At 39.6% G+C, this 121,896-nt stretch overlaps 3 protein-coding genes and 1 pseudogene across 7 annotated transcripts in view; 2 read left to right on the plus strand and 2 right to left on the minus strand.

Moving 5' to 3' along the window:
• Xkrx (XK related X-linked) overlaps positions 1 to 4,939 on the minus strand; it is an 11,078-nt gene extending 6,139 nt beyond the window's left edge. Inside the window, exon 1 of the mRNA XM_026410508.2 lies at positions 4,605 to 4,939. Within this exon, the coding sequence (XP_026266293.1) occupies positions 4,605 to 4,939 (335 nt within the window). The remainder of the gene's footprint in view (positions 1 to 4,604) is intronic.
• Positions 4,940 to 31,619: 26,680 nt separating this feature from the next.
• Positions 31,620 to 32,527, plus strand: LOC113197948 (growth arrest-specific protein 7 pseudogene; annotated as a pseudogene).
• Positions 32,528 to 37,792: 5,265 nt separating this feature from the next.
• Arl13a (ARF like GTPase 13A) lies at positions 37,793 to 47,769 on the plus strand. Its single transcript, XM_026410509.1, has 7 exons — positions 37,793 to 37,851; positions 38,222 to 38,292; positions 44,537 to 44,786; positions 45,608 to 45,713; positions 46,423 to 46,610; positions 47,243 to 47,369; positions 47,457 to 47,769. The coding sequence occupies exons 1-7, from the start codon at positions 37,793 to 37,795 to the stop codon at positions 47,748 to 47,750; spliced, it is 1,095 nt and encodes a 364-aa protein (XP_026266294.1). The 3' UTR covers positions 47,751 to 47,769.
• A 16,871-nt stretch (positions 47,770 to 64,640) lies between these two features.
• Positions 64,641 to 105,285, minus strand: Trmt2b (tRNA methyltransferase 2B). Of its 5 annotated transcripts, none has more exons than XM_077793776.1 (16): positions 105,094 to 105,285; positions 102,947 to 103,083; positions 99,546 to 99,581; positions 99,191 to 99,429; positions 98,115 to 98,169; positions 95,527 to 95,661; positions 94,640 to 94,739; positions 93,622 to 93,692; positions 76,478 to 76,624; positions 74,643 to 74,737; positions 74,076 to 74,290; positions 73,817 to 73,918; positions 72,740 to 72,859; positions 72,436 to 72,535; positions 65,512 to 65,549; positions 64,641 to 64,812 (listed from the first exon to the last, which is right to left on the minus strand). In XM_077793776.1, exons 4-16 carry the CDS (start codon positions 99,409 to 99,411, stop codon positions 64,799 to 64,801), a joined length of 1,413 nt encoding a protein of 470 aa, XP_077649902.1. In that variant the 5' UTR covers positions 99,412 to 99,429; positions 99,546 to 99,581; positions 102,947 to 103,083; positions 105,094 to 105,285; the 3' UTR covers positions 64,641 to 64,798. The 5 variants fall into 5 exon arrangements, with proteins under 5 accessions (XP_077649902.1, XP_026266289.1, XP_026266291.1 ...); XM_026410504.2 differs by having other exon boundaries at positions 65,365 to 65,549; positions 105,094 to 105,282; XM_026410506.2 differs by having other exon boundaries at positions 64,641 to 65,549; positions 105,094 to 105,283.
• Positions 105,286 to 121,896: the final 16,611 nt, after the last annotated feature.

The following is a 121,896-nucleotide window of genomic DNA, read 5'->3' on the forward strand; positions in this document are numbered from 1 at the left end:
CTGCAGGTGTAAAGCATCATGGGAACTTAACTAAAGCTGTCCTGGGAAGGGAGGTTGTAACAAGGAGGGAAATTTGGGGAGGTTATGCTACTTTTTGCTTTTTACTCTCTTCTGCTCATTTCTGGTGAGTCAAAGGATTGGTCATGGGGCTGGACTTGCGGCTCAGTGGTAGAGAGCTTGCCTAGCACGTGCGAGGCCCTGGGTTCGATCCTCAGCACCACATAAAAATAAATAAATAAAATAAAGGTATTGTGTCCAACTACAACTAAAAAATAAATATTAAAAAAAAAGGATTGGTTAGACCTTCTACAAATTATGTGAGCCTAAGTCCATTTCTGTTTGGTCTAATCTACTAACCTAACAACACCATTTCAGAAGTACTTCTTGGAAGACAGGAAATTGTTTTGTCTGCTTAGGAACAGGCCTGCATTGGAGGCTGAGGCAGGAGGATCGTGAGTTCAAAGACAGACTCAGCAATTTAGCAAAGACTTAAGCAACTTTGTGAGACTCTGTCTCTAGATACACACACACACACACACACACACACACACGTGGCTGGGGAGGTGACTCGCCCCTAGGCTTAATCCATAGTACCAAAAAAAAAAAATAGATTTGAGGAAATGTTTTATTCAGAGAAAAAGGTGAAGGTTCCAAAAAGCCCTGGTTTGGGTTTTTTGTTTTGTTTTTTATTTTTAGCTGTAGGGGTAGAAAAAATATATTTTTAGTTGTAGATGGACACAATTTATTTTTATGTGGTGCTGAGGATTGAAGCAAGTGCCTTTCAAATGCTAGGCAAGCACTCTACCACTGAGCCCCAGCCCCAAGCATTCTTTTTTCAAGGCATTCAGCTCTATAATTGGGGTCTCAAATTCTGTTTTTTCAAGAAAGTGCCTTTGTTGTGTCATGAGACCTGTTGGAAAACAATAGCCTTTTAAACCTGATTACTTCTTTATGAAGAAGAAAATATCCTTATGAAAATCTATCACTCTTGAAATAGTGATAAGACATTTCCTGCTGTCTCTCTCATCTCCCCCATTATATCAGAAGTCTCTAGTAGTTCTGAAGTGGTGAATAGATGAGAAACAACTAGAACATCTTGTTTTGGAACACCTGAGTTACCACTTCCCCCATTAATTCTGAACTCAATGGAAGATATGGGCTATTTTTTTAATGACAAGTAAGAACATTTGTGGTGGAAATTAAGACATCTTCCCCAATAGACTGAGGGCAGGGGTTGTATTTATCTTGCTCAAAGGCCTTATCACATAGTGGGAATTTGATAAATATTTGCTGAGTAAATGAAAGGATGAAAAGGAAAACAAAGAATACAGGGTGAAAATGACAGAAGGAGAGGATAATAGCACCAATGAGATTTAACAGAAAAATAGATGAAAGACAAGCTTAGAGATTTATATGCTCTCTAGTCTTTATCCCCCAGTAGGAAGGTTTGAAACATGCACTGACTGCTATTCTCCACAGGATCGCCCAGAGATTGATTCAGGTGTACCAATTCAAAGTGTGTAGCCAGAAACTTCCCACATTCTAGAGACAAACTCAAAGACCTGGGAAAGAATAAAAAAGAAAAAGCAATATCTCTTCCTAATTAGGGAAAATGCATAAGTGCCTTTTCCACAAAAGATTTTAGATTTTAACCCAAGTCCATCCACACTATTGTGGAATAAACTATTACTCTTTATTTATGCTTTTTTTTTTTTTTTTGGTATCAGGGATTGAACCCAGGGGCACTTAACCACTGAGCCACATCCCAGCCCTTTTTCATATTTTATTTAGAGACAGAGTCTTTCTGAGTTGCTTAAGGCCTCACTAAGTTGCTGAGGCTGGCTTTGAACTCCCAATCCTCCTGCCTCAGCCTCCCAGGTCACTGGGATTACAGGCATTTGATATTGCACCAGGCTATTCTTCTCTTCTCAAGGCTGGTTTGAAATAGGGTGTTTGCCTTGCTTATAAGCTTCAGTAAACCAGAGTACATTTTCATTTCCAGAAGAATGTTTGGATTTCATGTAACAGAGTCAGTCCCTACAAACACCTTCATTTGCTCAATAGCACTAATCAGGTTCCTACTTGATTAGTAAAAAGTAATTGGCCTTGAATATAAGCATATAAAGAATATAATTTATGGCCTGGAGATGTGGCTCAAGCGGTAGCGCGCTTGCCTGGCATGCATGCGGCCCGGGTTCCATCCTCAGCACCACATACAAATAAAGATGTTATGTCTGCCGAAAACTAAAAAATAAATATTAAAAAATTCTCTCTCTCTCTCTCTCTCTCTCTCTCTCTCTCTCTCTCAAAAAAAAGAGTATAATTTATGAGTTTTCAATTACTTTTCCCTGCTGTGGGTTTAAGTGATTGAGGCTAAAAATATTTTTTAAATTATTCTTAGTGGAAGCTAAACAACAAAAATGAAAAACAGTGAATACAGAGGGTCCAAATCAAAGAAGCTTAGGAAGTCACAAGCAAAAGTCAAAACTGGGATCTGAAAAAAAAAAAACGAAAAAAAAAAGAAACCTGGGGTCTGGCTACTCACTGAAATTTGCTTCTTGAGAATTCTAGATCTTAATATATTGTATTTGAAAGGGGACAGAAGAATGGTTCCCTTGCTCCTCTAGTGACATCTTAAAATTTCTTGGTTCCAAGTTCAAGATGAGGTCTTCCTTTATAACTTCAAAAATTTAGAACTGGAAAGTACCTTTAGACCACCCAGTCCAAAGATTATATATAGTCAGCTGAGTCATTTCTGACCAATACATGTAGTTTGGACTGTACAATGTTGTTTGTTTTAAGTCAGTTGCCAATATTTAAAGTCATGACATTTCATATAAAATCCTGCATTGGGAAATTCTCCTGAAAAATTAGGAGATCTGGCAATACTGGCTCTGAATCCTCACATGGATAATGGACTGGAGTTGTAGAGTGGCTGCTTCCTCTATAGGCAGGTCACAGACTCCAGATTACCATGATACTTCCCAACATTTCTCTAACAATGAGACTTTGTTTTCATTTATCATCACACGTGAGACTACTGGTTTTCTCATACTTGCCCTACATCAATCATTAAATTACCTGCCTGGTTCCTGCAAGCATTTAGGATTCGTGATCTAGCTTAGACAATTTATTTTACAAAAGAGGGAACTAAAGCCCAAGGCATCTTCTGAGATTTCACCAAGGCCACACAACTAGTCAATGGCAGAAGGAGGACTAGATTCCAGGTCTCCTGAATTCCAGGCCACTCTAAGATATCTCATATTTTCTGTGATGGAGCCTAATCAATTCCTCTCCATTAAAACCATACTGATAAAATTTTTTTCAAGCTTTTTGAAGGTATAATTGTCAGTAAAATTATGTGTATTTACAGATAAAATTTTTTATAAAGGGGGAAGTTCCATCCTTAACCAGTTTCATAGCCTATTTTTAGTTCTTAATGATGAGATACCTTCCCAGCCAATTACAACATTAACACTCTGACCCATATTTCTCAGCTGACTGCAGGTGTTTGTCTCTCTTGCAATCATGACAAACTTGGTCCATTCCTCCCTCCTGACCTCATAAGTTTTGCAACGTCTACTTTGAAAACCCTATAGTATCCAAATGAGACTGTTGACACAGATTCCTGTCTCCCTACAATTAAGTACATTATCTTCCCTTCAAAGCAACCTGGATGGGAACACATGATTTTATTACATTGTGCTACTGCATCCAGACAGCAATGGATTCCTTTGCCCCCTTCCAACTGTGTACTTTTATTGCAGAATATAAATAAATAAATAAACAGGAGATTTGATGACCTGACAGAGAAAAATGAACTACATTGGGTTGGGGTACCGGATTACCACTGGTAGCTATTTTGGTATTTTCCAGATGTCAAATAACTATAGAATTTGAAAATGGCAGCAACAGCAGCCTAAGTAGCTCAAGGTAAAGAAAATAAATGTGGGATATGAGGGATTCAAGGAAAAACTTTCATCTCATTTACAAAATGTCTGAAAGACAAAGTTAAAATTACACACTCTGGGTTGGGTGGGGGTGTATGTAACTCAGTAGTAGAGCACTTGTCTAGCATACCCAAGGCCCTGGGTTCAATCCAGCACCAAGGGAAAAATTACACTCTGCAGCTATTGGCCTGTGTGCACAGGGTGACCACATCTGTTAATCTCAAATCAGTTTCCACAGTCCAAATCCAAATATCATGCATAATTTAATGAAATCTCTTAGATGGTATCATTTACAGTTTTGGAACACAGATACATGCCACATGTTCATCAGTTTGGCACTTAAGGTTCCAGATAAGTTTTCTGGATGACAGGCAGGGAAGCCAAGAATGGAAAGGAATGGGAGAGTCATTAAGATTAGAGGCCCAGGGGCTGGAGTTGTGGCTCAGTGGTAGAACCATCCTCTAGCACATGCAAGGCCCTGGGTTCGATCCTCAGTACCACATAAAAATAAATAAAGGTATTGTGTCCAAGTACTTCTAAAAAATAAATATTTTGTAAAAAGATTAGAGGCACAGTATCAGTCTTGTGAATATTAGTTTTCTCTTTCTCTGCACAAGTTTTGAGGGGGTATGTAGAGATTTAAAAAGTGCTCACCTGATAACAGGTCCCAAGAGGAGTAGATGCATAAATAATGACAGTGGTTTGTCTTTGGCCAGATCTCTGTGGACAAAAATGAGGGTCAACTGGACCATAATGGATGAAAACATAAAGAAGGAAAAGGTGTATGTCATCCAGAAGGTTTCATTATTCTTTCGATAAATTCTAACCATGTATAAGGCAGATGCAGCCTCCCCACAGTACAAAAAGGTGGAGAACAGGATACCAAATGGAAAGGTAAATCGAGGGTTGGCCCCACGGATGACATCTTCCTCCAGAGATGAAACTGGATCTACATTTGGCTCCTCAGGAATTTCATAAACTCTGTCCATTGTGGAGGTTCTGAGTGTTGTGGTCTGGTGTTCACAGCACCACTCCACCCATCCCAACAGAACCTGTAGCTACTGCAGTCCAAGTAACAGTCAAGTGGGCTCTGTCAAGTTGAATTCCAGAATGGAGATCAACTAATTAGAACCAGAGACTCCTGTCTTCTAGACCCAATTAGATGTGGAGTCTGGGATGAAGAGTCCAAGAGGACCACTCTGAACTTGATTCTTGATTGGCCCAAGAATCCAATCGTCAATATACGTGCTGAGAAATTTGGACAAGGCAAAAGCAAGCATCCCAGCGCCGAGTCTGGAGTCCAATTCCAAGCGTATGAAAAGACATGGGAACAGCGTTTTCCTTTCCGTGGCAGCTCCTTTCGCACCCCGGCTCCAGGCAGGAGGGGAGCCACTCTGTCAAGACACTGCTAGCAGCTCCCCGGGAGATATTCTGAGTAGTGTGCCCTCTCAATTCAGTAGCAAATTGAGCCAGAGCAGAAGAAAGGGCGCAGTCTGAGCGTTCCCTGGAGGATTGGGTTCAGCGCCACGGTACCTTAGCTACTTCTAGGTTATGGCTCTTAGTTCGCCCTCTCATGTGTTCACCGGTGCTCTCTCAGGATCCGCGCCAAATCACAGGTTCTCCAGGTGGCTCTATGGATTCCCCAGGCCCCGCCTCCAAGACAGCCGGGCTGGGGGCAGGAGTAATGTCACTACTCAGTCCCCAAGCTCAGTCACTAGGGAGAGAAGCACTGCACGCTTGCTACTGGAATCAAGCAAAGGCTGGAGGGGCTTCTCCACCCAGAAACTTTGCTAGTGAAAGGCACAAGGTGCAAGCCGCCAAACCGGCCGGGCAGATGTCGCCAAACTCTAGGCTGCCCGGGTCTAGTCTGGCCTGCGGTTCAAGCCACAAGAGGTCCGGTGGCTTCAGGCGCTAAAGCACCTGGATGGCGGGGGCGGGCGAGATAGGAGGGACAGCTGGGGCCAAAAAAAAAAAAAAAAAACCCGAGAGTTCCAAGTCAATCAGCCAAAGGATGCTCCGTGTACAGGCGCGACAAGGAGGGCTTGGACCACTCTTCAGAAGCACTGCTCAGCACGACCCCCAGATCCAGGAGGGAGCCAAAGCTTTCCTCTCCCCAGGAGCAGAAGGCACCCACTTCTACCCCCACCCTCCCTAACTAGCTAAGTGGCTGCTCCCACACTAGCTCAACCCACGCGCGGTTAGGCAGGTGTGTCTCCCTTGGGCGCAGGGTTGAACCTCCCTAGGTCCTATTGCCCTCCAGATAATATCACAGGAGAGGGTACCTGGGAGGCAATTGGGGAAGAATTTCCTTTTCAGTTGATTTTAGCTAAAGGAAGACTAAACAGGGTAGAAATCAAGACACAAAACTAGCCCACAGACACTGAAAGCTCATATTATACGCCTTGATTTCTCCACTTGCAAAATGAAGCCAGGACTGGAGCTTTATGGACTTTCAGGTTTTTGGCTAAAACGTTCCAAAGAGGGGCCAAATTCTAAATAGACTGGCAAGTAGCCAAGGGTGCTGTTAGTAAAACTGACATGTCTTAGCTCTGAAAATTTGCTGGATTCTTAAGTGCAATCCTCCCCCACCCCGCCAAGCTTTTGTTTTCATGCCTAATTTGCATAATTCTAAACCCCAGAGAAAAGGAGAAAACATCTGCCTCTGGGTGGTAATATAAATGTACTAGAGCCTGTGCCAATCTCCTGTTGGTGCAGTTAAAAGAATCAGTGAGGAGTGGTCAAGTTAGCCACCAAAAGGATGGCCTCAAGATAGACTTAGTCTTGTCATTTTTTTTTAAAGGTTTCCTGGATTGCTGCCTCCTTTCCTCAGGGCTGATTCAGGGACAGACTCAGCATCTAAGGGTTGTTGCTTTCTGAAGCAGATTCTCCATCTTGGTCTGCACCTGTGGTAGCAGCTGGGCTAAGAGGGTGATACTTCCTCCTTCCCATTTCACACTAGAGGTCAACAGTATAGAGAACTTCAGTCCAAGTACTGATTACCTGAAACATTCTAACTGGAAAGAGGTTCTCTACCAGGGGCATACAATACAGATCATCTTGGGGATCCTGAGCAACCTGCTTGCAAGATGGATCTCAGGCAGGGTGACTAGCTCATTCCACTTTGCTAGGATGGAATAGATTAATCATCTTAACACGGGAGAATGAGGCTAGGAAGAATATAGAACCCTACTGTTCTAGTTTTTCTTCCCCAGGCCTTTACCAGTCCCCAAATATGCAAATCTACAATGCCTTTCTACTTTGTTCCAAAATAACTCCTTTCTTCTGCCATCCAAGGCTCTCTGTAATCACCCTGCTTCTCTCTCAAACTTTAATTGCCCACGCTACCCTACCACACACCTTTTGCTCCAGTCCAGCAGGTTTTCTCATTTATATTCAACCTGCTCACTACCACCTTATGTGCCTTGTTGATGCTATTTATAGCCCCATTCACCTTTTCCTCTATTAATGCAAACCTTCCTTCAAGGGTCAGCTCCAGAATGACCTTCTCCAAGCTTTCTCTCCTCTCCAACCCTTTCCTAGCTTTGTGCTATTGGCACATGTCTCTTGTACTAACTAGTCCCTCAACTCCTTGTTTGCTCTGCCTCCCCAATATAAGTGTAAACTTAGTGAGGAAGGGATGTGCAATGAATGTTTAGTGTGGATCTTGTTGATGACAATGGTGATTGACAAATGATGACGAAACTTCCTCCCCCATACTTCCTCCATGAAACCAGGCAAGACTCAGACACACTCATCTCTAAAAGCTGTAGGCACTGTAGCTTAAAGTACTTTGGCTGAATGAACACTGCCTTATTCACTCATTCAGCTCAGAGGAAGCCAGCCTACATGACCAGTCCCTTCTCAGACATTTTTGTCAAATACCAGTTTAGCAACAAATTACAAATTTGTTTCAAGTGTATAAACTTTTATGCCCCAACTAAATTATTATAGGTTTCTTGATGGCAGAAGTCCTGCTATAATGCTTTTATTGGATTCCCCCATGGCTGCTACAGACCTGTAAATTTCCTGCCATCTGATTCCCCTCATCCATCAGCTTCTCCATTTTCATCCTTAAGACTTTGTGGCGCTTTAGGACACTAAATCCCTGGTCTCTGATTTCCCTTTTCCTTTGCCCTGCTGGGAGAAACTTAAAAGAAGATGTTCCCTATTTCTGTCTAATACTCTTTACCCTTTAAAGCAATCTCTAGATTCCAACTTTACTCTTCTTAGGATGAGATGCTGGAAATGTTGGTAGTGGTGAGCCTGCCCAGTAGCCCCTTCCCCACTGAAAGCACAGATCTCCCAAGGGCTAATCTGCTGAGGTGGTACCTCTAAGTGGCCCCCTAAATTCTAGGTAATGCTCAAGGGTCAATTTCCCCTCCAGGAAGCACCAAAATTCTGCAAGAAAGGGAGGCCTAGGATCCAGAAGGAACAAATAATGGGCCTAAAAGCTATCTGATCTAAAAGCTCTTTGCATTTTTAGCAGCATTCAGAAGCCCCTGAAATCACATAAAGCTTTGGGATAGGGATGAGGTTTCTATGCCACCATGGCCTGAAGAAAAATGGTTCCTAGACGTTCCAGGAGCTGCTTCTGTAAAAGGCAGCTAGCTGGCCTCTACAAGAGGAGAGGAAGAGAGATGAGCAACAAGTGGCTGATTGTCCAGTCACAAATGTACAAGTGGCTGGTAGGTGGGAAGTAATGAACAAGGTCCAGAGTATCAATTCCTAGGGCAGAAGGATGCCTTCCTTCCATAGAATTCTGTTTGGGCTGTTAAGAGTTCTTGAAAGGGCTGGGGATGTGGCTCAAGTGGTAGCGCGCTCGCCTGGCATACGTGTGGCCCGGGTTCAATCCTCAGCACCACATACCAACAAAGATGTTGTGTCCGCCGAAAACTAAAAAATTCTCTCTCTCCTCTCTCTCTCTTAAAAAAACAAACAAAAAAAGTTTTAGTAACCGATGTGATTCTGCAATCTGTATACGGGGTAAAAATGGGAGTTCATAACCCACTTGAATCAAATGTATGAAATATGATATGTCAAGAGCTTTGTAATGTTTTGAACAACCAATAAAAAAAAAGGAAAAAAAAAGAGTTCTTGAAAGATATCTAAGGCAAAACCAGTCACCTGGATCTGATTTTTTTTCATTGTAAGCTCCTTGAGAACAATGACTTTTGCTTTTTAGTATTGAGTCCATGCCCTCATTAGTATTATCCATAGGTAGGATCTGGGCTTAAGTCAAAACACAAATTAGATCTCTCGCAGCCCTTAAGCAGCCTTGAAGAGAATGAAGGACTATCACAAAATATAGCATAAAACATGGGGATGGTGGCAAGCTCCATTTACATTGCTTGGTAGAGGGAATGAGGGAGAGGGATGCAATGAATAATACTTATTTCTTAAATAATACCTTTAAATATAATTCATGTACCATATAATTCACCCATTTAAAGCATGCAATTTAGTGGTCTTTAGTACAAAGCTGTGCAGCCATTACCCCAATCTAATTTCAGAACATCTCATCACCCCCCAAAAGAAACCCATACCCATTAAGTTCTCACTCCCCACTCCCTAAACAATCTAAAATCTACTTTTCATCTCATTGGGTTTGTTTATTCTGGATTGTATTAGCCTATTTTGTTGCCAATAATATCATAGAAAGGGTGATTTAAGGTTTATTATCGGTCATAGTTTTAGGTGAAGGATGATGGGCCACATTTGGTGATAAATTTTTTTTTTCTTTTTGGTACTGGGGTTTGAACTCAGGGGCACTCAACCACTGAGCCACAATCCCATCCCTATTTTTTTGTTTGTTTGTTTTTATTTAGAGATAGGGTCTCACTGAGTTGCTTAGCACCTCATTATTGCTGAGGCTGGCTTTGAACTTGCAATCCTATTTCAGCCTCTCAAGCCACTGAGATTAAAGGTGTGCAACACGGTGCCAGGCTAGTGATAACTTTTTTTGCTGGCAGAATTCCAAGTTGGCAAAGAGTATCACATAGCAAGAGAATGTGTACTCTTTTCCTCCTCTTATGAACCTTCCAAGATTCAATTATGGGGGCTCCACCCTAATAACTTTAATCCCAATTATTCCCCAAGGACCCCATCTCTAAACACCAGAGTTGGATTAAGTTTCCATCCCCTTAATACCTCACAATGGGGGTTAAATTTCAACACATGAAAACCTAGGAGACAAACCATGAAATGTGTACTTCATGTAAATGGAAATCATTTAATATGGGACCTGTTGTGTCTGGATTTTTTTACTTAGCATGTTTCAAGGATTATTCATGTTGTAACATGTATTACTTTGTTCCTTATGAATAATAGTCCACCACATAGGTCTACCACAAAGAAACAGAATCACTGGGTCACTTGTAGTTCTCAAATTCAGGGCACATTGGGAGGCTGCAAATTCAGGGGAAAGCTGGTGTGGCAGGATTCATCTGGAAGTTGAAAAGTCAGCAGAATTTCTATATTGCAGTCTGGAGGCAGTATTCTATCTTCTGCAGGGGACCTTTGCTCTTTAGGCCTTCAATGGATTGGATAAGGCTCACCTATATTATGGAGGGTAATGTTTTATTCAATATCTGATGACTTTAGTCATAATCAAATTTGAAAAATATCTTCATGATATTTAAACTGGTATTTGACCAAATGGGCACCATAACCTAGACAAGTTGATACACAAAAACATGACAGGGTTGTTTCTACTTTTCAACTCTCATCAATAAAGCAACTAAGAACATTTGTGTACAAGTTTTCACATGTGTTTTCAATTCACTTGAGTATATGCCTAGAAGTAAAATGCTAGATCATATGGTAACTATGTCTAAATTTTTGAGGAAAAGTCATCAGACTTTTCCTAAATGGCTGCACCATTTTACATTTCCTTTGGCTGTATATGAGTTTCTAATTTCTCCACATTCTCAACATCAGTTGTCTTTTTTATTATAACCATTGTACTGGATTTTTATTTGCACTTCCATACAGCGAAATTGAGTGTAGGTATGTGTGTGTGTAAGGGCATTGGAGCACCAGCTGCCGACATTCATCCAATTATTTCAGTAAATAAGACAAAGATCTGTGGTCTCAATTTTACATAGTGCAGTGGACATGTGCTTTTTATTGGAGATTTGGGGATTGCTCTCCAGCATCTCAACCCTTTTATCTGGGAGAGAGTACTTAGGACTCTTGTTGGGGGGGAAGTCAGGACACAGGTATGTGACTAAGGCTCACTAAATCCAATGATCTAGCTCTTGAATTGGGAGCCGGTGGCCCAAAGTAGTGGAAAATCTCTAAAACATCTATGAAAATGTGTATCTCAGTTCTCCCAGTTTGAAAGCACTATTGACCTTGACCCCAGCTGCTACGCTTTAAATTCACCCCAATATTTGCTGCTTTGCTCTGAGGTCACACCACTCCCAGAAAATGACTGAGCACAGCAGGCTTATTTCTGAGAAATATCAAACTATTCTAGTTGATGTCTCTGGCTACATAACTTGCTGTCAACCTTGCCAAATTTTATTAGAACTGCACTCCAGTCTAAAACTCTTCCTACCCAAATTTCTTCTTGCCTTCCCTCATCCATAGATAAAATTTATATTGCAGTCCCAACCTCCCCTAGACCTATTTTCTGTCACACATTTTCCTCCAACAAATTTCTTGCATCCCATCTTGTTATCTGCTCCTCAGATGACCTCAGTGTAGCAGTAGTAACAGTGGCTGCTGTGATGTTGACTGTGTAGCCTGAGTCTGGTTCTCTAGTCCAAGACTGGCAATTCTGTGAGCTATTTAATACACTTTCAATATATACATATTCTTCTTAAATTAACCAGTCAATTTCTTTTGCTCACAACTAAGAACTCTCCAGATTATACAGGGACAGGACAAAAACATCCAACTACAATACAGCATAAGAGAAGTGTAGAGTCCATGGGATTACATTGGGGAGGAATCTAACCCAGTCTTTGTCTTCCCAAATAAAATACCTACATGCTACCTGGATTTGCTAGTCAACTCTTATCACAAATTTTATAGTCCACCCCAAATTGAAAGGCTCATGACCATCTCTCCAGTTTACTACTTCTTATGCCAACAGTTCTCAGTTAAATTCACATAAAAATCACTTGAGGGCTGGGGTTGTAGCTCAGTGGAAGAGCACTTGCCTAGTATGTGTGAGGCACCACATAAAATAAAGGTCCATAGAAAACTAAAAAAAATATTTTTACTTGAATGCAGAAGATGACAAATCACCAACTCCAGAGCCCCAAATGTCAAGCAACACAGGTGCTCAGGTTAAGTATGCTTCTGAAAAACTGTCCTAGGGATAGCTCTATAGTCTGTTTCTAGAACACTTGTATCCATCATCATACTGGGCATTTCATAAAGATTTGCAGCAGCTGACCACTCTATGACTTGGGCCAGATTTAAAAATTGACTTAAGGGAGCTGGGATTATAGCTCAGAGGTAGAGCGCTTGCCTCACACATGTGAAGCACTGAGTTCGATCCTCAGCACCACATAAAAATAAATACATAAAATAAATAAAGATATTGTGTTCATGTTTTAAAAAAATCTTTTAAAAAATTGACTTAAGAGTAATCTGCACACAAGGGTATGTCTCCAACACCAAAATTCTCGATTTCCTTCGTCTGCACACAAAGAATATCATCTTCTACTATAATTTGGTAAGAATGAAACTGTGTGTACAAACTTCGAGTTTTTTTTAGTTGTAGACAGACACAATGCCTTTATTTTTATGTGGTGCTGAAGACTGAACCCAGTGCCTCACATGTGCTAGGCAAGCACTCTACCACTGAGCTACAACCCCAGGCCCTGATATTCTTTCTTAATGGGCACATTCAACATTTGTTGGGCCTAGCAGTTCTCAATCTTATAACAAAGGGAAGGAGATGTTCCGGTAATTCCAAGAGGAAAAGGGACTCCTTCTGTACTGCAGGATGACTCAATGAAAGAGGTAAGCATAGAAAGTAAAAGGAAAGATCATGAATCTTTTACCAGATCACCTCCTTAGCATTTCCATGTCTCATTCTTGGCTTTAATTCTTTTTTTAAAAAAGTCATTTTTTTTCCTCAAATAATTATCACAAACTGCATTCACTGAAAGCTAGTGGCAACCAAAAGTGAAAAGTTTACAAAGATCTAAAATTTACACCCAAGAACTGATCATAGGTTAATGGGAAGAACAATTCATCCTCTGTTTAGACTTATTTTATGAAGGATAATTATATACTAAATTAAGGGCAGCATTATGCTTTGAAATACAATAAACAAAAAAGACTAAAAATGGACTCAGTTTTAATATGCTGAATGGGAAAATTTAACACTTTTGTGATATGTAATTGACTGGCTCTATTATACAAATGGGAATAAACTAAAGAGTTTTTCAGTTTAAATAATGTTAATGCCAATATTTATTGATTACTAAGTGCCAGGCACTGTTGTAAGCCCTTTCTGAACTAATTTAATACTTACAAAGCCCTCTGAGATAGGAGCTATATTCATCTCCAATTTCCTATTAGGTAAGGAAATTGAAACACAGAAAAGTTAAGACATGTCCAAGCTAAAGTAGCTTATATAGTAGGGCTGAGGTCTGAATAGAGGGAGTCAGATTCTGGTGCCTTGGCCCTAGTCATTTAGAACAGCAAACAAATTGCATTGAAAATTCAAGGTTGTCTATAATCTGCCCCACACCTGGCTAACTCCTATTATGAATGTTCCATTTTAGAACGGCTGTTGTCCCCAAACTTCTCAAATACATGCATTTCCAACTCCAAGCCTTTACCTGCCCCTTTCAACCCATCTGGAATAACTTCCTGCCTGCCTTCCTCCTATCCAAACCCTCATACCTCCCTCTAGGTCAAGTCCAAGTTTTACCTGCTCTATAAGGTTCTAAATTCTAGAGGGCATTTTTTTCTAAACAATTAAGCCTGTACTGTCTGAACCCCCTTACTTTTGGTGTTTAACTGGTCTCAAGAATATATACCTTGCTCTTCATGAAATTAGACTAATGGCTTTCCCAGGGCAACCAGAACTACACTATCCACATAATAGAAAGTTCTAATGGAGGGGCTGGGGTTGTAGCTCAGTGGTAGAGTGCTTGCCTGGCATGTGAAGCACTGAGTTCCATCCTCAGCACCACATAAAAATAAATAAAACAAAGGTTGCTAAGGCCGTCACAGCTCTAGTTACCTTTTTACATACTCACTCTATGTAAACACTGCTTGCTCTAAACTTATATATCCTAAACACAAAAAATGAATTTTCTTTTTAAACTCCAATTCTTTTAATATTTTTTTAGATGTAGATGGCCACAATCTTTATTTATTTTTTATGTGGTGCTGAGGATCGACCCCAGTGCCTCACACATGTGAGGCAGGCGCTCTACCATTGAGTCACAGCCCCAGCCCTAAACTCCAATTCTTATTTCTAGTAAAAGGAGCTCAGAAGATATCTCAAATGTAAATATCACTAACATTTCTAATCAAGTCTCAATACTCTTGATTTTTCTCAATTCTCATCCTCCTTTAGCCCCAGCTGCACCTGGCATTATGTAGACCAGCTTCCCTCTCCTACTCAAAAATTGCCCCAGCTGTCTCACTCCTTGGGGTTTATCCAAAAGAAAGAAAATCAGGAGCTATTTTATAACTCAGTTGTGGAGTTATGGTTTAGATATGAGGTGGCCCCCCAAAAGCTCATCTATAAATGACACAGGAACATTCAGAGGTGGAATAGTTAGATGATGAGAGCTGTAGGGATTAACTGGGTGGTAATTATAGGAAGGTAGGATGTGATTGGAGGAGGTGGGTCATTGGGAGCATGACTTTGGGGTTTATATTTTGTCCCTGGTGAAGAGAATGCTGTTTCCTTGTTACCATGTTCTGAGCTGTTTTCCTCTGCCACATCCTTCTGCCAAGATGTTCTGCCTCACCGCTGGTCCAGGGCTATGAAGTCAGTGGTCTATGATCCAAGTCCTCTAAAACCACAAGCCAAATAAACTTTTCCTTTACTAAATGTTCCTGTGAAGTCTTTTGGGCACTGTGATTAAAAAAAAGTTGGCTAAAATATAAACAATGGCATTTTATTTAAAGAAGAATGTTATCATGGTATTTGCTGGTAAAAGGATAGAACTAGAGAACAGGACATCATGTCAGGGGAAATAAGGTAGACTCAGAAAGTCAAGGATCAAATATTTTCTCTCAAATCCAGACGCTAGAGCAAAATAAAGAAAAAAAAGGAGGGTATCCCATTAAAATTGGAAGGAAATCAGTGGAATGAGTGGGGGTGGGAAGAGATTGAGGAAGAGAGAGGAGGGACATGAGAAGGGAGGAACTGCAGAATGAAATTGACTAAATTATGCTATTACATATATGAATATATCACATTGAATTACATGTTTATGTATTATCTATAAAGTACCAATTGAAAACAAATAAATAGAAGGAAGACCAGTAGAGTAGAGAAAGGGGAATATAGGAAGAGGAAGGGAGGGAAAAGAGGAAGCACCAGGGACTAAAATGGGCCAAATTTTATTCCATGCATGTATGATTATGTCAAAATGAAACTCACTATTATGTATAACTATAATGCATTGATAAAAATATTTAAAATTGTCCTTTTTGTGTCTATGACACTGTAACAAAGAGAAGAATGATCATCACTAATTTATTGATAGCTTTGTGCCACACACCATGGTAAATGCTTTAGGTACCTCAACAACTACATTAGGTAAACATTATTACAGCTTGAGCATCCCTAATCTGAAATCCAAAATGTTTTGAAATCTGAAACTTTTTGAGCATGAGAAGTGTTTTGGATTTTGAAGCATTTTGGATTTTTTTAAATTTTTACTTTTTGTAGTTGTGGATGGTCAGAATGCCTTTATTTGTTTATTTTTATGCAGTGCTGAGGATTGAACCCAGTGACTTATGCTTGCTAGGCAAGCACTCTGCCACTCAGCTACAGCCCCAATCCTAGATATTTTTTTTAATCGGTATTTTTTAAATGTATTTTTAGTTGTCGATACACCTTTGTTTTATTTATTTATTTATTGTGGTGCTGAGAATCAAACCCAGTATTTCACACATGCTAGGCATGCACTCTACCACTGAGCTACAATTCCAGCCCCTGAATCTGTACTTTTTATTTATACATGACAGTAGAATCCATTTTGACATCATTATAAAAGCATGGGATATATCTTTTTCTAATTCTGTCCCCAGTACCTCCCTTTCCCCCACTCCTGCTGCTCCTTTCCCTCTAATGATCTTTCTGCCATTTATCCAGTTATTTTCAAAATTAATTTCTTGTGGATGTACACAATGGTGGAGATTCCTGTGGTATATTCATATCTGGACATAGGAATGTTATGTCAGATTCATTCCATTGTCTTTCCTATCCCCATCTCCCCTCCTTTCCCTTCATTCCCCATCCTCTACCCCATTGAACTTTTATTTTTTGTAACCCCTGCTCCCCATTGTGGATTAGCTTTTACATATCAGAGAAAACATTCAACCTTTGGCTTTCTCAAGACTGGATTATTCACTTAGTGTGGTAGGATTTTGGATTTTCAAATTAGGGATGCTGAACCAGTAAAGACTACACAGATACTCCAAAATCTTGAAAACTGTAATTTAAAACACTTGTCCCAAGCATTTCAGGTAAGGAATACTCAGTCTGTGTTATCACCATTTTAGAGATGAGGTACCTAAAGTTCAAAGATATTACTTGACATGTTCAAGGTCATTGAGCTGGTGGTGCTAAAACTAAAACCTAAACCTCAAAAGACTCTTCTTATAAGTCATTACTAGATCAAATGGATAAAATAGGTCAGTCAAGCAATCAATTTCAACATCAAAGAACAGAAACAATCTATTCAAAAAAGCCTTCTTTTTCTATTTCTAAAACGTATCCCAATACACCTCTGGTAGATTTTTAAGGTTGTAATAGCCTAGGAAATTTAAAGGCAATTACCAAGTAATTGAGACAAAATAACCACAGTAGGTCCAGGAGAGCAGAGACCATGTGGCTTTCATTTTCCAGAATTCTGTTTTCTCCAAAACACCCTGTAGGCCCTTTACATTAAAATGTGAGTTGTTCAGAACTTAGAATTTCCATCTAAGCACTTTGCCAATGGTCCATTTTAATTACACCAGGGACCACTTATAGCTTTTTGGTTCGCTGGGCTAGTCTTTATATCTGCAGCTGCTGCCAGAGCTAGTCAAACATAACTGAGAAGTGCTAGAGGGGGTCAGCTTTAGGTTGGAACAGTCACCTGGTTACTACAGTTTTATGTTACCCTGTTTACTAATACCCTGAAGCAGTTCAAACTCAGTATTCCTGGCCAGTAGACAGAAGGGGAGGATGTGGAAAAATGTTTATAGCAAACTTGCCCCCTGCCTTCCTATAAAAGAGATGATTAACCTTATTGATTCCACAATCTCACCAGGCTCCCATAATGTGTTATGAGCTACACACTAGGAGATAGCTAGGCCTTGTGTAGTTCATAACACATTATGGGAGTGTGGCAAATAATTGTGCAGACCTTTGGATTTTGAAGCCTCTAATACTTAGGTTAATGAAGAGTAAGAAAAATTGGCTTCTTATCCTAGTTCTGCAACTGATTATTTGGTGAGAACTTTTTTTCTTTTACAATCTATACCTGCGCCATAAACATCTGATCTACTCATGTACAATGAACATAAAAATCTAAATTTTTCCTTATATTGTCTGTGCATGTACCACAAACAATATCCTATTATATATTTATGCTTTTATATTTTACATAAATGTTACTACAAAGAATTTTCCGCATTTTTCCTTCAACAATGTAGGTTCAACCAATTTTGCTCTGGTTCTATGTTGCTATGTGTAGCAATAATTCATTTTACTGGTTTTATGGAATCTCACAAGATGAATACACCATAATTTATGTATCATTCTATTGATAGTCATTTAGGTTGCTTTCCATGTTTTACTGTAGTAAAAAAAAATTCTTCAGTGGACATTGATAAATGCATGCATATCCTTATGCCCATATGGGAGAGTTTCTCTTGGTTAAAAATCTAAGGATGGTATTACTTTGTCATTAACACATGCCTAAGTTCAGCTTTAGTACATATTGCCAAAGAGCTTTCCAAAATAGTTCTACCAATTTACATTGCCACAGCAATATACAAAACATCCGATCTTCATCAGTATATGGCATTTCCTGTCTTTTATTATTATTATTATTATTATTATTATATTTAATTCTAATGGGTATGGAATAGTATCTCATTTAATTTCCCTGATTACAATTAAGGCAGGAAACATTTCATAGATTTATCAGCCGATTCTTCCCCTAGTCCTGTATATTGAACTATTTTTCCCCCTAGTTCTCCTGTATATTGAACCCAGGGCCTCAGGCATTCTAGGCAAGTGCTCTATCACTGAGCTATACACCCAGCACTATTTTTTTTTTAATTTTACAACAGGATACCACGAAATTGCCCGGATTGGGCTTAAACTCACAATCCTCCTGCCTCACACTTCCAAGTAGCTGGCATCCAAGGTGTGTGCCACCAAGCCCTGCCCAATATTTTTTTTTTAAAGTAGATAGTATCAGGAACAAAAAAAGAGTTGAAAAGGAGGGCATCAGGGTGTGAGTAGTAGTGACTATGGGATGATTTTTTTCAGATTCTAGTCAGAAGATCATGCAATATTAGCATTAATGAGCTCAGAATGGCCAATGATTTTTTAACCCAGCATCAAACACAGAACATTCTATATTAGTCTACAATAGCAAGACTATAACTCTATTGTTTAGAGTACTGCTTCTCAACCTTTAAGATGCATGGGAATCACTTAGGGATCTTGCTAATACACAGATTCTGACTCAAAAAGCGAGGTGAAGCCAGGCGCAGTGGCACATGCCTGAAATCCCAGCAGCTCAGGAGGCTGAGACAGAAGGATGGTGAGTTCAAAGCCAGCCTCAGCAAAGGCGAGACACTAAGCAATTCAGTGAGAATTGTCTCTAATAAAATACAAAATTGGGCTGGGGATGTGGCTCAGTGGTTGAGTGCCTCTGAGTTCAATCCCTGGTACCCCCCTCCCCCCAAAAAAGTGGTTAAGCCCGTGAGTCTACATTTAAAAAAAAATTAGTTGTAGATGGACACAATACCTTTATTTTATTTATTTATTTTTATGTGGTGCTGAGGATTGAACCCAATACCTCATACATGCAAGGCAAGCACTCTGCCACTGAGCCACAATCCCAGCCTGAATCTACATTTTTAACAAGTTCCTAGATGCTGCTGATCTGAGACTTTAGAACATGAAGTATGGAATCAGACTGAATCTCAACTCCAACTCTGTTTTTTTCTTAGCTGTGAAATCTGTAGCAGGCTATTTAATCTCTCTGAGCTTTTGTTTCGTTGCCTACAAAAGGAAGATTAAAAAATTGGGTTATTTCATTGCGTTGCTATGGAGGTTACAAGAAATAATGCACATAAAACATGCTTAGCACAGTGCATGGGAAGAGCAAATAATTAATAAATGCTAGTTATTAATAATATTCCATGAACTGGCACTCCCAAATGTCGACGATTCTCTGAAGACTGCAGTTCAGAATGATTACCTGAAAGCACTGAAAGAGCCTAGATTAATCAGAGAGACAGATTGAATCATATTTAGTCATATTTTGTTAGGCTTATGTCATTGTATTCTAATTCTTTGAAAATTGAGACCTCATCTGTTATCAGTCAGGGTCCCACCAGGAAACAGATGGCATACTCAAATTAGCATAATTAGTGGAAAGTTTAACAAAAGGACTATCTACAAAGGTGTGAGCAGAGTGTAGGAAAACCAAGAAGGACAGAGAGTAAAGTAAGTTGGGGCGTTACCACTCTAGGATGCAGAGAGGGAACTGGTGTTGTATAAGAAAAAAAAAGGATTATCTTGTCTTGCCCCTCCTTTCCTCTTATATGACATTTTGTATAACCCTGAGGATCGCCTTCCATTTCCATGCAATTTCCCTTCTCACTCCCTTTCCCTCCCACCTCTCATCCCTGTTTAATGTAAATCTTCTTCTCAAGCTCAGACATCAGAATACATCAGACACTAGAAAGGCAATATGTCAAGCAATGGAAGGGAAACTGATATGATACAGCAATTTGTATATGGGGTAAAAGGGGGAGTTCATAATCCACGTGAATCAAACTGTGTAATATGATGTATTAAGAACTATGTAATGTTATGAACGACCAATAAAAAAAAAAAAAAGAAAAAAAAAGGAGAATGTGGTATATAGAAAGAATCCCTTTGAGAAGAGCTGTGACCTTTAGTTAAGGGACAGTTGCCAGCCTGAGGCAACGCTGCAAGGAGTAAGCCAAGAATAAACACTCTGACCTCAGTTTCTTCCCTTCCTTTGAAGTCCTGCCAGGCATCTCCATTACTCAAATCTACCAGAAGCCAGGAAGAGACTCACTGATGTGACCCATATAGGTTAGCCTCCCTGGGCACAGAGCAGAGAACAAAAGGATGGTAAATTAATCAGGACCAGGTAAGTAGAAAATATCTGGTACACCACCTATGGTACATACACTCAACCAAAATACATTCAAATCAGAACACTGTATTCCTCTGTGTCGCGACCCCTCGCCGGCAAGGGAAAAAACGACACAGGATTCTTCTTTCAGCAGTTTACTCAGGACCTTTGAATCATGATGAGAAGACAGGAACAAGAGAAGAAAGAGCGCGCGCGCGGTCGGTCTACCCTAGCTTAAATACCCAGCCTTGCCAATCAATTAGCACCACGTGGAGAAGTCCAATAGGTACAGCGCAGCGGAAGCAGGCCAGAGCCCAGCCCACAGCCCAACAAGGAGTTGTTTAACAACTCTAACCGCTGAGTCATCAGAAGCAGGAAGCCAGCGCCATTTTCAGGGTGTGGTCGCCAGCTCCCAACACCTCTGACCAAGAGAGAAGAGACTTCTATTTTAGATAACACTAAACTCACTAAATGAGGATCAACAACTTCCAAGATTATCTCCCCACTGGATGTCCTATAATCATACAAAATTCAACACAACTAAAACTGAAATTCATCTTCCTCTACTACCAATAACTTTCCCATTACGATCTGTGTTAGCCTGTGAATATGCCAATCTCTCAGCCTGCAACATCCTTACATTTTCTCTCAGCATATTTAAGTCCTACTTATCCCTTATGTCCAACTAAAATACTTCTCCATCTTCCATGAGATCTTCCCCAACAAGTACTGTAGCCCACACTGATTTCCCTAGTCTATGAAAAAACATTGCTAATAATTTAGTCACTACTATTTTTTTTAGTTGTAGAAGGACATAATATCTTTATTTTATTTATGTATTTGTATGTGGTACTGAGGATGGAACCCAGAGCCTCATACATGCCAGGCAAGTGCTCCACCACTGAGCCACAACACCAGCCCTTTAATCACTACTACTGGCTACTATTTTTTTTAACATTTATTTTTAGATGGACACAATAACTTTATTTTATTTTTATGTGGTGCTAAGGATGGAACCCAATGTCTCACGCATGCTAGGCAAGTGCTCTTCCCCTGAGCCACAACCCTAGCCCCTGACTACTATTTTTAACTGGTTTGTGTATACATACCATCACATCGACATGATACTACACTTTACTTAAAGTCAAGAACTATGTCTTAACTTTTTCTCCTTGATGAGAGCAAGAATCTTGAGAGGTATTGCATATAAGTATAAAATAAATACCCAAAGAATGAAGATAGGAAAAGAATAGCAGGGGTCCAAATACCCAATCTCATTTTTCCATGAGAACTTTTCTCAGAAAAAAATCCTAGTGCTCTGAGAGCCTGCCTGGCCTCATGTGGAAATACACAGGCTCAAAGGACAGCTCTACCTCCAATCTGTCTGTTTGGCATTTTAAAAACACTCTTCTAAATAAACCTTGAGTTAAATAGAGAATCAAAACAGAAATTACAAACATTTGAACTTATCAACAGGGAAACCAACACCCATCAAAATCCATGAGGGCTGAGGGTATAGCTCAGTTGGTAGAGTACTTGCCTAGCATAATGAGGCACTGGGGTCCATCCACAGTCCAGCAGAAAAAAAGTTAAAAACCCATGACATATATAGCTAACATGGTACTCATAAGGAAGTTACAGCATTAAATTCACTTACTTATTCCAATATATACAAATATATTTTAACTGACAATGCATTAATTATTTTGACTGACAATAAATGAAATAAACAGTCAACTCAAGAATATGATAAATAACAAAAAGCACACCCAAAGAAAATACAATGAAGGAATTAAAGGTTTTTTTAAAAAATCAATGACCATCAGATTGGGGATGCAGGTCAGTGATAGAACATGTACTTAAGCTTATGCAAGACCCTGAATTCAATCCCAAACACCTCCCGAAAAAAAAAATCAATGACCCATTTCTCACTAGTCCTCACTCTTATAATAATAGTTTTGTGGGGCTGGGATTGTGGTTTAGTGGTAGAGCGCTCATCTCAGCACCACATAAAAATAAACAAAATTAAGATATTGTGTCCAACTACTTCTAAAAAATAAATATTAAAAAATAATAGTTTTATAAAACTTTGATGTAATAACAATCAATTATAAAAAGATACTGAAAGGCAGAAAGGACAGGGTGGACTGCCTAGGGACTAGAGGACCTAAAGAACACTATGGTGGTAAATTGCCTGGGATTTCTTTTTGTTTCTCATATATTCCAGATGGGTTGAAGAATAAGCTCATTACTTTAAACTTCTAATAGGTACACATCCCCAAAAAGAGTTCCAAGAAAACTCTGTACCCATTAGTTAAATGACTAGGAAAATGGTGGCTAGAACAGAAAACCTTTTGAAAATACTTGCTATGCTTTGGATCTAGAATGTCCTCCAAAGGCTCATGTGTTGAAGTGGAGCTTTGGGGAAGTAAACAGATAATGAGAATTCTGATATCATCAATGGACTAATCCATGGATGGGTTCATAGCTGAATGGACTATTGGGAGGTGATGGAAATTATAGGAGGAGGGGCTCACTAGGAGGGAGTAAGTCACTGGAGGCATGCCCTGGAAAGGTATATCTTGTCCCCACCACTTTTATCCCTCTATTCCTCTGCTGCCTTGCTGCCATGAGGTAAGCAGCTTTGCTCTTCTCTTCTGCCATGATGTTCTGTCTTGCATCAGGCCCAAACCAATGCAGTCAGCCAACCAAGGATTAAAACCTCTGAAACCAAGAGCCAAAATAAGCCATTCCTTCTTGAAGCTGTTTTTCTTGGGCATTTTGTCCCAGTGATGAAAAGCCAATTAACACAATACCCACCCTACTCTAGTCAAATATTACAGGAAAATCTGTCCATTGTTTTCAGTGTCAGCTGTACCAGAGATACCAATTTCTGGCCTCACATGGCTGTAGTCAGGCAAGGTTAGTAGGTCCTTGACCTTCCCTATAAAGGTGTTGTCAACAGGAGGCTGGATGGTTCAGTGGTAGAGCACTTGCCTAGCATGTGGGAGGCACTGGGTTTGATCCTCAGCACCACATATAAATAAATAAATAAATAAATAAATAAATAAATAAATAAGATAAAGATCGATGAACAACTAATAAAAATATATTTTTAAAAAAGGTGGTGTCAGCAGAATCAATGGAATTGAACTTCTACCCACTTTCCCCAGTAGCAAAGTAGAACAAGACCATGGTAGGTAGTGCTAGTTGGCATTCTACTTTCCCCACTAGGGTAGTGTCAGTGGTACCATGCCCACCTGATAATCCACACTCCATTCCCCATTCTTTTACCTGTCATTTGGATAGGGCCCATCAAGGGGCTAACATTCTACCTCTCCCACCTCCAGTGCCTACAAGGTGGAAAAAGACAGATTATGTACCACACTACTTCTCCCAACTCCTATATCAATGGGCTGGGGTTGTAGCTCAGTGGTAGAGTGCTTGCCTAGCATGTGTGACGCTCTGGGTTTGATCCTCAGCACTGTATAGAAATAATAAATAAATAAAATATAGGTAATATGTCCATCTACAACTAAAAATTTACCCCCCCAAAAAAAACTTTTAAAAAAAAGGCCTAAGAGGGAGCACAATTTCCAACTTCAGCCAGAAGCAACAAGCTGATGCAAGTAGTACTACATTTTTGGCAGGAAGGTGTCAGTAGGTAGAGTGGGGAGAGAAACTTTCACTCCCATTCATTGAAACAACACAGTGAGGTAGTATTTCACTTTTGCCAGGGTCAGCAGAGTCCAATAGAGAGCTGTATATTTACCCCAACACAAACCCACACAGCACAACACACTTAAACAGGATGACTACATGCGAAAAAGGAAGAAATAAAATATACTCTCACAACATAATACCCAAATATCCAAAATACAATAGAAAAATCACTCATTATTACCAAGAACCACAAAAATCTCAACTTGAATGAAAATAACAACAATAAATCATGGGCTGGGGTTGTGGCTCAGCAGTAGAACACTCACCTAGCATGTGAGAGGCCCTGGGTTCGATCCTCAGCACCACATAGAAATAAACAAAATAAAGGTATTGTGTCCAATTAAAACTAAAAAACATATATATTAAAAAAATACACTCAAAGTCTATATGGATAAATCAAAATAGAACTTAAAAAAAAAAGAGGTCCTGTAATCCCAGTGGCTTGGGAGGCTGAGGCAGGAGGATGGTGAGTTCAAAGCCAGCCTCAGCAAAAGTGAGGTTAACCAACTCAGTGAGACCCTGTCTCTAAATAAAATACAAAATAGGGCTGGGGATGTGCCTCAGTGGTTAAAGGCCTCTGGGTTCAATCCGTGGTACTAAAAAAGAAAAGAACAAATTGATAGTTAAAATATGACCAAAACATGCTATTTACAAGAAATCTTCAAATATAATGGCACAGGCAGGATGGAAATAAAAGGATATGAAAAGATATACCATGCATACAAAAATCAAAAGATAAGATAGACTTTAGAATAAAGAAAATTACCAGGGCATGATATGGTGGTGCATGTAATCCACCTATCAGCAGGCTTAAAACTACAAACCACATGATCATATCAAATGATGAAGAAAAAGCATCTGACTAAATTCCTTGAAAAACAAGTAGAAATGGTCATAACCAACTTTGTTATAACAAAGGTTATAATAGTCAAGTGAACAAAACAAAAAGGGGAAGCTTCAAAATGGTAGAAGAACTTTGTGGTGTTCTATTCATCTTTGCCCTACTTCTTTCTTCATTCATGAATGGTCTTGAAGATGGTGGGTTGCATTCCTAATGTGGGACCATACAACTTGGTCAAAGAGAGCACAGAACAGATTTTGTTGATAAATTATTATGTAGTGTTGAGAGCCACAGCCGAAGGGGCCCCAGCAAACTTCCAGCTGCCAGCTGATGATTGGCTCACAGCAGCCCCAGCAAACTTCTAGCTGCCAACTGATTGGCTCCTCTGCGGTGATGCTCATTGGGCTGTTTCCCCACCCCTTCAGACCACTGAGCTACTCATTGGGGGACTTTTTTTGGCTCTGCCCACTCCACCCAGCCAATCGGCCTCAAGAGCAGGAGGAGTGGGGGAGGAGGAGAGGCTTGTGGGAAGCCGTTGGTGGCAGTTGGGCTCTGAGGGTTTTCCTGAAGAGCTGTGTGGTGCGGTGTGTGTATTCTAAAACTAAAGTTCGTTTTCTTTTGACAAGTGGCTCCTGAATTGTGCCCAGCCAGACTGCGGCAATGTAGGTCTATTCTAATCTGTCTGGGGCTAGCTGAAGAATGTATCCAAGGTACCATTCAGGGCAGAAAAGTGAGGATAATTGCTTGAAAATATTGTAAGGCAAAACAACAAGAAACATAAAACCACCACAGCTGCAGCTGCCTGGAGCAAAGATGACTGGAGAATCATACAACATTCTGCCTGAAATCTAGGAGAAAAAGCTGGGGAAAAAATTAAGGAAATTAAGGCCTTTGTAAGTGCTTGTGTATACTTGGGAATGTAGCCACACACATACATACGGTAGAATGTGTGCTCAGAGAAGATATGAGAAGACCCTAAACATTTGCCTTTGACTGATCTTTAGATCCAATGCAGGCAGGAAGTGAAGGCCAAGACAAAGTTGTAAACAGTTTGCATAAAGGTTGAAGAAGTCCTCTATAACAGACCCAAGGAGAGGTGAGGTTTTTTTTCTGGGGGGGGGGGTACTGGGAATTGAATTCAGGGGCACTCAGCCACTGAGTCACATCCCTAGCCCTATTTTGTATTTTATTTAGAGACAGGGTCTCACTAAGTTGCTTAGCACATGGCTTTGACTGAGGCGGGCTTTGAACTGGCGATCTTCCTGTCTCAGCCTCCTGAGCCACTGGGATTACACAGGCATGTGCCACTGCGCCCGGCAAGGTGGGTTTTTGTTGTTGTTTATTTTAGTTCTTTGAGCTTAAGGAAGTTTCTGTCAAAACATGACAAGATAAGCTAAAAGAAAAGAAACCTCAGTGATAACACACAACAAGGAATACAACTTTTACAAAAATAATTTGGAGAAGTCACTAAATAAACAGATGACTACAGCTCTCAAAAAAACCCCAAAACCCTGAGGGAATGGGAGAGTCTGATTTTCAGAATTATTACAATAAAACATTTAAATATGCAGGTTTCAACAACAACAACAAAATCACCAGGCATGCAAAGAAACAAGAATGCAAGATCCATTCACAGGAAGAAAGAAAAAAAAAAAAAAACTAAAAAGTGACAGAAACCAACCCTAAAGAAGCCCAGACATTGGACTTAATAAACAAAGATTTTAAATCAATTGTCCCAAATATTCTCAAAGGAATCAAATAAAAATTCTAGTGCTAAAAAGTAAAAATAATTGAAAATTTAAAATTCACTAGAGGATTTCAACAGCAGATTTGAACAAGCAAAAGAAATAATCAGGGGACTTGGTTATGGCTCAGCAGTAGAGTGCTTGCCTAGCATGTGTGAAGCCCTGGGTTTGAGCCTCAGCACCACATAAAAATAAATAAGTAAAATAAAGGTATTGTGTCCAACTACAACTAAAAAATTAATATTTAAAAAAAGAATCTGTTAACCTGAACATATATGGAGATTAAAATTATAAACTTTAAATATTCATACATAGGCACACAATAAAAATAAAATTTGGAAAATGCCATTCCCTAGTATTTCCCCTTTCCCTCCCCTCCCCCTGGTCCTCATACTCTATTAATCTCCCTTATAATTTTATGAGATCCCACCCACCCTTCTTTTTTTCCTCTCTAGCTTCCACATGAGAGAACATACATATCCCTTGACTTTCTGAGTTTGGTTTATTTGCTTAACATAATAGTCTCAAGTTCCATCCATTTATCTGAAAATGATATGATATAAATTCCTTCCTTATGACTGAATAAAACTTCATTGCTGGCCAGGTGTGTGGTGGCACACACCTGTAATTCCAGAGGCTTGAGAGGCTGAGGCAGGAGGATCACAAGTTCAAAGCTAGCCTCAACGAAAGCAAGGCGTTAAGCAAGTCAATGAGACCCTGTCTCTAAATAAAATACAAAATAGTGCTGGTGGGTTGGCTCAGTGGTTGAGTGCCTCTGAGTTCAATCCCTGGTATACCCCCCCCAAAAAAAAAACTCCATTGTCTATATGTACCATATTTTCTTTATTCATTCATTTATTGATGAACACCTAGGCTGGTTCCACAGTTTGGTTGCTGTGAATTGTGCTGCTATAAAACATGAGTATACCTGTAACCCTATGATATGATGACTTCAATTCTTTAGGATGAATACTGAGGAATGGTATAGATGGGTCATATGGTGGTTCCATGCTTAGTATTTTGAGGAACCTCAATACTGGAATTGGTATATTTAAAGTGTTGAAAGAAAGAAGTCAACCAAGAATTATGTATCCAAAAAAAAAAAACCCTCAAAAATGGGGCAAATAAGGCATTCCCAGATTTAAAAAAAAAAAAAAAAAAAAAAAAAGCTAAAGGAATTCACTACCAGTGGACCTGCCTTATAAAAAAATGCAAAACAGCATCCTTCAAGTCAAAACAGATACTAGACAGCAACTTGAAACCATATGAAGAAATAAATCTCTCTAGTAAAGGAAACTACATAAAAATTAAAAGCAGTATTATTGGGCCGAGGTTGTGGCTCAGTGGTAGAGCACTTGCTTAGCACATGTAAGGCAATGGGTTCAATCCTCAGCACCACATAAAAATAGATAAATAAAATAAAGGTATTGTGCCCATCTACAACTTAAACAAATATTTTTTTTTAAAGAGAGAGTGAGAGAGTGAGAGAGGAGAGAGAGAGAGAGAGAGAGAGTTTTTAATATTTATTTTTTAGTTCTCGGCAGACACAACATCTTTGTTGGTATGTGGTGCTGAGGATCGAACCCGGGCCGCACGCACGCCAGGCGAGCGCGCTACCGCTTGAGCCACATCCCCAGCCCAAACAAATATTTTTAAAAAGTATTACTGCATTTCTGGTTTACAATTTCATTTGTATTTCCTATATGATTTAGAAGACAAATGCATAAAATAATCCTAAATCTATATTATAGAGCATATGATGTACAAAAAGATATAAGTCATGATAACAACAAGGTGGGAGTACAGCTGTAAAGTAACAATTTTTATATGCAATTGAAATTAAGTTGATATGAATTTGAAATAGTGTCATAAATTCAGGCTATTAATTATAGTCTCTGGGTAACTACTAAAAAAAACCTTAAAAAAGAAGAAAATCTATAATGTCTAAGAATAGATCCTTAGGTGATAAAAATAAGGAAACACAAAGAAGTGATTTTACCAAAAAAGTCAAGATAATGGCTACTGGGAACTGGGTGTGGGGGTAGGAAGGATAATAGAATGAATCAGACATTATTACCCTATGTGCATATATGATTACATGACTAGTATAATTCTACATCACATACAACCAGAAGAATGTGAAGTTATACTCTGTTCATGTATGTTGTGTCAAAATGCATTCTATTGTTAGGTATAACTAATTAGAACAAACTAAAAAATAATAATAAAAAAAGATAATGGCTACTTTGCAGGGAAGGAGAGAGCTGCGATTTGAATGAGACACAAAAAGGGTCTTATAGGATGGCTGACAACATTCTCCTTCTTGACCTAGGTGGTGGTTATAAGGGTGTTCATTTTAAAATAACTCTTTAAGCTTAGCTATGTTTTGTGTAGTTTTCTCTAATCATGCTTTATTTTATACTAAAAACTAGTCAAAAATAAATATAAGGGCTGGAATTGTGGCTCAGTGGTAGAGTGCTCACCTGGTACATGGGAGGTCCTGGGTTCAATCCTCAGCACTGCATTAAAAAAAATAAATTAAACAAAGGTATTATGTCCAACTACAACTAAAAAATTAATATTAAAAAATTAAAAATAAATAAATATAACAGAACTAGAAAAGAACATAACAGGAATAGAAGGGGAAAGAGAAATAAGATGGGTCAGAGAAGTCTTCTTTGAGGAAGAGTCATATAAGTTGAGCACTGAAAAATGAAAAGGAGCCACTAAAGTGAAGGATGGCAGGGGAAATCTAAGGCAAAGAACAAGGAGAATAGAAGGAATAGGATATAAGGATGCCTCAAGGAAAGAATATGTAGTTGTTCACATCGTACAAGCTGAGTTGAGGCTGGAATTCAAAGGGCATGGGGAGAGACAGGAACAAAGAGGAGGAGCTGGCAAGGTGGAAAGGTACAAATCAGCCAGGAATTTTCAGAGTACGAAGAGAACTTTGGAATTTATTGAAAAATCTAGGAAAGGTTTAAAGGTTTTCTTTCTTTATTTTTCCCCTTCTCCAGCACTGGGGATTGAACCCAAGAGCACTCTTATGTAGCTCTGAGCTAAATCCCCAGCCATTTTTGTTTTAATTATTTTGTAGCTGTAGATGAACAGATGCCTTTTGTTTATTTTTATGCTGTGCTAAGGATCGAACCCAGTGCCTCACATTGCTAGGCAAGCATTCTGCCACTGAGCCAGAGCCCCAACCCTGTCTCTGTCCCCGTCCCCAGCCATTTTTTTTTTCATTTTGAAGAAAAGTCACACTAAGTTGCCAAGGCTGGCTTCAAACTTGCAATCCCCCTGCCTCAGTCTACAGAGGCACTGGGATTACCAGCATGTGCCACCACACCTGGCACAAGTGAGGTTTCTAAACTTAGAGTGCTATGTTCTGTGTTGGCTCATTTAAATACTCTGCCACTTATTCGATGGGACACTATATGGGAAGGGGCACAAAAGGAAGTGCAGGCTACCATAGAAGTACAAGGAAGAGGTGATGGGAGCTTGCAGGTGGGTAGGAGCCATGGATGGTTTCTAATTTCTATTTTTATATTTCACAACAATCAAAATGCACAATTGTTCACAACACTGGAACAAAATAAATAATAATCTTCCTTACCCCCTCTTTGCTTTCCTACCTCTACCACTCAAAATAATGAATATAACATCCTGATTTTGTGAAATCATACTTCTCTATCCTCATATAAACATAAACATGTATGTATGTTTATAGATGGAAAGGGTTAATTATGTATTTGTGAAGAAATAATTGTTTCATAATAATGAAATAGAAAATAAACTGTCAGTCAGTCGTGGTAGCACACACCTGTAATCCCAGCAGTTCAGGAGGCTGAGGCAGGAAGACTACAAGTTTGAGGCCAGCTCAGCAACTTAACAAGGCCCTAAGCAAGTTAAGGAGACCCAGTCTCCAAGTACAATTCAAATTTTTTTTTTAGTTATAGATGGACACAATATCTTTATTTTGTTTGTTTTTATGTGGTGCTAAGGATCAAACCCAGTGCCTCACACATGTAAGGCAAGCACTTTGCCACTGAGCTACAACCCCAGCCCCTCTAAATACAATTTTTAAAAAGAGCTGGGGTTGTGGCTCAATGGTAGAGTGCTTACCTTGCACATGTGAGGCACCGGAATCAATACTCAGCACCACATAAAAATAAATAAACAAAATAAAAATATTGTGTCCATGTATAACTAAAAAAATATATTTTTAAAAAAGGGCTGGGGTTGACTCTCTCCCGGAGTTCATCCATCGTCCTTGGTCGGTGAGCCTCCTGGGTCCTGCAGTGTGGCAGAGCCTGCAGAAACCGGATCCTGGATCTGTGAGTTTCTGGAAACATTCAGGGACACTTCAAATCTACAGAGTAGAAACTATCCTGCTTCAGAACACACGGCTAGATGGGAAGACACACAAACAAAATGAAAAAAACAAGGGAATAAAGTGCTCCAAACAAACCAAGCTGCTCCCATAAGAGAATCCATCAAAGAAATATCAGAGAAGGAGTTGAGGATGTATTTAGTAAAACTGTTCTACAACTTAAATAATTATATAAGAGAGCAGGCACAGGAGTTTTGCAGTAAAATAACAGAATCGATCCAGGAGATGAAAGATCACTTCTGTAAAGATCTATTAGAGGTCCTGAAAAGAAATAAAGAAGAAATCATTGAAGGGAAGGAATCACTAAACCAACTTAAAAGTTCAATGGAAAGTATTACCCACAGACAAGACCATTTGGAAGATAGAACCTCAGGCAATGAAGACAAAATATATAATCTTGAAAATAAAGTTGACCCCACAGAGAAGATGATAAATTGTGTGACATTCCCTCACCCAGACACCATGCCTGAACAGCAACTGTAAAGCCAACCGAGTGGAGCTACTGTGACTACTTCTGGGCTGATAAGAAGGATCCCCAAGGCAATGGCACGGTGGCTGGGTTCAAACTGCTGCTCCAAAAGCAACTGAAAGGCAAACAAATGCAGAAAGAAATGTCTGAATTCGTCCGAGAGAGGATAAAGATTGAAGAAGAATATGCAAAGAACTTGGCTAAGCTCTCTCAGAACTCCTTGGCTGCACAAGAAGAAGGCTCCTTGGGAGAAGCCTGGGCCCAGGTGAAGAAGAGTCCGGCAGATGAAGCAGAGGTTCATCTCAAGTTCTCCGCCAAGCTTCACAGCGAGGTAGAGAAGCCCCTAATGAACTTTCATGAGAACTTCAAGAAAGACATGAAAAAGTGTGACCACCATATCGCTGACCTCCACAAGCAGCTCGCCAGCCACTATGCGTCGGTGGAGAAGGCCTGGAAAGCCCTCACAGAGTGGCAGAGAGACCTGGAGATGAAGACCCAGCAGCTGGAGATGAAGCTGAGCAACAAGACAGAGGAGGACATCAAGTAGGCATGGAGAAAGTCCACACAGGCTGGTGATGACCTCATGCGCTGTGTGGACCTCTACAACCAGGCCCAGTCCAAGTGGTTTGAAGAGATGGTGACCACCACTTTGGAGCTGGAGAGGCTGGAGGTAGAGAGGGTGGAGATGATCCGGCAACATCTGTGTCAGTACACACAGCTGCGGCATGAGACAGACATGTTCAACCAAAGCACAGTCGAGCCTGTAGACCAACTGCTTTGAAAAGTGGACCCGGCCAAAGACAGAGAGCTGTGGGTCAGAGAGCACAAAACGGGCAACATTCGCCCCGTGGACATGGAGATCTAGACACGCCTGTGCGGCCCCGGGGGTCCTGCCCCAGGAGAGGGGCTGGGGGTCCCGTGGAGAGGGGGTGGTGGCTCCCGCTGGGTGAAGCTGCCCTCCCACCCACTCTCCTGTCCACTGAGGAGAGAGGAGAGACCTGGCAATTCCAGAAGGGTAATCTGGATGGCTCCGCTGGGGAATCCCAAATATTCCCAGGCCAAGAAGACAGACCTGCAACCCCGTCCTTGACTCCAAGACTGAAACCCCCCCAAACCCTGTGCCATGCTTGTTGCTCTGAGAACAAACTGAGGCTGGAACTTTGTGGTCCCTGCTGAGTTCCATAGGGGTGGCTGTCACATACTTGTGCCCTTGGATGCCCCAAAGCCCATCCTTCACCTGGTCCCTTTATCTCCCGGGGCTTTGGAAGATCAGGGAAGGGCTGTCTCTGCCTCCAAGCCAATGTCAGGATCAGAATCTTGGATAGAAGGCACCGTCAGCTCAGCCTGCACCTAGAATCCTTTACGGCCTTCTCTCTCTTTTTCTCATTGTGTTCTGGGAGCCCAAATCTGGCTTTTCTTGGCCACTTTTCATCCCTGTGGGTCTTGGGAAGGCCTGTTTTCTGTCTTCCCTGACCAACCCTGCCCAGGGAAGTCAGGATGGAACTATCTCATTCGGCAAATTAGCCCCAAGTCAGAGCATTGAATCACGGTTCCTATCAGACCAGGCATCATCTCTGAAGTCTCTGGAAATCCCCATCCCTCCATTCCTCAGCTGCTTTTTCAAGGCAGTCCCCACCCCCACCCTGCCACCCCTGCCCAGTCTCACTAGAGGGAGCTTTCCAAAGTTCTCTGCCAGGGAGACCTCCTCCAACTGTGTGCATGTCCAAAAGCTTTAAGAGATAGAGATGAGCCAGAAACCACATGGGGTCTGTCTCCCATGGTGTCCTATCCAACACTGGGCTACCCTGACCCCCGCTATCCCAGGCTGCCCACCAAGGGCTTAATAGGGCTAGGTCAGTCCCACATGGGAGACAGGTTAGGGCAAGTCTTTGTCAACTCCATCTGCTTATGCATGAGGGGGTTTGGACTGCTGTCCCTTGTATGAGCATTGCAGACTCTCTCCTTGCTGTCCAGGTGTGTCCTGCCACCTGGTCCTCCAGCTCCTCTGAACTTTCCAGAGTCCTGTGCCAAGCCCTTCCTTGGTGCCAGCACCTCTCTTCCCTCTGTCTATCTTCCCTGGAGAAGCCTGAGCCAAGCGTGACTCGGGAAGCTTTTCAGCACTACCCCTGGGTTCAGCCCGTCACTTCCTCTCTCAACTACAGCAAACACCATCTCCACCATCTTAGCCTAGAGAATCAGCCTGAGGGGGCTGGGAGAAAAAATTGACACAGTGAGCAAGGAACAGCTTCTAGCCAGAAACCCGTGCTCTGAGAGCCCATCTTTCTTCATCTTTCCCATTGATAGCTTTCGGCTTGACCCTTCCATCTCCCTTGGGGGCAGAATCTTTCCCTCCATTTTACAGTGCTAATAATGGATGTTAATCTTGAATCTTTCAGCATCTCTTCCATTGAATTAAAATGGCTTTCTCATAGTTTATTTTAGAAAGATGTTCAATATACTAAAGCAAACCAGAAAAAAAAAAGGGCTGGGGTTGTAGCCCAGTGGTTTAGCATCCCTGAGTTTAATCCCCAATATATATATATATATATATATATATATATATATATATATATATATATATATATAAATAAAAGAAATTAACTGTCAAAAATTCCTAGCAGAATTGGTCAACAAAAAACTAAATGGCCAGTAAATCAGAGACATATAGGTATTGTGAGAGGCAGTGCCACTAGGTTGGTGGTAATTATGAGGTAGTAATAAAGGAATCTGAAAAAAAGTTCAAAAGAAAAATAGCTTTATTTTCAAAGGGTCATGAAAGAACTCTAATGGGCAACTCAGGCTGGTTTGGAAGCGAAGTGTCATACCAGGGTCAAATCAGTAGAAGATCCCACAAACAATGCCCTAGGACAAAACTGGACCTATATAGAGAACTGCTGACACATATTTATCCTCCTCTAATATTTAACTGCTTCAAAAGTAGAATTTATTCCTGATGACATTTAACAGTAAACAATTATGGTTATTCTTACTAATTTTATCTCCACTAATTGTAAAGATAATCAATGAGGGGCTGGGGCTGTAGCTCAGTGGCAGAGCACTTGCCTTGCACCTGTGAGGCACTGGGTTCCATCCTCAGCACCACATAAAAATAAATAAAGATATTGTACTAACTACAACTAAAAGAAAAGCTAAAAAAAAGATAATCAATGATATTAACTACTACAATAAATATCCATCTGGTTAGGTCCAATTTTATCCTAAGCCTGCTATTCACTGATACTCATGCTATCCAATATAATGCTAGTCAGTAAGAAGTAAATGATCCTAGTTATTACTAACATTTTACCTTGTGTGAGGACAAATCAGTTTTGGACTGGTCTCAGTCACGACTCCTCATTCATCTTCCTCAATGTTAGCTTTTCCTTCAAAAGTCTAAATAGCATATGAGAATCCTTTGTACTATATTTTTAATTTTTCTGTAAGCATTCTAAAAAGTAAAGTTTTTTAAGTTCACTAAAAATGAATAAGTAATGATATAGTTTAGACAGAAGAGATAGAGAGGCCCAAATCATAGGCAGTTTCTCTGGTACCTCAGGGCTTCTCACTCACACAGCCTGTCAGACCTTTTACGTAGTACACAGACTCTGAAGCCCGACTGCCTAGGTTTTGATTTTGGCTTCACAATTTTCTAGCTGTTGGCAAGCTACTTAACCTTTTCTCTTAAATGTAAGAATGACAGACCAGGTGTGGTGGTACACACCTGTAACCCCAGCACTCCTATAACCCCTGCTGCTTGAGAGTCTAAAGCAAGAGGATCATTCAAGGCCAGCCCAGGCAATTTAGAGTGACCCTGTCTCAAAATTAAAAAAAAAAAGTTTTAAAAAAAGGCTGGGGATGTCACTTATTAGTAGCATGCCTGTCTAGCATGTGTGAGGCCCTAGTCTCAATCCCCAGTCCTGCCCCCCCCCAAAAAAAAAAGAATGTCAGTCCCAACTTTTTTTGTGGTCATAAGGATTAAATGACATAATACGCATAAAGTACTGAAATGAATGATGTCACACAGTAACTTCCACATAAGTATTTGTAAATGAATAAAGTTATTATTAATTATCTATAGTCACACAAGTTAAGAAGATATGAGCATGGTTGCTAAGAACCAGGTAGTGGTTGCCATAGATATACCAGAACCTCGACAGCCATTATTAGGACATTGCCTACCCTTTAGAAGTGGACAAGTGGGCTGTTACTCTGTCAAGAAGGCTAGAAAGCTCAATGAACCTTTTCATTACTCTACATACCTTATGTTTCTCATCCAAAAAGGAGCAACTACTCATTACAGAAGTAATTAACCACCTCAAGGTAAGCAAATTATAATGTCAATCCCCTTTTACAGATGAGAAATCTGAAAACAGTAGTTTCAATGTAGGTGATACACAGGAGAGGCACTAGAAATAAAAGATAGGATCAGTTATCACTAGTTCAATTGTTTTCCCACTTGGTTATACTACTTACTCTCTGTTCTAAAGGAAGAACTTCTGTGATGCCTATTTGATTCTTCTTAGTGGCACTGACAAATACACAAAGCCAGGGTTCAAGCTCGGAAGCTCTGCCAATGATCAGAATAGACATGAAGCTGTCACTGGGCCTTGCTTATCTCAAGGGGAAATAGCTATCATGGAACCCAGACAATTAGACTCTGGTGTTTCAAGCTTCAGGTCTTATCAGCTTCATCAGCAAAACTGGAATAAGGCCGGTTTTGATCACTAGCCGTATATAAGGTTTCCCTTTTGTATGGCATAAGCCAGAGCCATACTCCAGGAGTGTTTATGGAAGCTGAATGATTTCCTACAGAGAGAGCTGTGCTCTAAGAAATGCTATGAAATGTGACTATTTGGGAATGGCAATTCTCCAAAAGAGGATGACTGGATGACTCTGCAAAACCCTGCCAAGTTATCCATTAATAAGCTGGCACACAAACGCTCATCAGATAGCAAAAGCCCATCTAAGTATCAACTGAAGTATTTTCCTAAGCCAACCAGGCCTTCCTCCAATTCTGAACTCCAATATAATTAACTACTAGGGAAATGCAAACCAAAACTACAAGGAGCCAGATGCAGTGGTACATACCTGTAAACCCAGTTATTGGGAGGTGAGGGAGTATGGAAGCAGAAGGATTCCAAATTCGAGGCCAGCCTGGGCAACTTATTGAGACCCTGTCTCAAAATTAAATAAAAATATAATTCAGGAGGCTGAGACAGGAGGGTCACAAATACAAGGCCAGCCTCAACAACTTAGTGAGACCCCTATCTCAAAATAAAAAAATAAAATAAAAATGGAGAGTTTTTACTGAGAACAGATTTCCCAACAGGTCCTTCTTTAAATCTAACCTGATTTCTCTCCAAGATATAGTCCTACTCCCTTCCCAAGGTAGAATAAATATATTACTATCAAATAGGGACAAACTAGTTGAAGGGATAGACCACACCACCTGTGTCTATGTGGGTTGCTTTAATAACAAGCCACTAGCTGGGCATGGTGGCACATGCCTGTAGTTTAATTCCCAGCAGCTCAGGAGGCTGAGGCAGGAGAATCGCTAGTTCAAAGCCAGCCTCAGCAAACGTGAGGCACTGCCAGGGTTGTGGCTCAGTGGTACAGTGCATGCCTGGCATGGGTGAGGTGCTGGGTTTGATCCTCAGCACACATAAAAATAAATAAACAAAGGAATTATTTCCAACTATAAATAAATAAATAAATAGATAGATAGATAGATAGATAAATAAACAAATAAATAAATAAATAAATGGAGGCCCTAAGCAACTCAGTGAGACCCTGTCTCTAAATAAAATACAAAATAGGGCTGGGAAGGTGGCTCAGTGGTCAAATGCCCGAGTTTAATCCCTGGTGCTGTCTCCCACCCAAAAAAAGCCACTTCATTTTGTTGGAAGATATAAAGCAGCACAAAAGTTGTCACTGGAGTTGAGGATAACCTGTTTCTCTATGACATTTATAGACAAAGTTGGACAGAATAAAGTAATGAAATTATAACAGTCCCAGGATTTCTGTTTACCAGCACCTGTGTAGTTGTAAGTTGATTTAGGTTCAAGTGTTAATAATGGGCCTGAATTCTCATATACTTTCTTCTCTTAATATTCAAGAACCAAGGTGAATCATGTTCCGGCTACTGACCTCTTGCTGGTCCCGGCTAAAACCAACTGAAGAGAAACGAAGGTAATGTTACAATTATTTTTCTAAACCCATTCTACCACCTCCTCCCATGTATTTGCCCACAATCCCTCAAGGGACAAATCATTGTGATATATTTGGGAAATGACTGAGTAGTAGCTGCATGATGGGGAACAGAGCTGAGGGAGGAAGGCTGTTCTACAAGGTAAGTTAATTAAGAAAGACGAGCATCCTTGGAGGCTTTGGGGAGGGGCTCACATAGCACCTTCTACCACTTTAGCTGGGCTTTTTATGTTACATGCATTGGGACTACTACATATCCTCAAACACTAAGGAAGACTAGAATTCTAGTATCTTTCGCTGAACAATTAACAGTGTTTTATGGGTTTGGCTAATTTCTCTTTTCTATTTCCAGGAATGCGACTGTCATTATCATTGGCTTGGAAAACTCAGGCAAAACTGTTCTTGTGGAGGCCTTTCAAAGATGTGAGAAACTAAGGGCATTAGATACTGGTGTAGGTCTTCCAGAGTCCAGTGAAATAGTCATTCCATCCTAGTCTTATTTTCTAGACCTTAATTTCCCTCTTTTGAAGGATAAACACCTCCCAAAACACACACACACACACCCTTCAGTGTTACCAGCCTGTTTTTTAATTTTTTATTTGTTTTAATTAGTTATACATGACAGTAGAATGCACTTATATACTTTGATATATCATACATAGATGGGATATAAGTTCTCATTTTTCTGAGTATACATATTATAGAATCACATCGGTCATACAGTCATATATACATAAAGTAATAATGTCTGTTTCATTCTACTATCTTTCTTATCCCCACATACCCTTCCTTCCCCTCCTTTCACTTCCCTCTACCTAATCAAGATAACACTATTCTTTTTTTTTGCATTTCTTAATACACATATATACCACAATTTTTTATCTGTTTGTATATAATGTTGACACCCAATTAAAGTCTTCATACATGTACTTTGTATAATAATGTCCATCACATTCCACCATCCTTACTAATCCCCTGCCCCCTCCCTTTCACTCCCACCTCTCTTCCCTATCTAGAATTCACCTATTCCTCCCATACTCTCCCTCCCCATTCCACTATGAGTCAACCTCCTTATATCAGAGAAAACATTCGGCATTTGTTTTTTTTGGGATTGGCTGACTTCACTTAGCATTATCTTCTCCAACGCCATCCATTTACCTACAAATGCCATGATTTTTTTCTTTTTTAATGCTGAGTAAAATTCCATTGTGTATATATGCCACATATTTTTATCCATTCATCCACTGAAGGACATCTAGGTTGGCTCCACAGTTTAGCAATTGTGAATTGTGCTGCTATAAACATTGATGTGGCTGTGTCCCTGTATTATGCTGTTTTTAAGTCCTTTGGGTATAGTCTGAGGAGAGGGATAGCTGGCTCAAATGGTGGTTCCATACCCAGTTTTCCAAGGAATCTCCGTATTTCAGCCTGTTTTTATAATATCTGTCATGCATTCCCTTTGTAAGATGTCCTAATTGAAAGTCTTCTCATATTGTCAATATAAATGAATTCAAACTATGTAAAGCATTGCAGTCAATTATGAAGGAGAGCATGTTTGAAATGGTGTCTAGTTCCAGAACTCAATTAAAGTGGAATTTGGTCTAGATAAGAGACAAGTGTGGATGATAAAGAAGTTTAATAACATGAAACCCTTGGTGACAACTAATATAGAAAGTTGGAGCTTCAGAACTGTCAATTTGGAGATGTGCAAGTTTAATACCATATCTCTAGTTTAATACCTTGACATTTCAAGAAGCACTTACACAGAACTTCAGGAAGCTACTATACTAGTTGTGAAGACCCAGCTAACTGCTAGTCAATCACTTAAAGAGGCCAGTACTGTGTCTGGCTTAGGACATCCTCAATGTTCACTGAATAAATGAAGGGGTATGATGACATGGCTGAGTTTTATCTAAACTGGCAGCCCTAAGCTGACTCTTCTGCCACTGGCCAATTTGAAGCCCCTAAACTATAGCAGCAGCTTTCTGGCTGATCTTCCTATCTCCAGCCTCCCCACCCCCAGTTAACATGAGGAATTATACAAAACTCTGATCATGCTTTCCTGCACAAAACTGCTCAATGCCTCCCCGTTGTCTTCAAAACAAAACTTACATTCCTTAGCAGTACACAAAGCCTTTCATGGTTTGGTCCCCAACTCCTCCTTCAGCTTCATTTCCCATTCTCTCCACGTATGTCCTCTGATAAAATCAATACAGATGCTTTGCCATCCTCTGTCACCACAGCACTCTAAGTCACAGGACTGCATTTTCTGTACCTGCTGCCCACTACTTAGAATTTCATTCCCTCCGTTATCTATCTGCTTAATCAAACACCTCAAGTCACAGTGGAAGCTTGAACACAGGAAAGCCTCCTCTAATCCCCAGTTCCTCACTCCCACTTTATCCTAAGTATCCCTATAGCATGCATTTGTAACAACACCCTGTTCAACTCCAAGTCCATACCCTAGACTGTGATCCCCTTGAGGAGACATAATGGATCTCGTCTTCTCTATCTTTAGTGCCTTCACTAAAGTGAAGTATCTTCAGGAGGGTACTCAATACATATTTGTGGAATTAATGTGTTCCCCCATTCCACCATTCCCAAGACTACATTTACCATCTTATCTTTTTAAATATTTTTTTATTTGTTGATAGACCTTTACTTTAATGTGGTACTGAGAATCGAACCCAGTGCCTCACACATGCTGGGCAAGTGTGCTTTCACTGAGCCACAGCCCCAGTCCCCCATCTTATATCTTCTTCCCCTGCCCCAACAGCAGCTCCAAGCACCACATTTTAGCCAATGGTTCCCTGCCTCCCTGCTCAGTAAAGGCAGCAAACTTGATTCCTTGCTTCTTAATTCTGATAGGCAAACATTATAAGAAAATCAGCAGCAGCAGGAAAGTCAAGGAGCCAGGATAGACCACCATATTACTGATAAAACTGGGGTTAATTTTCTAGAGCTCCAACTCAGCTTCATGTCTAGATTCCCATTCAGTTTGGGTGGGACCTGGGAAATCTATTTTAAGAACTCTCCAGGTGTTACTGATGGTCAGCCAGCTTTTGGGAAATACTCATCTGAAATTAGCCCTATGTAATTTGTCTATGAGAATAGTGTCTGTTTTCTGCTATAATTCCTGAGAAAAATGCCTGAAGTCTATTATTGTTACTGCATAACTTGCCTTGTGCTCAGTGAATGACTTGGGACTAATTCACAAATGTATTGGTTTATAGTGGTGACTTCATTCTCAGAAGAGTTTTTAATGAGCACTGATATCACATTCTGAGGCATATCTCATGTTACTCTGTTCACACAGGACCATCAGAGTCAATGCAGTAGGTTATTCTGTACCCCAAATTGAGTAGGTCACCTCCCCTACTCCTGCAAATGTTTTTAGGATGATTGCCAAGAACAGACAATTGCCTAGAAGGAAATTCCAGTCTACAAGCAGTAATTTGTGTGAACATTTACAGACATCAGCTATAAAATATTGTGGTACACTTTTTTGGGGGGCGGGTACCTGGGATTGAACCCACGGGTGCTTAACCACTGAGCCACATCCCCAGTTCTTTTATATATTTTTATTTAGAGACAAGTCCTCGCTAAGTTGCTGAGGCTGGCTTTGAACTCATAATCCTCTGGCTTCAGCCTCCAGAGCCACTGGGATGACAAGTGTGTGCCACCTACCGACCCTGGCAAGATAGGATTATTGATGACACCATTCACTGTAACTGTTTTTTTCTGACATAGTCATATGGGGTAAGAAACTCGAGCATGAGCACAAAAAGGTGCCCTAAATAAGGACATATGGACCAGTGCCTCTCAAAACTGGCTATGTGTTTTAATTACCTAGAAGCATTATTAAAAACACACACACACACAAAAACCCATGATGTTTAAGCACCACCCCAGATCTATGAAATCAAACTATCAGAGAATGAAGCCTAGCTTCACAGGTTTCCACAGGGAGCCTGATGTGGTTGTGCATGCGTATAATCCCAGTGACTTGGGAGGCTAAGGCAGGAGGTTTGCAAGTTTGAGACCAGCCTTGCAACCACGTGAGACTCTGTCTCAAAATTAAAAAACAAGGGCTGGGGATGTGGCTCAGGCGGTAGCGCGCTCGCCTAGCATGCATGCGGCCCGGGTTCGATCCTCAGCACCACATGCAAGCGAGGACGTTGTGTCCGCCGAGAACTAAGAAAAGATAAATAAATGTTGAAATTCTCTCTCTCTCTCTGTCCCTCTCTCTCACTCTCTCTTTAAAAAAAAATTAAAAAACAAAAGTGTTGGGGATATAGTTCAGTAGTAAACCAAAAAGCTTCAGAGGTAATCATGAACAACGAATACTAAGAGCCTATGACCAGAATCACCTAGGAAGCCTTCAAACCTCTGACTAAGCACCTGCAGGCCCAGATACTTTGGTCTGGGGCAGGTTATGAAATCCGTAACTTAATAACTTTCTCCAGATGATACTGAGATACATCAGGCATGAGTTTCATGTCTCTCTAGAGCAGTGGTTTTTCTGCTCTTATGTGCAGAAGAATCACCTGGGGATTTTGTTAATTATAAGGAGTTTGTTACACATACAAATGATTGGATCCCAAACCTAGAGATTCTGAATCATTTGGCCCAGGTTAGGAGCTAACAATCATGCCCATGCAACTCTGAAGTAGACAATCCCCCAACCATGCTTTATGAAACACTGTCAGGAATGAGAGCCAGTACTTTTCCTTGGGGGTGTTTATGAATTAATAGAGGAAATAAGAGAAATGTAAATTGTAAGGGAACTTATGGCATCTAGGGTTCATCAACAATAGATTGTTACTGAAGGAATTAGCAAGATTTCAAGTAGAAGGAAAAAAATAGGAAAAACTTTTTTTAAAATTCTGACATGGAAAAAATAGCATAAAGCTCATCAAGGTACAGGAATCAAGATTTTAAAATTACCTTCCGAGTTTTTAACCTATTCACTTATTAAGTAGTCTAATACACACATACCAAATGTCATATCAAAGTTGTGACTGAAAATTGTTATCTGAGAGCTATAATGAAAAAGATCATTGACTTATAAAACAGGTTTTATAAAACCAGATTAAAATGTAATGATTATATATATATATAAACATATATACTCATAAAAGTGTGGAATCATACATTTCTAAAGATCTAAAAGCATATTACTAACTACTCAGCTTAATGACTCATTTTGGCAATCCCGTGGAGAATGTCACAGGTAGATCTGAGGCTATAAGAAGTTATTGATTCTGGTCTTAGTACTCCCAGGTGTGGGTGTCAGGAATCAATAAAAGCATTTTGCTACTAACATGAGCAGAGAGCTAGGCCAGAACTAACAGTTCAGCAGACTGAAATTCATATAAAGGCTGTTTGGGTTGTTTTTTGTTTTGGTACCGGGGATTGAACTCAGGGGCACTCAACCACTGAGCCACATCCCCATGCCTATTTTGTATTTTATTTAGAGACAGGATTTCACTGAGTTGCTTAGGGCCTCGCTAAATTGCTGTGCCTGGCTTTGAACTCAAGATCTTCTATCTCAGCCTCCCAAGCAGCTGGGATTGCAGGCGTGAGCCACCACACCTGGCTAGGGCTGTTGTTTTGAACTGAATTTCTATGAATGCTGAATGAAGTATGGAGTTCTGTATGAGATTTTATGATGTGGACATGGCTTTTAAAGAGGGAAATGTGCCCAAGTCTGTCATGGTTTCTTGGAAGAGATATGTGAGACAAGGCTTCATACCTTCATCCATAGAAACAGCCACCATAAACACTTAAGCGAATACATATGGTGTAACCCACGGTTTAACAGGTAATAGGCAAGCACAGAAATAGATGAAGGACCAGTCCAGACAATGTGTTGAGAGAGTTGAGAGGTGAGCAAACCAGAGAAGGCTCTTAAGTTGGGCCTAAAGAAAGGGGGGCAGAGAGAAGGGCCTCCTGTTGGTTCATTCATTCATCAAATTCTTTCAACAAATATTTAGTGAGTACCTGTGTGCCAGCCGTCATGCTGAGCATCATGAATCTAATAGCAAACAAAATTAAAAGGGCTCCCTTTCCTGTTGTAGTTTAGTTGATAAGTAAACCATAAAATTAATAATACTGTGATATATGTGATGAAAGGCACATTATCCATACTGGGGATGGTGGTGTAAAGCAAATTTTTCTATAACAAACAAGATCTAATTGATTTTTTTTTAAAAATAGGCATTATCCAAACATATAGTAGTAGAAGAGTATTCTAAGCTGCGGGAATAGCATCCTGTGAAGGCCAAGGAAAGAGACAGCATGGCATGTGTGTCAAGTGGGGAAAGTGTGAGCAAAGGAGCAGAGGGAGGAACAGACTGGATGGGAGCCAGAGACATTGTGACCATCAACCTTGTTAGAGTGCAGGAGACAGGCCTGGCAGGTTAGAAGCTAAAGATGTCTGCATTCTATCCTGGGAGCAAAGGGTTATTCACTGCAGGTTACTAAGCCAGGAAGGGGTGGCACAGGCAAAGTGATAGTTTGAAAAGATGCATCCACCAGAATGAGCAGGGTGACAGGATTTTTCAGTAACATTTTTCAGAGTAGGATCTAGTCAAAATTCAACAAATTGTTTGACCTAATATTTCCCTGATTTGTGGTTGCTTCTCCCCTCTGCCCCTGTGTCCAGTACTTCCCAGCAGGATAAACAATGATGTGAAATCAGAACTGACTACACTCCTGCTAGATGAGTATGAAGTGGCCATGTATGACCTAAATGGAGATCTGAAGGGCCAAGAAAAATGGCCAAACTACTATGCTCAAGCACAAGGGCTTGTTTTTGTCGTGGATTCCAGTGATGTAGAACGTATGCAGGAAGCAAAGAACATCTTAACACGTCTAATGTCTGACAAAAGAGTGGCAGGGAAACCCATCTTACTGTAAGATTCTGCTTTTATGCCCTATTTCTCTTTCCCAATTTTTACCTTAAGAGAAGTCTAGAGATAAAAGGCTGGGCAGTCCCTTTGTCACACCTTGCTAGATCTCATCTTCACTTAGGCTCAGTGAGGTGGAGTGGCCCAGTCCTCTGTTTTCAAGAGCCACATTCTACTACACACTGCCACATGGAATACATTATTGGTTTGTGCAAAGGTAATTCTGAAGATATTCATCAAAGAAAAATAGAAGTGATATCTGGATCACCCACCCCCAAACCTGGACTCTTCCTCAACTCTTTCCAACTTTGCTTCTCATATTTTCTGGTTTCATTCTCTGATCCTGAAACCTCATGGTACAAGAAAACAACCACTAAGAACTAGCTCCCCTATCAATTTGCTCAAGAGTTATATACCTGGCACTTATTTCAGGGTGATAATTTAGGTGACCAGTCAATCTTCACCCCTAACAACTCCTTTTTCATTCCTCATTAGCAAGCCCAACTAGAACATGAATAGAGTTTAAATGAAGATGTAAAAATGCTAAGTCCATTCATATCCCAGTTAGCAACTGTAGTTAAAAGTTTGATGGCATGAAGTAGGAGAAATGAGAAATGAGCCCTGTGGATTACTTTGGACTCAAATTATTTGTACCATTATTTCCTCCACTGAGAGCTGGCTAGAAAATTGTCTGTCTCATTAGATGTCTTTAAACCCAATTCCTGGATATGTAATAGTTATACAAGATTAGTTCTCCTCTTACTGTTTGCCTCTATTTTGGTTCACTCTTTCTCTCTTCTTTCCTCCCTCTATATGTTCTATTCTAGCCTGGCTAACAAACAAGACAAAAAGGATGCCCTCTTGCCTTGTGATATTATCGAATACCTACTTCTGGAAAGGCTAGTGAATGAGAATAAGTCCAAGTGCAGAGTGGTAAGTGTTAACCTCTTCCTTCACTCTTCCTCTATAACTTGTCTGATAAAGTCTAGGCCATTTCATAATCAGCCCCATATGTTGGATTTGGGGCAAAGCCACTCCCTAACAGGCAACATCTACAGTGATGATTTCTAATTTGATAGTGGTAACAAATATTGCATTTTACCTTCAAAACAGTTGAAAGTTTTAATATCCCCATTTTATAGATAAGAAAACTAAGGCTGCCAGGCGTGGTGGCACACACCTGTGTTCCCAGCGGCTCGGGAGGTTGAGACAGGAAGATCAAGAATTCACAGTTAACCTTGGCAACTTAGTGAGGCCCTAAGCAACTCAGTGAGACCCTGTCACTAAATAAAAATATAGAAAAAAGGCTGGGGATGTGGCTCAGTGGTTAAGTGCCCTGGGTTCAATCCCTAGTACCAAAAAACAAATTAAAAAAAATGCTAAGGCTTAAACAGAGATAAGAAGTGACTTGCTCCAAGTCACACATCCAAGATACCCCAACCACTTTGTTAAAGGACTTCAGCTTTTGTGCCTTCCATTTACTTTTTCAGATGTGAATACTGAGTGTCTCATAGGGAGTCTAGAGTCTCTCCAGACACAGCACAGCTTATATGTACCTCTGCTATTTAGATGAGTGATTGGTTTGTTGGCCCCAAGGGTCCCAGGCTCCAAGTCTCAGACCTTCTCTTCTTTTTTGTCACAGGAGCCATGTTCAGCCATCAAAAACCTCCAAAGGAGAAACCATCATCCCATAATTGAAGGGCTGCGCTGGCTACTAGCTGCCATTGGAGATAAATATGAAGAGCTGTATATTAGCCAACAACCACCCACTTTGAGCTTTCCAACCTCCAAGAGTACCAGAGGCTCTGGAGAAAGATGCTCATCAGATAGGTAATGAACTGCCTCCATTAGATTTATTCCACTAGATTTACTGATAGAAGCAGGAGTCAATCTTCAACCTGAGCAAGTAGTTCTGAGAGATAGGTTATGGGAAGTACTGAGCAAGTCTCTCAAGATCACATGGGCCAAGTGGGGCTAGGGCAGTGCCCACCAAGACTCCAAGAAGTCGGGTACATACCACCCTTGGCACAACTTCAGTAGTCAATCCAGAGGGAAAAGTTGCATAAAGGTAAAGTCCATATATCCCCATTACAGCTTTTCCAAAACAGGGCTTGTTCTGTTCTCTGGCTTGCCATGTGGAGGAGAAAAGGAACATTAGCATCAGTTAAGGAGTCTAGTGGTATTATTCAATGAATGTATGTCATGGAGCTATTCCACATTTCTGCTTTCAGTTATCTGATCCTCCTAATGAGGAGTAAGAAGACAGCACAGAGATATTGAAAAGAGAAAACAAAAATAAAACAGGTGGTGATCAAGATTTTCAGGAATAAAAGGCCTAAATGTCCTCTTGCTCTGTTGTCACTTTCATTGTCCAAAGGCATATGGGAGAAATGGGGTAATAGCTACATTAGATGTTTGTGTGTCTGTTTCTACTACTGCTTTGTTCTTTCAAATTTCCTCAGCTTCTCTACCAGAATAGTAATGTCCAAAGAAAAAAGACAGAATTTCGAGAAAAGACAGCATTTTGAGAAAAGACAGCATTTTGGACAACGCTCCATGGAAGCTAGGCCTCTAAAACCAATTCTACAGGTAAATGGCTCTTTGTTACTACCCAGGGACAATTCTTGAATTCTTTGAGCACCAACTGACTTTTCCCCCCATGTTCTTGCTGTACAGAAAGATGGCCTAAGATTAAGGCCTAAAAAGAATATATCAGTGACATTTGCTTTAGATGAACCCATGGAGGAAGGTGAATGTTCTGGGGGAAATGGAGCACAGAACATTACTGAGCCTCACTACAACCGAAGCAATAACTTACAGACTCCAGCTCCATATGTTGGTGATGATCTTTTTGAAGGTAATATTGAACCAGTGACTAAAGAAAAGGGCTTCCCTTTCCCTCACAATTTCAACAATATTACTCCTATTTTGAGGCTGAAATCCTTTTCTCACACCATGGTTGATGACTAGACTAAGTATAGGGAGAATGTTTAGGGATCACCACCTAAAAGCCCAGTATGATACCCTAGCATTGTTTGATATATGATCTTTGGATGGCCATAGGGATATCTTAAAGGTTGACTCTCAGTGGTGGAAATATAATTGGTAAAATCTTTATGGAGGATAGTTTGACCATTTCCCATCTTCCCTCAATATATATATCAAGGAGTTTTAAAAATGTGGAAGCCTAGCCTGGTGCCATGGCGCACACCTATAACCCCAGGAGTTCTGGAAGCTAAGGCAGGAGGATCTCGAGTTCAAAGCCGCTTCAGCAATTTAGCAAGGCATTAAACAACTCAGTGAGACCCCACCTCTAAATAAAATGCAAAATAGACCTGGGGATGTGGCTCAGTGGTCAAGTGCCCCCAAGTTCAATCCCCAGTACCTCCCACAAAAAAAAAATGTAGAAGCCCTTTGATCCCAATAGTCTCATTTCTTCAGCTACATCCAAAGATAATCACTTAAGTACCCCCCACCAAAAAGAAAGTATGCTCAAGGATGTTAAATCACAGCATTGTGTACAACAGCTAAAGGTTGGAAATAAACTATGTGTCCAACAATGGGAAATTGCTAAATAAATTAGGATACCTCCACATAATGAAATGCTATTAAAAATGTGACATGGAAAGTTTTCCACAACCTGACATTTTGGGAAAATAGCATTATTTATATTGAATAGAATATTGAATAGATTAGAATACATAGTGTGATGTGTGATGTGTGTGTGTGTGTGTGTATGTGTGTAGGGAGGGAGGTAGGGAGGGAGGGAGGGAGGGAGGGAGAGAGGGAGAGAGAGAGAGAGAGAGAGAGAGAGAGAGAGAGAGAGAGACAGACAGAGAGAGAGAGAGAGAGAGGTAGGTAACACCAAAAATGAGCAGTGATTTTCCTCTAGGGATAAGGTACTGGGTGACATTAACAAGTCTTTGGATTTGCATTTTATTCAAAATTTTCTTTTTTATAAGCAGATATAATCCCTCCCAATACAATAAAGACATTTGAAAAAAAAAAAGCTGTAAGGGCTTAAAGGCTCACTGTTATTAATGGCCACTCCTTATTTTTCCTTGGGACCAGTCTTCAAAACTGTCAACTGTCAATCTTACAATGTCACCTCAGTTCTGAAAGGAATCTAGCCCTTCAGGATACCCAGAAGTCCAGGGACCTGGACTTAGCCAGAGCCAATAAGGCAAAGACACGGATAAAGGGGAAAGGATGAGAATTAAGTAGAAGGAATCTAGGGCTGGGGTTGTGGCTCAGCAGTAGAGCACTCACCTAGTGCCTCCAAGGCCCTGGGTTCAATCCTCAGGACCAAGTAAAAGTAAATAATTAAAAACAGAGGTGTATAAGTAAAATAAATAAATATTTTAAAAAGCAGAAGGAATCTAAAAAAAGAGAAGGGATATCTTTCTAGATTATCAGCAACTATCCCTAAATCTTTGTCCAATATTGAAATCCCTTTTCATTTTTATAACCTCAGAACCTACTGCAAAAAAGAAAATGGATACCTGGGAGATGTTACGAAAAAATTCCTGTGGAAAAACCCTTGGTTCCTGTATTAGTACTCCTTAAATGAAGGGCAGAGGGGAGAGAGTAGGAGAAAGCATGAAGCTGGGCACCTCATGGGTTGCAGTGTATACCCCCACCCCCCACCCCCGGAAACTGGCTTGCACCCTCCTACCCTTAAGTGTTCAGGGAAGGAAAGAAAACCTGACACTTGGCTTTACTTGCAGTGACTGACCTTTTCTTTTATTAGGCTTTTAAAGGACTATTAAAAAAGAGAAAAACAGAGGGAAATCCAAAGAAACATCTCAATATACCTCCCTCACCAAACGGATTCATCACCAGAACCAGCAGGGACACTCAGGTTTTTTTAAACTTCTATTTGATAATATCAGTCCACCATGCACAAGTCCACCTACTCTAACATCACATCCTTGAGAACCACCATTATACCTGTACGTCTGTATTATACTCAGCAAATTAATCCTACACCCACTAAGAGGCTCAAGAAGTTAGGGGGTGTCCATTTGAGAAGGAACACCAACTTGGCAAAGAAGAACAGAGACTTTACATCTTTCATACCCAGATGCTCCTACTGAAGCTTCAGGCAAGATGTCGTGGGTGACTAACTGAAATAGATTGTCAGAAGTACAGGGTTACTTTAGAATCACATTTTTTCCTTTAAGGTTCTTGCACGTCAAGGGGATGGCAAAATAAATAGAATCTTTTTGTTGAGAATTATGCTCTACTGAATCATTTTAAGTCACACCTCCAAGAAAACAACTTGGTTTTCAAGTGCTAGCCACTATCTGATAAGCCCAACATTTCTTTGCTGTCTCTTCAGGGACGGCAACTGATGCCTCTCTTACCAACTAAATAAATTCAACCCTGTATCCCAAGGGTGGTGGTGGTGGTAGTAGTTTTTACTATTATTTCTATCATTACTTTCATTATGAGTACCATAGCCAACATTTATTGAGTACCTTCTCGATGTCAGTCACACTACACTAAGTGTGAATACACACTACACTAAGTGTGGATATCTGGGAAAAGCCTGTGTTAGTACATCTTAAATGAAGGACAGAGGGGAGAGAATAGGAGAAAGTGTGAGGCTGGGACAGAGGGTGGTCTTCTTCCAGGACTTTTAGGGCCTAACCCCCGTCAGAGGTACTTAAAGCACTAAGTGCTAAGCGCTTCACATTGATTATCTTATTGATTATCTTTGGAGGTAGGCATTACACTTGACTGCATTTTACAGATGAGGAAACTGTAAAAAGTAGAGCGAGGAATTGAATCCAGACCTGTCTGACTTTAGAGCAACTTCAGGTCAGAAAGATTTACTTATGCCTTTCTTAACCTCCCTTCAAAGAGAGAAATCTATAGAGCTGGGGAATGTAGCTCTGGAGTAGAGAACTCTGCCTAGCATGTGTTTGAGCTCTGGGTTTGATCCCCAGTACTGGGGGAAAAAAGAAAGCTATAACCAAGAAAAAATGCTGAAGTATATCTATGCCCATATCAGAAAAATTATGTTAATACCAATAAGAGCAGCAATAGCAGACATGGTTGATTGAGCACTTCCATTTTTCCAGGGCTAAGTGCTTTACATATATTATTGTCTTTCATCCTCATAAGCGGATGAAGTTACATAATTATTACTTTACAGAGGTAGAAACTGATGTTAAGAAAGTTTAGATAATTACCCATGGCACCCACTAGGAGGCACCAGAATTGATTTTCAAACCAAGGTCTGACTCTATAACACAGTCTTAGCTCTACTCTATACCATTTTACAAAGCAATAAAAACCAACTAATCCATAATTGTTTGAGGGACAGAAATCTGACACAGAAAGATCCATCTTACAACCTCACTTGGAAGATCTGACACTGTTTAAGACTGCATCATTTGCTCTTGTCTCCAAGGGTCTCTGATTGGCTTTGTACTCAGCTTATTAGTCATGGAGCTGAGAGGAAGATTTTAGAATCTCTAGTTCAATCCCATTGTTATACAGAAGAAAAGCTTAGGGTATACACAGGTTAAGTGACATGCCCAAAATGATAGTTGGTCACTGGCAAAACTATTCAAAAATCCCCCCATCCTGTCCCAAAATACTATATCCATGCTAGGTACCCTGAGTCTTAGGCTGAGAAGCCTACCTACCTACTTTCTCTAGTTTTCCTGATAAATGTCACTGGAGAATTCTGCTGATAAACATTCTCACCAAGGGAAGCAAACACTTCTACTGAAGAATAATTCTGGGGCTGGAGATGTAGCTCAATGGTATGGCATGTGCAAAGTCCTGGGTTCCATCTCCAGCACTGCCAAAACAAAAACAAAACCACATGCCTGGATTAAAGCTTTTAAATTACTTTTAAAAGTAAAAACAGCTTTCTAATGATCTGACCAAGATCTTCCACTAAATGATAGGTTGGTAGCTAATATTTACCAAGTTACTAAGATGTGCCAGAGGCTATCTAGACATTTTTATATGAATTGTCTCCTTTAAACTTTTTTTTTGGGGGGGTGGGGCTGCTGGGGATTGAACCCAGGGCCTTGAGCATGTGAAGCAATCACTCCACCATCTGAGCTATATCCCCACACTCTCCCCTTTAAACTTTAAAACAGGCCTCTGAAGGAGTTGCCATTATTTCTGCCTGGGATTTGGAAAGTACATTAATAGCCTATAGCAACAAAATTCAGATTCATTCAAAAAGTTTTCTTATTTTGAATCAACATGTACTGGTTGTATAGAGATTATTCTTTTAAGTAACTTTTTAAGACTATAGATTGTATGTAGGAAATTTTGGTTGATACCTAGGCATACATATATCGCATAAAGGGAAGTGCACCAATATGATGAAATTCAGTTTTGTTAGAGGTTTTCAACCTAAATTCTCTACACTGCCCATATTCATAGGGAATACACCCATCCCCTTTTCTTGCCCACTTCCCCTCTTTTGTTGACTGAGAAAGTATGCCTGCCTCAAAAGCACACATGGCCTAAGGAGAAATGTGGATGATCCAATTTTCTTAAGAACCATGGTATTGTACAGACATGGTATCAAATGTCTGTAATTCCAGCTACTGGGGAGGCTGAGGCAGGAGGATCACAAGTTGGAGACCAGCCTCAGCAACTTATTGAGACCCTGTATCAGAATTTTAAAAAGGGGGTGGGGTCAGCCCACTGGGGTTGTGGCTCAGTGATAGAATGCTTGACTAGTATGTGCAAGGTCCTGGGTTCAAGACCAGTAACACAAAGTTTTATTTCAAAATGTATCCCCTTTTCTGTAGAGAACAACCCAAAGAGGGATGTCTTATATTTTATTTTGTGAATATAATTAAAAGACAAAGAAGAGAAAATATAGGGTAATTATAACCACCACCTTCCATTTTCCCCTCTTTGAGAATCCTAACTGCCCAAGATGTTTTACAAATCTGTGTATCTGCAGCAGCCTAGGGACCAAGATAAGGATAGTTTCTTGAGCCAGGAAGGCAAATTTTCTTAAAAGGAAAAGATGGTTGCCTTGGGGTTTTCTCTTCTTCAGTTGTCAATGTCTTCTTCCAGGATTTTAGGGCCTAGCTCCTGTCAGAGGAGCACATGGCCCTGACCTATGTGGTTTCAATAAGCCCCACATAGGTCCAAGTACTTGTGCATATTGTCTTTAAAAACAGACCTGGGCTGGACACACTGGCTTGAACCTGTAATTCCAGACTCAGGAGCCTGAGGCAGGAAGATTACAAGTTCAAGACCAACCTCAGCAACTTGGAAAAGCCCTAAGCAACTTAGTGAGACCCTGTCTCAAAACACAAAAAGAGGGCTGTGGATGGGGCTTAGTGGTTAAGCACCCTGGGTTCAATCCCCCGTATCAAAAACAATAACAATAAAAACAACAGACCTGGGCTTTCTTACTAGAAAATTCATTGTGAATCGGTACAGGGCTCCTTCTGTCTGAGTGGTTTTCAACTCCTGAACTCCGATCCCCATTCACTCACGTATTGATTCTATCTACCAGTAATACCCTGTTGGCAGGGCTTCTAAGAATTCTACAAACTGCAGAGCATGGATCATATAGTTAGCACACAAAAGAAGTTAAGAAAGAATAGTGACCTGGCATGCACAAGGCCCTGGGTTCAAATCCCAGCATCACAAAAATGAAAATAAAAAGAAACTGATTATTTAGGGTTGGAGCATGGAAACCAGCTATAGCTAACCTAGCTATAAATACCCCAGAACTTTGGGTGCTTGAACCATACCACCTGTGCTTTGGATGTGATTCTTCCCTCCCAGCAACCTCTCTGAAGCATTCATCTGCAAGGCAGTTGCTACTAGCGAGACAATTTTTGAATGCACCAAATATAACATCAATCTTCTCAGGAGAATCCTGTCAACTGGTGTTCTTAACCACAAGGTGTCACTGGCCGTGGCTAGGTTAGGGATCAAACCTGGACTCCCTATTTTGTTACTCAAACTTACAAGCCCTTTATTGGGCTCATAAAACTTGTATTTCTAACAGGAAGGCAGGTAGAGAATGAGAGCTGCTAATCAACTTTCCAGAACTTGAAATCAATCATCCCCTCATCCCACTTCATTTTCACAGATGCATCTAGAAGAACTATGGCATCCCTGCTCTGCACCTTATTCCTTCAGCTGTAAGCATCCATCCTCCCCACTCCCCTTGCCTATTCACTCACTTCAAGCTCTGTGGAAGATAAAAGTGGCATTGTTGTCCCAGACAAGAAAGAGAGCTGCAGATATTTTCTACCATGGGCACATGGATAATATCAGCTCAGGGTAAGGGGAGTCAGAGGTCTTTGTACTTCTTCCTGTGCCCAGGAAGTACCCAGCTCAGGTCAAAGGGGCCTGCAAGGCTCTTGCTGTGGGGTGGTGGGCAGAGTAATGTTAACAAAGCACTCAGACTATGCTGTATGCTGATGACTCAAGAATCCCATGTGGTCCCACATTCAAACTAGTTGGCCACTTCCAGCAACTAAAATAGACCTCTGATGCTAAAATAGCAGAAAACAGAAGAATAAGACAGGTATATATGCTGATTACAACTATGTAAAGCATACCTATAAAACTACACTTCTCAAGAACTTAAGAGAATAAAGAGCACATAGCTATTTTAGATTCCATACCACTCCTGCAATGTTTTTAATAGTACTTCTTTTCCCCCCAAGAAAATTGTCTTGCTGATCACATTGGATTACAACCTTTTAGCTAGTTTAGGAGTTAACTCCACAGATGATTTGATTCAGGGAGTAAAGAAGAATTGAATGCCTAGGGGGCTAGTGCTTTGGATTGGTCCTTTCCCCCTCCCTTATTAGGCTCAGGGAACCTACCAGAACACAGTTGCCAGTTTAGGATTGGCACTACAATGAGAAATTCCTTCCATGACCACAGCCAACCAAACAACACCAAGATGGGAGTTTAATATATTTGGGCAGGCACAGTGGCACACACATGTAATTTTAGTGGGTTGGTAGGCTAAGTAAGACAAGAGGATCACAAGAGTGAGGCCAGCCTTAAAAAAAAAAAAAAAGAAAAAGAAAAAGAAAAAAGGCTGGGAATGTGGCTCAGTGGTTAAATGCCCCTGGGTTCAATCCCAAGTACCAGTACAATAATAATAATAATTAAAATAAATTTTAAAAGGCCTGGGGATTTAGCTCAGCACCCCTGGGTTTAATTCTCAGTAACAAAAAAAAAAAAAGTGCCTTATATCTAGACATCTTTTAAAGTCAGGCTGCTATGTTTTTGAATGTGCTTGCTTATTCTGGAAAAAGGAACTATTCCCACCCCCGATAGACTGATTAAAGTCCCTTATTTGTAAAAGCTTATACACTACCCCCCTCATCACCCTATCCCAGATAGTACATAGTCAACCATATAGCACATATCTGGGTATCTGGATGAGTAAAATGATCTCCCTGGAGCCCTGGCCTCAATACCGATGTAGACCTGAGAATTACTTTTCAATCAGTATGTTTAGTATTTTGGTACCAGGGATTGAACTCGGGAGCACTCAACCACTGAACCACATCCCCAGCCCTACTTTTTGTATTTTATTTAGAGACAGGGTTTCACTGAGTTGGTCAGCGCTTCACCATTGCTGAGGCTGGCTTTGAACTCACCATCCTCCTGTCTCAGCCTCCCTACAGGTGTGCACCACCGCACTTGGCAAGTTTTTTTTTTTTTTTTAAACTCTGCATTTGAAATAGATTTTAGACTCACTGAAATGTTGTAAATAAAGTACAGAGAGTTTCTGTATACCCTTTACCTAGCTTTCCCTAATGGGAACAATCTACCTACCTGATATATTGATCAAAACTATCACATTAGGGCTGGGGTTATGGCTCAGTGGTACAGTGCTTGCATAGCATGTGTGAGGCAATGGATTTGATTCTCAGCACCACATTATAAGATATTGTGTCCACTACAGCTAAAAATATTTTTTAAAAAACTACCATTAACATTACTATAATACTAGTTACTACTGACTTTATTCAGATTTCAATTTTTCCACCAGTATCTTTTTTCTGTTCAGGATCTAATTCAGGATTGCATGCAGTGTTTACAGTATGTTTAGCTTTTAAACTCTCGCCCAGGCAGAAACAAATTTCCTCTCAGGAGGTTAAAGGGTGAACCAGTAGGTGTTCTGAGCAATTTATGAGGCTGAGCTATTGCACCTAGAAGGAACTCCATCACTTCTATACCAAATCCCTTAATCCATGACACCTTATCACAGCTATTTTCAGAAAACATGTCTTACATTAACACCTCTCATAGTAGTACAAAGGGATTTGACAAGTGGGCTATTTTTAGCAACTAATATTATGAAGATGACAAATTGAGAGGGGTGGCCTTCCCTGTTTTCTATGCTTCATTTTTCTTCAAATTGTACTTAAACTTTGCACTGAAGCTCTGATATTTAACTATAACATAAATGCTGAGCAACACCCACACCAACAGGGAAAGGACTCTTTCCAATGTGTTTAGTTTTATTTGCCTGAAATTAAGTAGCAATTTTCAGTGTTTGGCTTAATTTCTCAACTTATCATGGTACAAAAGTGATGTGCAATCATTAGAAACAGCATTTCAAATTTTGAGTCAAGATCTTTTCCCAGACCTGGGATATGCAGTTCCATACTCTAAGTGATGCTGGGAAGCTCCCAGTCAGCCATACCATCACAAAGGTAAACAACCAAATATTCTACAATGCACTGCATTGGTAAGCTATGATGTTCAATAGGTTAGACGAATTAAATGCATTTTATAATGGGTTTATAGAAACAGAACCCCATCAATTGGGCATGACGACAAACACCTATATAATCCAAATGACTAGTGAGGCTGAGGCAGGAGGACCACAAGTTCAAAGCCAGCCTCAGCAATTTAGTAAGACCCTGTCTCAAAATAAAAAATAAAAGGGCTTGGGATGCGGCTCAGTGTCAAGCACCCCTGGGCTCAATCCCCAGTATCAGGGGGAAAAAGAGATGGAACCCCATAAATCAAGGAGAATCTATACTATGATCATTTATTTTACATGGAGAGGTGTGGGTAACAGAGTTGAAGAGGTTAAGTAACTTGTCCAAGGTCATACAACATATAAGTGGTAGAGCCAGGTTTGAGCCCAGTCAAATCCCAGTGATGTTCTTTTTAATATATTTTTTTTCAGTTCTGGTTGGATACAATACCTTTATTTATTTTTTTATGTGGTGCTGAGGATCGAACCCAGTGCCTTGCACATGCTAGGCAAGCACTGTACCACTGCTGAGCCACAACCCCAGCCCCCAATGACCACCATGCTACACCACCTCTATGAATATCTACTACATTTCAGTTACTATGCTGATGTCAGAGATACAAGAGAAACCAAAATAAAGTCCTTATCCTATCAATCATTACAGCACCAATGGAAGAGAGACTATTTAATAGCTGAGTATAATACAACCCACCCCCATCTTGCTCTCAAGTATTCCTTGGCTTGGTTAAAAGTGATCAGAAGATGCAAATTATGAATAATTATTGAAATATTTAAATTCCCTGTTCAGGTCCTCAGATCTAAGGTCTATGACCTCCAAATTTCTCAAGGATCCCTAACAGTTATAAATGGATTTAAGGATATTTACATGTTCCTTCATTATATGGCTGTGGACCATGTGTAGGCATTGCCACCTAGCTTAGTCTCCTTTGAGGAGAAACAATGAGAACTACAATGTAGAAACACATACACTGATGGAAGAATTTAAAGTCTCACACATAATAGTTATATTTCATTTCAACTGTCCTTTTGCACTTGGCATTAATTGGTGAGCTCTAAGGGAGCTTCAATTGGTTCATGACTGCACTTTACTGGCATGCCATTTTGAATTATATTTCTTAGAAAAATGGCTAATGATCCTGTAAGTTATAAATTACAATGTGATCTTAAAGGTGAAAGGTTGGAAAACTAAAATCTCAGCAAATGACAGTCATTCTCTTTTCCTTTTCAGTCCCCAATCAAATGGCATTATCAGAGACTCTGACACTGTGGTTCTCAATGCTGGCTGCACATTGAAATCATCAATGCCTGTGTCCCACCCCCAGAGATTGTGATCATTTAATCTGGGTATGGCCTGGGCTTTGAAGTTTGGGGGAAAAAATCCTGGAGGATTTTAAGGCGCAGACAATTTTGGCAACCAAGCCCTAATCAAAGGATCACAATCATGACTGCACATTAGAATCACCTTGGGAACTCTTAAAGATCAAGATGCCTGGGCCCCACTCTAGGCCAATTAAATAAGAATGTCTGGGGGTAAGGCTCAAGTCCCAGAAACTGTGAGATGTTTTTAAAGCTCTACAGATGATTTCAATATGCTAAGACTGGGAACCACTGTGCTAAATGAAACTCCAAACATGACATAAAGGCAATGGCAAAATTGGCACTCATGGTAACTCTAAGATGAGTCTAAGGAGAAGCAGTAAAAAAGGAAATAGGTTGAGAGTAAACCCTTAAAAAACTATCCTACTTTAAGTGAGCTCACATTTCCCTTGTGTGTTTGAGGGTTAATTTTATGGCTTAGCTAGAATTACTTGCAACTGATGGTACCTAATCCCCACTTTCTACCACAATAACCTAAACAATTATATGAAGCAAGGGAAAAGTAAATGCTTAAAAGGGATGAAAATCTTTACAAAGGACTGTAAAGTCTAGAGGAGGAAGAAGCAGACAAGATATTTGACCTACAAATCACTTTTTTTTTTTTTTTTAGTACCTGGGACTGAACTCTCAGGGGTGCTCTGCCACTGAGTCACATCCCCAGCCCTATTTTGTATTTTATTTACAGACAACTCACTGAGTTGCTTAGTGCCTCGCTTTTGCTGAGGCTGGCTTTGAACTAGCTATCTTCCTGCCCCAGGCTCCTGAGCTGCTGAGATTATAGGCATGCACCACTGTGCCCAGCCTGTTTTCTTGTCTTGTCTTTTCTTTTTTAAACCTACAATTTTATGTGCACTTTTTCTCATCACACCAGACATTGAGTGTGAAGACAGAAACTTTAGTGATAGTAGGTCATACCCAAAATGAATTAAATCAGAACCTCTGAGGCAATGATGCTTAGGAATCTGTTTTAAAAGGTCCTCAGGAGCAGGGCACGGTGGAACAGGCCTGTAATCCCAGAGACTCAGGAAGCTGAGGCAGGAGGATCACACATTCAAAAGCAGCCTCTGCAACTTAGCAAGGCTCTAAGCAATTTAGTGAGAACCTGTTTCAAAATAAAATGGACAGAGGATGTAGCTCAGTAGTAAAGCACCCCTGGGTTCAATTCCTGGTACTTAAAAAAAAAAGTCCTCAGATGATTAGAGTGTGCAAACAAGGCTGAGAACAATTGCTATAAACCAGTGGTTCTCAAACTTGAGTATGTATCACAAACACCTATAGAGCATGTTAAAACAGACTGCTGGGCCCCAACCCCAATGTTTGATTTAGCTAAGTTGGAGCTTGATAATATCTGTAATAAGCACCCAAGTTATGCTAAAGCTGCTAGTCCAGAGACCACACTTAAAGCCCAACCTAAATCACTGATTCTCATCGTTGACTGCACATTAGAATCTTGGGGTAGGGGGTGCATTTCAAAAATACTGGTGCCTGAGCCCTTCCCCAAACCAATTAAATTGGGATATCTGGGACCCAGGCATTGGTATTTTTTCATTATTCTCTAGGTGATACTAATGTGCTGTTAAGTGAACAATCCATTGCTATAGACTAGATATTTTACAGGAAGATCATACATCTCACATATTAGAATACAGTACTACAAGATTAGATTTTGCCTGAAAAACCCAGCATCTGGATCTTGGTTTCTAAATATAATTGTACATTAAAAGGAACCAGGGCTCATTGGAAATGGCTGGTTCCAGGACTAGGGCAGGAAAAATGCACAATGAGCCTGGGAATCTTGTGCCAAAATCTAAGGATGGGTTCAAAGACCAATGAAGCCATGTCTAAAGGAAATGGGAACCAGCCTAAAGGGATTCTCCCTGGCCAAACTGGAAAAAAATTTGAGCAAAGAAAATGAGCTGAATAGCTGGGCACAGTGGCACATGCCTGTAATCCCACAGCTCAGGAGGCTGAGGCAGGAGGATTGGAGTTCAAAGCCAGCCTCAGCAAAAGCCAAGGCACTGAGCAACTCAGTGAGACCCTGTCTCTAATAAAATATAAAATAGGACTGGAATGGGGCTCAGTGGTTGAGTGCCCCCAAGTTCAACCCCCAGGACCAAAATTAAAGAAGCTGAATACATAACACTGAAATTAAATAAGAAATACAAGTGATATTTTAAAAAACTGCCATAATTGGCAATGATATATGAACTTCTTTTTTCTATGAAAATTTGTATTTAAATGGAAAGGATTATATACACTTCCCTTGCCTTTTTGAAGAAACTAGTTAATGCCCTATAGATAAGGAAAAGCTCGTTTTTACAGTAGAATATCAGCTATAAACAGTGAATGACTGATTTAGGAAATCAAGATTGTACAACTCCCAATTAAATTACTATCAGAAAATTTTAAAAACTAAAAAAAAAAAAAATAGTAATAAATGGATGCTAAAATCTTTAGCTAAGAGGTTGTTGGAAACAGGAGTGTTGCAAGTACCAGTTGCAAGGTACCAGTTGGGGGACGTGGATCAGTGGTCAAGTGCTCCTGTTCCCCCCCCCACCCCCGTACCAGGAAAAAAAAAAACAAAAAAAAACAGGGCTGGGTATATGGCTCGTGTAACAACTGCTAGGCCCTGGGTTCCATTTTCAGTTCCACACACACATAATTATAGATATTATCAAAAATATTCTAATCTGGATCTAATCAAGCAATTTGACCTAATTTCCAGTTTACAAGAAATTCATGGGTTGGAAGAAGGAATTAAAAACCCCATAAGAAAACAAACCATCCTGATTTACCCAAGACTAATGGGATTCCCCAGATGCAGAATTAGTGCTTGCTCAAAATGGCAAGAGTCCAAGGCAAACCAGGATAGTTTTTAGACTATGGTCAAACAAATCCATAACATGGGACAGGCCTGGTTCTCCAGAAGTCAGTGCCACGAAGAGTGATTCAGGAGAATGAGGCAGGTGGATCACAAATTCATGGTCAGCCTCAGCAACTTTGCAAGATGCTCAGCAACTTAATGAGACCCTGTATCAGAATTAAAAATAGAAAGGGTTGGGGTTGTAGATTGGTGATAAAGTGCTCCTGGGTTCAATTGCCAGTGCCATGAAAATTAAAAAGATGGGGAGAATGTACTAGATTTGAAAAGACTGAAAAGACACAACCAAATACAAAGAATGAATTGGCCATGAAAGACTTTTGGGGGGAAATTGAATATACACCTACTCAGCCAGGTCATGCATGTAAATAAACCATGCTATTAAGTATACTGGTTACTTTAACTGCTTTCTTCTTGTAATGACTTTCTGGATGAAGAATGTTGTACTCTGATAGAAACTCTAGTGCAAACTCCATCATATCTGTGAACCACAAGGTAGTCTAGATCACACTTTATGAAGCAATGGACTACATATTTTCTCGGTAACAAGTGCTGAGAACTTGTTAATTTTCTTAGCTGGGCTTATGTTGTTATGGTTATGTACAAAAATGTCTTTATGCTTACAAGATGATGAGGTATTTAAAAGTTAAGTGTCAAGGTACTTATAAATTCACTTTCAAATGGTTTATTGAAAAACATTTACTCAGGGCTGGGGTTGTAGCTCAGTGGTAGAGCGTTTGCCTAGCATATGTGATGCACTGGGTTCGATTCTCAGCACCACATTAATAAATAAATAAAGGTACTGTGTCCATCTACAATTAAAAATGTAATATTAAAAAAATTTACACATGTTATATTAACACACCATGTTAACATTTATTGAATCTTGGTGGCAGATTTATGGCTTGTTGTACTCATCTTTCAATTTTCTTTTATGCCTGAAATTTTTCATAATAAAATTGATGAAAGCTCAATTCTAAAATGAGCTAACAGGATATAAAATAACAAAATAATGAGGAAGGAAATTGTCCATAACCAATCCTGTATTTATCCATCCACTAGATATCCCTTCAAAGAAAAATATCCAGAAGAGGTAAGGAAAAAAAGTTGAGGAAACAGTTTTTTGTTGTTGTTGGTCTTTTAAATCTATATCCCTACCCATTTTATTTATTTTTTTATTTGAGACAGTGTCTTGCTAAGTTGCTTAGGGCCTCATTAAGTTGCTGGGGCTGGTTTGAACTCATGATCCTCCTGCCTCAGCCTCCTGAGTTGCTGGTATTACACGCATGTGCAACCACACCCAGCCAGGAAACAGAATTTTAAAAGGACCAAAATGGAAGAAATTTGTCCTTTTAGGAAAAGTTATTCAATGTGTACAGAGAAATGAGGCTCCCTAGATTATGAAGTGGCTTTTTAGGTTCATAAAGGAGTTTAGTACTTTATTTTAAAAATAGTAATAAGCCAATGACAGATTTTGAAAGCAATGGAGAAACATAATGCAATGTTCATTTTAGAGAAAAATAACCCAGGCTGTAGAGAATTTTCGGAATAGAAGGGGATAAGGAGTGGACATAAACAACATCAGTTGGAAAGATGACTTTTGCAATAAAAATCTGGCGAGAAATGATTATAGCCTGCAGGGTTGGCAATTTGATGATAAATTAGATGAGGGCAATAGTACAGGATAATTCAGATCATTCCTAGGCTTCTCACTCCAATGACTCTGTAGACTGGTATATTCATTAAGAATAGGAATAGAGGAGGAAGAACAGGTTCAGGGAAAAGAAAGGACTCAACATTGAATACATTGAGTTTGGAGTATTTAGAGGAAATAACCAGGTGGAGCCAGGTGCAGTGGTGCATGCCTGTAATCCTAGCAGCTTGGGAGGCTAAGACAGGAGGATTGCGAGTTCAAAGCTAGCCAGCCTCAGCAACGTAACAAGGCCCTAAGCAACTCAGCAAGACTGTCTCTAAATAAAATATAAAAAAGGGTTGGGGAAGTGGCTCAGTAGTTAAGCACCCCTGTGTTTAATACCCAGTACAAAAAAATTAAAAAGATATACAGGTGGAAATCTACCTTTTAGGCAGTTAAAACAGGAATAAGAGAACTCTGGTTTCTGGCTTAGATAACGGGTAGATGCTGTCGCCATTTACTCATATTGGGGGGGATATAGTTGCATTATAAATTCAGGGACCAAGGATGTAGTTCAGTGGTATAGCATGTGCATATCATGTGTGAAACCCTAGGTTTTATCCCCAGCACTACAAACAAAACAAAATCTAAATTTTAAAATTCTTTGGTTATAAAAATCTTTTCAAGGGCTGGGGTTGTGGCTCAGTGATAGAGCACTTGTCTAGCATATGTGAGGCACTGGGTTCAATCCTCTGCAACCACATATAAATAAATAAATAAAATAAAGGTCCTTCAACATCTAAAAATATACTTTAAAAAATTTTCAAAATGTAACCCCAAAAGATGGGGAATTTTTTTAAAATGTATGTTTCAATATGAAATATATATATATAAAATATGTATGCTTATATATATGTGCATATATACATGTTTCTGTTTTCTATTACATAAAATTAAAACATAAGGAAGTAGGGGAAAAAACTTAGTTGACTACCATAAGCAAAGGCTTAATCATTTTAGATTAGTTCCTTCTATTAAAATGAATAGTCATGGTAATATGTGGTGTGTGTGTGTGTGTGTGTGTGTGTGTGTGTATTATGCTCTTTTGATGTCTTTTAAAAAAAAAACAAAACACCTTTTTGGTTGCAGAGACTGCCCTTCCTAGAGTTAACTAATTCTTGCTACCTTAAGGGTGTAGGCAGAAGGTGCCTGTTAATCAACTTTCCATCACTGTGACAAAAAGATTTGTTTGGTTCATGATTTCAGAGGTTTCAGTTCAAAGTCACTTGGCCCCATTGCTTCTGGTCCTAGGGAAAAGAACAATATCATGGCAGGGAGCACATAATGTAGACAAAAGCTGTTTACCTCATGGTGGCCAGGAAGCAAAGAGAATAGATGTCCAGGATGCCCCAGTCCTTTTCGAGGGGGATGACCTCAATGACTTAATTTCCTTCCACCAGGCTCCACCTCCTAAAAGTTCCACCATCTCACAATCGCTCCACAGGCTGTGGATCAAGCCTTCAACACATTGGATCTGTAATGTGCCCCAAAGTCCCAACTGTAGCAATGTCCTTTATATACAAAGGGACCCAATTCAGAGGCCTACCACCTCTATCTGGTTGGTGTACTCCAAGGAACAACATTATTCTACCCGCATCATCCTAGGGCAAAGTACCAGACAACTAGAAACCACACCTATAGCTCAAGCCTGTCACAATTGTTCAAACTAGTTAATCCTAAACTGTTCACCCTTCCTTATCTTTCCAGAAGAATCCCCAGTAAAGGCTATGGCCTAAACCTTCCCCTTGCTCTTGCCTCCTGCCTCCTGCCAACCTTGGTGTCTTTCTTATGTATGTGTCCCTGAGTGATATGGGATGCCTTCTGTCCCTAGGACCTGTGAGATAATAGATATTGTTTTCTGGAGCCTCTCCTGTGTCTCCTTTTGTAGCTGCACCTGACTGACCATCTCATAAAAGAAAAGGAAATAAAATATAGTAGCTTCAACATATATTTTTCTGATAAAGAGGCTTAGAATTACAAATACCAGTTGACCTGATATCATTTTTTAAATTACGGAATGATTGCTAAATTACATATCCTTAGAGTATTAAAAAGTCAAAACATAATCTGTGTTGGTGGGCAACTGTTTAAGAAAAACTCCAGAATTGAAGAAATCATGAATTAGAGAATTTTGAAGTCAGTTTTCCATATATACTTTATTGTAATACATATTATAATAGCTCCAGATTCTGTAGCTTTCTGCCTTCATACTACACAGCACAATTACAGGTATTTGATCTCTTCTTTGAAAACCTCCCTTCCCTTGGGGTCTCCCCAATAATTCAATCTCCTTCTGTGGGTGATATCTAATTGGTTGTTCCTAGAGAAAATCATATTTTTAAAGGTTATTCAACAAGCCTCAAATCCTAGAAAACCAAAGGAATGAATCTCTACTGATGATCATTTAGTCACCCTACAATCACTATAGCAGCTGGCTCTGCTTTTTTAAAAAAGCTACGTATGTTTCAAGTTCTAACTCTTGATTATCTCATGACCTTTTAAGTCTTAAAATATCTAGAAATAGTAAAATCTCTAAGAAAATGCACAGATCCCAGGAAATGTGAAATTATTATCACCTGCTAAAAAAACTCAGTTGTCATGTTGCAAGCAGAATGAGAAGGAGGAAACAAGACTATAAACTGGTGCCAAGGGATCTATGTCAGCTGATAGGAAAAGGAAGGGAGAAGTCTAAATCCAGGGCCAAGATGTGGTGAGTGGTCAAAACTTGGCAAACATGAATAATCAGAGGAACCTAACAATTAAGGTTAAATCTGCCTCAAACAGGAGCCTACTATATTCTTCCTGTTCATGATCCAAAGACTAGTTTCCCTAATAATGTTCTCAGAGTCTGCATTGTAACAATATCACAAACCTGGAAGTTTCCAACATTTCAGCCTCAACAAATAACCTTCAGTGTTCTAGGAGGCTTCTTATCGAGTAAAGAGGAGCACCAGCTCGCAGTGCAGGGTATGGGGAAACAAATCCACAGGTACAGCTCGGCTCAGGACAAAAGGCTCACCTAGAAGCTTCTTAGCAAAGTTTGGAGGACAGCACAGCCTGTAAAAACAAATCATATTGATTTCTAAAAACAAAAGTACATACAAGAACACAAATGCTGAAAATGAACAGGGCACTGTGGTGCACACCTGTAATCTCAGTGGTTCTGGAGGCTGAGGCAGGACACAAGTTCAAAGCCAGCCTCAGCAACTTAGTGAGGCCCTAAGAAACTGAGACCCTGTCTCTAAATAAAATACAAAAAAGGGCTGGGGATGTGGCTCAGTGGTTAAGTGCCCCTGGGTTCAATACTCAGTAGTAAGAAAAAAAAAACTGCTTAAAATGGAAGCCTTTCCTTTGTGTTCCCACAACATCCCATGTTTCTCTCATATATCTAGTTCATCATATTTAATGTAATGGTTTTTCTTTTTTCAATTTTTATTTGCAGATGGAAACAATGTCTTTATTTTTATGTGGTGCTGAGGATTGAACCCAGTGCCTCCTGCATGAAGGGCAAGAGCTCTACCACTGAGCTACAATCCCAACTCCAAATGTAATGGTCTTTCTTATCCATCTTTTTAAAATTATTTTAATTGTCAGTGAACCTTTATTTATTTGTGGTGCTGATAATCGAACCCAGTGCCTCACACATGTCAGGCAAATGCTCTACCACAGAGGTACAACCCCAGCCCCTTATCCATCTTCTTAACTGGAGTTCAGATGCTCCTCAACTTATGAGGTTTTATGTTCTGATAAACCCATAGTAAGCTGCAAATATCAAGTCAAAAGTACATTTCACAGGCTAGATTAGAGCATATGCTTAACATGCACAAAGCCCTGGGTTCAATCCCACAGTATAAAAAAAAAAAAAAAAGATTCTTTGGTAATCATGTGACTGGGAGATGTGGTCTGCTGCTGCTGCCAAGCATCATGGTATTGCTAGCTCAAAAAATGATGAAAATTCAAAGTGTGGTTTTTCACTGAATGTGTATACCTTTCACACCATCATAAAAAAATTCCAAACATCATAAGGTAAAGACCATCTGTATAATATTTCTGAGGATATAACTGAAGCAAAAGCCATTTATCATTCATCTGTGTTCCCAGATGTGACAGGAGTTCAACATATATTTGGTAAATGGAATGTGAAGCCTAAGTCAGGTACTGTTCTGTATGATTTGCATACAGAAGGCAATTACTAAATATTCACTGAATTATATTCATTCTATTGAAATTTTCAAAGTAGATCACTTCTCCCCCCTTTCTCAATGGCTCATTACAGAAAATGCAGTCAGACAAAAAAGAACAAAAATTCACTTATAAACTCCAGAAGAATCATCACTCCAAACTTTTCAGTGTATACCTTACAAATTATGTGTATTTAAGTTGATTTTTAAAGATGGAGGTGCATTGTACTTAGTTCGTACTGCTTTACAACGCGCTTCTTCACACATCACGAGCACCTCTCCATTATAGGTAAAGCTACCGCACTTTTACTGGCAATATGCCATTTCACTAGATAGATGTAACAGTTTATTTATATAATTGCTTGCTACTGGAAATCTAAGCTGCCTCTAACCTTTTACTATTTCAAAAAGTCCCTCTGTGAATATAAGTAGTTATAGCTTTGCACATAATTTTAGTTATTTAGTGGAACTGCTAAGTTGAAGAGCCTATATTTTTTTAAGGCCTTAAGACATGTACCACTAAACTGTTCTAAAAAAGGTTGTTACCAGTTTAAACCCAAAGAAAGTGGAAGAGTGTTTGTTTCCCTGGATAACACTCAAGTTTAAGCAGCACTGTTCCATTAAAATGGTGGCTCAAGCCTGTAATCCCAGCGGCTCAGGAGGTTGAGGCAGGAGGATCGCGAGTTCAAAGCCAGCCTCAGCAAAAGCAAGGTGCTAAGCAACTCAGTGACACCCTGTCTCTAAATAAAATACAAAATAAGGCTGAGATGTGGCTCAGTGGTCAAGTATCCCCTTTCCCACCGCCAAAATTAAAAAAAAAAAAAATCAAGTACAAGACAAAGATATTCAGTATTACATTTACAATAGAACATTTTTAATACAATAAGGAAAAAAAAGTTTTGGAAGGAACAACTTTGCAAACATTATGCCATTTGAAAGAAATCAGATGCAAAGACTCATACAATATAGGATTCGATGTGTATGAAATGCCCAGAGTAGGCAAATCTATAGAGACAGAATCTATAGTGATTTCCTAGGACCAGAGGGTGGTGGTGGGAAGTAAGTAAATGATTTCAATAGGTATAGGGTTCATTTTTGAGATGACAAAGCATTCTGGAATTAGATCGTGGAGATGGCTACTCAAGTCTAAGAACATATCAAAATTCATTGAATCATATCCTTCAACTGGGTGAATTGTACAACACATGAATTCTATATCAATAAAGCTGTTAAAATAACACACCCTAGAGATTTTCATAGAGAACATAGTCATTCATTTTCATACTAGTACGACATTCCATTGTGTGGATAAGCACATTTGATTTAATCAGTCCTTTTCCGATGGTCTTTAGTCTATTTAATCTTTTGCTGTTAAAATACTGCAATAACTTTATAGTCACTTTACATGTATGAATTTTACCTGTAGAATAAAGCCTCAGGAATGGAATTTCTGGTTCTAAGGGTATATATACTTCTGTAATTTTAATCTATATTTCTAAATTTCCCTCCAAAAGGATAGTACCAATTTCCATAGGGTTAGTGCTCAATTTACCACAGTTTTTTAAATGCATGTCATATTATTGCCAACCGTGCATATCAAACTTTTATACTTTTGCCAATCTGAGATGTAAAAAGTGGTATCTCAATATACTTTTAATTTCATTTCCATTACTATGGGAGAGGCATTATCATTTCATGGTTTGTAACCCATTTATAAAATGTCCTTTTCATATCCTATTTATTTTTCTGCTGCACTGTTGTTCTTTTTCTTATTGATTTCCAGGAGTCTGCTATAGACTAAGAAGTTTTTGTGATATAAACTACAAATATTTTTTGTCTTCTGTCATTGCTTATGGAGCTTTTCATCATGTGTAAGTTACTGACTTAAGTTTTATTGAGATAGAATTCACATACAATATAGCTTACCCACTTACAATTCAGTGATTTTTAGTATATTCACAGAGTTGTGCATCCATCATCACAATCAATTTTGGATCACTTTCATTTCATTAGCCCAATATTCCACACACCTCTTAGCAATCACATACCATGTCTCCCCAGAACCCACCTCCACCCTAGGTAACCATAAATCTATTATGTTTCATAGATTTGCCTATTGTACACATGTCGTATAAATGGAATCATACAATATGTGGTCTTTTGTGTCTGGCTTTTGCATATATTTTTGCAATTCTTATTCCTATTTTTAAAGGGGGGGGTACCAGGGATTGAACCCAGGGGCATTTAACCACTGAGCCACTTCCCCAGCCCTTTTTGAATATCTTATTTAGAGACAGGTGTCACAGAGTTGCTTAGGGCCTAAGTTGCCGAGGCTGGTTCTGAACTCAAGACCCTTTTGCCTCGACCTCCAAGCTGCTGAGATTACAGGCATGCACCACTGCAACCGGCAACTTTTTTACTTTCTTGATGCTATCATTTGAAGCACAAAATTCTTTTTTATTATTTCAATACATTATTTTTGTCCTTGGGCTTTTGATGTGACATCAAAAGCCTAATCTAAGGTCACAGAGACATAAAATCATATTGGTTTTCTTCTAAGAGTTCTTTAGTTTCAGCTCTGACATTAAGTTTTATGACACATTTTGAATTCATTTCTGTGTATAGTATAACAAAAAGAGAAGTTACATGTGCCTCATAATGACATTTCAGTCAACAACAGACTGCATTTTTTACAGTGGTCACATAAGCTTATTTCATTTAGTACCATCTTAGCCATCATGGTTTGTGTAAGTATACTCTATGCATACTGGAAAAAATCACCAAATGACTCATTTCTCAGATCATATTCTTGTAGTTAAGCAACACACAACTATATTTTTATATAGTCAGATAGAACAACCTTTTATCACATGGCTTCTGAAATCTCAGAGATGGCTTCTGCATGCCAAGATTATAATGAATGCTACGATGTCTTAGGGTGAAGTTATGGTTCTCCCCCATTTTACCATTTAAATCTTTGATTAGTTTCTAATTTATCCTGGGTTTACAGCTTTTTTTTTTCTTTTGCCATGGCTACATGGTTGTCCAACACCATTTATTGAATAGTTCATCTTTTCCTCCACATTTAAGATGCCACCTTCACTACACATTCAGAAATATTTTAAGCCAGTTATAGTGGCACACACCTGTAATCCCAGTGGCTTGCTTGGGTGGCTAAGGCAGGACGATCACAAATTCAAAGCAGCCTCAGCAACTTAGTGAGGCCCTAAGCAACAAAGTGAGACCCTGTCTCCAAATGAAATACAAAACAGGGCTGGGGATGTGGCTCAGTGATCGAGTGCCCCCGAGTTCAATTCCTTATACAAAATCCACAGATTTGCCATTTTTCTCATTTATGACTTCATGGTTTTGTTACCCCTTCATATTTAATTACCTTTTTGTTTTGGGCAGTACTAGAGATCAAATCCGGGAGTGATACACCTCTGAATTACACTCCCAGCCCTTTGTAAGACTGATTCTACGTTGCCAGTCTGGCCTCAAAATTGCCATCCTCCTGCCTCAGCCTCCATAATCACCATGATTACAGGATTATACCACTATGCTCAGCTTTATATTTTTTTCTAAGAATTCCTTATTGTTTACATGTCAAATGTTAACAGATTTTTTGTTTCATAGTTCATTAACTTATGGATTTTTTTTGGCAGGACTGGAGATTGAACCCAGGACTTCACACATGCCAGGCAAGCACTCTACAAGAGAGCTACATTCCCAGCCAACTTAATTTTCAAGTCCACAAGCTAAAAAGGAACAATAAACCTAAAGAAAACTGAAGAGAAAGAAAAAACAATGATAAAAAAAAAAACTAATCTGGGCTAGGGATGTAGGTCAGTGGTAGGATGCTTGCATAGTGTGTATGAAACCATGGGTTCAATTGCAAAAATCAAAACAGCTGACCAGGGCCAAAACTAGAGTGAAGTGAGTTATAAGCATTTAAGCATTTGGAGCAAAATTTAACAGGCCATCAAAAATCCCAGTAATCAATATAATAAATACTATGATGCAATATTTTAGAATATCAAATTGGAAAGTTCCAGCCTATAGGCTAGTCACCTACTTTTATAAATGTTTTATTGAACTCAATACCAGGATTAGGGTAAGGCACTGAGGCAAGGTTTAGCAAGTGCAAGGGCATTTAAAATTAACACATAATAATTTTACATATTTATGGAATACAGTGTGATATTTCAGTGTGATATTTCATGTATATAATATGTACTGATCAAATCAGGATAGTTAAAATTTCCATCTCCTTATCATCAGTGTTTGGAGGCTTAAAGCTCCTCACCTGTAGTTATTCATAAAATATACAGTAAAGGTTATTGTGAACTATAGTTCCCCCACTGTGGTATAGAACACTAAAACTTACTAATTCTAATGAACTACATTTTGGTACCTATCATCCAACCTCTCAATAATCCCCCTCATCTCACCCTCCCCAGTACTTCTACACAGTAAACAAAACAACTAGCAATGAGACAACCTACAGGATGAGAGAAAATATTTGCAAACTATTCAACCAACAAAGAATTAATATCTAGAACATATAAGGAACTAAAAAATGTAATACCTAACAAAATTAATCCCATTAAAAAATGGTCAAATGGCCAGGTGTGGTGGTACACACCTGAAATCCCAGAAACTCAATAGGGTGAGGCAGGAGGATTTCAAGTTTGAGGTCAATCTAGCAACTTAGTGAGATCACATCTTGAAATAAAATAAAAAGGCTAGGGATATCACTCCATGGTTAAGCACTCTAGGTTTAATCCCTAACACCAAAAGGGGGAAAAAAAGGATAAATGATATGAATGGACACTTCTCAAAAGAAAAAATTCAAAATGATCAACAAAATTATGCAAAATTACTCAATAACATTAGCAATGATGTAAATGGAAGTCAAAACCACAATGAAATGTCATGTCATCCCAGGTAAAATGGCTACTATAAAAAAAGACAAAAATTAAATGCTGATGAGAATGTGGAGAAAAAGGAACTCTAACACAGTGTTGGTGGGGATGTACATTAGTATAGCCACTAGGGAACAATTTAGAGTTTTCTCAACAAACTAAAAATAGATCTATTATATAATTCAGCTATTCCACTTTTGGGTAAATATGACAATCATATTCAAGAAATGAAATCATCTTATCCAAGAGATAGTGGAACACCTATGTTCATTCCTATGTTATGTTAAATAAAATAAGACACAGAAAGACAAATATCACATATTTTCATGTGTAGACTCTTAAATAAAAAAAGGGCTGGCTATATAGCTCAGTGGTAAAGCACCTGAGTTCAAGCCCCAGTACTCAAAATAAAGAAAAATAATTAAAATATTGTATTAAAATTTCATCTCAATCACTGAAATTTGACACCCTCTTAAAACTACATACCCAAAGTTAGTGCCTGTCTTGCCCCAACCTAGACCAGGACCTTAAATGACTTTTAAAAGTGGTATAATTTTTTTCTTTTAGTTTTCTTTATGCCTCCCTACATTTTCTAAATTGTGTACAGTAAGCATTGATTACTTTGATAATAAGAAAAAGTAATTTTTTAAAAAAGAGAGAGAGAAATAGAATGTTTTTTTTTTTTTTTTGGTAGACGGACACAACACAATGCCTTTTTTTTTTAACATGGTGCTGAGAATCGAACCCAGGTCCCGCCCGTGCTAAGCGAGTGCTGTATCACTGAGCCACAATCCCAGCCCAAGAAAAAGTAATTTTTAACAAGAAGCCAAGACTCACTCAATGATGTTCCTTGTGGTTTCACCATGGGGCTTGCAGGAAACAAAAACTAGAGTGCGGATGGCCCTGCAGTTTCGAATTGCTTGAACCACCTGGTAATCTGATGGAAAAAATAACTTATTAACATAATTAAACTATCATGGTCACATTATCATGAACTCCTGACAAGGACATAGGATTGGTTAGGAATAGAGGAGAAGTTGATAATTAGTACACCAAGAGCCCCCTTAGCATGGTGTGGGAATGAGGAATCAAAGCTGGGAAGACATCATAGGGAACATCCAACTAATCCATTCCTCCTTACGCAGTCCAGCGCGGGCTGGGTTCACCACAGCAACGATTAACTGCCTATCTTCCTTTGATTTGAGTAGCTGTGGCAAAATCGTCTCTGCTCTACCAGTGTAAAATTCACAGTTGGTGATGCCTGCAGAAGAGATGCACATATGATAAAACTTGACCCCAGGAAGAGAAGGTTCAGCTTTATCAAAATGTATAGGAGCCAGGGCTCTGCCATCTTCCTTTTGATTCTAGCGTACCTATGAAAAACAATGAAAGAGATGCATTTGGACTGCTTCATTCTTTTTTTTAATATTTATTTTTTGGTTGGACATAATATCTTTATTTATTTTTATGTGGCACTGAGGATCGAACCCAGGGCCTCACATGTGCTAGGCGAGCGCTCTACTGCTGAGCCACAACCCTAGCCCCCTGCTTCATTTTTTCCAATATTTTTGGAACATCTCAGTAAGCCTTTCAGCTTGAAAGACTAGTGTTATTTTACAACTTAATGACTCACATGTATGTAAGTACCTATACCAAATGAGAACCTTGACTTTTACTCAAGCATTCTTCCTGATGGACTGGAGGATTTTGCCCAGCCTCAAGAGCTATCTGAAGGTGGGGTAGAAGGAAAAAGATAAATGTTTTCTATATAATAGTTTGGGATGATTTTATTTGATGAAAAGGTTCTGCTGCTGAAAATATAGGTTTGAAACTTGTCATAGTACATAATGATGCCTTGTGATTCTAATGTCAAGAAGTCTCTTCTGTCTCAAGTTTTATGAGTTCCCTTCCTATCAGCTAGGCTTATTCCTTCTCTCAGGCTCTTCTGGACAAAAAAATGATACTGGGAACTTTTCCAGAAAATCATCAGGACCCAACTCCTGACTATTCCAGAATTTTGCCTTCCCAAGTTCAGGGATACAGTAGTTCCCCTTTTTCATATAACTCTTTCCATATCATGGAAACAACTGCATCTCTTTTATTCCCCAGTCCCAGAGATAGAAGCCAGTACTATGCACACAGTAGGCAAGTGTTGTACCACTGAACTATGGCCCTTCAACTGTATCTCTTAATTTCCCCCAAAATGGTAACTGTTTACCATTGAAGGCTGCAGTCCACCTGGCATCCTCTACTGCCTGCTCCACTAATTCAATCCCGAGGATCTGGGATGCATGCCGAGCCAGAGACAGGCCAATCACACCTGGCGAAATTAGAGGATAAGAGGAAGGCATTTCAGGGTTTTAAACACATTTATGCCTATACCACCTACCCTACCCACCCTAAAATGGCTCTGAATATTATGTAGACAGCATTTGCGAGCTCGCATCACATAGCTTCTTCCTTGGGCTATCACTTGCCAGTTCCACAGCAGATGTCAAGGAGGATGGTATTAGAATTCACTCCACTCAGCTCTCCCACAGTTCGATAGAGCATCTCTGCACCAGCAGTGTTAATCTGGAAAAAAGCATCTGGAGAGATGCGAATCTTCAAACCCAGGAGATCTTCAAAGATATGAGATTCCCCAAATAGGAGCTGGTAGGGGGACTGCTGATGGCTACAACGGGTCATTTTGCTAGGAAAGAAAGACAAAGCATCTTAGAATGGCAGACCATTCCATCTCTAGTGCTTGGTTGGAAGGGGATGCCCCCATCTCAGCAAGGAGACAGAGCTTCCTTGCCATGGCTCTGAGGGCTCTGTAGGAATTCCAGTCTCAAGAGATGGGGGCACATGCAGATACTCTCACTTTTACATACTGGTCTGGATTCTCAGACCTGGCTGGTATACAAAAACCAGGACCACTCAAGCCTAGATCCTCTGCTGTCAATAGCCCTGCACCAGCAATCCACAAACCCCAGCAATCCACAAACCCAGACTACAGCAAGCCATCAGGCTCCTACTTGCTTATTTGGCTGTCCCAGATATACCATTCCTGGAAGTAAAGTGAGGTCAAGTCACAGACTGCTCCAGGGCCTTTGATGAAAAATTCCTTTATGGCTTCCTTCTGAATATGGAGCTCCTCCTGTCCAGACCACAAAAATCAGGAGTCTAGGAAAGACTTACCTCTAATAAATTTTCTCTCCAAGTTCTATGTTAATCAGTCCTACAGTAGTCAGACAAGAAGATATACCTCTCAAATCTCACTATAACACTTAACATAAAACAACATTCTATAGGAAGAAAAAACATACTATTTTCACATCTCAGTAGAAGCACTGCTTAACTTTTCAGCTTTTACCAAACCTATACAATAGAACTGGTACTTTCTTTAGTTAGAGCTTCTAATAGTTCTCTAAAGAAAGTGAGAGTTGTCTGGGTGCAATGGCGCAGGCCTATAATCCCAGTGGTTCAGGAGGCGGAGGCAGGAGGATTGGGAGTTCAAAGCCAGCCTCATCCATTTAGTGAGGCTCTAAGCAACTCAGTAAGACCGTGCCTCTAATAAAATGCAAAACAGGGATAGGTATGTGGCTCAGTGGTTGAATGCCCCTGAGTTCCATCCCTGGTACTTCCCACCAAAACAAAAACGAAAAAAAAAAAAAAAGAAAGTGTGAGTTATTCTTGTAAAAAAGGAGCTAAACTAAGCTTCTGTCCCATCATGCAATGGCAATAACTTTCCATTCCCTTCATACTTCTCCACTTCAGAAATCCCAACCACCCACCCAAACACTACCTCAGAAGACATGAGTCCTAGAAGAAATGAAAGAAATTCACAGAGGAGAATGAGAATGGTAGCTCCTTTTGTTTAGTTCAGAATATCTGGAAAATCCCTACATCATTACAGAGACCCTAAGCATTAGCTTGACACACCAACATAGCTCAATAAAACATATTGGAGCCATGTGTAGTGGCGCATTCCTATACTCCCAGTGGCTCAGAAGGCTGAAGCAGCAAGGCCCTAAGAACTCATCCAGAACCTACCTCTCAATAAAATATTTTAAAAAGGTTGGAGATGTGACTCAGTGGTTAAACACCTCTGAATTCAAACCCTGGTACCAAAAAATAACAACAAATCCATGTTGGAGCCACAGAGTTAAAACACCAGGCCAGGAATTCAAATCCTGGTTTTGCTATTAACTGACTTTTTTTTAAAGAGAGAGAGAGAGACAGAGAGAGAGAGAGAGAGAATTTTTTATTTTTTTTAGTTTTCGGTGGATACAACATCTTTATTTTATTTGTATGTGGTGCTGAGAATTGAACCCAGCGCCCCACGCATGCCAGGCGAGTGCGCTACCGCTTGAGCCACATCCCCAGCCCTTAACTGACTCTTTAACCTTGAGTATTTCAATGCCTCCATTTGCTCATTTTTTAAAATAAGAGTGACAACATTCCTCTTTCTCCTGCCTATTCCACAAGGTTGAGATGATTACCTAAATATAGGAATGCTTTAATATGGGAATATTTGAAAGCTCCAAGTGCATTACAAATTCAAATTATACTTTTATCTGGACTATAAGATTCCGAGATTCTAGTCTATAGAATTGTCTTCTTGGCTTAGTGTACCTACTATTATGAGCCAAGTTCTTATGAAAATACTTAGAAGTTATTGCATGATAACAAATTTGGCAACCTAGCCAATCTCTGCAACTTTATGGATTGCCAGCAGTATGTACCCTTTCCAATTTCTCCTAATTCCCAAACCCTCTCAGAAATATTTTGTGGATGTGTGATTTCTACTATCAGCCCCAAAACTTCCAAAAACCAACTGAAGCATTCATAGTAACAGTGTTACTACAGAAATTGTCCCTTTTCCTGTGAGGCTCACCTGACTTAATTCCTGGGGATGGAAAATGATGATAGCCATTGTATGTCCTTGATTATTGGTACGAACTATGAGCTCACGCCAGTATCCACCTTCATGAAACAGAAGACAGGGTTCCATTGGAGACTGTCGAAGGAATACTTCATAGTACTAAGAAGAAAACAGTATCATTACATGGGCAAAACTGTCAAGTTCCACAGCTGATTATTCTGAGAGGTGATTTTTTGAAGCTATATTGTGCTCCCCAAGAATTCACACGTTAAAACCTTCACCCCCCAATACTTCAGAATGTGACTATATTTAAATACGGGCCTTTAAGGATGTGATTAATTTAAGATGAGGCCTCTAAGAAAGCCTTAATCCGATCTGACTGGTATCCTAATAAAAGGAAATTTGGACACAAAAAAATGGCCACTTTCCTCAGAAGAAACCAAAACTACTAAGGACTATGACCTCAGACTTGTAGCTCTAGATAGTGAGGAAATAATTTGTTACTGAAGTCATCAACTCTGTGGTATTTCACTATGGCAGCCCTAGCAGAATAAAACAGTAGTATAAAAAAACATGAACCCTGCCCTTTGACCTTATAGAAGACACAATCCATTATATCTGAAACTGTGAGCTACACAAGGGCTTGCCTCAGTCTGGCACATAATATATGCCCAATAAATATCTTTGAAAGAATGTATGACTGAATAAACAGGAAAGGTATTCAGACATAGCATCTCAGTCCATTCTATTTATAACATGGAATATAATAAGTTCCCATTTCTGTGAATTCCTCCTAACAGCAATTCCTGATGTCTAAGCTATGATTCATTCTTACTTACAACTTCCTGATATAAGTCTATCATTTCAACATCATATAACCAGGTACCAAATACACTATAGATGAATCAGATCCTCCATTTCCTCCTAGTAAATATAAGTCAAATGTATTTCTGATTTAGTTGCTGTGATCTCAATAATCCTTAAAACCAAACTTTTCAAACAAAAGCCATTTCCTACAATACACACCATATGATTAAGTCCTTTTATTTTCATAATGCATGAAAGCTTACTATATTTTCAAATGAACTCCATATTATAAAGGGAACGGGGAAGTTGTACCAAAAAATAGTGCAGGCTGGGGTTCAGCAATAGAGCTCAGCAATAGAGCACTCGCCTAGCACATGTGAGGCCCTGAGTTTGATCCTCAGCACCACATAAAAATAATAAAATAAAGGTATTGTGTCCAACTACAACTAAAAAATAAATGTTAAAAAAAGGACTACCTGAGAGGTTCAAATCATTTAAAGATGCACTTAATGACCTTTGCTATAATTTCATATAAATGTTATAGATACTAATCTACACTGGACATATTCTTCAAATTTTGAGGTTGATGATTTAAAGAAGGCCTGGTCCAACAGTTGTTCACTGGCTGCATCGGAAACAATGCTTTTTGGAAGCAAAATCTAAATGTCACAGAAGTCCTGAAAGGATGGTTAATTGAAAACCTGAGCTTGACCTGGAAGATAACAGGTAAGAAAACCAGCTTCTTTACTGTATGATTAAAACTTTTGTTTCTTCATTGTAAAATAGAGACACACTCCTATTCTATGGGAATGCCCAAGTATTAAGACCGAATGGGGACCTGGGGTTGTGGCTAAGTGGTAGAATGCTCACCTAGCACAGGTGAGGCACTGGGTTCGATCCTCAGGGCCACATAAAAATAAATAACTAAAGGCATTGTGTCCACTTACAACTAAACAAAATATATAATTTAAAAAAAAAAAGACCAAATGGGCTTTCTGGTTAAAAGGTTAAAATAACAGAACATGCCTCCTGCAAATACTACTAAAATGAAGTAAAGGAATAAGAAAAGGCCTAAATTTATTTTAGCTTATTGTTCCAATAATGCTTCCTTCTCTTTCTCCTGCAATCCTCACATTCCTGCCTTATTAATACAATATATAAGCATGCTTTTATTCTCCCACTTTAAGGAAAAAAGAAAACTTCTAGACTCCATATTCCCCACTAGTTATTGCTCCATTTCTGTTCCACTTCATAGCAAAACTCAACAAGCACAATATTCACTGCCTCTCATTCTTCTCCTTGCCTGATTGAATCAGGGTCTCATTACTCCACCAGAACAGCTCACATTAAAGTAACCAAGGACATCTTAAGTCATGAAGGAAAAAAAAAAAGAACTGGCCATTGGACTAACTTCTTCTTTGTGGTGCTGAGAATTTGAACCCAGCACTTCACATGTGCTAGGCAAGTACTCTACTACTGAGCCACAACACCAGGCCTAATGGCCAATTCTTAATCCTTTATATTATTTATCAACAGTACTGAGTACAGCTGGATGAGTCATTCTTCTGTCCACTTTACTTGGCAATCAGGACACCACACTCTCCAGTTTCTTATTTCCTCATTGGCTGCTCCTTCTCAGACTATTTTATTAGCCTTTCCTCTTCTCCTTGTCTTAAAATGGGAATGCCTAGGGCTCAGTCCCTGATCCTCTCCTTTTTTCTATTTATTTTCACTCCCTTGATCTCTTCCCAGTTTTCTATTTTTAAGTAATATCTACATAATAAAAAACTTCTAGATTTCTCTCCCTGGAATCCTAGATTAATACAGTCGTGTACCACATAATGACATTTCTACCAACAATGGTGGTCTTATAAGATTATAATACAGCCAAAAAATTCTTGTCACCTAGTGATACCATAGAAGTCACCACTGCACTGTCATAACAATGCATTACTCACATTCGTGGAGATGCTAGTATAAACAAACCTACTACACCACCAGTCATATAAAAGTATGTCACTTACAATTATGTATAGTACATAATTTACTGTAAAACAAACTACACTAGCAGCAGCCTCACATATTTCATGTTCATGATGTCTCTTGATTGCATTATTTTCTCTCATGCTTGATTTACTCTTATTTTGTTCATCATGGCCCGAAGAACAATAGACTATACCATATAGCTATACCATATAGCCAAGGTGTGTAGTAGGCTATACCATGCAGGTTTTTGTAAGTACAATCTATGATGTTCAAACAACAAAATAACCTATCAATGCATTGCTCAACACATACTCCTGCTATTAAGTGATGCAGGACTATATATCCAACCATCGACTTAACGGCCACTCAGATGTCTAATAGGCATCTTAAATGCAACATGTCCAAAACTGAACTACCTCTGCTTCTACTGCTGGCCTATATCCTCTCACCTAGAATACTGCTACAGCCTCCTAACTGATCTTCCTGCTTGAATATTCCCCCTCGAATAATCCATTTTGAACATCACAACCTGAGTGACAGTTGTTAAAAATCTGATCATACATAACATTCACCCTCACCAAAAAACTTCAGAGGCTGGGGTTGGGGCTCAGTGGAAGCACACTTGCCCAACATGTATGAGGCACTGGGTTTGATTCTTAGCACTGTATATAAATAAATAAAATAAAGGTGTAAACAACAACTAAAAAAATTATTAAAAAAAAAAAAGAAAAAACTCCAATGGGGCCAGGCACAGTAGAATACTCCTGTAATCCCAGAGGCTCAGGAAGCTGAGACAGGAGGATGGCAAGTTTAAAGCCAGCCTCAGCAACTTAGTGAGGCCCTAAGCAACTCAGTGAGACCCTGTCTCTAAATAAAATACAAAAAAGGGCTGGGGACATGGCTCAGTGGCTGAGTGCCCTCAAGTTCAATCCCCTGCACCCCCTCCAAAAAAAATCTCTAATGGGAAGCTCGGCACAGTGGTGCATGCCTGTAATCCCAGAGGCTCAGGAGACTAAAGCAGGAGTATCACAAGTTCAAAGTTAGACTTAACAGCTTAGCAAGGACCTAAACAACTTAGTGAAACCCTGTCTCTAAATAAAATACAAAAACGGTCCAAGAATGTGACTCAGTGGTTAAGTATCCCTGTGTTCAATCCCTTGTACAAAAAACAAGTCTCCAAATGGGGCCCTGTGACAGTGGCACACAACTGTAATCCCAGCAGGTCGGGAGGCTTAGGCTGGAGGATCACATGTTCAAAGGAAGCATCAGCAACTTAGTGAAGGACTAAGCAATTTATCGAGAACTTATTTCAAAATAAGAAACAGCCAGGTGCGCTGGCGCATGCCTGTAATCCAGTGGCTCAGGAGGCTGAGGCAGGAGGATCACAAGTTCACAGCCAGCCCTAAGCAACTCAGTGAGACCATATCTCTAAATAAAACATAAAAAAGGGCCTGGGGATGTAACTCAGTGGTTAAGTGCCCCTGGCTTCAATCCCCAGTACCAAAAAACAAACAAAAAACCCTCTAATTGGTCCTCATTTCATTCAGAGAAGCTAAAGTTCCTCCAATGACCCCTGAGACACTGCATGATCTGGCCTCTGCCAACTCTCACCTTATCTCCTACTATAAGTTTGTTCTTCCCAACATTCCTGAGCCTACTTTCAGGTTCTCCAGGAAGCCAAGCAAGTTACAGTCCCATCTTAGATCCTTTGCAACAACTGTTCTTTTTGCATAGAATGCTCTTCAATCAGACTTCTGCATGGCTAATATGCTCATTTCCTTTAAATTTTTATTCCTGGATTTCTCAACTTTAGCAATACTGACATTTGGGGAAGATAATTCTTTGCTATAGGAGGCTTCCTCATGCATTGTACAGACACTTAATGGTATCCCTGGTCTCTACCCACCAGATACTAATAGCAGGACTCAACCATTCTCCAGTGATATCAACCAAAAATGGCTTCAGATATTGCCAAATATCTCCTAGGAGGCAAAAATGCCCTCAGTTGAGAATCACTGTTTTATTTAAACACCATTTTCTTAGGGATAGGGATGTAGCTCAATGGTAGAATGCTTGCTTAGCATGTTGCTTAGCATGTGTTAGGCCCTGGGTTTGATCCCCATTATCACACACACAAAAATAGTACTTTTTCACTGTAGTCTAACTTAATCCTATTTAAAATTATATCCCACACTTCTCCCAAACCCCAAAACTTATTCTCTTCTTTACTCTGCTATTTTCCCCTGGCACTTACCACCTCCTTCCAATACACTATAAAATTTACTTATTTTTTTATTGTTGTTTTGTTTTTTGTGGTACCAGGGATTGAACCAAGAGGCACTTAACCACTGAGCCACATCCCCAGCCCTATTTTGTATTTTATTTAGCACCTTGCTAAATTGCTGAGGCTGGCTCTGAACTTGCAATCCTCCTGCCTCAACCTCCTGAACCAATGGGATTACAGGCATACTCCACCATACCCAGCTGTTATGTTTATTTTTTAAAATCTCTTTCCTCAACTAGAATTTAAGTCCCACAAAGGAAGAAATATTTTGTCATTACTTATCCTACATGTTTAGAATAGTGCCTAGCACTTGTAAGGACACAACAGTGCTTACTGAATGAATAAATGAAAGAAAGAACAAAGATAATGGGACAAAAGACAACAGAAATGTCAATAAAGTCTAAGAAAATGGAAAGCAGATCAGAATGACAGTGACTTAGAAAGGTGAAGGAAGTTACATATGGAGTACAACAGGGAAGGATATGACAAGATGTAGGTTTATCAGCCCCAAATGACCCAAGAAAGGCTTACATTTGAAGATGCAATATAGCAGAGGAGGAAGAGATGGGGTAAGGTGCATGGCTAAATGAGAGATTAGTTAATAATCTGGACACAAAACTGGAAAACATCCTCATCCTATCAAGAGCTTCCATTTTCCTCTATCAGAGAACTAGAAATTATTTCCACAGGAGAAAATGAACCTTCAACTGCTCTGAACCTGGTAATACCAGGCAGACACAGTGGATGATACAGAGATAGAAGCAGGAATAATCAGTGTACATCTGCAATATTAAGGGCAAGACCCTTTGTCCTCTTTCTACATGTAACTGCAATAGTCACATAGGAGATTTAGAGCTGATTCTCAGGAGACTGGTAGCCCCATAATTCAAATGTCAAGAGATAGAAACAAGCAGGACAAGGGCTGGGGGGTGTGGCTCAGCAGTAGAGCACTTGTCTAGCATGCACAAGACCCTCTATTCAATTCCCAGCACCAACAAAATAAAATTAAGTTAAAAATCTTATTTACTATCATATATACCTAATTAGAATAAATAATTTTTTTTAAAAATCCTATTTAGCTGAGCACGGTGGTGCACACCTGTAATCCCAGTGGCTAAGCAAGCTGACATAGAAGGATCACCAGTTCAAAAGCCAGCCCCAGCAACTCAGCAAGGTCCTAAAAAATGTAATGAGACCCTGTCTCAAAATAAAAATTAAAAAGGGCTAGGAATATAGCTCAGTTGGTAGAATGCTTGCCTCATATGCACAAAGCCCTGGGTTCAATCCCCAGCATCACCAAAATAAATAAATAAAAAAGGCTGGGGATGTGATTCAAGTGGTTGAGCATCCTTAGGTTCAATCTTCAATATATATATAAAAAAAGATCAGAACATCTAACAATCACCAGCAATAAACACAAGTATCAGTAAACACACCCAAACTGAACAGCCAGTCCAGTCCATTGTTTAAAGACTCACTCTTAAATACGAAAAGCCAGGCCAAGTATCACCTGCTATTTTGATTAAAGCCTCCATGATGCAAGACATGCCCAAGACAATAATGAGGAAAAAAAACCTTGAAGTAAACAGACAAGTTGGAGAACAGAAAAAAGTACCACATAAATGAAATAATAAGAGAAACACTTTGAAAAGTAAGGGTAGTAGAAATTCAATAAAAGTGTGGGCTTTTTTAAAAATATGTTTTAGGGGGTTGGGGATGTGGCTCAAGTGGTAGCATGCTCGCCTAGAATGCTGAGGCGCTGGGTTCGATTCTCAGCACCACATAAAAATAAAATAAAGATATTGTGTCCACCTAAAAACTAAAAAATAAAAAAATATTTTAAAAATTAATATTTTTTAGTTGTTGATGGACCTTTATTTATTTGTATGTGGTGCTGAGAATCGAACCCCATGACTCATGCATGCTAGGCAAGCATGCTACCACTGAGTCACAACCCCAGCCCCACAAAGTGTGGGTTTTAAGTCAAGACATTTTCACAAAAAAGGAAGACACAAAGAAAAAATAGGAGAAAGGGGCCAGGCACGGTGGTACACACCTGAAATCCTAGCGGTTCGGGAGCTGTCACAAGAGGATCACCAGTTCAAAGCCAGCCTCAGCAATTTAGCGAAGCACTAAACAACTCAGTGAGACCCTATCTCTAAATAAAATACAAAATAGGGCTGGGGATGTGGCTCAGTGGTCAGTGCCCCCCGAGTTCAATCCCTGGTACAAAAAAAAAAAAAAAAAGAGAAAGAAAGAAGGAAGGAAGGAAGGAAGGAAAGAAAGAAAGAAAATAGGAGAAAGGAATGATTAACAAAAGCCATCCAAGAAGTCTAATATCCAAACAATGGGAGGCACAGAGACATCATAGAAAATGTGGCAGAAGAGGTAATCAAAGAAATAATATGAAAATTTCCCAGATCAAAAATATTAAGTTTCCAGAGGGTCAAGGCCTAGAAAGAAAGCCCACATGGCCATGAAGTTTCAGGGATAAATACTGGTTCCGTAAAAGCTTCTAAAGAAAAAAAAAAAAAAAAGGTGAGGGAAGGGTCAATGAATTATCTACAAAGGATCAAGATTTAACTTACACAACACTGGCAGTCAGTTGACAATGAAATCGTGTCTTCAAATTTATAAAACCAAATGATTTTAAACCCAGGATTTTAAATCTAGAAAATTTATCAGTCATATGTTGATATGGAAAAGAGACTTACAGACATGCAAAAACTCCAAAAATTTACCTCCTAAGCACCCTTCCTCAGGAAGCTAATAGAGGTTGTACTCTAGCCAAATGAATGTGTAAACCAAGAAGACGGGGGATCTAAGAAACAGAAACGACCAAGACCGTTAGAACAGCAAAAATGCAGGATCACAGCTATGCAAAAGGCAAAGTGACCCTAGGATGGTGAACTCCAAGAAAAGGGTCTTTGGGGAAAACAAATTTAAGATTTTGCTCATACAGAATAGCAACAGATTCACAGAAAACTAAAGAAGTGAAAAAGCGAGGTAATTATTCATGACAATAAAAACAAAATCTTTTAAAATACATCATAATATATAACTATGAATCTATAAAAAAAGAAAGCATGTCTTATGTGAAAAGTGTAGAACAGTGTACAATAAGCCCTTTTAGCTAAGAAAAGGGGGAGCACAGATATCTCTTGATATTTTATAAAATAAGCAAGAATAAATAGCGTGTTACCATAGCAGGAAAGAAGAAACAGGGTAGAAGGGACAGTAGTGAAAGCTACACCTATCTGAATGTACCTTTTTATGTAGATTTGACTTTGGAACCATGCAAATTTTTTACAAAATTATAACACAATATTAAATAAAGATGAGCCAGGCGTGGTGGTGCACAGTTGTAATCCTGACAGCTCTAGAGGCTGAGGTAAGAGGATCACAAGTTCAAAGCCAGCCTCAGCAACTTAGCGAGACCCTAAGCAATTCAGCAAGACCCTGTCTCTAAATAAAATATAAAGAGCCAGGGATGTGCCTCAATGGTTAAGAGCCCCTGAATTCAATCCCCAATACAAAAAAAAATATTAAATCAAGATGAAGTTTTATTTTAACCTTTTATTCCATTTATTTATATATGGTGCTAAGGATCAATCCCAGTTATTCACCTGTGTTAGGCAAGTGCTCTACCGCTGAGCCACAGCCTCAACCCCAAGATGAAAAATTCTTAAAAATCAATTCCTGCCAGGTGCAGTGATGCACACATGTAATCCCAGCAGCTCAGAAGGCTGAGGCAGGAGGATCATGAATTCAAAGCCAGCCTCAACAACCCAGCAAGACCCTGTCTCTAAATAAAATACAAAAAAAGGCTAAGGATGTGGCTCAGTACCAAAAATAAATATAAAGATAATTCCTAAAATCTGAAAGATGGGGGAAAAATGTGTATCCAGCATCAGGTTGGTGGCATAACAACAAAGATGAGAATTATTTTCAGGTGGAATAAAAGAATTTGTGATTGCCCAGTGACCCATGAGTATCCGATGAATTGTGATTGCTAAAAGTAGGATAGCTTGTGAATTTATTGTCATTTAATAAATCCTGACTCTATGGAAAGACAAAAAAAATAAGTGCCACAATTATTTGACAAAAGGAACTGAAAAGAAATCCTGAATTGTTTTTTTTTTTAATATTTATTTTTGGGGCTGGGGATGTGGCTCAAGCGGTAGCGCGCTTGCCTGGCATGCGTGCAGCCCGGGTTCGATCCTCAGCACCACATACCAACAAAGATGTTGTGTCCGTCAATAACTAACAAATAAATATTAAAAAAAAATTTTAAAAAAATAATATTTATTTTTGAGTTTTAGGTGGACACAATATCTTTATTTTATTTTTATGTGGTTGAAGAATCGAACTCAGTTGCTAGGCAAGCCTACCACTTGAGCCACATCCCCAGCCCCATCCTGAATTATTTTTAAAAAAACAGTAACTGTATTGTTACTGTTGTTCTGAAATTATATACATACTAGGATAGATCAAGTGAGTAATTATGTTAATGCTGCCGGAGCTAAAATTATATGAAAATATAAAATCAAATATTTAAGATTTAAGTAATTCTAAATTTGATTTGGATATATCACTACAGACACATAATAAATTTTCTTTTTAAAAAAATACTACCTCATAGCCAGGTGCAGTAGCACACACCTGTTATCACAGTAGTTGGGGAGGCAAAGACAGCAAAATCACTAAGCAACTCAGTGAGACCCTGTCTCTAAATAAAATACAAAATAGGGCTAAGGATGTGGCTCAGTGGCCAGGAAGTCCTGAGTTCAATCCCCAGTACTGTGACAGGAAAAAAATATATACTACATCATTCTGTCCACTAGAAAGGTCTTGAAATATGACCAACCTGGCACCCATACCATGGCCTCTAAATACTGTTTACCACTCAAAGAAACAAGGACTCCTTAAAGAAATAGCTGATTCCAAGTCTCAGGCAGAAAATGGAATAACTTATCATACCAGAAGTTATCACAGACACCTAGGGCTCTGAGGCAACTTAAAGAAGTTTTAACTAGCCCAAAATGGAATTATTTGAACATAAAATCAACCCAGTATCTACAATGGACTGAAACATCAAATGCTAAGAATTCACGAGTTTGGCTGGCTGTGGGAGCACATGACTATAATCCTAGCACCTCAGGAAGCTGAGGCAGGAAGATCACAAGTTCAAGGGCAGTGTCAGCAACTTAGTGAGACTCTATCTCAAAATAAAAAATAAGAAGGTCTAGGGATGTAGCACAGTTGTTAAAGTGCCCCTGGGTTCAATGCCCAGTACCAAAAAAAAAAAAAAAAATTAATCCATGAGTTCATAATGATACCAAAATAAACAAATTTAAGCTGACCTCACCTTTTCAGGAATGTGAAAGAATCATGCATTTGCTCTGTTCTTCTTTTACAAGTATAGTGTAACCAAATAATGGATAAGTTATTTTTAGAATAAATGAAAAGGGCACAATAGACTTAAAATTATCCCCATATTACATACAACCATTCAAGATATAATGGATATAGGCAATGATCAATGACTCCTAAAACCATTAGGTGAAAAGCTGATGGGAAACTTGTTAATGAGTGCAAGTGGCAGCAGCTGAATCCATCTCTGCATCACCAAGAGAGATCCATCAGACCTATTTGTATGAAAATATTATTGTCAAAAATCAAATCCGAGTCAGGTATGGTGATGCATACCTGTACACCCAGCAACTTGGGAGGCTGAGGCAAGAGAATCGCAAGTTGGAGGCCAATCTCAGCAACTTAGTGTGGCCCAGTCTGACAATAAAAAATAAAAAAGGCTGGGGATGTGGCTCAGTGGCTGAGTACCCCTGGGTTCAATCCCAGTATAAAAAAAAGAAAAGAAATGCTATGTATATACAGGCAACTCTCCAAATCTGCAAGTTCTGTGCATTCAGACAGCCAACCACCCAGATTGAAAATATTTGTAAGAAAAAAAAAATCATGTCTGCACGGAAAATGTACTGAATGTTTTTTTGTCACTACTCACTAAACAATACAACTTGGCAGGGTTTGTGGCTCTGCGCCAGAGCACTTGCCTAGCATGTACTGGGTTCTATCATCAGCATCACATAAAATAAAGATAATAAAGGTATTTTGTTTAAATACAACTAAAAATATTTTTTAAAAAATACTATTTATATTGCTATTTACTATTTACATGGCCTTTACATTGTATCAGGTATTTTAAATTTTTAATTTTAAAATGATTTAAATTATAGGGAATGATGGATCTATGCAATCTTTTTTGGGAGGGCGTGTACCAGGGATTGAACTCCTGGGCACTTGACCACTGAGTCACATCCCAAGCCCCATTTTGTATTTTATTTACAGTCAGGGTCTCACTGAGTTGCTTAGTGCCTTGCTTTAGCTGAGGCTGGCTTTGAACTCTCAATCCTACTGCCTCAGCCTCCCAAGGCACTGGGATTACAGGCATGCACCACCACAGCTGGCATTCTGTCATCTTATATAAGGGACTTGCGCATTTATGGATGTTGATATCTGTAAGGGACCTGGAACCCAAAACCCACGTGGATACCAAGGGACAAGTGTACTTTGAATCCTAATTTGAACAAATCACTATAAAAGTCAAAACTGTTATGAGATCAATGGTCATCAAATCTAAACATTTATATTTGACAATATGGGAAACATGCTAATATTTAGGTGTGGTAACAGTATAAGGTTATGTTTTAAAAAGAAGTCTTTTTAGTTCTCACACTAAAATATGAATATTCTATATGATATGTCTGAAATTTGCTTCAAACCAATTCAAAGGGGATAGATGGAAAGTAGGTGAGAGTATAGATAAAATGATAGGCTATATGTTGATGGTTACTAAAGCTGGGAATGGGTACATGAAGTTTCTTACACCATTCTCTACTTTTATGTATTTGTAATTTTTCATGACATAAAATTAAAAACTTATATAATAAAGGAAACTAAATCTTAGTACATCTACTTTCACTCAGCAGTAAATATCTACATGGTCACAGTAATATAAATTATTAAACAAAAAATGTGCTATAAAGATATTCAAAGGCTGGGTACAATGGAATACACCCGTAATTCCAATTGTTTGGGAAGGTAAGGAAGGACGACCACAAGTTCACAACTTGCCAAGACCGTCTCCAAAAGGGAAAAAAAAAAAAAAAAAACAAGGGTGGGGCAGACTTCTGTGGATGTGGATCAGAGTAGCAAGTCCCTGGGTTTAAACCTCAGAATTGAGGGACAAAAGATATTGAGGAGTATAGTTTGGGAGGGGAGACAAAAATAAGAGTAACAAATTTCTTTATGCCATAACCAGAAATCAACATACTATATGTAAATGTTATAGGTTAGAATTAATGTGTATATAATAGAGTAATGTAATCTTTAGAAGTATGGAATACCAGCAGAAAGAACTAAAAAAAAAAAAAAAAAAAAAAAGTTGCTGATTCTGGGGAAAAAGACTCAAGAGTAAGGAGAGGTGGAAATAGAGGACTTCTATCTCCTTGCTAACATTTTAATACTGTTTTTTTGTTTTGTTTTGTTTTGTTTGTACTGGAGATTTAACCCAGGGGCACATTACCATTGAGCTATATCTCCAACCCTTTATTTTTGAGACAGGGTCTTGCTAAGTTGTTTAGGACCTCCCTAAATTGCTGAGGCTGGCCTTAAACTTGCAATCCTATCTCAGCCTCCTAAATCACTGGGATTATATATGTGTGCCATTGCACCCAGTTTTTTGTTTTGTTTTGTTTTGTTTTGTCTAGGGTACTAGGGATTTGATCCAAGGGCCTTTACTACTGAGCCACATCCCCAGCCCTTTTTATTTTTTGAGACAGGGCCTAAGCTGCTGAGGGTCTTGCTGAGTAGCTGAGGCTGGCCTTGAACTTGCAATCCTCCTGCTTTAGCAGCCTGAGTATATGGGATTACAGGCATGGGCCACAGCGTCCAATTTAATGCTATATACTTTTTTTTTAACTCCTCTCTTCAGACTGCACTTCTGTTCTGTCTCATGTTGTCAGGACCTGGAAGGTGGGGATTTTTTGTTGTTGTTGTTGTTGTTTTAATTTTTCTTTTTTTATAGTTGTAGATGGACACAATATCTTTATTTTTATGTGGTGCTGAGGATCGAACCCAGGGCCTCACACATGCTAGGCAAGCACACTAGGAGCTCCCCAGGTCAGCACTCCTTAGTGAGTTAGCTTTTCTACCTCCTACCTGGGCCGCCATCCCACTGTGACTACCTGCTACAGCTGGCCCAGAGAGATTAAAATAGCAGTGCGAGCTGGTCATTGTGCATGTGCAGGGAGCCTACTTATATTTCTTTGATAAAAAAATAAATAATATTAGGGCTGGGGCTCAGCGGTAGCACACTTGCCAGGCATGTGTGAGGCACTGGGTTCTATTCTCAGCACCACGTATAAATAAATAAAATAAAGGTCTATCAACAACTAAAAAAATATTAAAAAGAAAAGAAAATATTATTAAAGATTCTTCTTTGACCTTGATGCTCTGGCTACCAGGTCCCATAAAATTCACATTTTCACTCAAAAGTAGATATTTAAGGCTGGGGATATAGCTCACTGATAGAGACCTTGACTAATATGTACAAGCTCTGGGTTTGATCTCCAGTACCACAAAAACAGAAATTTAAACCTAAAATAGAGGTGGAGGAGTAGACAAAGATTATTCTTATCTTAAAGGAATGAAATGTCAGCATCAGTAATGGGTATAAATATTTAAAAATCTTAGAACATTAAAAAATATCTTATATGTACATATCCCAGTGCTATATACATAAGATATTTAACAATCAGCATATGGCCAGCATTTGATTCCTTAATGGATTGAATTTTAGGTCCAGAAGAAATTCTGTAGGGAGGAAGAATTCATCTAGATAGATGTAGAGGTTAGAAATATGCCCAAAAGAAGCTGTAAGAGCTAGAATCAAGTAAATATTTGATGAGCATCCACCATCTGTATAAATATGTTATGTGCTAGAATACAAAGTTGGATACAATAGAGCTGCTACCTCCAAAGTGTATTGTAGGAAGCACTCACAAATGAGGAAATATAGTATACTGAGTGCTACAACAGGAGATCCACAGTGGAGATTCAGAGTACAAGAGAAGGAGACCCTTAATCAGTCTGAGGAGTCAGATATGGTTTTCTACAGGCTCCAATGCCTGAAATTAATCTTACAGAATAAATAGAACCAGCTAGATATGGTGGTATATGCCTATCATTCCAGCTATTAGGGAGAATGAAGCATAAGGATGGCAACTTGGAGGCCAGCCTGGGCAACTTAGCTAGCTAGCTCCTGTCTCAAACAATAAAAAGGACTAAGTATATATAGCTCAGTGGTAGAGTATTTATCTAATATATGCAAGGTCCTATGTTTGATCCCCAGTACCAAAAATAAATAAATAATAAGTAGGACCTAGGCAAAGTAAAATGAAGGCATTCTCAACAGGACACTTAGGCAGGAATGTTACAGCATAGCAGAAGAACACCAGTTCAGAATAAATGGATGGAGGAAAGCATGAGAGGATGTGGCAAAACACGAGGCTAGAAACTTAATGATGATCTTTAAGTAAAACTAATTTATATTTTATTCCATAAGTTATTGGGCAACTACTGCAGAATTTTTAAGAAAAATAGCATGGCGTTTCGTGCCTTTCAAGAATAGTTCTGGCTACTGTAGGGATTATACACTGAGAAGGGGCTAAAATCAGTGAGGCTAGTTTCTAGGTTCGTGCAGTAGTCCAGGTGAGAGAAAGAAGATGGTAATCTGGTATAAAGTGAAATAATGGTGAAGTGAGTAAAATTAAAATATTTCTAGAAAATAAACTAACAAGGACATGGAAATTGATTAGATATAGCTCAAGAGGAAGATCTATCTAAGATAGAGTCTTTGATGACATGTTTCTAGCACACGGTAGTACCACTAACTAAGGTGAGAAACACAACATTTGGTAAGGTAAATTTAGTTCATGGCAATGGCCCCCAACAGTGGGCACTGCATTCCCCAGGGGACATCTAGTAGTATTTGGAGACATTTTTTGATTGTCACCCAACTAGTGGGTAGAAACCAGGGATACTGCTAAACATCCTACAATAGACATAACAGCCCCCCACATAACAAAAAATAACCCAATTAAAAATGCTAACAGTACAGAGGTTGAGCAACCCTGATCTAGTGCAAAATTTATTTCAGTTCTGCAAGACAGTCAAGCAAGTACGTTCGGTAGCCTTTTGGAAATGCACATTCCAAAGCTCAAGAGGGCGCTAAAAGGCAAATACAAGTTTTTAGGAGTTGTCAATTTATAAGTCGTCATTTCCATCATCAGTTAGGGTTGGGTATAATCTCCCATGAATATAACCAGATGAAAAGAACCAAAGATAGAGTCCTGGGAGATACCAACATTTATAGTGAAAAAGGGGATGAGAAAAATATCCCTTGAGGAAGACTAGGAAGTGATGAAATAAGAAAATCAGAAAATGGTATCACAGAAAAAAGAGAAAGCACTGTTTCAGGAGGAAAATAAGAATATGAGGTGGTGTTAAGGAAGAGAAAATTCTGAGTAAGCTAAAGACAAAGTTTCTATTGGATTTGGCAAAATGGAGGTCACCGATGACTTTGGCAAGATCAATTTCTATTGGGGACAGAAGTAAGAAACATCAAACTTTCTTGAAGATGGGTGATATTTAATACTCTCATGAACTGAAATAGGTTGAAGGAAAGGTTTATTTATTTATTTATTTTTTAAAGTGGGGGTTGCATATTAATAAAGGAGCAAGAATCCTGGGAGGTGGGAGACGAGTCCAAAGAGGGGAAGGATAAGTTTTGGCCAGGGGGAGTACTAATCACCTCTTTCACTGTGACAAGAGAGGAGGAGAGGTAAGATTTCAGTGAAATTTGTAGATAGGAGAAGCAACTAAGGAAGTTCTCATCTAATAGTTTTAGTTTTCCAGTTAAGAACCAAGCATGGTCATCCGCCAAAAGAAAGGGCAAAGATGATGTGGTAAGAAATTCAAGGAAAAAGTTTAGGTCACTGATAAGGAAGGGAGAAGCAGCTGATGAGGGCTATGGAGGAAAATTTCTGAAGCATGATCCTATATACTAACATGTAGGATCCTAGAGCTGGGTCCCAGCAGGTCAAGTCTGGAGGTCTGGAGATCAAGATGTGTTTTTTATCAGAAGGCAACACCTAACTCTCAGAAATAAAAATTATTAGAAGAATGGGTGCTGGTCAGAATTAATAGGGCATAAGACAGTCAATTGGGAATGTTGTTCAGCCCCTACTAATAAGGCTTTGGCCTTTAAAGTTCCATGAGAACAAGCACTATGTCTATTAACGTGCTGAGTCACCACTGTAGCCCCAGCATCTACCATAGTTCCTGACCCACAGTAGGCACTCAATAAATAGTGGGTCCATGACACAGGATATAAAAATATCCCAGAGGTCAACCTCATAACATAGATACCTATCACCACTCCTATGTCTCTCATGATGTTTGTCAAAAAGAAAATCCCCGCCCCCCCCCGCCACAGTATCAGGAATTGAACTCAGGGCCTTGCATATGCCCTACCACTAAATCCCCAGTCTTTATTTTGAGACAGGGCCTCACAAAGTTGCTGAGGCTGGCCTTGAACCTATGTTCCTCCTGCCTCAGCCTCCTGAGTAGCTTGGATTACAGGCCTGTACCAACTTAATTCTCTATTTTGTTCTGCTAAAAATGCTAGCCTTCCAAGTATTTCAGACACCTGACACTTGCTCTAGTGACCTCATCAGTACCTCTTTCTTAATACTTTCCAGCTATTAAAGTCCTTGTATGCCTGACATTTCCAATAATAAATGCAGTTCTGTCTCCTCTCTACCCTCACTAAAATGAAACACTGACAATGTTCTCTCCAATTTAAAAGGTCTGCTTTTAGTACAGAGCCCCTCCTCCCCTCCAGCACTAGCGGCAGCTATAATATTAAAATGTCAGGGACACTGCTATTATAGACTGCAATGCCCCAGGTCATCTTCAACCAGCCCTTGTTACTTTTTACCTGAGCCACTTGATTGTGTTTCTGAGGGATGTTTTTCAGATGGTTAGGCTGTACACAGACGATGTTCCCATCTATGGAAAAAAAAAAAGAATTTACAGTTTTCTTCCTAAAAGATGATTTAAAATAAAGTGTCTGGCAACACAAATTCCCTCCTTCAAAGAGGCACATGTAGATATCAAAAAGCAGAGTGATTAATTTAAGCATGCAGCCATTTTTCAGAGAAAACCTAATTGTTTCCTGGTTTAGCCATTAAGCAGCTAATTCTTAATAGAGCTAGTCCTCAATATTTTCTCCTGTACCTCAAATGCACCATATGACAGCATCTGTTTTCTGTTCAGATTTTAAGAGGGAAATAAAATGTAATGGGTTTTGTTTTTCTATTACTGAATAGAACACTGATGTCATATATACACATTTAATTCAACACATGGGGTGGGGAGGAGTCAAATGCTTGCCCTAATGAACTGTATTTTAAGGCATACAGGTATTAAACAGTGTAAAAGTGATGATGTTTCAAGTGGGTTTATTGAAAATGGGCAAACAAAGCTCAAGAATGGAATCTGGGAATGGATATTAGAATTAAGCATAATGCTACCATGATTTCCCTCACCAGTACTCACTTCTCCCTTCCAATTCTTTTAAGACAGATTTACTACAGAAAACTTTAGTTTTCAGAGCTTTAAGGGTGTAAAACAGGAAAAGAGACTCTAATGAGGACTCTTGCTCCCAGTACGGAAAATAGCATAAACAATAACAAGAACAACAATGAGACAGCAGCAGCAATAATAGTAAGATTTGATGAGTGTTTACTAGGTATTGGGTAAATTGCTTTTAGAAGAAAGGGCAAGGCTTATGATTTCTATCACTATGCTACAATGACTACCCATCAGAAAGTATCCCAAATCAATCATGTGATCATGTTCTGTATCAGACTTCCATTTCAACCTTCTTTAATTCACTGTATTTCCTACTCCTACTGACACTGTTCTCCATGTCCTTCCTTAAACCTTCAACTGACCTCTCCAAGTTCCCACGTAGTACCCCACAGTCTTTGGATTCCCATCTGGGCCTTGGTTCACAGAGAAGGTGGACTTATTTCGGTAACCATTGATGATAGGCTGGAGTGGGCAGAAGGACATGGGGACAAGAAGTCAAACAAATTCAAGGAGTAAAATAAAGGGAATGCAGAAATGTTCTCTCAATGAAAACAAATGATGCTCGCTTGGAAGGTATGGCATACGTGGAAGACTGTGGCCAAGATGATTCAGACACTCAATTATAGGAGTTCCAATCTTGCCTTAAAGCAGAAGGCAACAAACTTGTTCTGTCAAGGGCCAGAGTAAATATTTGAGACTTTGCAGGCTGTATGGTTCATGTCACAACTTCTGAACTCTGACTTGGTAGCATAAAGCAGCCACAGGAAATACATCAAAAGGTGAGTTTGGCTGTGTTCCTATAAATCTTTATTTGCAAAATCAGGCACAGAACAGATTTGCCCTGAGGGCCATAATTTGCCAACTTCTGCCATTCACGAAATTATGCCTCTCTGAGGTCTCATTGAGGAGTTTTCTAAAGCCTGGAATCTCTCTAAGGAGATAATAGTGTAGTGGATGATAAGGGAGGCGGGGGCTCTATATCAGAAAGACCTTAGTGAGAATCTCAGATCTGGCATTTTGTACATATAGTATCCTTGTAAAATTCATTTCTCTTCAGCCTTAATGTTTTCTTCTATAAAACGATAGTACCTACCCCTCAGCATTATTGTAAACGGTAAAACGAGACAATGATGCATAATGATCAACTAGAATAGGGCCTGGTCCCCAGAAAGTGCTCAGTACATATTAGCTGAAATCATTGGCCATTAACAAGACTTAGTAGGTAAGGAATAGTGGGGTGGAAGCTTACAGAGGGTATAACAGGATGGAGAAGACAACAGAGCCCCTCAGATTTGGGTGCAGTGATTGTGCCATTGACTCTATTGAGCATTTGTAGGGAAGACTCTAGCCTTTGTAAAATTTTCTTCTGAGCTTCAAATTTCACCTGTAAAAGAATATAAGCAATGAAACAAAGCTTTTTGTAGTTTCCCCTCAAAAATGAAAAACAAGGGCTGGGGTTGTGGCTCAGTGGTAGAGCACTTGCCTGACACGAATCAGGCACCGGGTTCAATTCTCAGCATCACATATAAACAAAAAAGTCCATCAGCAACCAAATCATATATATATATATATATATATATATATATATATATATATATATATATATATAAATGAAAAACAGGAAAAGAAGGGAACTCCACAGATTTGTGGGTTGTAGTCTCTGCAAATATAGAACCCAAAAATATGAACAGCAAGAGACCTAATAAGGTATTGGAAAAAGGTCAAGAGTGAGCTCTGGGAAAAAAAAAAAAAGAGTGAGCTCTGTGTAAACTCACCCTTCCATTTGACCTTTCAGATTGAACACTCAAGGTATATGTCACTGCTGTCCAGCAGAACTTTCTATAATGAAAATGGTCTGTTTGTACTATGTTCCACATATATAGTAGCCACTAGTCACATGCAGCAATTGAGAATTTGAAATGTGGCTGGTGGTTGGATGCAGTGGCACACGCCTATAATCCCAGCAGTTTGGGAGGCTGAGCCAGGAGGATCATGAGTTCAAAGCCAACCTTAGCAACTTAACAAGGCTCCAAGCAACTCAGTGAGACCCTATCTCTAAATAAAATATAAAAAAGGGCTGGGAGGGAAAGAGGTTGTGGCTCAGTGGTAGAGCACTCACCTAGCATGAGTGAGGCCCTGGGTTCGATCCTCGGCACCACATAAAGACAAATAAGTGTAGTGTATCCATCTACAACCAAAAAATATTAATAAAAAAAAAAGGCTGGGAGCTGGGCGCAGTGGCGCATGCCTGTAATCCCAGTGGTTTGGGAGACTAAATTAGGAGGATCAAGTTCAAAGCCAGCCTCAGCAATGGCAAGGCACTTAGCAACTCAGTGAGACCCTGTCTCTAATAAAATACAAAAATAGGGATGGGGGATGTGGCTCAGTGGTTGAGTACCCCCGAGTTCAATCCCCAGTACCAAAAAAAAAAAAAAAGGGCTGGGGATGTGGCTCAGTGGTTAAGCACCCATGGGTTTAATCCCTGACATAAAAGAAAAACAAAATATGGCTGGTGGAGCTAAAGTGAATTTCTAGTCTTATTCTGATTAACTTAGAGAGTCAGTTCTGCTATAATGTGACACTGTTTCTATACCATGCTGTGCTATGTCAAAAAAAAAAAATTACAGGGCTCATACTAGAAATAAGGTTAGGCACACAACCTCCCAAAACTTTATCAGAAAAACACTCCTAGGAAAGGAACCCCAAAAAAGTGGCATCATTTAATGTACATCAAATGATTAAGAAACACAATACTCTGATAAGACTAGACTTTAGGAGCTGGGGTTGTGGCTCAGTGGTAGGGCACCTGCCTCACATGTGTTAGGCACTGGATTCGATCCTCAGCACTACATAAAAATAAATAAATAAAATGAAGGTATTGTGTCCATCTACAACTTAAAAAAAATAAAATAATATTTAGACTATACTTTATCCAGGTTGGGGCTATAGCTCAGTGGCAGAGAGCTTATCTAGAACATATGAGGCACTGGGTTCAGTCCTCAGAACTACACACAAAAAAATAATAATAAACAAAATAAAGGCATGCTGTCTAAAAAATTTTTTTTTAAAAAATACTTCACTGGGCTGGGGTTATAGCTCAGTTGGTAGAGTGCTTGCCTTGCATGCATAAGGCCCTGGGTTCAATCCCCAGCACCACAAAAGAAAAAAAAAAAAGAAATACACTTTACCCAAAGACCTGAGGTTTGCTTGTAAAAGTGGGCTACAGCTGAGAGTAGCCCAGTGAAGTAGTAAAAGTGAGTCAAATGGAACATTCTAACAGAGGCAAAAGGGTGTGGCTCATAACACACAGGCAACTAAGGTAGCCAATAGATGTATACATGCACACCTGAAATATTTTATGTGTTCTTACATATCCTGGTTCACCTGGGTGCAGATTTCTTTCACCAAGAATTTCTCACAGACACAATTATTCCTAAGCAAGCATGAAATTTGCATTATGCTCAAACTGCTCCCTAATATGTCAATCTACTGAAACAAATTTCTGTTTTCAAAACAAGCATTATGGCAGAATTGACTGTATTTAAACAACCACATGTGGCTAATGGCTACCCTGTTGAAAAGTGCAGTTATATGAAACAGCAAACGTACTGCTCCTCACATATACAGAGCTATAAGACAAAAATAAGCAAGTAATAAATCAGCATTTTCATCTGTGGTTTGAGGGTTTAGAACATATAACTGGCCTAAAGTTCAAATTGTGGAGTTATTAGCATAGTGTGTTTAAGGACCTGTTGAGCTGTCTAGTCAGGCTTCCCATTAATCTAATACCATTCCATTGCTGGGGAGAAGGGGTTAAGATTTAAGCTGGGCACCTACCTTGAGTTGTTCTTCATAGCTCAGCCTCCAGAGTGGTGTCACAACATCAGCCAGCCTTGAATAAAATAATCCATGCACTTTGTTAATTTCGAAATATGCACTGAGCACCTACTATGCCTAAGTACTTCCTGCCACCCCTTTCTCTGGTGTTTTACTTATCATTAAGAATAATAAGCTCAGGGCTGGGATTGTGGCTCAGTGGTACAGTGCTCGCCTAGCATGTATGAGGCACTGGGTTCCTCACCACCACATAAATGTAAAATAAAGATATTAAAAAAAATAATGATAAGTTCAAAAGGCAGACATACAGAAATTGGGAAACAGAGGCACAAAAACCCCTCTGGAGATGTAGCTGAGTGGTAGATCACTTACCTAGAACACAAACTAGGTTCAATCCTCAGTACTGCATAAAATATAAATAAATTACAACATGCAACCCAGGGCTGGGGATATAGCTCAGTCAGTAGAGTACTTGCCTTGCATGCACAAGGCCCTGGGTTCAATCCCCAGCACCAAAAAAAAAAAAAAAAAAAGCAACTCTCATGCCTCAAGGGAGATGGAGTCTGGGAGAAAAGCCCATTTTGGTGCTGCCTACTTAACAAAGAACAGATGGGCAAACCTAATATAAGAAAAATCCAGATTTATCAGGTGGTAATTAATCATATTACAAAAATGTGTTTATTGGGTTTCTTTAAATAGCTTACCTCCCTGATGCTTTTAAAATATAATTTAATTTAAAAAATACATTTATTGCATAAAATGAGGTATATTTATGTTTGCATGGCTGCAATGGGACTATTCATCTCTAATCCATCTAATACCATTCTGGGTCCCTGGTTTTCAGCATAACCACCATGGACCCTTTTTAGATACAAGGTCCAAGTTCAATATCTTCTTTTTGACAACTCTCAAAGACAAAAACATTTTTTGTGATCTCAAAACATTTCAGGCAATTTCCTTCAGATGTTCTCGTGAATCATTGTGATGCCACATTAGTTATATTAGGAATACAGAATTTCAGTAAAGACCCCCAGATTCAGACTTGCTAGAAAAAAGTATATTGAACTGGGTCTTACCTTTCCTGCCAGGAACCATCAAGTGGTCCAAGATAAGTTGGTTTCTCACAACTTTTTTGACCTCTTGGACACTTCTTGGATATCCCATGGCTGAAATTTCCTTTACATGCTGTGCCCCAAAAGGGCTGTGACCAATCTGATGGTTTTCTGGCACACCAGGGAAGCAGTCCTGGTTTGGAGAAGAGACCCACTCTGGAGAGGAAGCATCTCAGACTGTACATTAGGACTCCTCTTAATGCCTGCCAACCAAAGACACACACTGCAATTCATCTGCACAAAAGGCAGAAATATAGAAATTGGGAAACAGAGGCACAAAAACCCCTCTGGGGATGTAGCTGAGTAGTAGATCACTTACCTAGCAGATACAAGGCCCTAGGTTTAATCCTCAGTACTGCAAAAAATATAAATAAATTACAACATGCAAATCCTCCTCCATTCTTATGAACTCTCCAGCACCCAGCAGTCAGTGTTGGCACAGAGTAAACATTCAGTAAAGTAAGCCTCTTGAACACAACTGATTTAGCACATAAAAGGTAAGGTCTTAAGCCCAAATAAAGAGATGAGGAAAATATAGTCTTTGTTACGCAGGGAAGAGTTCAACTCTCGATACATTTCTGTAGTCTCTCCTTTTCTCTATTCTGCCCTCTCAACCAACAGCCAATCAACTAACTAGTAGTATTAACTACTTACTATGTGCAAGGTAACCTGTTAAGATACTTGAGGAGTTAGAAAGGTTACAATCTAATTGAGGAGATCAAATGCCAACACAGGAGCTGGGTGCAATGGCACATATCTGTAATCCCAGCAGCTCAGGTGAGGCAGGATGATCTTGAGTTCAAAGCCAGCCTTAGCAAGGCTCTAAGCAACTTAGTGAGACCTTGTCTCAAAAATATTTTTAAAAAGGCTGTGGATGTGGCTCAGTGGTTAAGCGCCCCTGGGTTCAATCCCTTGTAGAAAAAAAAATAATAATAATGCCAACACAGGAAAGGCATTAGAAAATAACACAAAATGCTTGGTTCCTGGTGAGTTCTCAGGAAAAGCTACACAGAGCAGGAAGGAAGGCAATGCATGTCTTAAAGGATGGTGGGGAAGTAAACTATATGTTTGAAGGACAGTAGGTAAACTTGTCTGGCTGAAATGGTAATTCATTTCAAGGAACAGAAGCAATGAGGCTGAAAAGTCAAGACAAAGTGAGATTTGAAAGAACTCCAATGCCTGAATAAAATACAGACTTTATTGTGAAGGCAACAGTGAGTTGATAGAGGCTTTCTGTAGAGAAATAAGATGAAATAAGGAGGCCAATAAAAACCAAGTTTATGTTGAGTTTGAAGTGATAGGAAAATATCCAAATGGAAATAGCAAGTAAGTAGAGAAGGAATACAAGCCAAGAGAGAAGTCAGAACCAGGGATTAGATCAAATGTTTATAAGTATGGGCTGTAAGATAAAATGAAAGTTTTGAGTAAAGAACAAAAGGCCAATGACAAAACCTGGGGGAAAGATAATATTTAGAGAGCAAAAAGAGACGCTGGTGACTCAGAAGGAGAACTAGGCGCGTGTGGAGCCATGGAGGAGACAGAGGCGCCTTTGATGTAGGATTGACACATCCTATTAAATCTAAGGGGTGGGGGAAAAAAAGTAAAAAAGAAGAGAAAGAGCAATGGGAAATGGTGGGCAATAGGAACATATCAAGGCTTTCAGACATCTGGAGTACAGACCTGGCCTGGGCTATCTGACTCCAATATTTACTAGATAGGTGGCATGGTAAGCATTCCCTCTGACCTTCCTTTTTTTCACCTGTAAAACAGAGATAATAACAATACCTATCTCATATGGTGGTTGTTAAAGAAAGATAATAAAAGTACTCCTGAAGGTGTAACTCAGCGGTACAGTGCTTGCCCAGCATGAATGAGGCCCTGGGTTCCATCCTTAGCACTTCAAAAATAAAGTAAAAAAAAAAAAAGCAGAAGATGAAATAGAGATGACATCTATAAAGCTCTGAGCACAGTGTCCAGTACCTGGGCAAAAGCTCTTCAGTAAGTATTAATATCTGTCACAATGTTTTTAAAGACAGCAAGGAACTGAGTGGGAGAGACAATATTGAAGACACAGAGAAGCAGGGGGAAGGAACAGTGGGAGTTAAGATGAGAAGAGTTAAAAAGATGGAAGAGTTAAAACAGATGACAGAGAACACAAGTGGAAGGCTCCTACATAAAGAGGAAGGAATCTCTCTTCCTCCAAAATAGGGCTCTGGGGGCTGGGGATGTGGATCAAGCGGTACCGCGCTTGCCTGGCATGCGTGCAGCCCGGGTTCGATCCTCAGCACCACATACAAACAAAGATATTGTGTCCACCGAAAAAACTAAGAAATAAATATTTTTAAAAATTCTCTCTCTCTCTCTCTCTCTCTCTCTCTCAAAAAAAAAAAAAAATAGGACTCTGGCCAGGCTTGGTAGCACATACCTATAATCCCAGCAACTAGGGAGGCTAAGGTAGGAAGATTGTGAGTTCAAAGCCAGTCTCAGTAACTTAGAGAGATCCTGTCTCTAAAATATAATGAGCTTGGGATATTGCACAGTGGTTAAGTGTCCCTAGATTCAATCATTGGTACAATTAAAAAAAAAAAAAGACTCTGTCCTTTTGCCTATTTACTTAAGGGTATCTGTCCTTGCTGTGTGAATGAATACCTTCCTTAAGTACTAAGAACACTTGAATGGATTTGACCTGCCAACCTACTGATCTGCTAAGAAGTTACCTTTTAGCCATTGCTCTATACTTTAGATGCTGTCCCAACGTTAAGTTAGCTTAAGTCTGTATTATGTGTTTGCAGTGGTAGAGATCAAACTCAAACCCCAACCATTCTATGCTAGTGTTCTACCACAATCCCAGGCCTTTTTATTTTTTGAGATAGGGTCTCACCAAGTTGCTAAGGTTGGTCTTGAACTTGCAATACTCCTGCCTCAACCTCCAGAGCTTCTGGGATTACATGGATGCACCACTGCACCTCCCCACCCAATGTATTTTAAAGTCCAATGTATGCAATGGATTTATTTACAAGGATCTCTCCATGAAGATCTCTACTAATGCTAAACAGCTGCCATGATTGATAAATAACTTAAAGAATGTTGACATGGTGCTTTGATATTTTACTCCATACACCATTTTGTATGATTACAAAGTACTAAAGAAAGTAGCTGTCTCAACATATGATTACTTTGGGGTTATTTCAAATTTCCAACAGAATATATTTAAGCTGGTCCATAGTTCAGGTGTTAATATTCTCCATTCAACTCCTTGGCAAGAGGCAATAAGATGTCACAGTAAAGAACACAGGCTTCACTGGGTGTGGTGGCATACGCCTGTAATCCCAGCAGCTCGGGAGGCTGAGGCAGGAGGATCATTATTTCAAAGCTAAACACTTCAGTGAGACCCTGCCTCTAAATTTAAAATATACAAAACAGGGCTGGGAATGTGGCTCAGTGATTGAATTCAATCCCCGGTACCACCACCCCCCCAAAAAAAAGAACATAGGCTTCAAGGGTTGGGGTTATATCGCTCAGTGGTAGGGTACTTGCTTAGCTCAGGCAAAGCCCTGGGTTTGATTCCCAGCACGGCCAAAAGAAAAACTAAAGAATATAGGCTTTGGAGCCATCTTGTAATCCTAGCCCCATTCACTAGTTGTGTGGCTTTGGGCAAGTTACTTAAGCACTGTGTATCTCAATATCACCATCTATAAAAACAGGAATGGCAACACCTACCTTTCAGAATTGTGGTGAGAATACATGTATATGAAGTGTTCAGCAGGTGTTCAATGTGTGTCACTGCCTTTCCTCAGGCTACGATTTGAAGCATGTCACTTGGCTTCTTCATGATTCAGTATCTCCAACCTATAAAACTGGTGAGGCAAGTGTTGTAAGGATATATTGTGGAAATTTAAAAAATAACACACACTTTCCTGACTCTGCATGAGTGTCTGTTGCAGTGTGGTGAGATCATAGCCCACCCAGGACCACCTGTTAATACTATCAAAAGTGTGTGACCTCGTGGGCTGGGGTTGTAGCTCAGTGGTAGAGCACTCACCTAGCATGTGTGAGACCCTAGGTTCGATCCTCAGCACCACATAAAAATAAAGTCATAAAATAAAAGGTATTGTGTCCATCTACAACTAAAAAAAAATTTTTTTTTAAAGTGTGTGACCTGGGGCTGGGTTGTAGCTCAGTGGTAGAATACTTGCCTACACATGGGAGGCACTGGGTTCAATCCTCAGCACCACATAAAAATAAAGGTATTGTGTAATCTACAATTAAAAATATTTTTTTAAAGTATGTGACCTCCGATCATCACTTCTCCAAGATGAGAAAAATGTATTTAACATAATGAAGAGCTGCTGGCAGCTGGAAGTTTGCTGGGGCCCCTTTGGCTGTGGCAAAAGCCAGAGAGAGGCAGGAAACAAAGGATGAATGGTCTAGTTGGGGTGAGGTCATTGGCCTTGAAGCCCTGACTACAAGAAGGGGCCCTGTCCCTCAGCTGGCAGGGAAGTAGGAAGGATGAAAAAACTTATAGGACTATTTGGGGGTTGGTTAAAGGACAGATGAAATGAGAAATTTGAAGACAGCTATCCTTACACTACAACACTAGGACATTTTGGGGAGCATGTGGATCCTCTCACTGGTGATTTCCACCATGATTGTGATTCTTTTGCCCTGTATCCCAGCACAGGGTCCTTGTCCATCGAAGTATTTTCCTCCAAATATCAAACATTGTCTAAAATTGGACTCTACCCAGGGTCTCAGTTAGCTGGGGCAGGAGGACAGCAAGTTCAAAGCCAGCCTTAGCAAAGCAACTTAATAAGACCCTGTCTCAAAACTAAAACTGATAAAAAATAAAACGGGCTGGAGATATGGCTCAGTAATAAAGCGACCCTGTGTTCAATCTCTGGTACAAAAAAAAAAAGATAAGAACCCAGAAGGAAGTTGGCAACACAGGGAATCTAGTCTCTCTCAAAACTCTGGTTTTACCTGTCAAAGTGGGTTCCATTTCTTTCTTTTTTTTTTTTTTAAGAGAGAGTGAGAGAGGGGAGAGAGAGAGAGAGAGAGAGAGAGAGAGAGAGAGAGAGAGAGAGAGAGAAAATTTTTAATATTTATTTTTTTTAGTTCTCGGCAGACACAACATCTTTGTTGGTATGTGGTGCTGAGGATCGACCTGGGCCGCACGCATGCCAGGCGAGCGCGCTACCGCTTGAGCCACATCCCCAGCCCCTCCATTTGTTTCTTAATGACAGAGTGGGCATTTGTTCACAGAAAGATTACTTTCTTCTTATGGTTTTCCCTGTAAATAAACGTTAGCGTGTTTTCCTTTATAAAAGAAAAGTATTACAAATGCTTTATTCCTACCTCAGGAATTGATCAGAAAGGGCCCCAGAGCCTGCAGGGCTTCAATGGCTATTTACCTCCAGGGCTCACAGAGGTTCTACTTAGACTACATGAAAGCTCTGACCTGCGCAGGGCCAAGTATACCCTTGGAGCAAAATGTTCACCACTGCACACGCAGACAGGTCCTTCCTTCCCCCACCAGCCAGCACATCCATTCCCCTCTTTAGGCAAGCTCTGGCCGCACGTGTTTGTAAGAAGGCTTAACCAAGCCGACCCCAGGAAAGTCTACGACTTAACGTGGGACGGACTGCACAGCCAGAAAAGGCCCGGAAGTGGGGAAGGGGGGAACAAAGGAGTTGGAGCACAGGCAGACGCTGGGCAGACTGGATGCCACCCTTGTGCAGCCACTTTCAGCCCCTCGGGCCTCTATATCCGGCCCCATGGGCAGTTTGGCGCTGTGAGCAGGTTTTCGCCCAGTAGGCTTAAACTGGGTTTTCTGGGCTACTTATCCTTCCCCGGCTTCCCCGCCTTACCTTCCCTTCGTGACTAATAAATTCTCTTAGTAATCTGAGGCGGCAAACGAAAAGATCAGCGGACGGCCTGGCTTGCTGCCTCAGAGGAAGAGTCACTTTCTGGTAAGCTAGGCGCCTCTGTCCCTGCCGTATGCACAGCCTGCTCGGGGCAGCAGAGGCCACCGGGGCTCCTCCCCACGCGGGCGGAGCCGCCGTCCCAAACCGCTGGACTTGGAAAGAACACTACACTTTTTTGCAGGGACTGCTCCTGGGACCTGCTTCAAAAGTATTTATATCCTAAAGGCCCACCGACTTCTCTCTACAAGTTCCCCCTCCACTCCCCTCCCCTCCCCTCCCTGTGACCCCGCCCACCGCCTGCTTCTTTTGCCCAGTCCCATTTGGTGAGTTCTCTAAACCTAGAAAAGTGATTTTAAAAATTCGCGCTAGTGTTAACTGCGTTTCCCATCACAGGAATGGTTCATTTTAACTCTTTCAACCCAAAGAATGTTTTGTTTGTTTTTTACCAAGAATTGAACCGAGGAGCTCTTAACTACTGAGCTACATCCCCAACGCTTTGGGTTTTTTTCTTTTGCGGGGGGGGGGGGGAGCAGCGTCTTGAAACAACTTGCTAAGTTGTTTAGGGCTTCTAAATTGCAGAAGCTGGCTTTGAACTTGCATCCTCCTACCTCACTCTTCAAGCCGCTGGGATTATAGGCATGCGCCACCGCGTCTGGCCAAAGAATGATTTTCTAATGGTAGAATTGCAGGCGTCCTATATGAGAGGGGCAAGATGGTTTTCAAAAAACCCAACCATTAGTAAAACTCCCATTCTGGGCTGTAGAATTTTCCAGGCATTCATTCTCCTTTATTTTTTATTTTGGGCACCCAGAGTTGAACCCGGGGAGCTTTACCACTGAGCCACATCCCCAGTCCTTTTTCTATCTTATTTTGAAAGAAGGTGTCTCTAAAATTGCTCAGGCTAGCCTAGAACTTTTGGTCCTTCTGCCTCAAGCTTCCAAGATACTGAGATTACAGAAGTACGCCACAGTGCCTGGCATCTTTATTTTATGTTGCTTCAGAACTTTCTTTTTAAAACTTTTGACAAGGTAAACCAGGTTTCTTAAGTGGATCCCACTCAAGACTATTAAATCATAAACCCTCAGGGAGCGGTTTTTTCCCCTACAACTACAAAATTCAGAAGGTTCTTTCACCAGCACCTGGACCACACCCACTGATTCTTCTATTCCCTAAGTTTAAAGGGTTCAGAAGACCAGCTGAATGAGTAAAAGAAAATTGAAGTAGGCACACGTGTATGCTGTAAAGAAATACTGCTTTACAGTCTTCAGCTTAGCGAGACACTAAGCAACTAAGTGAGACCCTGTCTCTATAAATAAAATAGAAAAGAGGGCTGGGGATGTGGCTTAGAGGTCAAGTGCCCCTGAGTTCAATCCCCAGTACCACTACACACACACACACATATATGGCGCATATTACTTTAATACAAAATTTACAGCAAAGTGAACCTACATTTAATGACATTTGATGTTTATGCTTAAAAGTAATTGGGTTAAGTGGGAAGTACTTTACTATCAACATTTCACTTTATTTACTCAAAGTATACCATGACTATTATGTGCAAAGCAGTGCATTAGCTCTAGTGACCACAGTAGTAAGTTAAACAGAGCCCAGTAACTTCAAATAATAGCAAACATTGAGTTAATGGGGCTAAGATTCAAAGGTCACACCTGCCACTTATAAGTTGTGTGCACTTGAGCTCCATGCCTGTTTCCTCATCTGAAAAAAAAATTCCATAATAATTATACCTACTTCATAGGGTTATGATGAAAATGAAATGAGTTGATACCTACAAAGTGCTTAGAACAGAGTAGGCACACAATAAATCCTAGCTATTATTCCAAAATAATTTTAGAGGCTGGGGATGTACCTCAGTGGTAGAACTCATGCCTAGCATACACAAGGCCCTGGGTTTGAACACCAGTACCTCAAAAATAATAATTTTATATACTGTGTGTGCATACACTCACCCACACATATAGATCTTTAAAAGGGTGGGGGAGGTCATTTACTTTTTTTATAGTTGGGGATAAAAATAAATAAATAAAATAAAGGTATTGTGTTTATGTGGTTTTTCAAGTTTTTAGATCCTCCTTATGGTGCTATCAGGTGAGATTAGAGAATGCAAGTTTGGCTCTTTTATCCCTCCTCCAGTTCCCTTTTATGTGGATTGTCAACTCTACTCCTTGCTCCTCTTTCCCTCTTTTCTCCTTCCCATGCCCTTGTACCCCTTTATAATTTCTCATCTGGACATTCTCTCTGATGCCCAGCACAAAGCTAGGTGTCCAATAGGAGCTGGATAATTACCTGATGAACTAAATTCCACCTTGTCTACTGAAAGGGAATGGATATTTCCTCCTTCATCCCCACCCATTCCCAGCATCCAAGCAAACTCATTTAAAGTAGATCAATCACTCAAGAAGGCAGAGCCCTGAGGGGTAAAGAGAAAAGAGATTAAGGAAGCCATAATGTAATTATTTAGCCATTAACCCATTTAGATTTATTTAATCTGCTTAAAACATATTCTTCAAGAAAGGAGAAATCATTACATTTGCAACAGGGGAAAGAAATAGCCCATACTATAGGGAAGGTTAGACTCTTCAACTGGAAAGTCAATAAATAGACATGTCACAGGTGATAAGCAATATTGTTGAATTAAATAAGACCTGGAACCAAGATAATCTTTTCCTTAAATTTCTGGAGATTTCACTTTGTTGTGATATAGTTTGCTGGTAATAAAGTTATTTCTAACATGTATTAAAATTATTTAGCAGTTAGAGCTAGTTTGTTCTATTAAACAGGTCCTTCCATACACTTTCCTCACACCTAGGACTGGGCTAGAGGATATGAGGCATAGATAGACAGACCAAATCCTGGAGGATAGTGTGACTTACTGGCAAGACAAAACTCACAGGAGGAGAATACACAACAACTGGAGCATCGGCAATTCTAGGAAAGCAGCCAACATCTTGGTAGCCAGGGAAGGGATAGAATCTGAGACTTGAATTAGAATGTGAGAATTGAGTTGAATGCATAAGATATGAATAATCTTGGAGAAGGTAAGGGCTGCAGCATGAAAGCGGGAATGAGCAATATGTGTACAAGGCTATGAAGAGGCAGGCATAGCTAGATGGTGGATTGTTAACAAAGTCATTGCCATCTGGCTGATACAAGACTGATGATAGTGGAGGGCCTGGAGTGCTAGGATGAGGAGGAGTTAGAACTAGTTCTTATAACAATAGGAAGCTACCAAAGAGGATTCTTGTGCAATGTTTCTGTAGGAGAACTCTAGTATATGTGTATAGGATGGATTTTAGAGAATGGGAACCTGGAAGTGAGGAAGGCTGCTGCAGTCATTCAGATGGGAAGTGACAGGCCTCTGTACTAAGGCATGCTATACCACATACTGCACACGTTACTTAAAATATGTTCAGGGGCCCATCTGCAACATAATCAACTGGGGTGAGTGGAACAAATGTGGATTCCTAACTCCCACACCTACTGAATCAAAATCTCAGGGGAAGTCATATCAGGATTTGTAATTTTCTCTGTAATGCCAGAATTTGTAACAAGCGTCCCATATTATGCCTATATTAAAATTTGAGCCCCATTACCACACACCAACTGAAATTCCAGTTGAATTAGTGAAACCGATCTTGAAAATCAGGATCAGATACTCGTTTCCATTCGCCCCCCTTGCCCCTGTGTTGAAGATTAAGCACCCAAGAAATACCAAGGCAAGAGCAAAAAGTAAATTTTACTTACGAAACAAAAGGGGGGACATGAATGAGAGAGACTGATACTCCTTCAGAGAAGAGGAAGCCCAGAGCTGGGGGTGTTCAGCACCTTTACAGATTTCAGTTTTCCTTTCTTCTCAAGCCTACTTTACAAAAACCACAGGAAGAGAGCCACAGGGTGTGATTGCTTGTGTTGGAAAGTGTGACCCTTCCCCCACCCCAGGCCCTTAGCAACCAGGTGATGGGGAGTGCTATCTACCCATTTCCTTTTCTTTGATAATCAGCTACCTGGTCTTTGCCCTGGTCTCATTAGTTGAAGCTAAATAAATATGTGAGATTATATCTCAAACCATAGCCAGACATGGTGGTGCATACCTGTAATCCCAGCAATTTATGAGGTTGAGGCAGGAGTACCACAAATTGGAGGACAGCCTCAGCAATGTAGCAAGACCCTGTCTCAAAAATAAAAATGAAGAAGGGGTGTAGCTCAGTGGTAGAATGTCCCTTGGTTCAATCCCCAGTACAGGGGGCAAAAAATCTAACAATGCAGGGCCCAGTGGTGCACACCTTAATCCCAGCAGCTCCAGAGGCTGAAGTAGATGATTACTAGTTCAAAGCCAGCCTCAGCAAAAAAGCAAGTAAGACCCTCTCTCTAAATAAAATACAAAATAGTGTTGGGGATGTGGCTTCAGTGGTCGAGTGCCCCTGAGTTCAATCCCTAGTACCAAAAAAACAAAAAAACAAAAAAAAAAACATAAAAGTTTTAGAATAAAATATAGATGATTATACATCTAAAATTTTGATAAGAACATCATAATATTTTAAAAAGTAGGAAAATAATCAAGTAGGTAAATTTTACTACATCAACCAAGAGCATCTATATGAGAAAAATACAAATAATAACATTAAATAATATCAGTAAATATAAAGTATAAAAAGGGTCATTTTTTGTATAAATAGTTTATATAAACCAGGAGCAGAGACACACACCTGTAACCCCAGTGGCTTGGGAGGATAAGGCAGGAGGATCGTAAATTCAAAGCCAGCCTCAGCAACTTAGCCAGGTCTTAAGCAATTCAGCTGTCTCTAAACAAAATATTTTAAAAATGCTGGGGATGTGACTCAGTGGTTAAGCACCCCTGGATTCAAACCCTGCTATCAAAAAATAAAAATAAATATATAAAAGGGGCTGATAGGGCTGGTGCTGTGGCTCAGCCATAGAGCACTCACCTGGCACATGTGAGGCACTGGGCTCAATCCTCAGCACCACATAAAAATAAGTAAATTAAATAAAGGTATTGTATCCAACTACAACTAAAAATATTTAAAAAAATAAAAGGGGCTGATAGTGTAACTCAGGGTAGAGCACTTGCCTAGCATGAGCAAGGTTCTGGGTTCAATCTTCAGCATTGAAAAAAAAAATGGAGGAGGGAGAAAGCATGATTACCCCAGTAGAGTTTTTTGGGGTTTTTGTTTGTTTGTTTGTTTGTTTGATGTTACTGGGGATTGAATCCAGGACCTCATGCATTGCTAGGTAAGCACTCTACCACAGAGCAACATCCCCAGCCCCAGGAGAGATCTTAACAAAGGCATGGAGAAATAATTCACAGGAAAAAAAATGTTGTTTTTTTCCAATTTATTATTTATTTTTTGTGATAATAGGTATTGAACACAAGGGTACTCTGCCACTGAGCAACATCCCCAGCCCCCTTTTTAAAATTTTATTTTGAGTCAGGGTCTTACTAAATTGCCAAAACTGACTGCAAATTTGTGATCCTACTGCTTCAGACTCCCAAGTAACTGGGATTATAGGCCAGCACTATCATACCTGGGCAGAAATTAATATATAAATGCTCAATAAAGTCATTTGTTGCATCTTACTAGTAACAACAGAACATGAACAGTGTATCAATTAGGTAATATTATTTCATCAAATTGGTGAAGCTTTAATAAGAACTGATATTCCCAAAAGTAGACCACAGGCAGTAAGGCAGAAACTCTTATACACTGCCAGTATTGATACAACTTTCATGGAAAGCAATTACAATCAAAAAGCCTTTAAAATTTTCATAGTAAGCTGGGTGCACTGGCACATGCCTATTATTCCAGCAGTTTGGGAGGCTGAGGCAGGAGGGTTGCAAGTTTGAAGCCAACCTCAGCAATTTAGTGAGACTGTAAACAACCTAGTGAGACCCTGTCTCAAAATAAAAAATAAAAATAAAATAGGGGAATGAAAGGAAGGGAGGGGGATAGGAATAGGAAAGACAGTAGAATGAATCGGAAATAACTTTCCTATGTTCATATATGAATAATGACCAGTGTAACTCTACATCATGTACAACCACTCCATGCATATATGTCAAAATACACTCCACTGTCATATATATCTGAAAAGAACAAAGAAAAAATTTTTACTCTAATTTTGTATAAATGACAACAGAGAGCTGGGGATATAGCTCAGTTGGTACAGTGCTTGCCTCAAATACAGAAGGCCCTGGGTTCAATCCCCAGCACTACAAAAATAAATAAATAAATAGCTGACAACAGAATGCATTTCAATTCATATTACAAAACAATTGAACATTCAGTATGTGTTTTTTTTTTAAGAGACAGAGTTCACTGAGTTGCTGAGTGCCTCACAATTGCTGAGGCTGGCTTTGAACTTGCAATCCTCCTGCCTGAGCTTATGGAGACGCTGTAGTACAGATGTGTGCCACTGCACCCATTCAGTATGATCTTAAATTTGTAAAGAAAAAAATGCACTGAAATAAAAACTAGAAGGAAATATGCAAATACTTATAGTGGTTGCTTCTGGATAGTGGACTAGGGGATGATTCATTTATCAGTTTCTTTTCCATTTCTGAACTTCCCAATTTTTCTACAGTGGACATGGATTATACTGACAATAAGAAAAAAAAGTGAATTGCTGAATCTTGGAGAAGCCCCATAGTGTGGACTCTGAGAACTAGATTTTATCAATTCATGTGGGAATGATTAGATTCTGAGGAACTAACTTGCACTAAGCAGATTTACAGGAGACTTGTTTACAAACCAAGTACCAGTGAGAAATATCACTTCCAGTGATAGAAATATTCTTATCTACTATCTAGAATCATCCCTACTAGCTATTAACATACCTGAGAAACTAAACTAGTAATCAGGACATTCATCATTTGAACAAATGGAACTGTATGTTTTTGGGTTTTTTTTTTTTTTTTTTTTTTGGTACCAGGGATTGAATCCAAGGATACTTAACCACTGAACCAAATCCTGACCCTTTTTATTTTTTATTTTGAGACAGGGTATCACTAAGTTGCTTAGGGCCTTGCCAAGTTGTTAAGGCTAGCTTTGAATTTTTTTATGTGTTTTTTTTAGTTATAGATGGACAGAATGCCTTTATTTTATTTGTTCATTTATATATGGTGCTAAGGATCCAACCCAGTGCCTCAACACATGCTAAGCATGCACTCTGCCACTGAGCTACAGCCCCAGCCCCTAGCTTTGAATTTGTGAACCTCCTGCCTCAGCCTCCCAAGCAACTGGGATTACAGGTGTGTGTCACAGTGCCTTGCTTGAACTGTATGCTTTTGAGGGAATTCTTTGACTGAGTTATTTATAACATGTCTACCAGACTAGTGTTCCTGTTACTTGAAAAGTACGGCATAAACACTGACTCTCCAATGTTCTTTTTTCCACCATCTCTAACTAGTTACTAAAATATTCTGTCATTACAATATTACCTACCTCCTATCCTCATTACATGTCACAGTTGCCAAGGTAACAGCTCATCTTACATGAATTACATTCTAGGTTGGTAGCTCCCAGGTGAGATATTGGGAAGCATCTTAATCTCATCTGCAGTATATCTACAAATTGTATTTACCAGAAGTTGCTTCTGGGAAGAGTCACAGATGGCTAGTTTCATCTACTCTTCTTTTTTTAATTTTTCAATTGAGGAGTCTATCATTCCTGATTTATGTGTCAATTTTTTTCTAAACTCTATTTCTTAGGTTTGAAGATACACATTACTTTTGGGGCCCTTCAGTTTGCTGATAAACAGTGAGGGTTTTGATGATTGTACTTAAGAGAATGGTACTGCCAGTAACAAAAATAGGGAAGTCAGAGAGGGAGACTTTAGGGATGAGGGAGGCATTAGTGGAACACTAAGTAGAAGTCCAGTGGACTTGTAGAGAAAGAGTTAACATAATAGCAAAGCTCTTATGTTGTATGTGGGAGGAATTACCCTGGAAACTGTCTCCAAAGTACCCTACCTTTATACTTCTGGTTTCTAGGGTAACAGATATTTACTACCTTACATTTACATGGCTGGTGCTGATGTTCATTTTCTCACTTAATAAGGTCTCAACCCTTTGCTTTTTAAAATAGTTTTGAAATTTGTAATTCAATGTTATTAGCATTCTAGCACTAAGGATTCATTACTCACAGCTAAACGTAGAGAAATAACATAGGGATCACTATTCCATGTCCTGCACCACATTGGAACACTCTCAGTACTTGAACCTCAACTTCATGCCTGAGACTCTGCACCAAGAGCACAAATTCTACAACCACCTAGAGGCTATAATTTTCATCCTCTCCAAATCACCATCTTCAGGAAACCCTTAATAAAGATACTAGTTTCTACTTTCTTTCCTGATGCTATGCTCCTGGATTTCTTTCAAGAACCATTGTGATGTTGAATGGGACAGTAGGACTAGATTGCTTTTCAGGTTCCTTCCCACTTTTATGTTCCATGATTCTGTGAAGAAACTGGTAGATGAAAAACTTTTTATCCCATCCCATGGAGTTGTTAAGATGTGCTATTTGGCTGGGCACAGTGGTGTACCCATGTAATCCCAGTGGCTCAGGAGGCTGAGACAGGAGGATAGAGTTCAAAGCCAGCTTCAGCAAAAGCAAGGCACTAAGCAACTCAGTGAGATCCTCTCTCTAAATAAAATACAAACTAGGACTGGGGGGATGTGGCTCAGTGGTCAACTGCCCCTGAGTTCAATCCCCAGTACCCTCCCCCCCCAAAAAAAGATGTGCTATTTGGTTCTTAAACTTATAATAAGGGCTTTTTCTGAAGGAACCCAATCCTGTTGGAAATGAACAGTCCCTGTCTATAATAATGTGTATCCAACATTTATTGAATCCTTACTTTGCTTTACTTTATGCCACATGCTGTGTTAAGTGTTCTATACACAGCATCCCATGAGAGTACCTATTTTACAGATGAGAACATGAGTAGCTACACTTTACAGATGAGGTAACTGAGTTAGAAAGGGATAAAAAAAAATAACTTGTCCAAGGTCACACAGTAAGTGATGGAACTGGAACTTAAATCTCCCTGTCTGATGTCTCTATTTTTTTTTTAATAGGGCTGAAGATTCAACCCAGGGCTTTGCATATGCTAGCCAAGCATTCTACTACTGAACTACACCCCTAGTCCATTCACTTTTTTTTTTTTTTTTTTTGGTACCGAGATTAAACCCAGGGGCACTTAACCACTGAGCCACATTCTCAGCCCTTTTTTATATTTTATTTAGAGATGGGGTCTCACTGGGTTGCTTAGGGACTCACTAAGTTGCTGAGGCTGGCTTTGAACTTGAGATCCTCTTGCCTCAGGCTTCTGAGACCCTGAGTTTACAGATGTGCGCCACCACGCCCAGCATCCCCAGCCCTTTTTATTTTATTATAACTTTTTAAATTTTGGAGCGGGTACTGGGGATTGAACTCTGGCACTCAACCACTGAGCCACAACCTAGACCTTTTTTGTATTTTATTTGGAGATAAGGTCTCACTGAGTTGCTTAGCGCCTCACTTTCCCTGAGATTGGCTTTGAACTCGCAATCCTCCTGCCTCATCCTCCCAAGTCGCTGGGATTACAGGCCTGCGCCACTGCTTCCAGCTTCCATTCACTTTTAATATTTCAACTTTAACCAGTGATCCTCAAGTTAGTGTGCATCAGCATTTTCTGGAGGGCTTGTTAAAACACAGTTTACTGGGTCCTATTCCAGGAGTTTCTAATTCAGATATTTTTTTTTGTTAGTTGTCAATGGACCTTTATTTTATTTTCTCTACCACTGAGCCACAAGCCCAGCCACTCAGATATCTTGTGAATTTGCATTCCTAACAAATTTGCAAGTGATGCTGATGTTGCAGGACCAGAGATCACATTTGGAGGACTTCTATTTTGTACCACTGCTTCCCATGGAAGAATAATGAAACTAAGAAGAAACTTATACACAGAAGAGGTTTTGCACTCTCCTCAGGGCTTAGTGCTTAGGAATTCTGTGGCATCCTGGGGAAAACTCTGACCAGTCTTTGTCTCTCCAGAAAAACCAGATGGTTGGCTAGAGATTCTACTTTGGGAGAGAACACAAAGCATGGGCTGTTGATTTCACAGGACACTGTATTTCTTTTTTTTCTTTAAAAGTTTTTGTTTATCTTTTAATTTTTATTATTAAATTTTTAAGGACAATATTTCTATAAAGACCTGGACATATGCTAGGTTAGGCTCTGTTTCTAAGTCCTTAATGCTATGAAAAGCTGATACATATACAATGTTATTTTAATTCTCTTTTGGAAGTAATTCAAAGAGTTAAAATTAAAAAAAGCGGTATTTTCCAAGTACAGATACCTGTCAGTTGGGGTTTTGATATAACTGACACATTCAGCCTGATCCTGTGGAGGGTCTCCATTAGCACTACCTTGTGAAACTGAGGAAAGAGCCATTACTGTGCAAGCTCTCCTCAGAGCTGTTGTTCATACCTACCTTATAAAGAATATACATTGCCTACAGTAGACAGACAGAGACACAAGTTGAACATAACACTCACCCTACCAAACTTGGTCTTTTCACTTCAGTTTTCTCACCTTGTCCCTTATAGTTCCCTGAGATACAGCTGAGGTCACTAAGCTTTTAGGCAATGAAGCATAGTGCAGTGTTGTTCATCAGTGTGACTACACACACTTGGGAAGCTCTTTAAAAATACCAATGCTTGCTAGGCATGATGGAGCATGCCTGTAATCTCAGTGACTTGGGAGGCTAAGGCAAGAGGATCACCAGTTTGAAGCTAGCCTCAGCAATTTAGCAAGGCCCTAAGCAACTTAGTAAGACCCTGTCTCAAACTAAAAAGAGCTGAGGGTGTAGCTCAATGGTAACGTATCTTTGGGTTCAATTCCCAGTACCAAAACAAAAAAATGAACAAAAATGCTGAGGACCTCACCCCAGAACTTTAAATCAGAATTCAAGTGGATGGCCCCGGTGTGGCATTAAAAACAAATTTCTGGGTGATACTAATGCAACTAAGATACGAACCAATAGTGGTCAAGAAAAAAAGGTTCCACTCCTGTGTAGGCTCCATTTTGAGCTCTGCTGCTAATGAGAAGATGATCATGAACAAATGGCTTAACCTCTCTGATCCTCAATTCCCCCTTTTGTAAAAATTGGCATAATAATAGAATCCAATGGTGCATACCTGTAATCCCAGTGGCTCAGGAGGGAGACTGAGGCAGGAGGATGTGAGTTCAAAGCCAGCTTCAGCTATTTAGTGAGGTCCTAAGCAATTCAATGAGAACCTATCTCTAAATAAAATATAAAAAAGGACTGGGGATGTGGCTCAGTGGTTGAATGCCCCTGAGTTCAATCTCTGGTACAAAAAAAAAAAAAAAAAAAATCCAATGAAGTTGTTTCAAAGGCTGTTAGGAGGATTGAAAAGAATATGTTTCAATGTTTCATTGCTGTTGTTTATAATATCGAGTATTGAACAGAGGGCCTTGAGCATGCTAAGCAAATAAGTGGTCTACCAATGAGCTACAAACCCAGTCCTGGGCTACAGCATGGAATGAGCCATAGTTGCACAATACCTAGCACAGAGTGGTTGTTCCCAAGATGATAGTTAGTGACAAAATTAATTCATGCACCTTCAGCCTGCAGAGCAAGTTATGAGGCAGTTGCCCTCTGTGAGATGTGGGTACTTGTACCCACTCTGCTATGGTCATGGTCTTTCAATCAGGGCCATCATGATAGCAAAGACTCTAAAGATCTACCTGATACACGTCACAACAAACCTCTCTCATAAGAAATTGAGGAAATGATGTGGTGTATTTTTGTTTTTGTTTTTTTTTGTTTTTTTTTTTTTTGGTACTTGGGATTGAATCCAGGATCCAGGGATTCTATCAATGATCTACATCCCCAGTCCTTTTATCTTATTTTATTTTGAAACAGGGTCTCACTGAGTTGCTGAGGCTGGCTCAAACCTGCTGCTGGGGCATGGTGGCACATGCCTATAATCCCAGCTGCTCAGGAGGTGAGGCAGGAGGATTTTAAATTAAAAGCCAGCCTCAGCAATTTAGCTAGGCCCTAAGTGACTTAATGAGGTGCTAAGCAACTCAGTGAGACCCTGTCTCCAAATAAAATACAAAAAGTAAGGCTGGGGATGTGGCTCAATGATCAAGTCCCCCTGAATTCATTCCCCAATAACAATAACAACAAACAACAACAACAAAAGAAACTTGTGATCCTTCTACCTCAGCCTCCAGAGTCACTGGGATTACAGGTATACATCACCTCACTTAGTGGAAATGATGCTTCTTTGGGTAAGATACCAAGTAAAAGCAAACCAGAAACAAAGTAATAGCAATATCCTAAGAGTCCAACTCCTGAAGAACCTTGAGAAAATACTAGACCACTTGGGGTTCTCTGAGAACCACTGAAAGAGTACATAATGGTTTGCACTTATTGGTGGCTTCATTAGCAGTCATCCCAGAATTTCCAGAGTATTCAGGGGTCACAATACAAAACAGGTTACTATCTATTGCCAGTGTACTAAACCTACAAAAACCCAAGCAACAGGATACAGAGAATGAGATGGAACAGGGCAGTATTTCTCAGGTCCTAAGAGACAACAAAGGGGGCCACCACTTTGAGGAAACTAAGTGTTGGATATTGCCTCAGTTTCAAGTTAAAATTTAAAAAAATTCAGGGGCTGGTGTTGTAGCTCAATGGAAGAGTGCTTGCCTAGTGTATGAGGCACTGGGTTTTATTAAATATTTTTTAAAATTCAGTATCCTGGGGCTGGGGCTGTAGCTCAGTGACAGAGTGCTTACCTTGCACATGTTGAGGCACTGGGTTCGATCCTCAGCACCATATAAAAATAAACAAATAAAGACATGCTGTGCATCTACAACTACAAAAAAAATTTTTTTTTTAAAAATTCAGTATCCTACTTTGCCTCCATAGCCCTATAAAAATAAAGGACATCTATCTCAAACCAATAGCCAACATTATGATAAATGATAACACAGAAGTTAGTAATATATAGTAGTTAATAAAATGGGCTTTTTTTTGTGGGGCTGGGGATGTGGCTCCAGCAGTAGCGCGCTCGTCTGGCATGCGTGCGGCCCGGGTTTGATCCTCAGCACCACATACAAACAAAGATGTTGTGTCCGCCGAAAAACTAAAAAATAAATATTAAAAAAATTCTCTCTCTCTCTCTAAAAAAAAAAAATTTAAAAAAATAAATGGGCTTTTTGCTTTAGAGCAATTTGTGTTTCAAATCCAAGCCCAGGAACATAACAGGCATGTGACTTTGAGCAAGTTGCTTAATCAAAGCCTAATAACAGTAATTCCTACTCGGGAGGATTACTATAAGGAATGAATGAAATTATGTATGTAAAACACTTAGAATGGCACTTGATACCTGGTAACCCCCCCCCCCACACACACACCTTTTCATGGTACCAGGGATTGAACTCAGGGACACTTAACCACTAAGCCACATCCCCATCCCTTTTTGTTTGTTTGTTTTAATATTTTTTAGTTGTAGGTGGACACAATACCTTTATTTTATTTATGTGGTGCTGAGGATCAAACTCAGGGCCTCACATACGCTAGGCAAGCACTCTACTGATGTAGCTACAACCCCAGCACCACCATCCCCAGCCCTTTTTAATGTTTTATTTAGAGACAGGTCTCACTGAGTTGCTTAGGGCCTTGCTAAGCTCCTGAGGCTGGCTTAGAACTCAAGATCCTTCTGCCTTAGCCTCCCAAGATGCTGGGATTACAGTGTGCACCACCACACCCAGCCAAGCCCTCGATTTTTTTTTGGGGGGGGTACTGGGAATTGAACTGAGGGCCACTCAACCACTGAGCCACATCCCCAGCCCTATGTTTTATTTTATTTAGAGACAAGGTCTCATTGAGTTGCTTAGTGCCTCACTTTTGCTGAGGCTGGCTTTGAACTCCTGATCCTCCTGCCTCAGTCCCCCAGCCGCTGGGATTACAGGCATGTGCCACCATGCCTGGCTAACCAAACCCTCAGTATATAACTCTATTAATTGAGTGTCAAAGACAAAGCTCGGCTGACGCCATTTACAAATACTTAATAGTGTTCTGAGTAATCAGTACCATCCTTAGACCCTAGCAAGAGTGGCTTCTCCCTGTAATTCATGCTTTAGAGGATACCTCCTATTACCAATACTCAAAAACAAACCTATTTTATGGTTCTGGGGAGTGAACTTAAGGCCTTGCACATACTAGAAAAATGTGCTACCACTGTTATATCCCCAGTCCTTTTTATTTATTTATTTTGAGGCAAGGTCTTACTAACTTGCCCAGGCTTCCCTTGGACTTGTGATTCTCTTGCCTCAGCCTTCCAAGCATCTGGGATTAAAGGCATGTCCACTCTGCCCAATAAAAACAAATTTATTAAGGAAGGAAGGCATAGGCACTTGTGTCACTTAGAATCCAGTGCCCAGTGTTGCCACAGCATAAGAAATAACCTTAAGCATCTACTCTCTAATTAACATTAATCACACTAAGGAGAATTCTCCCTATCTCTTGTTCCATGTACTTGAAACAAAAGGTAAATGCATCCAATGTCATGAAGGTTTGTGAGTTATGTTGCTAATGAAACCAAACACTACTGGGGAGTACAGGGAGAATTTGAGCAGCAGAAGTGCTTAATAATAGAAAAGACAAATGAACTTGTCAAAGCCTTCCTCTCTCAATAGCAATAGTTTCTTTCATAACCATTAGTAAACAGCATGGACTTTCTTGCTTCTCTTTATGCTCCAATTCATGGTTCCTTGATATGTGATATGTGGGCCTCCATTCGTGCTCTTGCCCTAGGCCAGGCAAATATTAAAAGCTGGTTTATAACAAGACATGGTGGCTGGCACATGTCTATAATCCCAGTGACAAAGGGAGGCTGAGGCAGAAGGATCACAATTTCAAGGCCAGCCTGGGTCTCAAGATAAAAATTAAAAATATAAAAGGCTTGGAATATAGCTCAATTGTAGAGCAACCCTAGGTTTAATCCCCATTACCTTAAAAAATATATATCCATATATGTAAAGTTCATAATTTTGACCCATTCAACAACTTCTAGCAATTTATCCTAAGGAAAAATTTAGGCATTTACACAAAGATTATAAGGATATATATACATGTTTATTTGTAGAAGCAAAAACCATAGAATCAATATCTAGCAATAGGAAAATAAATGAATTATAGTATTTTCAAATGATACTAAAGTATTTATTATACAATCATTAAGAATGAGGGGCTGGGGTTGTTGCTCAGTGGTAGAGTACTTGCCTAGCATGCGCGAGACACTGGGACCACATAAAAATAAAAAACAAAAATTAAAATAAAGGTATTGTGTCCATTTACAACTAAAAAAATATTTTTAAAAAAGAAAGATTGTGTTTGGACTAGGATTATAGCTCAGTGGTAGGGAGCTTCCCTAGCACAAGAGAGGCGCTGGATTTGATCCTCAGTACCACATAAAAATAAAAAAAAAATAATGAATGAATAAATAAAAGTATTGTAAAAAAAAAGAATATTTTGATTGGGCTGGTATTGTAGCTCAGTGTTTGTGCTTGCCTAGCATGTGCAAGGCTCTATGTTCAATCCCCAGTACTGCAAAAATAAACAAAAAGAAGCAATGTGTTTTTGCAGTTGTCTAATGACAAGGAAAAATTCTAACAAGTGAACAAAAGCAGGGGGCTGGGGATATGGCTCAGTTGGTAGAGTGCTTGCCTTCAATCCCCAGCACCACAGGGGGGAAAAAAAGAAAAGAAAGAAAAGAAAAAAGCAGTCATAAAGAAAAGAAAAAAAGCCCCTGACTAATAGGGGCTGGGGTTGTGGCTCAGTGGTAGTGCACTTGCCAAATATGTGTGAGGCACTGGCTTGGATCCCCATCAACACATTAAAAAATATACATAAATAAAGTAAAGGTATTGTATCCACTACAACCAAATAAAAATAAGAATTTTAAAAATTGACTAATAGGATCAGATTTTGTAAAACTAATTTATGTACATATTGTTCATAGGGAGGGAATTAAGAAAAAGATTGGGCTGGGAATGTGGCTCAGTGGCAGAGTGCTTGCCTAGCATGCATGAGATTCTGGGTTAAATCCCCAGAACCACCAAAAAAAAAAAAAGTTAATGATAAAATTGACCAATATAAATTTAAAATGTTCATATCTTTACAGTGCAGATCACGAATTCTTTTTCCTTGTATTATAGAATTTGTGCATTTTATAATGAATATGTATTATTTCCATTATCATATAATTTGAGAGAAAAATATTTTATATAATGATCAGTTGTTGAACTATGAATTGGTTTCCCGAAGTGGTCATTTTACTGCCATATTCAATGTAGTATATTTGGAGAACAAATTACAAAGACAAACATTTTATACTTTGGTGTATTCTTTCCAGTCTTTTTAAAAAATATATATATATATATATGAAAAAAATTCCTCTCTTCTCTAACAAATCCTACTGTTGACTACACAACATTGAGCCCATTGAGAGCAGTGTCTATCCCTCATCTGTCCATGTATTCCTACAATGCCTAACTCACTTGTATACACTTTGTAGGTACTCAGTAGTTTATAGGTTTCATAATCAGAAAAAAAGTCTGAAATTCTTCCATCACAAGATGGAACGGAAATCCAATCTGTTTCCCTCCCTTACACACAAAGATGCATTAGGTT

Source organism: Urocitellus parryii, chromosome X (assembly GCF_045843805.1).
Source record: "Urocitellus parryii isolate mUroPar1 chromosome X, mUroPar1.hap1, whole genome shotgun sequence".
Lineage (NCBI taxonomy): Eukaryota > Metazoa > Chordata > Mammalia > Rodentia > Sciuridae > Urocitellus > Urocitellus parryii.

Bases quoted from the DNA above. Each gene is read 5' to 3' on its own strand.
- Arl13a (XM_026410509.1), top strand. From the start codon at position 37,793: ATGTTCCGGCTACTGACCTCTTGCTGGTCCCGGCTAAAACCAACTGAA. The intron at 44,787-45,607 runs GTAAGATTCTGC...GTTCTATTCTAG, and splicing joins GCAGGGAAACCCATCTTACT to CCTGGCTAACAAACAAGACA. The intron at 45,714-46,422 runs GTAAGTGTTAAC...TTTTTGTCACAG, and splicing joins ATAAGTCCAAGTGCAGAGTG to GAGCCATGTTCAGCCATCAA.
- Trmt2b (XM_026410506.2), bottom strand. From the start codon at position 99,411: ATGTACAGTCTGAGATGCTTCCTCTCCAGAGTGGGTCTCTTCTCCAAA. The intron at 95,662-98,114 runs GTAGGTGCCCAG...ATTCTTTTACAG, and splicing joins GCTATGAAGAACAACTCAAG to GTGAAATTTGAAGCTCAGAA. The intron at 65,550-72,435 runs GTGAGTCTTGGC...TTGTTTTTACAG, and splicing joins ACCACAAGGAACATCATTGA to GCTGTGCTGTCCTCCAAACT.